General features: G+C 31.8%; 9 protein-coding genes across 9 annotated transcripts; 4 read left to right on the top strand and 5 right to left on the bottom strand.

Moving 5' to 3' along the window:
- Positions 1–725: 725 nt before the first annotated feature.
- Positions 726–1,630, top strand: LOC114167604 (MLP-like protein 43). The gene is made up of 2 exons (XM_028052710.1): positions 726–981; positions 1,121–1,630. The coding sequence occupies exons 1-2, from the start codon at positions 795–797 to the stop codon at positions 1,390–1,392; spliced, it is 459 nt and encodes a 152-aa protein (XP_027908511.1). The 5' UTR covers positions 726–794; the 3' UTR covers positions 1,393–1,630.
- A 6,177-nt stretch (positions 1,631–7,807) lies between these two features.
- Positions 7,808–12,323, bottom strand: LOC114165987 (UV-B-induced protein At3g17800, chloroplastic). The gene is made up of 2 exons (XM_028050635.1): positions 11,767–12,323; positions 7,808–8,819 (listed from the first exon to the last, which is right to left on the bottom strand). Exons 1-2 carry the CDS (start codon positions 12,153–12,155, stop codon positions 8,036–8,038), a joined length of 1,173 nt encoding a protein of 390 aa, XP_027906436.1. The 5' UTR covers positions 12,156–12,323; the 3' UTR covers positions 7,808–8,035.
- Positions 12,324–27,773: 15,450 nt separating this feature from the next.
- Positions 27,774–32,752, bottom strand: LOC114166042 (probable glucan endo-1,3-beta-glucosidase A6). Its single transcript, XM_028050695.1, has 4 exons — positions 32,594–32,752; positions 32,127–32,447; positions 29,431–30,402; positions 27,774–27,947 (listed from the first exon to the last, which is right to left on the bottom strand). Exons 1-4 carry the CDS (start codon positions 32,646–32,648, stop codon positions 27,910–27,912), a joined length of 1,386 nt encoding a protein of 461 aa, XP_027906496.1. The 5' UTR covers positions 32,649–32,752; the 3' UTR covers positions 27,774–27,909.
- A 17,361-nt stretch (positions 32,753–50,113) lies between these two features.
- On the bottom strand, positions 50,114–56,231 carry LOC114167312 (copper-transporting ATPase HMA4-like). Its single transcript, XM_028052365.1, has 8 exons — positions 55,820–56,231; positions 54,692–55,437; positions 54,087–54,558; positions 53,813–53,980; positions 52,786–53,040; positions 51,930–52,052; positions 51,366–51,851; positions 50,114–50,787 (listed from the first exon to the last, which is right to left on the bottom strand). The coding sequence occupies exons 1-8, from the start codon at positions 56,045–56,047 to the stop codon at positions 50,395–50,397; spliced, it is 2,871 nt and encodes a 956-aa protein (XP_027908166.1). The 5' UTR covers positions 56,048–56,231; the 3' UTR covers positions 50,114–50,394.
- A 26,593-nt stretch (positions 56,232–82,824) lies between these two features.
- On the bottom strand, positions 82,825–86,746 carry LOC114167402 (beta-glucosidase 24-like). Its single transcript, XM_028052491.1, has 13 exons — positions 86,585–86,746; positions 86,036–86,105; positions 85,867–85,925; positions 85,696–85,771; positions 85,530–85,607; positions 85,346–85,433; positions 84,683–84,938; positions 84,460–84,575; positions 83,877–84,088; positions 83,753–83,784; positions 83,382–83,484; positions 83,076–83,187; positions 82,825–82,996 (listed from the first exon to the last, which is right to left on the bottom strand). The coding sequence occupies exons 1-13, from the start codon at positions 86,744–86,746 to the stop codon at positions 82,825–82,827; spliced, it is 1,536 nt and encodes a 511-aa protein (XP_027908292.1).
- Positions 86,747–91,678: 4,932 nt separating this feature from the next.
- LOC114165922 (FK506-binding protein 2-like) lies at positions 91,679–95,560 on the top strand. Its single transcript, XM_028050547.1, has 6 exons — positions 91,679–91,907; positions 92,108–92,157; positions 93,111–93,173; positions 93,920–94,010; positions 94,596–94,700; positions 95,312–95,560. The coding sequence occupies exons 1-6, from the start codon at positions 91,841–91,843 to the stop codon at positions 95,407–95,409; spliced, it is 474 nt and encodes a 157-aa protein (XP_027906348.1). The 5' UTR covers positions 91,679–91,840; the 3' UTR covers positions 95,410–95,560.
- An 11,311-nt stretch (positions 95,561–106,871) lies between these two features.
- LOC114167366 (peptidyl-prolyl cis-trans isomerase FKBP62-like) lies at positions 106,872–112,114 on the top strand. Its single transcript, XM_028052439.1, has 13 exons — positions 106,872–107,263; positions 108,191–108,277; positions 108,612–108,872; positions 108,966–109,040; positions 109,122–109,202; positions 109,319–109,513; positions 109,615–109,707; positions 109,792–109,967; positions 110,182–110,304; positions 110,391–110,537; positions 110,623–110,750; positions 111,052–111,172; positions 111,914–112,114. The coding sequence occupies exons 1-13, from the start codon at positions 107,065–107,067 to the stop codon at positions 111,962–111,964; spliced, it is 1,737 nt and encodes a 578-aa protein (XP_027908240.1). The 5' UTR covers positions 106,872–107,064; the 3' UTR covers positions 111,965–112,114.
- A 3,807-nt stretch (positions 112,115–115,921) lies between these two features.
- Positions 115,922–118,379, top strand: LOC114167458 (40S ribosomal protein S8-like). Its single transcript, XM_028052551.1, has 5 exons — positions 115,922–116,031; positions 116,131–116,203; positions 117,198–117,528; positions 117,838–118,010; positions 118,101–118,379. The coding sequence occupies exons 1-5, from the start codon at positions 116,028–116,030 to the stop codon at positions 118,174–118,176; spliced, it is 657 nt and encodes a 218-aa protein (XP_027908352.1). The 5' UTR covers positions 115,922–116,027; the 3' UTR covers positions 118,177–118,379.
- A 2,602-nt stretch (positions 118,380–120,981) lies between these two features.
- On the bottom strand, positions 120,982–132,633 carry LOC114166460 (probable xyloglucan glycosyltransferase 6). The gene is made up of 5 exons (XM_028051196.1): positions 131,720–132,633; positions 128,775–129,083; positions 126,983–127,273; positions 126,795–126,908; positions 120,982–122,234 (listed from the first exon to the last, which is right to left on the bottom strand). Exons 1-5 carry the CDS (start codon positions 132,440–132,442, stop codon positions 121,599–121,601), a joined length of 2,073 nt encoding a protein of 690 aa, XP_027906997.1. The 5' UTR covers positions 132,443–132,633; the 3' UTR covers positions 120,982–121,598.
- Between the last annotated feature and the right edge of the window lie 11,546 nt (positions 132,634–144,179).

The following is a 144,179-nucleotide window of genomic DNA, read 5'->3' as shown; positions in this document are numbered from 1 at the left end:
AAATATTACATATCGAGTGGCAAAAATTATAAATAAAAAATAAAAATTATTGTCACTTCTCAAAAATTATATTAGATGACATTTATATCTCCTTTAATTTTAAAATATATATTCTTCTTCTTCTTTATTCCTTTTGTAAAACAATAGCCATTCCTGGGTATTTTTAAAATGAATATTCATTTTCTTCATGATTTTAAAGTATAACTTCTTTATGTTTTTAATAATTGCCACTTCCTATTTTATTTGCCAATATAATAATTTTTTTATATTTTCATATTGTTTTTAAATGTAAATTAATATGGCATTTTTAAATAAAAAAATAAGCGTCATTTGTTAAAAATATATAAAAAGGAGTATTAATCATTAAAAACATAATTGAGATAAACTTGTACTTAAAAATTAGAAAATAAATTAAGATTATTTTACCAAATGCTAATTTTAAAACTAAAGAAAAAGTAAGTACATCTAGTATAATTTTAGAAAAAAATAAGTGATCTTTTAACTTAAATAGTTAGACCTATTGCTAATGAAAAATCATATCATAAGATACCAAAATTACAATTTTGGTTACACACTTATCTTTTGGGATATATATATATATTTCTATGTTTGGAGTTTGAAAGTAAAATTTGATTAGGAATTTCCTTTTGAAAATGGACCCCATAGTTTAATTGGTTTGGAGGAGTTGATAAATTATGCTCTATATAAGAGGGATATGGTGGAAATACAATTCATAATCTCCATCTTTCTCTGTTCATTTGTTTCTTCTACTACTTCCTTCTTCATTCATCATCATGACACTTGCTGGTAAAATCACCTCTGAAATTGGGGTTCATGCAACTGCTGCAAAGTGGTTCAACCTCTTTTCAACGCAACTCCACCATGTTCAAAACCTTAGTGATAGAGTCCATGGAACCAAGCTGCATCGTGGTGAAGACTGGCACCACACCGACTCCATCAAACACTGGACTTATACCATAGGTAACGAAATTTCTAATAATCTTGTTAAGAACTCTCCACTGAAAAAATACTAACTACTAATATTTATACCATAGTGTAAGTTGATTTCTTTATCTGTTGCATAATTGTGATATCGGTTTTTGATTTTGAGAAAGAACAGAGGGTAAGGTGACAACATGTCTGGAGAGTATTGAATGTGTTGATGAAGCAAACAAAAGAATCACGTACAAGCTTTTCGATGGAGATCTTGATCCCCAGTTCAAGCTCTTCAAGTTCGTATTTCAAACAATTCATAAGAACAGTGGTGGTGCTATTATCATATGGACCGTTGAATATGAGAGGGTTAGTGAGGAAGTTGATCCTCCTTATGGCTACGTCGAATACCTGCACACATTCACTAGACACATTGATGCTCATCTTCGCATCGCATAGCTCCAAAAAGTTAAGCACAAAATTAAAATAATAATAAGAAGAAGAAGAAACAATGGCCTTAGCCTTGTTAAGTGCTTATATGTATAACAATATATATCTGTGTGGAGTTTGACAAAGGATGGTTATGTAGACCCTTCCTTTGTGTGGAATAAACTTGGATATGCATGTGGGTCATGTGAACCTGATTATTGTATGTTCAAGTGTTCAATATAATCCATATTTATTATTCGTGCAAAAATATATATTCTTTTGTCACTTTTTTTTTATAATGTTCATCGTTAAGAGTTGGACTTTAAGCATAAATTTCAATTCTATAGTGAACTTGTAAATTAGTCATTAAATTAGTTTCTAATTAATTATTTAGAAACCAATCTAGAAACCAATTTCTTTGGTAAGCAAAATTTAGGTAGATAATGTTACTGACCAATTCATAATAGAAACATTCTTTAACCTATTCCTACCAGGTTTTCTTGTAGTTTAAATTAGCTCATCATCTTCTCTGGTATTATAATCTTCTGATCAAGCATATTAGTCCATTTAGAAGTTATTGTCAATTTCTTTTTAAAATGAGTTTCCTTAGACATCAAAAAATTAGAAATTGCATAAGAACTATTATGAGTTGAATATAATTATTGTAAACCCTACAAACTATTGACAATGAGAGTAACATCCACAAAAAAAGACATACTACCCAAGGAACCAGATTCTATTAGAACACCACCATCTAGATTCTTAACAATAGAATATTTATTCACAACATAATATTATCATGCTTAACCAGCACTGACTCAGACTATGACCGAGCAATAAGTTGTACCACACCATGTTGCATCATACAAAATTGAACCACAAGCTCAACCGTAGGCTCTATCATAGATTGTACCACGACATGTTTCTACCTTTTACATTAGTAAATATATCATGTTGAAATATATTTAAATATGTATTATATTAAAAAATATTTAGTGCTTGAGGAAAATATAATAACATTTTTAATTTTATAATTAAATTTTGAATAGAATCAACCTGAAAATCTATTTATAGGTTAAGAAAGTCGATATGTATATAAAGATGTAAATAGTAGATTTTGTAAAATTACAAAAGATATAGCATCTAAAAAAACACAAAGGATAAGCCATACAAAAATACGTAAAGTATATATTCATTAAAAATACATACTTAAATATATATTTCCAAAAATATTTAATGAAAATGTAAATTTTAGTAAAAATATCACCATAAAATTTATACAAAATTAATTTTTTATCAACTTAAAGAGAGACAATATTGCTACGTTTTTACAAAAATTAAAACTAAATTGAATCTTAAAAATAAATGTAGGGACTAAATTAAGACTCTACCCATGTGGCAGTACCAGATTACCTTGCTACTGTCACGATACACTGACCTTGTCATGTAACATAAATGTGAAGTAACACATGTAAAAAAAATTAAATTAATATATATATATATATATTAAACTTTTGAAATCAACAACTAAATACAATATTTATACAGAATCCTTCGTACATGTGTTCAATGTAATTATTTATTAGGTAATATCAATTTAAATATTACACAGTAAGATATAAGATATGAGGAATATTCAATGATAAAAAATATCTATATTATAACTTAATATAAATATGGTTTATTGTTGATAGTTTTTTAAAATAAAACTATTATTATTATTTTTTTAAATGATAGTATTTTACAAAATAAAATTAAAATATATTTTTTAAATTTAATTTTATTAAATGATTATGTAACATCTCATTTAATAACATAACTACTAAATAAAATATTAGATATTCTAATAACACAAAACAGATAGTTAAGGAGTATAAAATACTTATACAGTTATCCAAAAGAAATAACTATAAATATATTATAAACAACACATCAAAATAAAGTGGATATATGCAACTTGAATTCTAGGACTACTAAGCCCTCATACTCTCATCCATCACTCTGGTCTCCACACCTATAGGCTCCTCTGCTTTCACCATTCGGTGATCATTGCAAAAGAAAGCAACCAAGAAAACAAACACAACAACCAAGAGAAGGGTAAGCTAAAATTTTTAAAACATTTTCATATCCAATTATATCACACATAAACATTATACTCATATAATATAAATCACACCACTATATCAAATTATACAAATCAATTGACTCAAGACTGATTATCTGGATGATGCACTTGATATAGAATTCTAAGAAAGTATGCACCTATGATGGTTTCTAAACTTTGGAAAGTCTAGACCAAAGGGGTTATCAGCCAACCATACATAAGACTAATCCTATAATGTCTTAGGCCCAATACGTTCCAAGACTAGGATCTCATGTCACTCTCACCACATAATTCATTCTATTCTATATGAGTGTGAACGATTATTAGAGTTCAGAATACCTTCCTAACTAGACATCTATTATATCAAGGCATACACTAAAACACCATCATACTAGAATTTCCCTTGAAATTCATTTGCTTAGCCACTTTCCATGCTCACAAACATATCACTAGTTCAAATATCAATAACATTTATCTCCATATTAAACAACATTTTCCAAAATAAATTAGCAAGTCTTTCTTAAGTTTGATCAACTCGCCCAACAAGCACATCTTTTCGTTGCACGAAGACTACACTTTCGACTAGCGACGAGATTGCTCGCTCAACAAATTTACCACTGGGACTCTAGGAAAAGTAATCCCCTTAATTCGCCCAACAAGTTATGCTTGCCTAACGACTCCCAAATGAGGGAGCCCCTAACGCATAACTCACCCAAGGAGTCTGCATAATTCTGTAGAACAAAATTCTGCAGAACAAAATTTTTGCATAATTGTGCAAATTCCAATTCTGTAGAATTATGCGTTTCTAAGTCCAGATAATTAACTTAAGGATTTTACACTTTCCCAAGTCACACCAGAGTTCCATTTACATAAAACACCATCATGAAGGAATCTAAGCACATTATCAATTACACATATTCAATCAAACAGTCAACATTAGAATCAACACCAATTTGCTACATAGTTTCATGTTAAAAATCAAATTTCATCATCAAATCTAAGAAAGTCAAACCAATTCAATATTCATACAAGACAAACAAAGTCTAATTAGCTTCCTTTACTTGAGTAAAGTTGGATTGGCTCTAAAAACACCACAACCTTCCCTAAGCTCCAAGGTACTCTATCTACACACAGATACACCACAAAATGATCAAATCATATCCTCAAGATCCTTGATCAATAGAGAATCAAACAGAAGACAATAGAGTCATATGCAATCTCAAAGAGATACACATGCAAGATGATAAAAACACACCAAATGATGAGCTGAAATTTAATTTACTCAATTTGAGAAATCGATCGGATGAATTTGAAGATCTCAATGCGAGGATCACACAAGCAGTCTCTAGTTTTCAAACAGATGATTACAAAGTCAAGAAACTTGAAGAGATGAAAGAACTCTAAAAAAGAGGTTTTTAGATAGATAAGATGTTTTTAAATAATGAGATTTTTTATGAAATTTCTATTTATAATTATGGTTATATTATTAAAATAATAGATCTCATTATTTAAAATTATCACTCTTAAGATATTATTTTTTAATTCTCAAAGACTAAGTAATGAAATATCATAAAAGAAAAAAGTAGTATAGAAAAAATAATTAATTTATTTAAATTGTATTATTTTCTGAAATAAACGTAAAATATATTAAATAACCAAATAATTAAATATTATATTAAATGATCAAGTAATTATAAAAAAATTAATTTTAAATATAAATCATGGATAAAAACAAAAATTATCTCTTTTTAGACACGTGACAACAAAAAATAAATAAATAAAAAGTTTCAAATGACAAAAAACTGAGAATTTAAATATTTGTCAACAAAATAAACATGGATAAAAATGTATTTTTTGGATAATAGATTAAATAATTAAAAATTATATTAAATGATTGAATAATTATACTAAAAAGAGTTAATAATTTAAATATAAATTATGATTTAAGCGTAAATTATTTATCTAGAAATATGTGACAACAAAAAGTGAAAAAGAAAAAATTCAAATTAAAAAAACTGACAATTTAGATACTTGTTAATAAAATAAATATTAATAGAAAGTGACTTTCTTAGTATTTTCTTCAATTATGTTATTAATATCTTCTTTTCTCATATTATAATACATAATTATATCATTACAACATTTTGTAGTTTAGACCACACTAAATTAGATAACGACTAAATAAATATGGCCTAAACATATAATAAACAACATTTTTATAAATGTTGTATAAATATCATGAAAGCCCATGATTATACAACTGTTGCTTTAAACTATGTGGACAAAACCATTAAAAATGTGGTCTAAAAATATAAGTGAGGTCTAAAATCAATCTGAAAAATTGTTGTCTATTGTAAGGATTTTAAGCAACGGTTTCAAAAACATTGTCGTACTAAAAATCGTTGTCTATTACCTATCACCACACTCACCTATACTACATCTAAAAATGTGGTCTAATCTTTAGACCATGGTTTTTATAATTTAAATCATAATTTTATGTTGTTGTCTAAAGTGATTTTTATTGTAGTGTATTATGTTCATGGATTCTGGTTAAATATTTACAAATAGTTTTTAGTGGAAAGAATGTTTAATAAAAATGAAGACATCCATTACTTCATATGTATTTTGTAGTATGATTAAGTTTGCAATGAAAATTATAATCATTTTTTTTTATTTACGAGTTTGTTCAACAATTTTAATAAAAAGGTTTTATTAACGTCGATTTCTTAGAATTAACTTTTAATATAAATTATTAGAGAATTTATATCAACAAGAAATAAGATTATCACCTTATAATTTAATGAGATGGGATTATATTTTAATTCCTCTATCTTAATAAAGAAAATAGTGAAAAAAGGTCATTTTAGTTTAAAAGAGTTATATATTAAATTGTTTGAGCAGTAGATTTAATTCTAACTCAATTTTATAAAATCTTATAATTTATAAGAGAATAAAATAAATATTAAATAATTAAAATTAAATAAAATCCTATTTATATGAATTGACACTAAATGTGTCTCTATTAATAAAGATTATTAAAAGTGTGATTTACTATTTAGTCGGTGCTCAAGTGCTAACTATTTTTTCTTACAGAACAAAAACTTGAGAAAAAATTATGTACAATGATCTTTAGAAAATGTTAGAAAAACACTTTTTAAAACAAAACTCCTATCATTAAATTAAATGCATTAAAAACTACAAATTTGGTGAACTCTCTTAAATACTCTGTCAAATTGATCTTTCAAACAATCTTCAAACGAGATCTTTAATTCCTGCAAGAATCACAACCAAATATCCAGTAACAAATATTGATCATGTGATGCCCTCTTTAAGAAGATCCAAACACTGCAAGGCCTAGCAAATTTATTACTTCCATTATCATCTTCAACAATAAGGTCCTTAGAAAAACCAACACTGCATCAAAAGCTTGATGGAGGAAGATTTGACCAAGAAAAATAAAAGCATCTAAAAGGTTTACTATAACATAATATTGGATTTTTCAAGAATGTAAAAGTTACAATTCTATGAATGTTTAATATGAGAAATACACTATTGCTTTGGCCATTTGGTTACAAAAATATGCTTGCAATAAGTTCATAGATTAGTTGTTATGTACATCTTCTTGGAATATTTGTAAGGAATAATTAAAAATAAACACAATGAAAAATCAAATACTTAACTTCAGATGAATCACTCTTTAGTAAAGATTTTGAAGCAATTCCACCATACATGTAGTGCCTGTGAAAATCACTGTTTATTCACTAATGGTGTACAGTTTAGACCTTGAGTTTGAGACAGTATAGACCTTCAGTTAATCCTCAGAAAAAATTTTAGTAGAAAAATCTGTAAACAAGTAAAATCATAGTAAAATTAAAGTGACATTTATGTGATTATTAATAAAAGTAAAAAAGGAAAAAACTGAATCATCTTCTCATCAAACAAGTCCATATTACTTGAAGTAATGGAAATACTGATAAGTTTCACCATGACATGTGAAAGAATTGTTGAACTCTTAAGCTTCACTAACTCATCCCTGGAGGCACACGTTATTAGAGGAGTTCAAACATAAACAATTCTAAACTTGAAGATGCATAACTTCTGCAGTATTATATGCAACCTGTGTCAAGACATTCATGTAAATGAAAAAACTTGTATTCATTTCCAGAAGTGTTTTTGGTATCATTATCAAATCAAAACTGAAGTTTCACCTCAGCAATCTGCATAATAAACATTTGCATTGAATGAAATTTCAATTTGATTGAAGAACAATACAAAAAGAACTTAAGGAAACTAATTCTAATCCTGTGCAAACGAGGAATTGCAAAGTTCTTTTCTCTAGTGTGATAATGTAAAAACTTGGTAAATATTCAAAAGATATTGATCCAAACAACTTTGTACTGTTCAAAATATCTATCAACTTAGAAAGTGCAAGCACTAGAGCTTTACATTATATAGAGTAAAGGTGTACTATATATACAATATAAACATAACTCCAAAACTCACTCTATATACAAGGAGAATTCGCTTCACAACTCAGAAATATTTTGGCTACTAGTGCCCTTACACTACTTAGTCTTCCTTAAGCTTATAGACATTGTCAATGTAATCTTCTGTCTCCCACAGGAAAGATCCAAAGGCAACAGCTTCCAAGACTAGTCTCTTCAAGCTAGAAAATGAAGTCAAAATAACATCATCATTCTCAAACGAACCTGATTCATTGTTGTTAAAGAGTGCACAACTATAACTACCAACCAAATTCACAGCCTCCTTAGATCTCAATCTGGCACATCTCTGCAATGATCCAGGATGAAAGCTCATAACATAACATTTTAAGTCCTCAACCTCCTCTTCTGGCCTGATTAACCCTTGCCCTAAGGATGGCATGTTACTCAAGTGGCCAAAGATGGCATCTTTTAATCCATAAGAACACATAAGGGAAGTCCTATGACCAAGGTGAATATCATGGTCAGCCAAAGATAGATTTCGTTCTAGGTGGTACCTCAATGAAACTGACTTCAAAAAGTAACCATATAATATGGAGGCAACATAAACTCGGGCAAGTAAGAATTGTCTAACTTGGGTTGTTGCCCAACACTCAGTTACACTAGATTTTGCTTTCAAGCCAGTTACAGTAGTTATGTGTTCCCTTATCATATCCAAAACTTCCAAGCTATGAATAGACTCTAGTTCCCAGTCCTTAGAAGGCAATATCTCTAGCCTGCCATTGTAAAGGCAACTAGAAAGTTTTGGTACCAAAGGGACCCTGATCTCAGAAAACTTGTAAAAAATCAGCAAGTACATAACATCTTCTACAGCAATTTGACATTGATTCTCTTTTAGTTGTGCAATCCTCCTGACATTCAGAAAAGGTTCAAGTCAACATCTTTTCAATGGATATCTACAAGTTTGTTATGCAGCTACTGAGGAATTTAAGACGAAGGTTTAACTGTTCTGTTTATTTCATTCCAACGCATGACTTGATGCCAGGCAATACCTGGATTCATTTAATCATGCAGATACTGCTTCATATCTGAAAAGACCATCAATATTTAACTCCAATTAAAACAATGTAAAAAATATTACAGGGCAATTCAGGTCAAAGTGGTGAAAGGAAATGGCCGTCAGCAAAAGTTCAAGCATCTAAAATCTCATAAAAGCTAGTACATTGTATTTGAAGGTTTCCGAGGGAGCCAAAAGTTGTCAGCTATCCTCTGCTCCCATTAAGAAGTGAGAAGCTTTATTGTCAACAGATAAGAAGATTTTAAATCTCCAACTTAAAATCATGTAACCATTGATTTGTCAGCCTCTAAATCTCTATGTGTAACAGGAAAAAGGCCACTACTTTTTGGAACAAATAGTTCTCCACAAAATGTTAGGGAGTGCAAAACAATCAAGAAGGATCCGAGAAAGTTTGGTTTAGCTATAGACCAGGAATGATGACCAAACCGTGCAAGTTGTGGTATGATACAATCCATAGTTTTCACCTCTCCAAACGATCATGAATCCAGATCTTACTGACCTTACATTCCTTAGGCTTTGCCTTACTCCTACTTGATCAAAATAAACTTGATACGAAAGCTTGTTCACTCTACAATGAAGTTCAAATTTAGTACTTTTCTTGATTCATCAACTATCATTATATCATTTGTAAAATGAATGCAATGACACAATGGCTCTATTTTTGGATGTTCCGTTTAAGAATGTCCAGAGCCAAGGCATTAAGGTATGAACCAAAAACTAGTCCTTGATGCTAAACTATTCTCGGATTATAAGATTGACAAACAGAATGCTGGTCACAATTTGGGGATTTGAAGACAATCATAAGAAAATAAAAGAAAGTCAGAAAGGAAATGTCCAATTGTGCTACCAACAGAACATCAAACAAATGGTGGATGCAGCACAATTTCTAATAGAGTGAAATCTCTGAAGTTTTTAATATTTTATATTAATACATAAGAAAATAAGGCGGGAAAACATGCATGGCAGATATCAATATATAGTTGGCAAGCTCTTCTAATATGTTTACAAGCGCTTAGAAAATTTTAACCAAAATAACCTGTTGACAACCCACGTAAAATGTGACAGTTCTATAATACAAATGTTCTATGGTTCCATAAAAGCTTGTTTTCCAAAATACATACATCATTTGGTGGAAGGAGGATAAATACTAAGTTACAAGAAGACAATCACATGTTCATTGAACTATTTGCTGTACCTTTCACGTCCTATATAAGCTGCAAAAACACAATCTCTGATTCAGTAAAACTAGATAATACTATTATACTCATCCCTGAATTGATAATGACTACGGAGTTAAGACAGCTATAAAACATTGTGATTGTATTTTGCGTACAGTCTCCTGTGTTACCTTGCAAAGAAAAGAAAAAGAAAAAACCCGAAACAGGCCTCTCTATGAACCCCGTGTAGAGACCATTGTATGCCAAACTTAGGTTACCTGAAATGACAATTCCTATTATTGTTCCTCAGCCTCTACCAGGACCCAGAAGCTATTCACTGCTTTAGGAATCATTAGAATCATAAAAACAGTGAATTTTGTCTGAATTTTCCGGTAAACATAAATTCTTGATCCGTATTAGACCCATCCCATTGATTATGTCTCTGGCCAAGCATTCCCTGGTGAGTACCATTTACCATTCTAGCTCAGTAGCAGCAAGACACTATGTCTAAGCTTTTTACTTTCCCGTAGAACAAAGTTCAGTAGTTCTCGATGATAATAATTACATTCTTTATCTTGGACTGGTTCAAATGCTCAGCTACAAAGGTAAAATCTGTAAGCTAGAACTTTGTTACGAAACTGCACTACAAGCTAAGCCCTATATGATTAGAGATTTGGAGTGTCATGCTAGCATCTTCAAGAACATCACTTGGTCATGAAATTTTTTAACAGGATAAGGTCTTCATTTTTGAAGGCTTCTTTAGCATTCTTTGTATGAATGTTTTAAGATTTTCCATCTGAGATAAGCTGCCTTCCTGATTCTTTCTTTTCCAACCAATCTTTCCTGTTTTCTCTGTTGCTTAAAACATCTTTTATGGATCAGTTATAGTTTCCCTTACACTCCAAAAAAGGTGTTTTATCTACAAAAGTAAAACATGTAAACCACAAAAGAAATCAAATGAAGCTAATTAAGGTTCACAGTATGGTTAGTTCACTGCATGTCTAGAAAATTGAGTTCAAAGTTCTTTCCCTTTAAGATAAAATCAAGAAATTTACCCAAAAAACAAGATAAACCCCCCCTAATTAATCAGGAAAACACAATTTGTTTACCGCACTTACGCATCCACATACATCTATTAACAAAACCCCAGATGCAAGGTTCGTAACTTTACACATTGAATGACCAAAATTTCCTCATTGAAGTCACACATATCATAAAGTAACATGTGAAGATTGTAAAGAGTGGTCCAGAACAACAATTATGGACGCAAAACAAAGGTTTTTGCAGTTTCCGCCACATCAGCCACATTTATCACCAATTTCCCCCAATATCAAGTATCTCATCAAGTTTTCTGGGTCTCCGCCACATCAGCCACTTTTATCAGCACTTTCTCGCAATATCAAGGATGAAACCGCCGCAACCACAATTTAAAACCTCAGCACAGATCAGATTTTCATGTAAACTCATGACAGAATAGAATCCTTAAATACAATTTGACTAATAACATGCCAAAATCCCCAACAAGCCACATGAAATTCAAACTTCATAAATCACACCAAAACAACTTCCAAAAGGAAAAAATAAAATAAAGGGTATAAAAAACCTTATAATCCACCAACCAACCTGTGCAGCAAGGCCTCATCAGTGACAGAACCAAGCACCATGCGAGCATGTGCCGCATCACGATCCTCAGCCAAGAGCTTGAGCTCTTCCCCAACAGCAACATGGAACATCTGAGGGTGGTTCTGAAGCACGCCACTGAGGAACTTCCCCACCATGGAACGGGGCTCCAAAGGAGAGTTCAGGCTGCTAAACTCACATGGGGTGGCTCCAGCACTTGCTCTGATGAAGGGTCTACGCCTGTGGTGTGACAAACAAGAGGAAGAAACAGGAAAAGCACCACCACCGCCACCAAAATCAGGCCTTGTGAAGAATCTGAAGTGGGGTTTATGAGATGATGATGGTAGAGTGAGGAGTGTGTGATGGTGGTGGTGGATGAGACAGTTTTCCATCAAACAAACAACAGAGAAGTTGAATTGATGAATGAAGCAACAAGATTAGAGAGAATTTGTGTGTGTGTGAGAGAGAGAAAAAGAGAAAGAGAGTGGTTGGTGTCACTGTGATGTGTTGTTGTGTTAAACAAAGTTGGTTTGGTTATGTATTGTTTGAGTACTGCAATAACAGGTTGAGATAAGATTCTTCAATTCACAAGTGAAGAGAAGTAAACTAAAATATCTTGGGTATCTTTTTTCTTTTTCTTTTTCCTTTTCTGATAAAATATCTTAGGTATTTTTTTCTTTTTTTGTTAAAATGCCAATTTGGATTTTGTTTTTTCAACTTATGAGGTAATTTTAATTTAACTCTTCAATAGAAAAAAAAGAAGGATCATGACTCATCATGCATAAAAGTTTCAATAATAAGAAGTCAAATTGATACACTTAATGACTGATACTCAAATTAATTTTATTATTTAATAATGAATTTTTTAAATTAATGATTTGACATTAAATCATATTATAATATTTAAAAGATGAAATTGTGTAGTATTGGAGAAAGTTAAGTAGCAACTATATCTATTGATTGTATTAAAATATCTTGGTTTATGCAACGGATAGGGTTTCTGAGACTTTTGCGGTAAGGAAGGGTCAGAATTTGTTGTTGATAAGTGATAAGTGCGTTTTCTAGTGGACAGTTGTTTTGTCATGGGTGTGGTCCCAAACAAGGCACTGATCATTGCTTGTAAAATAATACAACTACTACTACTTATTTATTCATTGTGTAAATGGAAATTTAATAAATATATAATTTAATTTTGGTCCTTTTGGTTTTGTTTTTTGCCATAAAAAAGTTATTGTCAGATTCTTTTTTCCTTTTCAAATGGATTTTCCCTTCCTAATCAAATGTTAGAAAATTAGGACATAAAATCTAAATAATACATGCATCTCTTACTTCTTATTCTACGACCTTAAATATAGAATCAAATAGGAGGACAAAAGTATTTTCTTTTCCTTCGCATACAAAATGGAATGGTATATTGTTTATTTTTTTATATATATGGAAAAGGACACTCTATGTGTATGTCAATTTTGGAATAAAAAAATAGAAAAATCACTGTAATTTACTAAAAATTTTAAAAAATTTATTTATTGTATATAAAAAATTATAAAGAAAACAACATTACATAAAATAAAATAATATAATGCCACACTGATTCTAAAAAAAAATTACACCGCAACCAATAAGCAATGTATAATACCCCATTTAAATAAATACTTTAATTAAAAGACATGTCACACATATAATATAAGAGACGAAGATCCGGAATATAGCGTCACTCCACATAATTATCCAAAATACTCGAAAGGGAAAAAGACACACCAAGTTGCCAATACAGAAATAAGTTCAAGAATTTAACAGCAGATGATAATGTGCTAAAGGACAAAATAGTACATGGGTCATAGCCCTAGGAAAAAGCTCAAATAAAAAGAAGTCCAGTCCAGGTAGACTATACGGCGGAATCATCCCTTCCTTGTTGACCTCGAGTACCTCTCGCATCTGCTCACATCAATAAATTGATGATCATCGCAAAAGGAGAAGAACCACATACAAAACAACCAAACAAGCAAAAGGGTAAGCTAGAGTATAAAACAGTTTATCATACAATTACATGCTATATCACAGTCTAGGCAGTATATGTCAACCAAATATGTTATGACCTTTCAGAAAATACACTACGACTCAGACACGACTCATCCGGATACGTATAATTTAGTCGGATTTAGCGGATGCTTGCACTTGTGGTGGATTTATCTACTCACCCCCGAGCTAAGTATTACAATGTCTCAATCCCCCCCACACAAGGTTAGCCCTTAATAAGTTTCAGGCCTCCTGCTACTCTCACCACAAGAGTCAATTCGCTCTATGTGAGACTAACTGACTCCTTAGAGCGTCAGGATGCAACCTTACCTTGAATCTTACTAAATTATATAGATGAGGCACCACCATGAACTCCCACTAACAGGGGTCATGGAATTACGTCTCGACCAACTGAGGCACCACCCTGAAATCTCACCTAGAGATTTCAAGGAATTACGTCCTAACCACATACAATTCATGTCTAACCATCCAACATGTACTAGCCATGCATATGATCCTCATGCCAACATTTATAACCAGCCTCCAATAAATTTCCATTCCAAAACCATGCCATAATTCACCATCTTTAGCCCATGAATCATTCCATACACACATCATACTCAAATCATGTTAAACTCATAAGCCATAAACCATAATTCATCATATTCACCCAAGGTCACTCAATTCATAATTTAAAAGGCATAATCAGTCCAAACATATGATCAATATCCAAAAACAAAGAAACCAAAGAGCAAACATACCCATCGCCCAGCCCCTCGCTCAGGCAGAAGGGCCTCGCTTAGGCGAGAGGTTTCCCTCACTCAGGCGAGCTCCCTTCGCCTAGGCGAGGGCTCGAATCAGGAACAGTGGCACTGTCGCGCCCTCTCGCTTAGGCGAGACCTCCTCGTCTGAGCGAGATGAGCTCTCGCTTAAAACAGGAGCTCGTCGCCTGAGCGACAGCTCGCACAAGCAGCCTGGGCGAGTTACTGCTAATCTCGCCTAAGCGAGACACACTCGTTTGGGCGAGAAAACCAGAACCCGCCACTGTTCACGCAGGCACCTGCATCCCATCGGACCAAACCATGTTTTTAACAACTCCCAAACAATTTTAATGGCAACCAAACATCAAACTCACGATTTAAAACCAAAGCAGGTCGGAAAACGCAATAAAACAGTAAACCCTAACTTCCCCTTACCTGGAAAGGGCTAGAAGAAGAGTTCGACTCCAACAGGGGAACACAATAGCTCCAGGGACAGATTAACGAGCTGGAAGAGAATAGTGAAGCGAGTTTTAACATAAGCCTATGACAAAACCTCTAACTATAAATATGAACATACGAACAGAAAAGCGAGGTATGAGTTGTAGAATACTTACACGAAGCTAGAAGACAAAACTGAGCTCACTGGATCGAGATTAGGATTAAACCCTAGCAGAGCTCTGTGAGGAGAAATGAAGAGGAGTAAGGGCACTGATCTTTGCAAATGAATTCAGAATGGAAGGGTTAGGTTGCTTTAGGGCCTTGGACACCCTATGGGCCAGCCCTTAGGCCCATTAGATGTTTGGGGCAGCTCTTAAACATTGGGGCTGAAAAAGAGGGCCTTGCACAATGCCCTTATGAAAGGGACAAAGTGTACCAATAGTGTTTACCGCATTTGTTAATTTTTATATATTTTTACTATAAATATTTTTAAATTTTTAATTAGTTAGACATAAAATTTATGATAAATTTCAAACTTTATTATAATATAGGTATAATTATTCGCAGTTGCCCTGGAGATTCCAATATTCCATTTTCTTCCAACTCTGTTTTTAATATTAGTAAGTTTAATATCAGGATTATCTCTTATGTTTTTTTCTAATCTCTGACTTAACCATTTAGATGTTATCATCCTGATATTGAACTCCCTATTGCAGGTATGTTCATTTATAATTCGTCTTAGCTGCCAAGTACTTTGAGCAGCCTTATATGCACAATAAGCATACCACTTACATGTTCCTTTTGCTACAAGACACTTCACACAGATCTTTCGTTTGTCATTTCTAAAGATTTTTAATTTCCTTCCATTGTGCACACCATAAGTTCTTATTGCTTCCACAAACTCCTCTTTTTCTGTGAAGTATGTCCCCACCTCCCATTTGTAGCCTTCCATACTTTTGGGCATTGAAAATATACCAAAGTTTCCATAACTATCTTTGTCATCTCCAGAACAGTCACTGTACTCAACACTATTCAAACTTTCAGATGCCCAGTCAATGTCAGATAAGCCCCTATCAGCTGCATGATTATTTTGACCACTAACTCCACCACTAACTCCACCACTAACTCCACCAAAATTGACTGAACCACGACCATCACCGTCCCAAGAATCATCTTGATCTTCATAAGTATGGATACTGACATCAAGTAGATCCTCTTCAACAAAACTATCCCCTATGGAATCACTACAGCTACTTACATCATCCTTATCTACATCTTCTTCACCTCCATCTTTGTCTTCTTCATTCTGAACACCTCCATCATTTTCAACTTCCACCTACCCATCAACCTCACCTCCATCTTTGTCTACTTCATTCTAAACACCTACATCATTTTCAACTTCCACCTGCCCATCAACCTCACCTTCATCTTTGTGTTCTTCATTCTGAACACCTCCATCATTTTCAACTTCCACCTGCACATCAACCTCACCTCCATGTTCCTCAATTACAATTTCTACAGGCACATCAACCTCACCTCCATGTTCCTCGATTACAATTTCTACAGGCACATCAACCTGACCTCCATCCTCTTCACTTTGAACCTGTACACCCTCATCAACCTCTCCTCCATCATCCTCATTTTGAACCTGGACACCCTCCCTCACATCACCCTCTTCCACAACAGGATGATATTCTAATAGATTCACTACCTCAGCTTCATCTACTTTATGAACCACATACAGATGTACTTGACCATTAAGAGTGGCAATATTCACCATATGACATGCCCCTCGGTCATCAGACAACAACTCCAATCTACCCTCCAAAACAGATCCTCCACCCACTGCATACCACATCTCCTTCACATTTGCATAACCCATCTCCTTCAGAATACCCAAAATCTCGAAATAGCTCCATCTATTTGGGTCACATGCCAAAGTACTTAATTGTCCAACATATTGCAGTGACCCATTGCTCTCAAACCTCCCACCATGATGAAAAACAACTTCGAAATGGTCGTCCATACCAACAATAACATATAAATACTACCCTGCGAAATACCATTTTACCCAAACAAAGCAACACAAATTACAATTCCATACCACTATAAGACCGACAAAAGCATGAAAATAGACAAAAGCGTGAAAATAGACAAAAGCATAATGGGGGACCACTGCTCGTGCCCACAAACACACTTCATGGACCACCACCGTCAACGGAATCATAAAAAAGGATAACCACCGTCAAACAAATCATAAAAAATTGAAACAGCACCGCATAAAACAATTAAATTAATCAAACCCTAAACCCTACCATTCCAAAAACAATTAATTCAATGAAAGACAAATTAAAATGATTCGCGCACCTGGAATCCGAAATACTTGCCACTTTGATGTCAATTACAGCTTCAATTTCCTCCGCAACGCTCGAAATCACCAATTCGATTTGAACCCTAACTTCACGACAATGCCTCTCACTCGAACACCAACTTCTAATTCGTTCCCAAATCGCGTCCCCTTTTAATTTTCAATTTCATTTTTCGAAACATTGTTCCACATCACACACCTGATAATGCCACGTAATATTTTTTTTCCCACTTAAGTAGTCAACATGGTCAGACGTTAAGTCATTTAACGGAGTCAACTAAAAGGGACCAAATTGATGCAAATTAACTAATTTGGGTACTAAATAGATGCGAAGTTAAAAGCGGGTACCATTTAGACACATTGGACCGAAACTGGGTACGTTGCGAATAATTATACCTATAATATACTAGTAAATTTATTTTTTTAAAATAAAATTTTTTTTTATTATAAATATAAAAAAATTAATTTTATTATAGATATTTTTATTTATTTTGTAGGTAAATTTATAATTAGAAAATAGTTAAATTTTAAAAAAATATATATCAAATAGTTAAACTTAAAAATAAAACAATTACTTAAGAATAAAATTAATAAAATAATTATTTTAATTTAGAAAAACTTTTATTTAAAATATAAAATTGGAAAATATCAAAATTAAAATTTTCAAATATGGATATAGATATTATTTAATTCCATCACAACATTTGCAACAAGTATCTTTTATTTTCTAAAAAAGTACATTTCTTTTCATTATAAAATAACCAAATCCAAATAAAAAGGATATTCGTTACGTATAAAATATTGATGCAAAAAATCTACTTTCTTGTTCAGCACTCCATAAACTGATAACATCATCAAATGTGGTAATATATCTCAAAATAAAACCAATCAAATTGACATATTTTATGTATACTAAAATTGATAAATATTTGATTTTCTAAAATGATACCTACCATTTTGACGTGCTTGAAGTTAAAAGACACACTAATATCATTTCAAAATTTACACAGCACAATACACTTATAAAAACAACTTTTATTTATATATATAGTTAATTGCTTCGACTTCTTTATTTTTTTCCTTACTTTAGGATTTTTATCTGGTCTTTTGTTTTATAGTTTCATCTTTCGTTCTCTTATTCTTTCCATATGTCGGTTTTGTTATTTTCTCAACTTTTTTCATTTTTGTTGTTTACGGTTAAACTCATTTTTATTTTTATTTTATCTTTAACTTTTTATCATTTTTACCTATTTTGTTATTATTTTTTATTTGTTATATGGATTGGGTATATTTTTCTCCAGTTTTGATCATACGGTTCATTGATATGATTTTTTGTTCTGATTTTGAATTTTAAGGTTTTCATTTGGTCTTTTGTTCTAAAGTTTCATCTCTCATTATTGCTCTCTTGATCTTCCCATTGTGGTTTCATTATTTTCTCTCCCATTTCCAATTTTTTTAGGTTTATGATTGAACTCATATTTGATATTTGTTCTGTTTTGTTATTTGTTGCATGGGGGTATATTTTTCCTCCGATTTTGATTTTACAATTCATTGTTATGACTTATTTATTTTTTTCATGATTTTGAATTGTAGGGATAAATATTTGTTGTATGGTCGTTGTCGCTCTCTGGCTATTTCTATGGTGATTTCATTATTTTCTCTGCTTTCTATTATTTTTTTTATTGTTTATTCTTGAATTGAAATTGATTGTTATCAATTTTTGTTCATTTATTTGGCTTCTTCTTTATGGACTTTAAGCTTTTGATTTACTTTTATGGTTGAACTAAAATTGATTATTATTCATTGTTTATTATGGGTGTGTTTGATTCGGTGTTGGAGAATTGATTCCATACAGAAGCAAGAATTAGTTGCTTCTTATTCAACGCGAATTTTTTACCCTTTAATTGATTTTGAAAACCAAACACATATTGATTCTGTATTAGAAAATCAATTATAATCAATTCTACATCAATTTGACGCAGAACCAAACACGTACTCATATGACTTCGTCATTCTAAAATTTATGTTATCTCATTATATCACTCTAATATTGTAATTTTGAAATAACCATGTTTTTGAGCTATGGAATGTTGATTTTTTATCAATACCTCTTTGTTATCCAATCTTCATTATAATGGCATAACCATTTTTCATTGTTTTGATCGTGTCTATATACTTTTGATTTAAGTCTTTATTTTATCCTTTCAAATTTTCCTAATTTTGTAAACATTTGTGTGATCGTTAATTGTTTGGTATAATTATTTTCTAGTTTTTGTGTTCATTTTTTTATTTTTGATTTCTGTGTCTTTGACAAATCTTTATAAACAAGTTATATCATTAATTGAAAACAACACTTCAAATTATAACAAGAAAAAATTACAAAAAATATTATCATACAAAATTTGGTATCCAGTTGTTCTTATAAGAGGTCAAGTAAGTATTTTGTTTATTGAGTTATATTTAAATTATATATAATAAAGCGATAAATGATATATTTTTGTATTATTCTAGCTTATCACTAAAGATATATCATATTGTTGATACTTTTTCTTTGTGTTTTTTTTTGACAAATCCTTACAAACAAATTAGACGAATAATTGAAAATAATATTTTATATTATGGTAAGGAAAAGTTACAAGAAAGATTATGAGAAAGAAATTTAATTTTCATAATCTTGCTATTCTTACAAGAGGTTAAATGAGTTTTATGTCCACTGATTTATTTCTTAATCTTCATCTAATAAGACCATGAATGATATATTTTCGGTTAAAATACTTTTTTGGTGCAAATTTTTGTCAAGTTTTTTTAAATAAGTCATAATTTTGGTTTTGTATTCAAATAGGTATCAATTTTCGTCAATTTTGTTCAATTGGGTCCTTTTTTGCTAACACCGTGTAAATCATTAACGGTCATGAACAGTGACTGTCACGTGTCACTTAGTGGTTTTTTTGAATTTTTTGAATTTTTTGAATTTCTTTTTAAATGTACACATGTCAACCTAGTAACGTGCCACATGTCACTTCGTGATTTTTTGAATTTTTTTATTTTTGATTTCTTTTAAATTTTTTTAAATGTCCATGTGTCAACCCAGTAGCGTGTCACGTGTCAAAGTCAATGTTTTATATTCAATTTAGTTCCTATATTTGTTATTTTTGTTCAATTTAGTCCCAATTTTTGTTAACATTAACCAAATTTAATTTTTATATTAAAATTCACATTTTTATTAAATATTTTTATATAATATATTAAAATCCACATCATTATAACTTTGATATAAAAATTAAATTTGGTCACATCTTCGATAGGGACCAAATTGGTTAATGTTAACAAAAATTGAGACTAAATTGAACAAAAATAACAAATATAGGGACCAAATTGAATATAGAACATTGACTTTGACATGTGGCACGCTACTGTGTTGACACATGAACATTTAATATTTTTTTTAAATTAAAAAAAATAAAAAACCATGAAGTGACACGTGGCACGCTATTGGGTTGACACATGTACATTAAAAAAATTTAAAAAAATTCAAAAATAAAAAAAAATTCAAAAAAACCACGAAGTGACACATGGCAGTCACTGTTCATGGCCGTTAATGATTTAAACGGTGTTAGCAAAAAATGACCCAATTGAACAAAATTGACAAAAATTGGGACCTATTTGAACACAAAACCAAAATTAGAATTTATTTGAAAAAACTTGACGAAAATTGAGAGCAAAAAGGTATTTTAACCTATATTTTCTTTATTCTTCTACCTTACCACTAGAAAGCTTTGCTAGAATATTGAAATAATGCATCTGGAATTGTTTGACTTTTGCAAAAAGGTAACCTAGCTTATTTTGTTATAGACTAATGCCATCTGAATGCATGATGGAGCTTTGATATGTTATTTTAAATGTGCATTTTTTATGTTTTGTTTGAAATGAATCAAGATTTTCCTTCTAGGAACATCTGATTGTGCTTAAGTTTAAAACTAAATTTTTACCATTTTTTTAGTATAAGTTTCATAATGTACAAAGTTAAATAATTTAGTATTAGTACACACACTCGCAACACACACACACACTCGCAACACACACACATGGATGTTTTTTAATTTGTTAATAATCTATTTTAAATTTGTAGAACTTATTTATTTCATGTATCAAATAGGGATGACAATGCATATTGGCCAACCCCACTTTGGCCCGCCCTACATTTGGCCAACAAAAAAATGGGTTGGGATGACCCATTTCACATAAAAAATGCAGACTAATTTCTCTTGCCCACTCCACATAACACTTGTCTTGTAGGTTTACAGGCCAACCCATAACTTGCATAAAAAATTTAATAACTTTATTTTTATTTAGTTAAATTAGTATATATCATAATTTTTATAAGTCCATTTCTTAAAATAAGTAATATTCATAATTATATAATTTATAAGTTAAGTATAAGTTTATTGAAAATGAAAATGACTTTCAACTAGACGTGAATAAGTGAACTACTTTTGGATGAACTAGATAAGAAATGTGAATAGACAAGTTGCTTTGAAGAACACACATGATGTGTTGTGTTCGTGCTGATAAATTCTAGGAATTTAAGTCAATGTGAGCTATGTTGGTCAGTCCATCGTTGGTCCACGTGGACTACAGGTTATGCAGGACGGACCTAAATGGGTCAATTAGCTATAAATTTTTCACACTTTTTCTTGCGGGTCTACAAACTGGTCCACATTATTCATCCTTCATTGTCATCCCTAGTATCAAAATATAATATTTGATTAAGTGTTCCTAAAAACATGTAAAATTATTAATTGTTGCTTCATTTAAATTTAGATTTTTATGGTTAACTCAATTATCATATGCTAGTTTTTGAAACAATTATAAGATAAATCACGTTCTACTAAAAGAATATAAAAATAACTTAAATACATTTCATACATTTTATTTTTCAAAATACATATATTTTATTAAAAATATATAAATAACTTAAATACAATAAAATAATAAAATATTTTTATTTAATTTTGAAAATAAAATATTTATAATAATTTTTAACACTACAAGAAAATGTCTTATTAGTAACCAATTTTAGTGACTAAAAGTTGTTAGTCACTATATTGACCAATTTAGATACCAATTTACAAAATTAAAATTTATTGGTTACTAAAATAGTCACTAATATAAATAAAAAATTATAATTGGTCACTAAATTTGTCACTAATTAATTAGAGAGCAATTTAGTAACTAAGTTATTTTGGTAGCCAAAACTTAGGTAGCTAATTTTTAGTGACCAGTTTTCTTTGGTAGCCAAAACTATGGTAGCTAATTTTAAAAACCAATTTAATGACCAATTATAATTTTTTATTCATAATAGTAACTATTTTAGTAACCAATAATTTTTTTACTTTGTAAACTTGTATATAAATTAGTAATTATAGTAACTAACAACTTTTGGTCACTAAAATTGGTTACTAATGAAGCATTTTCTTGTAGTGTAATTATAGTTTTATAAATTTAAATTTACATAATAAATATATTTCAAGTTTTGGAAAGTCCCATGCTGGTCACGGGTACAAATAGTTATATAAATTTTGATTGACACTTGTGTATGATATTTCAGAATATGGGAAAGAAATTTAGTGATATAATTTTTTTTTGCCCTATGCATGTTAAGTGATGATTTCTCTATTTTGTCCACAAAAACAAAGTCTATTTTTTTCCCCGATACATGTAATGAGTGGCATGAATATGACAACACAGTGTGAGTGGAATATACGACAATTGTCCATAACTAGGGCAAAGAAAGAGTCAATTTCTGAATAAAAAATAAGTAATGGCAGATTCCGGAAAGAGGGAACTTTAAACCTAATTTCTGTCATCCAACTTTTCTTATGTTTGGGTCCCAAAGAAAGAGAATAAAGAACAAAGGAAAGGAATGGGGGATTTTATTAATTGTTTAGTAAGAAAAAAAATGAAAAGAATAAAAAAAATGTTTGTATAGTTGACATCAAATATACAGTAAATAAGTATGTGTAAGTAATATAGTTGTAATAAAGGCATATGGAAGGATTCATAATGAAGGAATGGAAATTTGGTACATTTTCATTAACGTAAGGATGGAAAATAGTACATCATCATTTTATACAATAAATAAACAACACTTCCAAGACTCAAAAGCTATTATCTAAAATAGAAATAAATTATGATTTTTAATTATTGATTTTGTTCATTGAATATGTTACATATTAATATTTTTGTGTAAAAAGTTAGAGGATATAAATAGATTTTTAAAAGTGGTAAGTGAAGTTCTTATTTATCAAATATTTTTAGTATTAGATTTTTTTCAAACCTTGTAGAGAGAGAACTAGCAGAAACAAAAGGACAAGTTTTATTAAGTTACATCGAATGGAGTTTGTACCGGCTTGTTTCTATATCTTTATGTGTGATGAAATTTTCTTTTTTATATCTCTATGTGTGATGATTTTTTTTTCTTAATCTTTATGTGTGATGAAATTCTCTTTCATGGCATTAAATGGGTAGTTTTTTAACTTGCATGTATTATATTTTGTTAACCTAAGTGTTTTTATCGAATTTGATCGAGTAGTCTCCTAGGTGGACTGATCTGTGATCGAACTTTGAATCACTACAAAGGAAAAAAATTCATCCGCAAAAAACTTCAACGCTCAAGTTAGTAAAAAAGTACTTTTGAGTAGAAGTGACTATGATATCCTCGTACTCCTTGTGATAACATGCATTTATAGACTTTTTAGGCTTGTTAATATATAGAGTATAATAACAGATATGATAAATGAATTTTGTTAATCATGAGTTGGTTTTGTTTATATCACATAAAATATTATCATATATATCATAATATATTAAAAGATAATTAAAATGCACGAGTTTATAAGTTATTTTTAGCACATAGTCGAGTTGTACTCGGTTCATAAGGCACAATGATCATCCCACATTTGACGCATTACTAGTCATTTTCTGAGCACCAGATTGGCTCGATATCATATTTCAAATTTTTGAACACAGGAATATTAGCCATATTTCAATTTTGGGCACATGATCGGCCCAATAACTGATACATGATAGTCTATTGTTTGAGCACTAGCTTGACATACTTTATTGGATGCATGATCGGCATAACTGACCTATAAATTTATATTTAATTTAATCATTTAACCGAAGTTTTTGAATGTATTTAATTTAATTTAATCAATTGTTTAACAATTTGTTCAATGATCAAATCATTGAGGCCTTCAAGAATTACACCAACCCCACTGCCTTTCCTATTAGAAGTGTCATCCACACTAAGAGTCTGATGTGTGACTTCATCCTTGAGTTGTGGTAACTCAACTAGGAAATCAACTAAGAATTGAGCCTTCATAGGTCCTCAATTCTGGATTATTAACCCAAATTCGTATAACTCGATTGACCAAGTTGTCATTCATCATACAAGATCCAATTTTTTCAATATCTGTCAGATAGGGTAGTCAGTTCGAACTACAATAGTATAGCTCCAAAACTAGTGTTTCAGTTTTCGTGCTGAAAATACCAAAGCTAAAACCAACTTTTTCATTGTTTGATATCTCTCCTTTGCTGGCAACAAGGTTTGACTTATAAAATACATGGGTTGTTGACCTTGCTCCTAAACCAAAACTGAGCTGATAGTAGTGGGTGCCACCGCTAAATATAGCATGAGGATTGCATATGCATAGGGACTAGCTAGTATTGATAAAGAAACAATATTATTCTTGCTATTTTGAAACATTGCTTCACACTCATGATCCCAATAAAATTGTTGAGATCCCTTCAATAGTTGGAAGAAGGGTTTGGCTTTCTCAACTAGCCTAGGTAAGAATATGAAGAGTGCCCACAACTTCCTATTCAATCTTTAAACCTCTTTAATGCTCCTAGGACTCCTCATAGACAAGATGACTCAATGCTTGTCGAGTTTGGCTCGATTCTTGTTTGTGTGATCATGAAACCAAGAAACCTCCCACCTTTAACCAAAAAAATCATTTTTTTGGGTTGAGATGCATGTTGTGTAACCAAATTGTATGAAAAAACATTTATAAAACGACATGATGGTCCTTCATGTTGATCGATTTGATGACTATGTCATCTACATATACCTCCATCTTTTTACCAATCAAATATGCAAATACCTTGTCCATCAGTCACTAGTATGTTGCCCCTACATTCTTAAGACCAAAAGGCATGACCTTATAATAGTATGTACCTGTGTCTATCATGAATGTCTTAATCTCTTCATCTTGAGGGTACATCCTAATTTGATTATATACTGAATAGGCATTTATAAAACTCAACATTTGAAACTTGACTATGTTACCAAGCAACCAGTTTATACTCAACAACGAATATGTATTCTTTGGACATGTCTTATTTAGATCGGTATGACACATAATTTTATTTGTGTGCTTAATGTTACCATATATCATTGAAAAGAGAATTCATTTTTTCATAACAATTTGAATCACCTTATAGGTTAAATACTTAGAAATAAAATTTTGTTCATGTGTTTTTTTATGCTGTTTTTTTTTCTTAGTGATAAGTAGTTTGTTCATGGACAGTTTGACATCCGAAAATCAAAGGGGAAATAAGCCATTGGCGAAGGATTGAACCGATTAAGCTTGAAACCAAGTGTTGAAACAATGAACGAAGATTGGGGAGGGATGATCGTGAGCTGGAACAAAGAGGAGAATAGAGAAATTGAGATGGGACAAACGAAGGAAGCCACATCACTTGGGGATAACGCCAATATGAGTGAAGGAGGAGTCGCCACTTGAGTTGAACACTCAAGATGAGACCATAGGTAAGATTTGGCACACTCAAGGGTGTAGAGAAATTCTCATTCAATATCATCAAATCTGTCTTTACAAATAAGGCAATCCCTATTTATAGTTGAAGGATAAAATGACTAAAAGTTAAACCAACTAACAAACATTAACTCCTAATCACAAGATACTAACCAAAGAAAGGAAAAACAACATGTGTACGCCTTTCGGGATGTGTACATGCCGGCACCTTTCTTTGTTAGTCGTCACTCCCTCTACAGCGTTTGGTTGATTTTCAAAATTAAATTGCATCTAGCACAAATGCCCAAAAAATATATTTTATAGTCAAATTAAAGTCCTATGAGCATAGTTTTCAACAAAAAGTCCTATGAGCATAGTTTTCAACAAAAAAGAATTAGTGCATTTAGATGTCTGTGGAAGAAATTATGAGCAAAATATTAAGTAAAGTCACTTATGGACGCAAATTTGCTTGTGTGAATGGGATAGCTGTTGCCTTTTGATGTTTGCTAAACATCTCCTTCCATGATCAAACTCTACTTGCTTAGTGAAAAAATTCTTATGAAATACTAAGATACTTTTATTCTCACGAAGACTTAAAATCTAATTAAAAATTCAAACAAAAACTAGGTAACTAGACAAAAAGAGTAAGTGATAGTATTTGTAATTTCTAATAATTATTGAAACATTTTACAATTTGTAAAGGTACTCCAAGTATTGTTAAGTTAGGATGAACCGGTATAAAACAAAACAATACATGTGTCATGTAATGTATGATGCATTACCTTTTGCCTATTTTTTAGAAAACTTTTAATGTAGTTTTGTGTGTTTTATGAAAGCACTATATGATCCCTTATAACGTTTGATAGGTTGTTCGACGAAAAGGCTTTTCAAAATGTTTTTAAAACTCTGTTTAAATCTCTCCTTTTTATAAATTAACGTGTTTTGTCAATAATAGGAATAGATATTAAAAATTATATATAGATTATTAAAGTAATATGTTAAATGTTAGATTGTAAATTTAATTCCTACAATTTTATTTATGTTATTTTAGTTATCCTGTTGTTTAAATATTATTCATAATACCATATAATAAATTTTATATAATTTATAGGAAACACACAATTTGATTTAGAAGACGAGTAAATAAAGCAATAAAATGAGATGTTTGTTAGATAAAATAAAAATTATAAAGTGTAAAATTGATTATATCACTTTGTACATATTTGAATTGATTTATTTTCTTTTCTTATTTATTTTTACAATTTGATTTAGAACATAAGTAAAGAAAGAAATAGAATGAGATGTTTGTTAGATAAAATAAAAAATTGATTATATCACTTTCTTACATATTTTTATTGATTTCTTATCTTTTTATTTATTTTTACAATTTTTTATTTATTTTAACCAAATAAGTTTTAATAAATTTTATTCTACCAACTTATTTTTATTTGTTCTATTTCTTTTCTTTGGTGGAACATGATAGGAAAGAAATGCAATAATAAATAGATCAATAAAGATTTAATTAATTGAATGATACCTATTTTCTTAATATATGTTAGTTTAGATTTTGTTTTAAAAACGTGTCAACTATATTTAAAAAAAAGATAAATAGGATCAGACTAATTAAACCTTCGATAAATATCACATGCTCCAAAGCTATAATTGGTTGTTGATGGACACAGAATTAATATCGAACAGTGTGCATTACAACTTTTAGCCACAGTGCATTTGATTTACAGAATATTCTTCAAAGCGTCACACTTGGGAACTTGCAAGAACCATAACCTATAAAACGACCAAAGAAATCAATTATATTAGATAAAAATAAAATTCAGAAATGATGGATAATAAGTAACATTAAATGGATTCACCAATTCTTAATCACTTTCCTTTTTCCCTGAAAAAGTTAGAAACATGTTTGAGAATTTTCTTTAGTAGGAGTAATTTATTATTTCAAGATTATTTGTGAGGATTATGTTTACTTGGTTTAAGTGATTTGTGATGATTTATAGAAAAAGTTTTGAATGAGAGAGAATAAAGAGTATGAGGAGAAGAAAGTGATTGATTTGTAAAAATTATTTAGTAAATTATTAATATATTTAATATTTGTTTTTCAAAATGATTTTATTTATCACTTTTTAATTTTACATAAATATTATTGGGATTTAATAAATAATACTTTTAAATAGCTAATATTTTAAAAAATAATTTGTTTTTATTTTCTCCACTAATTTTTTTGTAACAAAAAATGTTTATATTTAAAAAAAATGTATCTAAGAACAATTTTAACATTATACTAAAAGCTAACTGACAAACTTTCATTGATTCAATTATATCGATGATAAACTTTTCAAATTCATTATTTTTCCATTGAACCAAACTATTTCTGTTTTTGATTGATTTCTCTTCAAATCAGTACAAACCAATTTTCTATCTTCTATTTTTAAATTTGGATTTTGAATTTAATTTAATATGAAGCTTCAGTTTACTCTTCTTGAATTAATTGGTTTTAAAATAAATATAATGTTTAAATATTAATTAAACCTACTCTATTAGTTTTGCAAAAAATGTTGAAATCTAAAAGAATTTCTATCAGAAAAAGAAGTAGATCGGTACATTAAAATATTACAAAAAAAAATCACTAATTATGAACCTAATATGCAATCCATAAACTAAGGAATATTAAAAACTGTACTGAAATCTGTAATCCCTAAAGAAAATACTATTTTGTTCATCAATTATATCTTTTTCATTTTTGTGATATAGTTAGTCTCTAAAAAACATGAATTGTGCTTAACTTAGTCCTTGTTCTCATGTTTGTAGGTTCAAAAGAAAATCAGTTAATTTTTTATTTAAAAAATAGTTTTTTTTTCTTTTCCTTAAAGGATTTCACAAATTTATATTACCAACTAATAAAAATCATTCTTGATATCATATTTTAAATAATTACTATAAAATAAATAATCTATAACATATGAAAATTTTTTATCTGTTTTTTAATAATTAAAAAACTGATTATGATATAAGATAATCTAATAACTATCTTAGATTTTTTTTAAAAAGAAAAAAGCTAATTTATATTCTGATTACAGTCATAAAGTTCATTTTTTAGAAAAATAAATAACATATTTTAATTATATTTTATATTGGTTTAAAATATATGAATAATTTAAAAACTTAAAAAGTTATTATTTTAAAGAAATTATAATAAATAGGCCTTTTACAAAACCACTTTGCAAATTTACTAATTCTGCAAAACAAAACTTACTTGGATCCTTTGCCGTTTGGGTTGCAAGCCCATTGAAATTGCACGTTCCTCCCACGCCCCTAAACTGAGCCCAATAAGCACTGAACGCGTAATCTGCATGACCCGTCACCGAATCGGGTTTATAACACGGGTTCCCTGGTTGAATCGGGTCACACGTTCCATTTCCCTGCGAGCAAGCGTAAGACAACGCCACCGCCACCTCCGTCACATTCGCCCCCTCTGCCACGACACACCACGCCTTCCCTTTATAATCCATCGCCGGCGGCACTGGTGCGAGCTCCGACTCCGGAGTCTTGCCAGAGAGATCAATGTCGTAAACCCTCGACCCGTTCGGGTACAACAACCCAAAATGTCGCTCCGAACCTAAACCCGGCTTTAAGTTCTCATTATAAAGCGAAAATATGAGAGCCGGAAGAACCAGACCCGGTCGAGCCGGGGTTCCCAAAACCGGTTTTTGGGTAAGCCTCTTGACTACGTTTCTGTTATACGTGGCAGCATTGTGGACGTTGGCGCCAACTTGGTCCAAGTCTCCCCCATTGGGCCAACCCGTTTCTGCGATGAAGATCCGAATATCCGGGTACCCGAGCCGTTTCATGGCGTAATAAACGGCGTCAACCATCTGGTCGAATAGGTTGGTGTAGATTAACCCAGTTAACGAGTCCGTTACCGTGATGTTTCTGGACTCGAAGAGGGTGTAACTGAGGTTAATGTTGGTCGGGTCGGAGGCCCACGCAAAAAACGGGTACACGTCTAGGAAGAAGAAGGAGCGTGTTTTGTGGAGGAACTGTAACATTGGCTTGATGATGGGAAGCGCAATGTCGTTTCTGAAAGTGCCGTTTGACGGTGGAAACGACGATTGCAAAACGTCCATGGCGTGTGGAGTTCCGATTTTGACCTTGCGCAAACGGAAAACTTTCAGAGAGTGTGAGATTCGGTGCATCGCGGGAACAATGTGGGGCCATGTTTCGTTGCCTGTCATGCGATAGAAGTGAATACCAAAATTAATCTATCAATAATAATTGCTGACTATGAATCAAATTTAACATGTTTAATTTATTTATATTAGCAATTTATAAAATGTTTTCTTTTCAACTTATTTATGTACTTAATATTTTTAAATTTTGATCATTTCCATTATTTTTTTTTCAAACTTACAGATGAAAAAAATCTAACAACATTTACTTAAATAGACTGACTCATTAATTCTTCAATTTCTTGAAAGTCGAATTTTTTACTATATACACAATGTTATCGAATTTTAACTAATGATTTTTTTTTAAATCATGAAAAAGATAAAGATTTTTTAGAAAAAAAAGGACCAAAATTCTCTCACCAAGATCAAATTCTAACTAATTTTCTAGCTCTAATGAGTTATATCATATTGTAAATTCGACTTTTCAAATATCCAATTGTCGACGTGAAAGACGAATTCGGAACGTGAAAAGTAACTTTAGTATAGTAAAGAGTGTTGACATAAAAATTCTTTTTTGAAAGGTGTTTATTGAAGAAAAAAAGTCAAAAATTGTATACATCAAGCGATTGTATTCGTTCCTTAAATTGACGCATGCAAGTTGAAACAAATAAATATATAAATCTGCACCCAAATCCTGAAAATCTGATAGTTAACTATTTTAATCTTTAATTTTAAACTACAAAATAGAATATTACAAAAACGCATTTGTTCTGTTCTTTTCGTCTACGTTATAGCTAGAATTGAAAATTAAGATGGCGGATATTTTACACTATTATGCAAAATAGAAAAAAGAACACAAGTTTTGAAAAGTCAAAGATTGAAACATATTACACCATTGGTCTCAAGTTAAAAAGAAGAAAACTATTTAAGAACATTAATTCTATCTTTTAGATAGAGTTGAAAAACTTGGTTAAACTCATTGTTTTCAAAGTCTGGGACCCATAAGACTAAGTTAGTAAATGTATCTATATAAAATTTAGCTTGACTCTATTTATAATAACACATCTAAAATAATAAATTTATTTAACAAAACACGTTAGCAAGTCCAAATCAAATACTAAATTTTATATATATATATATATATATATATATATATATATATATATATATATATATATATATATATATATATAGTTTAAAGATCAGATTTGAAAAATCATATAGAAGATGTTCGTATGTATATTTTGGATTAGTTTCTTCTGAACTTAAAATAAGTGTTCTTAAAAGAATATTTTAAAAAAAAATTACCTGTTTTGTAAGCAGATAAAATATAATTTGCTTCTTAAAATAATAAAAAAGCCATTAAATAAGAAACACATTTCATTACCAATATTATAATATTCAATAATCAATCATTCAACTATACCGACATCTGCCTCACATACTCCTACGCAACATCTTGAGTTTAAACCTATAAAACTCTTTTTTTTTATTTATTAACTAATAAACTATAAATAAATCTAACAAAAGTTTGGTTAAATTAAATTGGATTAAAATTAAAAAAAAATTAATTCCAATTTTAACTGAAAAGATAAAAATATATTTAACTCTTTAATTAATTAAAAAGTATCTGATCAAAGACAATTTACCATGCATTGTGTGATATTATAATAATTTGAGCGTTGAATACTTTTAATCCAATGATTGAAAAATTATAAGGAGATAATTTGAAGTAACAGAATCTGCATAAAAGTGGTAAAAAGTTGATTCCAAACAAACGCACCTGTGCTGCTGATGAGTTCGTTGCCGACGAGGAGGTAGCGGATGAGCGTTTCTGGGTAAAACGGTACGACGTTGGATCGAACCCATTGGTCCGAGAATGTCTGGTTGGTGGAGGCGTTCACCACAAGCTCGTTCGGGAGCATGATCGACACCTGAATTCCTGTGTTCTGAAGCGCTTCCAGAATTTCCGCGTCTGCGTCGTAGATTTTCACGCGCTTCGCTTTCAGCAGCGACTGTATCAGACGCACCGAGATTCTCGGCGGTGGAAGGTCCGACCCCAATCGCCCATAGTTCACTCCCACTTCCCCTGAAATTTCACCTCCTGTTTCACAATCCAAAAATTTCAGAAACTAATAATAATTTTTACCTTTTTCACATGTGAAACGCGATTATAGATTCAAAATGCAAAACACCAAACACATCGTTGATATAAATATTTTTGGAGTTTTGGATAAGGAAATGACTTACTGGATATGGAGAATGAGAAAAACAAGATGAACAGAGAAATCACTGCCATGGCCATTGCAAGAAGTTCAAGATATCTTTCTGTTTGATTCCACCTTTTTTTTTCTCCTTAAATAGGATTGTTGGATTTAAAATCTGGGAAGATGAAAACATGGAATAGAGTTGAACCATAACGTTGACTTTTTATACGATAGGTCTTAAGTTTTAAGTTTTGGGATTTCTTTTTTATTTAATTTTGAACTCTAGTTAACATTGTTGTTATTTAAATGTGTTGATGTGATAGAATAATAAAGTGCCACGTTGTATTTTTTTTTAAATAGAAAATGTTGTTGGTTTGAATAAAATTAAATTCACATTTCTCAAATAAGTTCCTTGTTAGTTAAATTTTTTATTTTTTTTAGTTCGGGTTTATCATCAAGATTATTCATAGAAAACACTGCCAATAATGTGACGAAAAATTATAATAAAATGGAAGATGAGGTTAATAAAGATATTAAAATAAGAATTAAGAATAAATTTGTGATTTAATTTGTCGTGACCTTGTTGTAGGGTTATTGTTAAGAAACTATATATTACTAAAAAATGAATGTTTATTGAGAAATTGAGAATAGTGTAAGTTGGTGGGTTTTGGAAGATTGTGGCAATGAAAAGGACTTAGGAAGGTACTTAGTACCAAGTTAGAGTAACTATGAACCTTCTTCCGTGAGGGAATAATAAGAGGACTAGACTTTGAGCTACCATTATTTTTTTTATTCTTGTATTTTTGTGGCATCTTTTGAAAACAAATACATTTACCCTATCGATTTCTTTATTAAAAAATTAGTCATTATAGTTTAATCATGTAAGTTAAACTATTTAGTATTAAACTATTACGGAAATATTGATTTTCACGTCACACATTATAAAGTAAAGCATATTAATATTGAAAAAAATAGAAATTAAAACTACTTTTAGCTTAAATATAAATAGTTATATATATATATATATATATATATATATATATATATATATATATATATATATATATATATATATATAATGCTCGTTAAGGGATGTTCATTGGGCTAAATTAGTTGACAACATTTATTTTACATGATTGTTGAAATAAATTTGAATTTTTATTGGTGAATTTAATGTTACATGGAGAATTTTCAATTGTGTAGTTGATAACCTATATTTATTTTTATAAATTTCATTTTTAGTTTTGTTGAGGCTATTGATTGTTAATATGATTTGTCCTTTGATGGATTATATTCTTATTATGTTAACTATTATTCTTTTAACTTTTATTTTGTGTTAATTACAACCTTATCATTCTCTTCTGTTTGTAGAGAATTTGACTTGAATTTTAGAAGATCCTATGCACAAACATAAATATAAATCAAAGACACAAGTCTAAAATAAAATGATAAGGAATCAAGTGATACAAATTTAAAGATAAATTATCTTTAAGAAGGAGGGTGTGATAGATGACTATCTCCTAAACTTTAAGTGGTACGAATTTGAGGACAAATTCTCTTCAAGAATGAGGGTATGATAGAAGACTATCTTCTTAACACACACACACACACACACACACACACACACACACACACACACACACACATATATATATATATATATATATATATATGAAGAACTTGAGGAAGAACATTTACAATTCAAAGGATTTATGATAAGGTCAAAGATTAAAACACGTCTCCTTCAAGCTTATAATGTTCCATGAAGGAGGGAATTTAAATAACATGAAGATCATGAGCATATTTGAAGAACAAGTATTAGGAAAATTAGTTTATGTTACTACATTTTTAGGTTTTGGCCTTTCTTCTAGAAATTGGTTTATGTTTTTATGTTTTTAGACCTTGGGCTCTCTTTTAGAAATTAATTTATGTTTTTATATTTTTGGGCTTGAGATTTCTTTTAGGGTTTATAGGTTTTCTTAAACTTACGTGCATGTATATAGAGACATTAAAAACTAATGTAAACACTTTTAGTCATATATTGAATTTTATTTCATTAAAGAGAGGATTCTCTTTGTTCTTGTCTTAGGCCTTAGGTTTTTTTTTATTATCAAAGATTGATATCTTTGTGGTGAATCTTCACTTGACTTATTAATCTGCTAGATTGTGGCGTCCTCCATCCCTATCTTTTTGTCGCGTTTTTCTCTGAGTTATTTTTGTTGTGTCTCTTGAGGATTTAAGTTCAGAAACGAGCGTACTCTTACCTGAATAGGATTGTATCACTTTCTCATCTATCTTCCAGCCTCCATTACAAAACCATACTTCTTCCATTATTTTCTCTTAAATTCACCTACTATCTTCATTTATTTTTATAAATTAATTGCACCTATGAGTAGTTGGAACGTTGTGGACTGATAATTATTTCAAACATAGTGTTTAGTTGGGAATAACTCAAATATTGAGTTTTGGAGTCTTAGCTTTGGAAAAGAGTTATTCTAAGGTAACGAAAGATAGCCTATTTATAGTAATTTCCTGTTTTAAGTTGAGAAATTGATTTTGACTTGGACATATTGATTTTTTTTTCATGTGAAATTGGTTTGATATATTGTGAATGAATGATTTTTCACCAATGAATTTTGAACTAAACAATGATTTTTCACCGAAGAGGGGCTAAACCTACCTTGATGAGTAGATTGGATGACCTAATTCAGTTGAATCTGGACATCAGCCCGTGTGTGTTTTAAATTGATGCCTTTTCTGTTTTATTTAGCTTATATATCAATATACAGTGAATGGTGGATGAGGTTGATATGAAATGTAATATGTTTATGTTTTGAACGAGGATAGTGTAGAGATTTTCAAGAGAAAATGTTACATTAATCTTGAGTTAGGGTGTATTGAATGTTGATTATGTAAAGGGATTATCTTGAGTGTGCTAAAATTCTAGTCATATAAAGGAATGTATCTAATTGTGAGAGTCGAAGGGTATTTAATATTTGGGTTTTGGTAAAAGTTCTCGACCTACAAATATCAAACTCACCCTGTGATGCAATGTGAAGGGAGGAGTTGCCTCACCCTGATATAAATACATAGTTATAGCTCTTGTGAGACAAGAGTGAGAGATGACAAGTAGAGTGAGATAAGAGTGAGAGATGACAAGTGCACAATCTTTGAGTCCATTCAATACACATATTTTCCAGAAGTAGAGTGAAATGTTTATGTTTTGTTTGAGCCATGAAGGTTGAGTTGTAGGGCTATTTTGTGATGATTGAGCCATGAGGGCCATTGTGGTAGACATTTGATTCTTGTTATATGTGATGGACTGATTGATGATGCATGATAATTATGATTTTATATGAGGAAAGGGAATTTGATTTCTCAAGTGATAGTTTTTAATTGATAAGGATTGTTATAAATTCACTAGCTTACCCTTCATTTATTTTGTGGTGTTTTGGTACCAACCTACGATGATTGTATATGTATTATACGTGAGCATAGGACTTAACAAATGTTCCTGCAAAGACTTTTGAGGAATAATAGTGGGATTGCAAAACTAATTTGTATCATAATGTAAATATGTATTATATTGTATTTATATCTGGTTGGCTAGTTATGGTGATGAATGGATGAGAAAGGATGAAGTTTAAGAACACTAATGTTGTGTTTGGTTGGAGTAATATCATGCTTACGAGCAAAGAAAATCGTGTGGGAAGGTTATTTATTTCAACATATTTGAAAGAAAAAAACGAGTGTAGAAATACGAGAGACCCATGTCTGAGCTGCTTTGCCCAAATAAAAAGATTGTCATGAAAAGCCACGTAAACATCAACAAAATATCATATATACAATGTGTTTTTAACCTACTTAGTTAATTTGTTTTTGTTAACTTTTTACTATTTGTTTTTAGCCTATTGAGTTAATTTTTTTTTGTTAACATTTTAATGTGTGAACGTGATGCATGCATAAATTCTATAACTCATGTAGAATGTGCAATGTTATAACTCATGCATTTAAATTACAACTTATTATAAACCAAAGTTATAATTATAAATTCATAATTTCTAATTTCACATTCAAGAACGTAATTTTATAATAACTCTAATAATAAAACTTAATAATTGTTATAATTATAATGTTAACAATAATGGTAATAATAATGTAAAAATTATTATATAAGATAATGTAATTCAAATGTATTCCTACAAATCCCTTTCAATTTTAATACACACACACACACACACACACACACACACATATATATATATATATATATATATATATATATATATATATATATATATATATATATATATATATATATATATATATATATATATATATATATTTCAAGTGTAACTTTTTTTTTAATTTAAAATAATAACTTCATTTTAACATAAATTTTATAATTTACGTCTAAATTTAGGTTTAATTATACATCTGGTCTCCATTTTCATAAGAGAATATCGATTTGGTCATTTATTTTTATTTATCTCAATTTAGTCTTTATTTTGAAAATTTTGATCCAATCAAATCATTTTCATCATTATTGTACTAACACTGTTAAAGAGGTATCACGTGTTAGCTCCAGGTTTTTTTAATTTTTTTAATTTTTAATTTATTTATTTTTAATTTTTAAAAAATTAAAAATTTGTCACATGTCAAGCTGATGTCGTGTCATGTGGCAGTGACAGTGTGATGGGGTAGTGACAATGTCACGTCATGTGTCACTGTTACGCTAAATGTTATTTCCTTATTCTCAATTTGGTCCTTATATTTTTATTTTGTCTCAATTTAGTCCCAACTTTTGTAAAAAATTGAGTAATTTTGTTTCTCTCCAAATTGAAACCAAATTTAATTTTTCTATAAATTGTATACGAATATTTTTATTAAATATTTTTAACAAGATTAAGATTATTTAAACTTATATTTTACATCGAATCTTATTTAAAATTGTTTTAAAGTTGTTAATATAAAATAATGCTAATAGAAAAAAATTCAAATATTTGTAGTGATATTTTATTACATCATGCTTTAATATTATTTTTTTATTTGAATTTATATTTCAAATAATTGTATATTTTTAAAATTTTATAAAGTTCAATAATTTCTATACAATTTTTGGAGGTGGTGTAAAAATAACAATTATATAAATTCAAATGTAAAATTTAAAATAATTTTAAACAATTTATATAAAAATTTAAAATAAATAAATTTGAAATTTGAAAACAATTTTAAATAAAGTTGAATGTGAAATACAAATTTAAATAAACTTAGTGTTGTTAAAAGTATATAATAAAAATATCAATTTGAATAAAAATACCAAATTTAATAAAAATATTTTTATAACATTTATATAAAAATTATTTTTTGTTTTAATTTGGAGAGGGATGAAATTACTCAAATTTTACAAAAATTGAGACTAGACAAAATAAAAATACAGAGACCAAATTGACAATGAGTAAATGACACCTAGTGTAACAGTGACACGTGACACTGTCATTGTTACATCACACAGTCACTGCCACATAGCACGACATCAATTTGACATGTGTCAAATTGTTAATATTTAAAAAGACTAAGAAATAAATAAAAAACAAAAATAAACTAGAAACTGGCATGTGGTACCTCTTTAACGTTGTTACACAATACTAACGAAAATGTCTTGATTGCATCAAATTTCCCATAAGAACCAAATTGAGATAAATAAAAATAAAGGAATCAAACTCTATTTTTCAACAAAAATGGAAACCAAATACATAATTTAACCTTAAATTTTATATAACATTTATCTTCAAAGATAAAATGGTAATCATCTAATTTTACATTAAAATATTTTTTTCATTTATTACACTCATCATATCATACACATATTTTCACAAGCTTTCATTTCAAATCTATTCAAACGACACAATCTTTTCCTTAATCTAACAACTTCATCTTTACCTCATTTTTCTCTCAAATTCACTTAAATCCACATTTCCAAATTCATCTTCAAAACTACACACAACCTAAGTATACAAAGAATGGAATGGAAAAGAACTTATCAAACACTGTTATCTAATTTTAAGATTTTATTGAAATATTTTAATAACTTCTATTATTTATAGTAATATTTTTCAGAAAACTGTTAGTTAATTGTTCGTTAAATCCAAATTTTGAAAAATTAATATAATCTTACAAATTTTTTTAACTTTTGTATTTGAACTAACTTGAAATAAATTAAAATGGTTTAATTATAATTTTCAAAATACTATCGTAATTAATGCTTATTATTTATATTTTATTCATATAGCTAAGAAAATAAAGGTTAAGATTTTAAACTCATTATCCATAATAAAATACGAATAAATTAAATAATTAAATTAATATTTAAGAATAGAGATGTTAGATTATCATTTCTAATATTTTCACTTAATTTATTAGTCAAATAATGTCATTTCATTTTTCAAAAATATATGCATATTTACGATATTATATAATTCTTTATTTCGTGTTTACAAATTATTTTATATATTATTTTTAATAATATCGTTAAATCACCATAAAAAAGTTAAAAGAAAAACCCTAAAAGTAAAAAACAAAAAACAAAAAAACTATCAGAAATGAGACTTTCAGGTATATGAAGAAAAAGTAATCTCTCACGTTTTAATTGCAATATACTCCCAAATAAAAATCAAATAAAAATAACCGTATGCGTACTTTTCACGTATGAATTATTAATAACATAATTTGGATCAATTTATTATTTTATTTACTAAATTGAAAATTTTATTTTAAATTTTCAAAATACTTCTAGTCACTCATCCTCTTTAACATTGTCAGATATGTCGTAACACCATTAAAAATTTCTACAGTAAAATATGTTACCCTACATTTAGTTAATTAAATGACTTAGATTTTTAGATAAGTATCTCCTGTAACACCCCGGATTCTCTTGGACTTACCAGGCATCCCACCTGCCACCCTCAAACCGGTTGTGTTAGGTCTGCAGCTCAATACACCCCAACCCATCACCTCTAGCACCAACTAGCAGGTGGGTTGTTCCTAGGGAGGATCGAACCCCAGACCTAAGCTTTAACACCTCTGGCTCACCAGCAGATGCTACCTGCTACCAGTGTGGTAGCATCTGCTAGTGAGTGGTAGCATCTGCTAGTGAGCCAGAGGTGTTAAAGCTCGGGTCTGGGGTTCGATCCTCCCTGGGAACAACCCACCTGCTAGTTGGTGCTAGAGGTGATGGGTTGGGGTGTATTAGGCTGCGGACCTAACACAACCGGTTTGAGGGTGGCAGGTGGGATGCCTGGTAAGCCCAAGAGGATTCGGGGGTGTTACAAAAAAGTGCACTTTTTTTAACATCTCTGGCTCGCCGCTCGTAGTCCAACATGTGTGAACACCTACTATGAACCTCCCCGCTCATAGTAGCCTCAAGTGTGAGCACGAAACATACGAACCTCCCCGCTCGTATCCCCACACAAGAGTACAACAGATACGGACCTCCCCGCCCGCATCAATCACGCATCTCAAATCTCTGTTACAAACCTCCCCGCTCGTAACTAATCCAGCATATCCCTAACCAAGCTCACAAACCCATCCATGCAAATTCATCTACAATGGAGCCTTGCTCCTGCATTATCGCCTGGCGCTGCCAAAGCGCCACCAGGCGAAATGGAAGTGCAGACCGCTTGACGGTTCCACAACACCGTCAGGTATCATGACACACAAAGCTTCCCTATTTTTGGTTATTGCTTAGCACTTCACTCTTCATCGTCAGGAGTTACACCAGTAATGTGACACTACTGGTTTTAGGTACTCTAATTAAGTTCCTAGTATCAAACAATTCAATTCTCAAACATCCCGAACCTAAAATATGCATTCATATACTTCATATACTTAAATTTACAACATCACAGCTCATATGCATCATTCAATTATAAACACACATCTATCCCTTTCTAAATTCATATAAAACCATCGAAACAAAAGTGTTATACCCAACACACAATCATGGACAACCAAACAATATATAAACCAAGAAGAACACATAATCATTGCCCCAAAATATCGCACGGACAATAAGATAGTAATAAGGATAAAAATAAAAATAACAACAACAACAATAATAACGATAATGATAATAATAATAAAATGAAACAATAAAAATAAAAATAATAATAATGAAAATAATAATAAAATAAAATAAACAATAATAATAAAACAACAATACTAATAAAATAAAATAAAAATAAATAAAAATAAATAAAAAATAATAATTAAATAAAGCATTAATAATGAAACAATAATAATGATAATAAAACCATAAATAAAAGAAAACAATGATAAAGTTAATAATGATAATAAAATAATATAATAATAATAATCATAATAATAATAATAATAAAATAATAATAATAATAGTAATAATAAAAATAAAAATAATACTAGTAAGATAAAATAAAAATAATAATAAAACTAAAACTAAAAATAAAAATAAAAATAATTATAATATAAATAACAACAATAATAATAATAATAATAATAATAATAATAATAATAAAAGATAATAAAATAATAATAATAATAATGATAAAAATAATATTAATAATAAAATAATAATAATAATATTAAAATAAAATAAAATAAATAATATAATAACAAGAATAATAATTATAATGATAATAGTAATAATAATAATGAAAATAATAATAATAATAATAGTAAAATAAATTAATAATAATAATATTAAGGATAATAATAAAAGTAATAATAATAATGATGATAATAATAGAAATAATAATAATAAGAAGAATAATAATAACAATAATAGTAGTAAAATAGAATAATAATAATAATAATAATAATATAAATAATAATAAAAATAAATAATAATAAAAATAAATAATAATAATAATAATAATAATAATAATAATAATAATAATAATAATAATAAATGTGTTGTGTTTAGAAGAAGAACTCTAAACACGCATCCTAGAAATACCAACCTAAATTAATAAAATCACTTCTGGAATCCCATTTATAAACCATTTTCTATAACTATTCCATTCCCCTCTTATATAATATATTAAAAATTACTAATTATACCATATCATAATTTCTATAAGAAAACACTAGCAAAGAAAATTACTAATTATTCTAAAACCTTAACTGCAGCATACCAAAAGTTTAGTCACTACCAAAACTTAATACCCAAAAGTTACAAGTCATATATAATATCAAATACAACAAAAAAGAAAAGAAAAGAAAGAAAGTCAGTCACACTTCTAACCTTCTTTAAATATATATTTATATTAAAAAAAACTATTTAGTGTAATCGATACTCTACACCAAAATTAGATAATTTGTTTCCTTTTTTTTCTTTAATATTATATAAATTACTATATATGATGAATGTCGTAAAATATCCTCCTAAAATATTATAGCATACCATAACACCACATTTATCTACTTTTTCATATAACTAAAAAAAATGAAAGCTTTAGAGTGCAACCCTAAGTCATGCCACTGTAGAAGAAAAACATAAACCCTAACCTTTCCTTTGCATCATTCACCCACAAATCAAGAAAACCTCAATTCATTCATGCTATATTAGATTTCGTATCACTAAAATTCACCAATCACATACTTAACATTCAAACAAAAATTTGATGATACTATATCACCATTACAATCAAAGTTTCTAAAATATAAAACAAATGCATCACATTTTTTTTATTGTAAACAATAATTCAATCAAACAAAACTTAAAATCTTCTTTCAAAGGAAGAGATTAAACTAGTCAGCTCCCCTTACTTAGGACTTTCCTTTACTTAGAATTTGAATTATGCGTCTTCCTTTGAGCACCAATACCCTCTCTTTGATTCTTTCCCAAATCAGCTCTCAATCCTCACAATTCACTCTAAATTTTCGTATCCCTGTGCCTATGCCACAATAACAGATGCCAAAAACCCCTCTTCTCACCTGAATTTGCCTTTTAAAGGTTGCCTTAATGTTGGTAAATGCAAAAAAAAACGAAATTGGCTTTATGGTAAGGTTAGTTGCTATTCAAAGCCCATTATTTTTAGCCCCTCTTGGCTTCCCCTTCTGTTAGGGTTTTCTCTACCCTTTCATATTCAGGCCATAACTAATCTTTTAACAAAAAGAAAGTTAAATATAAGTTCACCAAGGTTTGAACCCATACCATGCTCATCATTAAATCAATGCCTAACCACTCAAGCAATTTATATTTTGTCATAATTCACCTAATTCTATAATCATGTTATCACTCAACATGATCATGCATATTATTATTAAAAATTAATAATAAATAAAACAACACATAATTGGCATACATAGGACTTAAACCCAAGTCTTCTCACACAATCAAAGTACTTTCAACCATTTGAGCTAATACTTTTCCACATCACATCAATCAATATTTAATGCCATAAAGGCTCTCATTGCCCGCATTTATTAATTAATTAATTATTTAGTTATTTAAATTTCTCGGGTCTTACATTCCCCCTCCTTAAAAGATTTTCGTCCTCGAAAATTGGACTTACCAGGAAACAAGTGCAGATAGGATTGTCTCATGCGATCTTCCATCCCCCAAGTCATCTCTTGGGTTGCCTCGTCATAGAGGACTTTCACAGTTCTGATCTCTTTCCCTCTGAGTTGCTTGACTCGACAATCCAAGATGCGCACTGGTCCAACTCCCACTGTTAGATCCTCACGCACCTCAACGTCCTCCTCCTCCAACACATGCGTAAGACTTGCAGTGTACTTCCTTAACTATAAATCCCATATGCAAGTTTGCCAAGTGCGATGATAAAGCGATCTCATAGGCTGTTGGACCTATCCTTCGTGTTATCTGATATAGTCTGATGAATTTCCGAGTCTACTTCTTGAGTTTAATCATGAGAATCACATGCTCTCCAGCCTAAAACTCCCACGACCTTCTCCTCATACATACCTACAACTTCTGTTTGTTCTTTGGCGCACACATCCATCCTTGGATTAAACTAACCCTCTCCGTCGTCTGCTGCAACAACTCGGTCCAATTATCACCGACTCCTAATCCTGGTATCCACACAACGACATTATGCCTCTCCTTCCACCCAACGTCTCATTTGGAACCACCATGATCTTAGTCAATACTTCACTTAAATGGTTTAGCTCACTAGTTTTTTTTTAAGCGAGATGCACTAAAACTTGCAATCATTAAAGTGTTTACATTAAGTCCTTGCCATCAAATCTTCAATATCTATTCCTCTGCTTCTCTTTCTTCCCATTCCCCACGAAACCATTTGATTAGAAACTATTGACACCAACTTTTCCTCGGGTATTAATGCAATAAAGAACTTCGCCACTCCAAGTGAAATTCTAGTATCTACTTGAAAACGAGTTTAGGACTCCTCCACCGTTGAGATCCTCTGTGTCTATTATTCTCTTATCTTTGCTAAGTAACTCTAGTTCACACGACATTTTGTCCTCACCTTTCTGATCCATCTACCATTGATACATTGTCGTCGATTTATCTCTTTGGATCATCGAACACCACCTTGTTGAGTATCACATCGTTCCAGAATGAGATTGGAAAATAACCTATCCACTCTTGCGTTGATGTCCCAGTCTCACAAAAGAGTCAACTCCAATTAACCTTGAATATGGATTCTTCGATCACCCCGAGACACCACCAAACCCAAGTATTCCGCACTTAGCCGTAACTGTAGAGTAAACCAACATCTCACTACCAATTCCCTCTTGCAGACAACCAGAACCTAATTCTCATAATAGCGATACCAAGGAGTATATGATCTCGATTAAAACCAAAATGCCTACCCCAAACACCACTTTTATACCTTGTATCCTTTTCATTATTTACTTTAACCGATCCAACACCAATTTGTAGAGACACTCCTTTAGCTACAAAATACTTTCCTCTTTTACTTTCGTCCTCCCTTGTGCCATGACATTACCAACTGCCTCATTCCCATAAGAACAACTTAACGAAGTACTTCTTCTTTCGATACTTGAAATCGTTCATCTCATGTCCCAAGTCAAACCTTTCTCTCTTGTGAGCCACCTTACTTAGGACATCCATTCTACTCCTAAATTAAATTGTGGTTATTGCCGATAAGATTTAACTGCCTCTCATGGAGGTTGACTAGCATAAAACCTTGACCATACAGTATTCTTACCACACGATTGGTTTTCCCCCTTTCTTAGAACATTGTCTGGTCGACCTATTCCTTCGAGCTTTGCCTCAACTTTACCTTCCGCTTGAGATTCTCACTTCCTTGTATATACCCTTTTGGTTTAGCCTTAACCTCATAAGTTTCACTACTTTCCACTCCGACCTCAGACCCATGTTAGGATGTAGTACCAATTTGACTTCTCAACTTTGTTGCACAAACATGCACTGAACATCACTCCTTATTATAACCTTTGAATTCGATTCCTCTCGCAAAACTTGTGGTATTCGTTCCAAGAACCTATTCTTGCCCTCAGTTAACGCGATGTTTCTAAACTCCTCCAATGCTTTTCGCCTACAAATCCACAACTTAACTTCACTCGTACATTGTTACACAACCTTCTGCATATTCGTATCTTCGGTCAAGGGACTACCTCAAAACCCCTACTCGAACCCCTACAAGGCAAGCAGGTCAAGTTTGACCTTGAATCTCCAATCCTTTGTTACCACAAATAACAAACACATACCACAGAAGTGCAAACATAACAAGAAAAGGTATAAGAGAGAAACTCAACCTATAACTTCCCTTTCTTTTACCAAGACCTTTAGAATTAAGAGGGGAAACTATCTCTAATATAGTCATGAGTGTGCACCCTCATCACTTTACCAAGATATTTTCTGTTCTTAATGCTTCTAGTTTCACAACTCAACGCAGTCCGCAATCAAAAGTATGATTGATAGACTGCAAATCCATTCCTACAAGGTTTCGCAACCGAAACTCGACAAGCTCACTCCCCAAGGCCCAAAAACCATTTGAAAATCATTGCTCTGGCTCACCAGCACAACTGGTAGCATCTGCTGGTGAGCCAGAGGTGTTAAAGCTCAGGTTTAGGGTTCGATCCTCCCTGGGAACAACCCACCTGCTAGTTGGTGCTAGAGGTGATGGGTTGGGGTGTATTGGGTTGCGGACCTAACACAACCGATTTGAGGGTGGCGGGTGGGATGCCTGGTAAGCCCAAGAGGATCCGGTGGTGTTACATCTCCTAGTGAGTTTCAAATAATAAACAAATATGAGGAGATTATAATGTGTTAATACTATGTATATATAGGTTAGGTAGCCCAAATACTCTATTATAGTGAAATAAACATATATTCTTCCTCATAAAAACAAAATAACTTAGTCTTTTTTTTTAATTTAGCTTAAATATATTTTTCTCTCTCTAATTTAAAAATAACACTCTTTTAATTCTCATATTCTAAAAATGAATTCTTTTCTCTGAAATCTAAAAGATCTTCTTAGTTCTTTAATCTGAAAATAAAGCATTTGGAACTCAAAGACCATATGTTAAAAGGTTAGTAATTGTGTGTTTTTCTTGACAACTTTAAAAATAACTTATATAAAAAATTTAAGTTCTCAAAATTAAAATTAAACGAGTAATCTTTTAAAATATGTTTTCATACAGTAAACAAAATCACATAAAATAAAATAAAATAACAAAATATATATATATATATATATATATATATATATATATATATATATATTATATTTAAAAATTATAAGATGGTGTAATAAAATACGCGTACACGCTATAGCGTTTTTATTTTCACTTAACATATGATGTATATTTTATTCTATAAGTTTTCTCGAGTTGTAGAAATTTAATGGCTAATTGATGAAAAAAAGAAGTACATATGGACATTTTTGAAACTTCAAATTCGATAACCTTGTGTTTGATGAAGTATTTCAATAATTCTAAGAAATTAAAATGCATTACATTTGAAATTCTTATAATTGAATTTCCTTTATTTTTTAAATAATATGTTTGGATAGTGTGATTGGAATACCTTACATTTCAATTTTTTGTTTGGATAAAATAATTAAATTTTTCTTATGAGATAAAATTTCATTTTAATAATATTTATTTTAATATATAAATTTTGAAATTAAATTTAACATATATGATTGTCAACATAAAATATTTAAATTCGGTCAAATTCTGATCGAGCCTACTTGGCCAAATTCGGCCAAAATTTGACCATCCTAAACACAGTCTAATTTGGCAAAATTTAGGTTGGAGTCAACTCGGTCACATTTGACCAAAATTTGGCCGGTGCTGACTCGACCAAATTGAATGAATTTAAGACTGTGTCGTCTCACCTGGCCCGTCTAAGTCATCGCCCGCCCCAGCCTGTTTGGGTCGTTGGGCTAATTAGGCTCATCTTGGTTGTCGGGCCAGCTAGGCCCATCTAGGTCGTCAGGCTGGTTAGGCTCGTCTGTGTCGTCAAGGTTGTCGGTCTTGCTTGACTCGTCTGAGTTGTCTAGCCGACCTAACTCATTTAGATCATTGGCCCGACCCTACTCGTTTAGGTCATTAACCTGAACTGACCTGTATGGGTCATCAGGCCCTTCTTAGTTGTCGGGGCCAGTCAGTCAGGGTCATCGGGCCGGTCGGGCTCGTCTGCATCGTCGAACCAGTCAGGCTCGTTTGTGTCGTCGGATCGGTCGAGCCTGTTTGCGTCGTCGGGCCGGTTGGGCCCGTCAAGGTTGTAGGTCCTGCTCAACTCGTCTGAGTCGTTGGGGCGTCCCAACTCGTCTAGATCGTCGGTCCGACCTGCCCGTTTGGGTTGTCGAGCTCGTTTGGTTCGTTAGGTTGGCCTGAATCATTAAGGTCATCGTGTCGGTCGGGCCCGTTAAGGTCGTTAACCCGACTCGACCTATCTGGGACGTCAGGCACCCCCTAGCCTGTCTGGGTCATCCGGCACCTGACCTGTCTTGGCTTTCAGTCCCACTAGACCAGTTTGGATTGTCGAGCATGTCTGGCCCATGTGTGTCTTCAAGCCTGGTCGACCTGTCTAGGTCGTCAAGCCTGTTTGGGTCATCTGGCCTGCCTTAATCGTTGGTCCACCCAGCCCATTTGTATTGTCGGGCCTGCTTGGTCTATCTTGATCGTTAGGGCGGCCCGACCCGTATATGTCATCGGATCGATCCAACCCGTCTAGGTCATTTGGGTCATTTTGGCCAAATTGATACCTCTAATATTGAACAATGAAGAATTTCACAAATTGTGAAATTTCAATTTCCTTCATTTTTTTAGTGAATTTCAAATTCTACTATTTTAGTGATTTGAAATACCTTCTTAAAATTCATCAAGGTTTTATTACTCGTATAGTACCTAGTTTGGGGCTAGTGTGTCAAATAGGTACCCGGTTTTAAAAAAGTGTCAATTGTATCCCAACTTTTGAAAATTGCTTCAATTAGGTCCCTTTCAGACAGAGTTGACTAACGTCGTTAGTCAACGTGCCATGTGTCAATCTATGGTTTTTTTTTGTTTTTTTAAAAAAAATTATTATTATTTTTAATTTTTAATTTTTTTTTAAAATTTCTTTTAAAAAATTAAAAAAAATGTCATGTGTCAAGTCCCTGTGTGTGACACGTGGCATTGTCAGTGTCACGCAGCATTGCAATGCCATGTTTCAGTATCACTATCAGATGTCATTGTGTTGATTTTGATTTAGTCCCCATTTATGTTTTTTCGTTTCAATTTAGTACTTACTTATGTGTATTTGATTCAATTTTGACCTAATATTTTTTAATAATTAAATATTTTTTTATAAAATTAAAAGTAATTAAGTATAAAAGTTTTACAAAAATTAAGTATTTGATATTTATATTAAAATTTAGTGGTAAAAGTCATTTTATTAAGTCATTTTTAATAAAAAAGAAATTAGTATAACATTCATACCAATAGAAATTTTGATTTAAAATTAGTAAGACACAATTTTGTTCTATTTAAAAAAATAAAATAAAAATTAACAAAACACGAGTACTTAATAAAAAAGTAATTAATAAAGTAATATGTTAAAAAGTTGTTTTTAATAAAAAATATTAGTATAACATTTATACAAATAATAAATTTGGTTTGAAATTGAGAGAAACATTATAAATATTAGTACTTAATTTTGTAAAAATATTTATACTTAATTATTTCTAATCTTATAAAAAATGGATTACAAAAATATTTTAATTATTAAAGAAAAATTGGGACAAAATTGAATCAGATACACATACTTAGGTACTAAATTGAAACAAAAAGACATATATGGGGACTAAATCGAAATCAACACAATGACATCTGATAGTGACACTGTCAATGCCACGTGTCACACATAGGGACTTGACACGTGGCATTTTTAATTTTTTTAAAAAAAAATTTAAAATTAAAAAAAATTTAAAATTTTTTTAAAAAAATCAAAAAAATCACAGATTGACACGTGGCACGTTGACTAACGGCGTTAGTCAACTCTGTCCGAAAGGGACCTAATTGAAGCAATTTTCAAAAATTGGAATGTAATTGACACTTTTTTAAAACTGGGTACCTATTTGATACACTAGCCCCAAACTGTGTACTATACGAGTAATTAAACCATTCATCAATTTCAATTTCCTTTTAATTTTTTCATCCAAACAAGTGATTTTACTTAAAATAAATTCAAATTCTCCAAATAAATGAATTACTCTCTTAAATTACCTTATCCAAACACACCATAAATTAATTTTAGCGAGGAACATAATCTCATATGTTTAATAATCTCACATAAAGTTGAGGTTTAATATGTTTAATAGTCAATATAACTTAAAAGTTTAGGTCTAATATGTTTAATAGTTTCTCATGTTAAAAGTTGAGGTTAAGTGCTATATATTATAATCCTTTTAGATTTCTTTAAAAAACAAAAAAACCGTGACAAAAAAATGCAAGTGGACAAGGTAAAATTTTAGTTTAAAAGTTGAGATTTAACATGTTAAAGAATCCAAGTAACTTAAAAGTTGAGATCTGATATGTTTGACTCGCATAACTTAAAAGTTAAAGTCAAATGCAATACAAATATACATTTATACTTCTTTAATCCTTTAAGATGCTGGTAAAAAAGAAAAATTGTGACAGAAATCTAAAAGGATTGTGACAGAAATTCTAACAAAGTTGAAGCTAAAACATATCTAAAAAGAAACATGACACCAAACACGAAGTGTCGGTGGGTTGTGGAAGATTGTTCCTTAAAAACAAAGGATACTGATGGTAGATTTATGGCATAAATTAAAGTTGAAGCAGACGTTTGAGTTAAGATAATGGCAATGTGTCAACTTGGTCTAGATAATATACTCACCAAAAATAAATATAAACCAAATTTTGAATATTAAACTTAAGCTTATTAATTTATATTTGCCTAAATCTTATTCCTCCTGTTTTTCATATTAATTGACATTTTTTACTTAAATATTAAAATTTTGACAAATGCTTAGCACCCTAGTTAAGAAATTATAAGTATTTTTTTTTATAGGGATGGATAAAAATACATAATTTTCTATAAGATTTCTCCTTTTTAACAGTGGAACCTGTTAATAGATCCCTGATTCATTTCCAATTTCTTGTTCCAACAATCTCAAGATCTAAACTACAGATACAAAACTTGGAATTGATGTTGGTCAATCAAATCAATTATTTCAGTGAAACTCTGAAATTCATCAGGCTGGCCTATTTTTTGATAAAATTGTAGCAGTAAAAGAATTGCATCAACTGGGGTAACAGAAAAAAGTTACATCTGACCTGTCTCATGGCCAAAATGTGGATTAATGAAACTAGAGGGCATAAATATGATGATCAAGAGGATTCTATATGCAGAGGTTTTCTATAGAACTGCAGCAGAAGAGAGGACGAAACCACACTAAGAGAAGAAGCAGCCATGCAAGCACCAGCAAGCCATGGGGGCAATCTGATTCCTGCAAAAGGGTACAAGACTCCAGCAGCAATTGGCATGCCCAGAATGTTGTAACCAAGAGCCCAGATGTAGTTCAGTCGGATGCGTGACATGGTCTTTCTGGATAAATCTATGGCTGTGATCACATCTTCCAGACTGCTTTTCACCAGAACTATATCAGCTGCTTCTATGGCTATGTCAGTTCCAGCACCAATTGCCATCCCAACATCAGCAGCAACCAGGGCTGGTGAGTCATTTATTCCATCACCCACCATTGCCACAGTCATTCCTTTCATCTGCACCAAGATTAAGTTTCAAAATTCAGAAAAGGTTTAACCTTTGTTAGTGACTGTTTTAACAATTGTTTTTTCTGAGTGAACAAAATTCAGTTTTTTAAAAAGTTGCTGGGGGTGCTTGAACATAGTATTTAAAGAGAACAGAAGACAATGAAAAGACATCTGAAGTTTTTTCAGTGTTTTGGTCTTGGTTTGAAAATGATAATAAATTTTGAATGGTAAATTGACTGCAAGCAGTACAAAAACAAATGTGTGAAGGGAAACAAACAAGCCTTCATACATCATTCTAAAAGAAAAATGTATCAACTAAATTAGTTAAGTAGATCCATTTGATAAAGACTAGCTTTTAGCATAATTTGAATTTGGATTCTCTATTGGGACTGCTAGGTTTTTCTATGTTGTTCTTCTGGACCTTCAAAATACACCAAAAGACACTGATTTTGATGTTTTAAAATATGTTAAAAAGATTTTTAAAATACCAACATCAATGTATTTTTAATGTCCAGCAGAAGACTGCAAAAAAATCCAGAATCTGGAGTTCATAATCTTCTTTAAGCTTAAAAGATTACAAGCTTTACCTGCAAGTCTTTCACCTTGTTAGCTTTGCCAACAGGATCTGTCTCAGCAAAAACCTCATCAATACCTACTTCATTTGCAATAGCAGTTGCGGTAGCACGGTTATCACCAGTTACTATGATGCTTGAGATGCCCATTGAGTGGAGAAAAGATACAACACGTCTAGCTTCTGGCTTTACAGGATCAGTTACACAGAATGCACCAGCAATCTTTCCATCAATTGAAACTAAAATGCAAGTTCTAGCCAAATTTTCATTTTCCGAGATGTACTTCTCAACCTGAGAACCTACTGGAATATTACAAGCATGCATGAGTCTCTTGTTTCCAACTACAACCGTTCTATCACCAACTTTTCCACTTACACCAGCTCCCATGTGTACCTCAAAATCATCCACATCCAGGACTTCCTCTGTGGAGGAATCAAACTTCTTGCGCAGTCTCTTCGCATGTACCACAACAGCTTTTGCTATTGGGTGCTCACTGCTTGCCTAAAATGTTACCAAGAACAAAATTACACCAAATATTCAGATATCCAAATAAGTGCAGTATTCAACATAGAAAAATACCTCCACAGCAATTGTCATGTCACATAAATCCTCCATAGAAAATTCAGAAAACAGAACTGCACTAACTACCTCTGGCTTCCCAACTGTTAGAGTACCAGTCTTATCAAACACAACAACTGTTACCTGCATTGGGGACAGTTAATGAGATCTCAACAAAAAGAATTCTCATAAAATTATACATAACGTGAACGTCTCAGATACAATGAAAAAGGAAACAGTTTGGTCTTGCAATATGTGTGTGTGTGTGTGTGTGTGTGTGTAGAGAGAGAGAGAGAGAGAGAGAGAAAGAGAGTGTGTGTGCGCGCATGTCATCATGAGAGAGTGAATCCTTGACCATTGGATCAAATCATTGAAGTTTAAAATTAAAGGATAAAATCATTTGACTTGTGTAAGAGGTCGTGTTATTATTAAACAACTTTTAATCCTAACCATTCATAGATGGTTATATGCCCAAATTTATTTCTCTCATTTTCCTTTACAAACACTCCAAAAATTCGACACACCCCTACCCTACACACACACATATACGGCATTGACCTTGATGATTTAGTGCAGTCTTGATTTTCTGACTGCACAATCTACGTATAAAATTCTAAGAAAGAAGATATTGTCATTTAGCAACATCCAGCAAGAAAAGAATACATAAGCATTGACAAATTCTTTAGCCCCGCTTCATATATATGCAGTTTATTTATCATAGTATAAGAATTTGGACAAGGAAAAATGGAAAGACCAGCATCATCCATAAAAGGGAAAATTATGAATGTTGAAACAAGGTAAACAATTCCTTTTTCTTTTTTTTTACTACATACTACAATTTGTGATATGAAGTAACAGGGAAAAGAAATAGCATTACCTTGTGTGCCTTTTCCAGTGCATTTCCACCCTTTATGAGGACACCTTGAGAAGCACCCATGCCTGAAGCAACCATGACTGCTGTTGGTGTTGCAAGTCCCAGGGCACATGGGCAAGCAACAACCAACACAGAAATAGCAAACTGCAAAGCAAGCTCAAATGCATCCATTGAAGTTGGTATCCAATGTTTAGGAAAAATACCAGCTTGCCCAGGAATGAACCATCCAAGCCAAGTTATTAGTGCCGCAACAACCACCTAAGGATGCAACCACAAACTAAGAAGCTTCCGAAGAATGAAATTATTAAATAAAGTTGCAATGCAGGCATCAAGCAAGGTTAAATATGCAGTATCTTCATCATCCCTTCATTTTAAGTCAGATAATATCAGCATATAAACATAAAGGTGAAGCAACAAAAGTAATTAGATAACTGATGGCATATTCCACTGTTTTGAAATGCCTCTACATAGAACAAGAAAATGCCCACCAAAAACATGATTAGTGATTTTTTGTTTATTCTCAACCATCAACATATATCTATTCTATAACAATATATAAAGTCAATACTACATTTTGGTGTACATTTTTTGAAGACATTTTTTACCCTTATTTGTTTCATAATTGCATAAGCCCTTTAAAAAAATAAAGTAACTGTTTCAATTTTGAATTCTTATAAAGAATTTTTTTACATACATTAATAGTATACGTAATTCTTACAAAGTGTACATTAACTCTAACGGGATCTTTTAAATTTAGCTTAGAATAAAATTTAACTATTATATACACTATTGTTTCTCTTTTATATCTCTTCTCTTTTAAATATTAATATATGCAAATGCATAACAAAAAAATATAATAAAATATATCAAATTAAATTTAATAAAAAAAATTAAACTTAATAAAACGGCGGTCATACAGCCGCAGAGAGCCTGTGTTTCCGGTGGTATTACATTAAGTTACTATACGTAGATGAAACGATTTTTAAGGGAAAAAAAAACTATAAACATAGAGTTGAGGAGCAACACTCACTATTGGAACAAAAACCCGTGAAATATGGTCAGCAAGTTTTTGAACTGGTGCTTTGGCAAGTTGAGCAGCTTCAACGAGTTGAACTATTTGAGAAAGTGCAGTGTCTGATCCAACATGTGTGGCCTTAACCAGCAAGCATCCATTTTCATTGATGGTTCCACTGATGACCTGTCCAGCATATTAAACGAAATTAAATTAAAAAGCTCTTACCACCCTACAATTACACATTTACACTAATTAGAACACTAATTGAGTCATAATATAAGAATAATACCTTGTCTCCTGGGCTCTTATCAACAGGTCTTGCCTCCCCAGTGATCATACTTTCATTTGCGTAGCTTTGCCCTTTTATAACAATTCCATCAACAGGAATTTTGGCCCCAGGAATAATCTTAATTATGTCATTTTTTTGTATAAGTTGAGTGTCAATTTCTGTCTCCGTGGTTATATTTCCATCAGTATCAATTGCTACTAAATAAGCTTTATCAGGAACAAGTTGAGTCAGTTTTCCTAAAGCATCAGATGTTTTCCCTTTAGCCACAATTTCCAAATACTTCCCTAGTAGAATAAAGGATATCAACATAGAACTTGTCTCAAAGAAATCTTGTCCTTCAAATGTATCCGAAGTCAGTGCTTTTATTAAGATATATAGAGAGTAAAAATAAGCAGCATTTGTGCCAAGTGCAACAAGCACATCCATGTTAGCAGATTTTCGCTTCAGTGCGTGATATGATCCAACATAGAACCTGTTAGTAATTGACATGGTAAATGACTTTGAAAATCTCTAATTTCTTGAATGCAATAAACTTGTCTTTTGGTGAATAAAGAGAGACAGTGGCAAAAAAAGGAACTTGGATAAATAGTTATAAATTATAATACCTTTTTCCAATTATGAACTGGACAGGCGTGCAAAGAATCCATCTTAAGAACAGGCCAAGAGTAAGCATGTTGTGGATCCTGTAGTTTAACCAGTTGCCATAAGGAGGAAGCATGGGAAGCACCATGGCAAATACAAACACGGGAACAGAAAATAAGCAGCTGAACAAAAATTGGTCCCTATACATACGGATTTCGTTCACTTTATCCCTTCCTCTTTGAGTCGAAGGAGAGTATAAGGTTGCTTGATACTTCTTGGGGCCACAGCTAGCTTCCTGAACACAGTGAATAAGAAACCTTGGACCTGTAACATCTGGATCATAGCTAACTGTAACTTTATGTTCTGATAAATCCATCTCGACATGGTTCACCCCCCCAGCTAACTCAAGAGAAGACATTACTGCATTTACATCTTCTGCGGAATCAACACCTTCCAGCTTCAGAAACACTTTGTTTGCATCATTCCCAGAGCTAATAAGATCAGCTCCAAAACCTGCATCCTCTATGGACTCAATTATCTTGTCAACATCGGTGAGATTAGGATCAAAGTGCACTTTTGCCTCCTCCAAAGCAAGACCAACTATTGCTTTTTTCACCCCTTCAACCATTTGAAGGGCATTCTCAACAGACTCAGAGCAGCTTGTGCATGCCATTCCTTTAATCCGTACCCGGCACATTGCAATGTCCTGTTCATGAAGCTCATCAACTCCAAACCCACTCTCCTCTATGCCTTCTTTTATTTGTTTCACCTACAACATTTTTACATTCAAAAAAAATATCACCACCATTTGATCAGTATAAATATTATCACCAAAGATTCATCTCGGAAAGTTGTAACAAAAGCCAATTTAGCCACTAAAAGTTCTCACTTATACAAATAAGTCCTTCAAAGCCAATAACATGGATAAAACATAGATGGATATCCTCGTGTGTTTTAGTGTTGTTCTCTTTCCAGATTAGAGTTTGACCTCAATAATAATTCAAGTTTATTTTGTCATCAAGTTATAATATAACAGAAAACTTTGAACTTTTCACGTATTCAAAAACTAAATTAGAATTTTCATTCTTCTAGGACTAAACTGATCATTTACGAGATAAAACAGAGCAGAAAAAGACCTAAGTCCAACTTACAGTAACCAACTTGGGGTCAAACTTGATGGCAGCGCGGCCATCAAGCGGCGAAACGGCGACGCTTTTCACGCCGTTAAGGCCCCCGACAACGGCCTCAACGGAATTTACGCACGAAGCACATTTGATGTCGCTCAGTTGAAACGTGACTGTCTTTACGGCGGCGGCGGCGGCAGCCTCCGGAGCCTGCAACAACGGTACCTTGAGTTCGCCAATCCCGTTAGGTTCCATTGAAAGATACGAAACTGAAAGAAACTGAATTCAGAAGAGGGAGGCCTTGGAGAAAAAGAAAAAGGGAGAAAAAATAGGGTTGGGAGATTCCGAGAATCTTTGGGAAAGATAAGGATAAAAGACGTGACGAGAGACGAGAGTAGTGGGTGGAGTTGAGGTTGGGAAATTGGAATCCTCGCTCAGTGTTTTTGTTTCGAACTTTTGAATTTGTAACTGTCTCATGGTTCCTTTCCCACCAAGTTTTGGTCTTTGCCATTTCTACCCTCGTTGAAATTAAAGATCACATACTTTATAATAACCTATGCATACTAATATTATATCTAGAGTTCCTTTGACAAATTTAAAAGGTTTTAAAGTAAAAATTAATATATTAAATGAGAAGGGATTCAGTTACTTGAAGAGTAACTGAAAGGAGTGATTATTTTTTTTTATTCAGTTATTTGATGTTATATTAACAACTAAGATTAATTAATTATATTATTAATAAGCATATGTATTTCTCTTAGTAGTTAATTAGATGTATTTTATTTATTTCTCTTAGAAGAAATAACATTTTGTGTAAAAGTTATAAAATAAAGGGAACAAAAATCGATGGGCTTAGATGTTAATATGACTCAAATATTAAAGTATACCTGGATGATTTCCACATGTTAATATGTATAGTACAATAAGTATATATATTTTTTGTCCCTAAACTATTAAGTGATTTTGATTTTAATTTATCTTTTAAAATAAATAGTAATTTTGATTTTAGTTTATCTCTTAAAGTTTGCTCTAGTTATATCTTTATTCTTTCTAAATTCATGGAATTAGTCCTCAATGACTAATGACGTTAGCGTTTTTATTGACATGGCAAACGATATTCCATGTCAGCATTTCGTTTGGGACAGGTGACACATTATTTAATTTAAAAAATGAATTTTATTTTCCACATCATCTTTTTCTTCTTTGTTAGGGCACCTATCCAAGGTTTTCCATTTCAAGCACTACGATCCATTTCCAGCACGTGAGATCCTTAACTGTCCAACATAGTCATCGTCATTTGTTGTTGGTCCTACGATCAAGGTCGGAGGTGTAACGTCGCCGCTACATGCCCCTTTTCCGACCAAACTTGCCATCAAACCTCCTTCTCCTAGCAAAGGTCGTCGTTGATGACGTCGTTCTTTACTTCTTCGAGCAAGGATTTTGTTTGTTTCTAGATGTAATTGTGCCCACTGTTGTAACTAAATACTGATGTAACTAATTGTTTTTAGTTTTTATTTTGTTTTGGTTTATTACGTTTTACAGTTTTACCCTTCTATATATATATAGAAGTCAATAATGTATCAGTTTTTTACTTTTTCACAGTTTCAAATCAATAGACAAGTTCTTGTTTTTCTAGCGCAGTGATCTTGATTATATGGATTATCATATTCTACATGGTATCAGATGGTAACGCCTTTGCTTTCGCTGTCTCCCATTTCTCCCTCGTTTGTGCTGGTTCGTTATCTCCTTTCGGTTTCTTGATTCTTCTCCCATGGCGTCCTCTACCACCACATCCGAATCTCTCCCTGGATCTCAAACTGTGGATATTGTCAATAATCCATCCAGTCCCTATTATTTGCATCCCGGTGAAAATCCAAGAATGATTCTTGTATCACCTCCACTTAGTGAAACCAATTACCATTCATGGAGCAGAAATATGCGTCGTGCCCTTCTTTCGAAAAATAAATTGAAGTTCGTTGACGGAAGTATCAAGATTCCTGAACAGGATGATCCAACTTACGAGGCCTGGGAACGATGCAATATGATGATTTTGTCTTGGATAACTCGCACTCTTTCTCCGCAGATCGCCGAGAGCATTGTCTACATTGATGTTGCAAGGATTCTTTGGCAAGATTTAAAGGAACGTTTCTCTAAAGGAGATTATTTTCGGATCTCTGATTTGTTGCAAGAGATTCATTCTGTTAAACAAGGAGAACGAACTATAACCCAATTCTACACAGATTTGAAGATCCTTTGGGAGGAATTGGAGTTCTTGAGGCCTATACCCGATTGCGTTTGCGACACTCCTTGTACCTGCGCCTTGTCCAAGATTATTGCCAAATACAGAGAAATTGAATACGTGATGTGCTTTCTCAAAGGATTGAATGAAACTTACAATACGACCAAAACTCAAGTGCTACTAATGGAACCCCTTCCTGGCATAAATCGAGTGTTTTCTCTCGTTATACAGTAAGAAAGACAGTTAATGGGTACTGTCTTCCAAGATACCAAAGCTTCTATCAACTCTGCAGAGAGACAAAATAATTGGAATCAAGAAAAACAAATCAATTCTAAGTCTCAAGGACGAGGAAGTGGCTGGAGGAATCATGGAAGAGGAAGAGGTCGCTTTGCTGCTCAAGGAAAACAGTGCACCTATTGTCACAAACCTAATCACACGGTGGATGAATGCTACTCCAAACACGGGTATCCTCCTTGGTACAAAAAGCAAGATTTGTCTGGAAATACCACCAATTTTGATAGAAGGAGTGATCAAGTGTGCAATTTAAGCACAAAGACTTCTAGCCAAAACAATCCAGAATCTGAGACTAATCAGGATTCTAAACAAGATGGAAATCCCTTCACTCACGAACAGGTGCAAAAGCTATTAACCCTTTTGCAGGAAAGTTTTTGTCATAGTGTCAATCAGATTCGGAGCCACACCGGACAGATTACAAAGGAAGAATTACAATCAGGTAAATTTTCTTGGATTCTTGACACAGGTGCTACAGACCATGTCACTTTTGATAAGTCACAATTTATTTCATTCTACAAGATTAAACCAGTTTGCATAAAAATGCCTAACAATTCTCATGTTTTAGCTACTCATGCTGGCACTGTTAAATTCACTGAGCATTTAATGCTTTTTAATGTTTTATACATACCTGAGTTTTCCTTTATTCTCATCTTCATGCAACGTTTAATTGGGAATTTGGATTGTGAACTAATATTTTCTTGCAAGAGTTGTCAGATCCAGGACAGGGGTACTTCCAAGATGATTGGGTGTGTTGAGCTCAATAAGGACCTGTACTACTTGCAACATTTTTCTTGCGATTATAATTAAGTCATTGTAAATAATGTTTTGCAATATAAAGAACTTGATTCATATATGTGGCATTTTATACTAGGCCACCCTTCAAATAGGATTCTTGACATATTGTGTAAAAAATTTCCATACATTCGTGCTGATTCTAAGCACATTTGTGATGTTTGTCATTTTGCTAAACAACACAAGCTTCCTTATCAATTGAGTAATTCCTCAACTGCCACTGCTTTTAGCCTTATTCATGTTGATATTTGGGGCCCCTTTTCTATTACTTCTGTTCATGGCCATAGATTCTTTCTTACAATTGTTGATGATCATACTAGGCATACATGGATATATCTTATGAAATCTAAGAGTGAAACTAGATCGCTGCTTTTGAATTTCATTATATATGTTAAAAATCAGTTTCACTATGCTGTCAAAATCATTAGGACTGATAATGGGAAAGAATTTGAATATGATGAGTTGTATGATAAGTTTGGAATTTTGCACCAAAGAACTTGTGTGGAGACTCCACAGCAGAATTCTGTGGTGGAAAGGAAACACCAACACATATTGAATGTTACTCGTAGTTTAATGTTTCAGTCTGGCTTACCTAAGCTTTACTGGTGTTATGCTATATCTCATGCCATACACATAATAAACAGGTTGCCTTCGGTTTCTTTAAATGTTAAATCCCATTATGAGTTATTGCATGATACCCCTCCTACTTACATGAACCTTAAAATGTTTGGATCTTTGTGTTATGCCTCTACTCTAGAAAATAATAGAACAAAACTTGATCCTAGATCTAGGAAATGTGTTTTCCTTGGTTATAAAAATGGAGTAAAGGGTTATGTGCTTCTTGATATGGTTAATCGAGAAATATTTGTTAATAGAAATGTTATCTTCTATGAGAATGTTTTTCCTTATAGCAACATTGGTAGTTCCTTCTCTAATCACGAGAGCCCTGTCACGAATAATGAATTCAATTTCTTGATTGAGCCAACCAAATACAACAGTGATAGTAGAGTCCAGGTTGAACAAATTGAGACTGATCACTGCAACACTAATATGAATTGCCACAATAGTGAGAGATCTTTGTAAAATCAAAAATTTTGCAGTACTAATGATGCTCTTCAAAATAACAATGCTGAGACCACTCAAAATGAAGATACCAATGTTGATTGCCTAAGACGCTCTAGCAGAATCAGAAAGCCTCCAAACTTTCTGAATGACTACCATCACAACATTAACAACTCCACTCAGATAAATTTGAAAGGTAAAACTAAATATCCCATTTCTTCTGTTTTGTCCTACAAATCATTATCTGACACACATTTGCGTTTTACTATGGCTATCTCATCCCACACTGAGCCGAGAAATTTTAAGGAAGCTTGCAAATACCCAGAATGGATAGCTGCCATGAAAACAAAATTAGAAGCTCTCCAAGCAAATAAGACTTGGTATTTGACAAAGTTACCCGAGAACAAGGTTCCCATTGATTGCAAGTGGGTTTACAAAATAAAATACAAGTCGGATGGCTCCATTGAGAGATACAAGGCTCGCCTTGTAGCTAAAGGTTACACACAAGTTGAAGGTATAAATTACTTGGATACTTTCTCACCTATGGCAAAGTTAACGACTATGAGATTACTTTTAGCTTTAGCTGCCACGCAACATTGGCATTTACACCAGTTGGATGTAGATAATGCATTCTTGCATGGAGATCTCATAGAAGAAGTCTATATGATTCCCCCTCCAGGACTTATTCTATCACAATCAAATCAGGTTTGTAAGCTAACCAAGTCCTTGTACGGCTTAAAGCAAGCTAGTCGACAATGGTTTGCCAAACTTTCTTCGTTCCTTATCTCTATTGGCTTTGTGCAGTCTAAGTCTGATCATTCCCTTTTTATCAAAAAAATAGATACTGCTTTCACTACTTTGCTTGTGTATGTAGATGATATTATTCTTGCTGGAAATTCCTTAGCTGCCATTGAAGAAATAAAGCAGACCCTTAATAAAAGCTTCAAAATCAAAGACTTAGGAGAGCTGAAATACTTCCTTGGTTTGGAGGTTGCACGATCAAAACATGGAATCCATCTTTGCCAAAGAAAGTACGCTTTAGATATCTTGACTGATTCTGGGATGCTTGGCAGTAAACCATGTCACACTCCTCTATCGAAGAACTGCAAACAATTATTCCTCACTGATGCTCCCTTGTGTGATGCTGAATCTTATAGAAGACTTATTGGGAGACTTCTATACCTCACCAACACTCGGCCTGATATTAGCTTTGCCATCCATCTCCTTAGCCAATTTGTTCAGAATCCAACCACCTATCATCATCAAGCTGCACAACACGTTTTGCGATACATTAAATCCAACCCTGCACAAGGTCTTTTTTTGCCTCTAATAGTGAGATTCAATTGAAAGGATTCAGTGATTCAGATTGGGCCTCTTATCCCAATACTAGAAGGTCCACAACGGGCTATTGTATTTTCTTGGGAAATTCTCTCATTTCATGGAAGTCAAAGAAGCAGTCCATTGTCTCACACTCTTCTTCAGAAGCAGAATACCGTGCCTTGGCTATTACTACTTGTGAATTGCAATGGATAACTTACCTCCTCCAAGATCTTCATATAAAAACCTCTGCCATAGCTACTCTTTATTGTGACAATGAGTCAGCCCGCCACATAGCTCACAACCCAACTTTTCATGAAAGAACAAAGCACATTGACATTGACTGTCATGTGGTTCGTGACAAGCTTCAAGCCAATCTTTTCCATCTCCTGCCTATACGTTCACATGACCAGCTTGCAGATGCCTTCACAAAGGCTATTGACAGTCCAGCTTTCAAAAATATTGTTTCCAAGCTTGGATTAATGACTATACATAATCCAGCTTGAGGGAGGGCTGTTGTAACTAAATACTGATGTAACTAATTGTTTTTAGTCTTTATTTTGTTTTGGTTTATTACGTTTTACAGTTTTACCCTTCTATATATATATAGAAGTCAATATTGTATCAGTTTTTTTACTTTTTCACAGTTTCAAATCAATAGACAGGTTCTTGTTTTTCTAGCGCAGTGATCTTGATTATATGGAATATCATATTCTACATGGGTTTTGTTTGTTTCTAGATGTAATTGTGCCCACCACCGAGAAAACGGTATTTTAGAATTGATAAAGTGTTTAAAATAATGAATACTCGATTATTTTAATATTAAACTATTAAAATAACAATAGAAATTTCATAAAAGAGTTTCATTAGTTATAAACATCTCATTTCTCTAAAAACCTTTTCTCTATAGCTCTCCTCCTTCTCTCTAGATTTCTCACTCCTATATTCATTTGTATGAGGATTAGAGAATGCTAGGATGACCCATGTGGCGAGCTATAGTTATGTCTAATCAATTTCCTCAATTGAGTAAGTTGGTTTTCTACTATTTTCTTGGTCAGTTGTTCTGGTGTATGCATGTGATCAATTGTGAATCGCATGTGACTTCTGATTTACTTTATGAGTTTATGTTGATTAGTGGTTTTGATGATGTTCCCTGATCATGCTTATGTTTTCCTAGGTTGAGTTGTGAGCCTTGTTAGTTAAGAGGGAAATCTAATACTCTTTTTAGTCATTTGAGTCATTTTCAGGTATGAGAAGCTAATTATACTGTTTATGACTTGTAGAGTTACTGAATTGGTAAATTGCATGACTTTATTAAGATTTGCTTGTGAAATTGAGTTGTTGTATGATTTACGATTGTGTGAATTTAGGTGTTAATTATGATATTGCTGACTTAGGAACATTTGGTGAAATTGATTTCCTTATACTAATGGTAGAATGACCTTCATTTTATTTATATTTATACGTGTATTAAAATCATGTATAATAAGAATTAATAAATTTAATCACACGTGTTATAATTGTTTATTTATCGTGGATTTAAATATGATTTTGATCTCTTTGTTAATTTTATATCCCCTATAAATTTCGATTAAGTATTATTTTCTATTTATTATCATTGAATATAGTTAATTTAAAGAAAAATTTATATATATATATATATATATATATATATATATATATATATATATATATATTTGTTGGAAAAAAACACATCATCAATTAAGAACATTATCATTTTTATCTCCAAGAATCACTCTATTAACATAGAAATAAGATTAACCCAAAGAATACAAGAATATAACGTGAAAAGTCTAAATACAGAGAAAAATCACGACCACAAAGAATAATCACTATGTGAAAATTTGTACTCTCAACCCTTTGACCCCAAGTACACCTACACCCTTCAGAGCAAGAATTTAGTTACACCTCACAAGACTTTATTACAAGAGAATAAGAAAGGTGAAACACTAGCTCAAAGTTTCTTTGACTTGGGGCAAGAAATATCATGGACTTATAGTCCATTATATAGTCACTAACACCCACCCCATTGGTTATCATTGGCGATGTGGTACTTTTCAAGACATGTTATTTTATAAGTCCAACATTCTCCACCATGATTCAAATAAACACATCTTCATTGCTTATACCAGCAATCATACTCCACCATAAGGAGTATCACTTAGAATCAAGTTGTCCCGAGAATTTCCACTTGGAATCAAACTATCCCAAGAATTTTCGCTTGGAATCAAACCATCTCAAGAATTTCCACTCGGAATCAAACCATCCCAAGAATTTCCACTTGGAATTAAACCATCCCAAGAATTTTCACTTGGAATCAAACCATCCCAAGAATTTCCACTTGGAATCAAACCATCCCAAGAATTTCCACTTGAAATTAAGCCATCCCAAATATTTCCACTTGGAATCAAATCATTCCAAGAATTTCCACTTCGAATTAAGTCATTTCAAGAATTTCCATGCATCATGCATCAATGCTAACTAATGTCTATGTATAATCACCACACACCTTGCATAAATATTATCCAATGCTCGCGCATAAACACTATACACCCTTTGTCGGAACCATGTCGCAAAACCACATAACATTGCCAAAAGACATAAATCGAACATCTGAACTTCGCAGCCACCATGTCGTCTGACTCCCTTGTTGGAGATGCAACACCTGTCGACATAATACTTGTAGGCATAACACCTCCATTGACTCTTGTTGAAGCCGACCTATAAACCGTAGAGCACTTCCTCCACGCACATGCCGCAAACTCTGACTCACACAAATATGACTCCATCGTACATCACTCATTAGGCCATGCGAGCACTAACTGCGATGTACTTCGTAGATCCATGAGCATCTCGCCACAGGCGAACTCCACTGCAGATTCAACACAACTTATAATCCTTGCACCTCCACGAACCTAGTTGTAGATTCACCACGTCAACACAACAATTACAATGATCCTTCCATCAAATTTCTCATTGCATCTTCAACAACCAAGGATGATTCTCCAACACAAGAAATTAGCATACTAAGAAAAAATCATACTGAACCATAACTCTAATACCACTATTGGGAAAAACACATCATTGATTAAGAACATTACTGTTTTTATCTCCAAGAATCACCCTATTAACAGAGAAATAAGATTAACCCAGAGAACTTATATAACGTGAAAATTCCAAATATAGAGAAAAACCACAATCACAAAGAATAATCATTATGTGTAAATTTGTACAAGACACAAAAACCACTCTCAATCCTTTGACTCCAAGTACGGCCAGACCCTTTAGAGCAAAAATTTAGTTAAACCTCTCAACACTCTATTACAAGAGAATAAGAAAGGTCAAACACTAGCTCAAAGTGTCTTTAACTTGGGGCAAGGAATATCATGGTCTTATAGTCCATTATATAGTCACTAACAACCATTCCTTGGTTATCCTCCTAGGTGATGTGAAACTTTTCAAGACATGTTATTTTCATCAGCCCAATATATATATATATATATATATATATATATATATATATATATATATATATATATATATATATATATATATATATATATATATATTACAATGTAACTAAAGTAACAAGTAATATTTCGGATAGAACCAATTAGTTTTTTTAAGGTATATAGTTTAAATAAGAAATATATTTATTACTTAACGTAAATAAGATATTTTATTTTATTTTTCACTCAATAATTTAGTTTTAACATTGTATTTTTTCATAAAAAATAATTCACTCAGTAATTTAATTGTAAAATATATCTAAATTCATTAAACATCTTTTACTCATCTATCTTTATAAAATTATTGAATCATTTTAGTATATTTTGATCTCAACTCACTTTGAGACATCTCTCTCATCTTAATTATTTATAAAGTTTTGGGAACAAATATATAAAATATTGTATTAACATGAATACAAAGTTTAATATGATGGATTTGGTATTTAAACAAACAATTATGTTGTGAGGATAATTCAAGTAATAAAAGTTCATTTGTGATTAACTGTGCCATTTGGACTAGTGATTACGTTATTACGAATAATAAACTTAGTTTGTGAATTTATAGGTTGAGAGATTATTATTCTGTAATTTTATTATTCTATAAAAAAATTTAAATGCATGTAAACATACCTAATATTTAAAAAATATAAAATATATTTATAATAAAAATAGGCAGAAGGGTTAATAAATCAAGTTCCACTTTAAATAATCTATATTAGTTAGTTAGACCAAGTCAACTAGATAAATTTATTGAATGTTGTCCAAAAGAGTCAATCTCATTAACTCTTGAAAATGTTATCTTCACCATTTGATTTTAGGGCTAGACCAAACCAAGTCAACATTACCTATATTTGGAAGCTTTATGGAACTAATACCAATCATGGGATTTTGGTCCAATTTCTTTATTCCTTCAAGTTTGCCAAAAGCTATCACTACAATTAGGAGCCACACACAAACATATATACCCTTCTAACATGATATTTATTCGAATAAAATTCATGATTGGTATCACATAGTCTCCACAATAATAACAAAAATTAAGTACTCGTCACCTATTTTGTATGAGAAATTTAAAATAATTTTTGGGAAAACAAATTCAGAAAATTAGTTTGAAGAGTTTGGTAATATATATATATATATATATATATATATATATATATATATATATATATATATATATATATATATATGTATATATACATATATATATATACATATATATATATATATATATATATATATATATATATATATATATATATATATATATATATATATAAATTGAAGTGGGTATAAAGTATTTCAATACCAAAAAGATCGAAAGAAAAGTTGTAGAGTAAGATGAAGTAGTTTATCATTATCAAATAATCAAAACTCTCTTATTGATAAAGTTGAAACTTCATATTATATTTCTTCTCATTGTTTAGACAACACGATACATATACATTTTATTTAATTGTACATTATTAATTTTTTATAAACTTGTTTTTTATCGTAAGGAATGTTTATGTTTGTGCGTTTAATAAGAAGATATTGTAAAGCTTCTATAATTATTAAATATTTCTTGAAAAACGTTCTAAAGTTGTTGTTATAACCCAATACGCATGTTGACGTGTTTTATGTTAACTCATGTTTTATGTTAATATGCTTTATTTTAATTTGGGTAAAAGTTATCACCTAGGTTTGATAACTCATTGATAACTAACATGATAATGCATAAAGAAGAAATGCACATTTAATGATGCATAAAACACAATTTAATGCATTTTTACATGGTTGCATGGACAAACACAAACTTGAAGGTGAAAATTTAAAGTGAAGTTTCTTGATTGACAAAAGAAGATTTACAATGAGTCTCTTCTCAACTCCACATATAAAGCAGTCTTCCAAATTGATGCATGCAAAACAAGCGATCAAGAGTGTGAAAACATTGTTAATTTTGTTGCTCAATTTCTTTTTATGCCTTAAGCTTCATAAAATCACTGATTGTTTTCATTTAACAAACTAGAAAGTGTTTTAACCTTCTATTTGTCAAAATATATTATTCTTTGTATAGTAAGAAAAATTGTGTGATCATTTAGATCACTATTGAACCCTTAGGGTTTTTCGGTTACAGTTGTTTTAACCCCTTTAACCCCTTTAACCCCTTAGGGTTTTCTGTTTCAAATGTTGGTTACCCAATAACTGATTCAGATCAGTTATTAGGGTTGTTTTCCCTTTTTCCCCAAACCTATTTAAGCATAGGTTTCGTTTTCCCCATGATTATTCAGAATATTACAGAAGAATAAAGTTTCAGTTTTTCATCTTACCTACGTTTACTATGCTTGATCTCCCTTTCCTCTTTGCTTTCTCTGCATCACACTCCTGTTCCGTTGCTGCCCAGAGCTCGTGCTCCATGGAGAAACATGGAAGCCCTATCCAGCGACCGCAATATGGTATCAGAGTAGGTTTTTAACCTGCTCTGCCTCCGCTGCACTCTGTTACACACCAGGCTCAAGGTTTCTTGGAGCCTTTCTTGAAAATGGATAATAAAGACGTGGTTAAGACTGAGAGCACCAACTGTGGGATGCAGAACACTAATCTTGATCAAGCCCTCATACCCACCAGCCCTTATTACCTACATCCTGGAGAAAACCCAGGTTTGGCATTAGTTTCCACTAATCTGAATGATTCTAATTACTCCTCTTGGAGCAGGAATATGCAGCGTGCACTATTGTCCAAAAATAAGCTGAAGTTTGTCAATGGGAGCATCAAGACTCCCCTTCCTAATGATCCCCCATACGAAGCATGGGAAAGATGCAATGTTATGATCTTGTCATGGATTATGAGGGTTCTTTCTCCTGATATTGTTGAGAGTGTCCTATACATTGATTATGCTAAAGATTTGTAGGAAGAACTTAAAGAAAGGTTCTCTCAAGGAGACTATTTTCATATCTCTGATCTCCTCCAGGAAATTCACTCCATCAAGCTAGGAGAAAGGATCATAACCCAATACTTTACAGAATTGAAGAAGCTATGGGAAGAGCTGGACTTCTTGCGTCCTTTACCAACTTGCACATGTGGAAAATCCTGTGAGTGTGATCTTACTAAAGTCTTTTTGAAACAGAGAGATGTTGAACATTCTATTTGTTTTTTAAATGGTCTAAATGATTGTTACAGCAATGTAAAGACTCAAGTTTTGTTAATGGATCCCTTGCCTAGTATAAACAAAGTGTTTTCTTTAATAATACAACAAGAAAGGAAATATAACAGTACTGGAACTTTAAGTACTGAAAATAAGGTTCTTTTAAATACTGTTGAGAAAACCAACTACAAAGCTCAAGAACAGGGTTCTTGGAAAGGTCAAGGCAGAGGAAACAATTTTCGTGGCCAAGGAAGGGGCAGAGGAAGAAATCCCAATCAAGGGAAACAATGCACATACTGCCATAAAATGAACCATACAACTGATGAATGTTATTCAAAGCATGGTTATCCCCCATGGTATAAACAAAAAGGGGATCAAGAAAGGAGTTACAGCAGTGACAAAAATGGCAACACACAGCAGACATGCAACCTAACTGTCAAGACTGATGCACAAGACTCCACTAATCAGACTTCCATCAAAGAAGCTGACACAAGTACTTCCTTAAGTACTGAATAAATATAGAAACTGCTGAGGCTTCTGGAAGACAAGGGTGAATCCAATCATGCTGTCAGCCACATTCAAAGGTCTAGCAACAATATCTCTACTCACAAAGATCAACAAGGTAAACTCTGGATCTTAGATACAGGAGCTACTGGTCATGTAACACATGATCTGAATCAGTTTTCAACTTTTTATAAAATCAAACCTGTAACTGTAAAACTCCCTAACAATTCTACTGTCATTGCTGAATATGCTGGGACAAAATACTTCACTAATGATTTCATAATCTACAATGTTCTCTATATTCCAGATTTTTCTTTTAATTTGATTTTTGTGCAGTCCCTTATCAAAGACCTAAACTGCAGACTAATTTTTTCTAATGAGAATTGTCAGATCCAGCATAATACTTCATACAAGACGATTGGGCGTGCTAGCATGCTAAAGGGTTTATACTACCTTGATAACTGCCCATCCATCTCTGAAGAATATCTGCCTATGAATATAACTCTCAATTGTTCTAAAACTAGTGTAAATGTTTGGCATCTCATATTAGGACATCCATGTGACAGTGTTATGAAACAAATATGTAAAGTTTTTCCTTATGTGAACGATTCTTGTAAAAATATTTGTTATATCTGCCACTATTCTAAGCAACATAAACTTCCTTTCCAACATAGCACTACATCTTCTTTAAATTGCTTTGACATGATACATACTGATATATGGGGTCCTATTTCTGTCCCTTCTATACATGGTCATAGATATTTCCTTACTGTGGTTGATGATTGTTCTAGACATACTTGGATCTTCCATATGCATTCTAAGAGTGAAACCAGAAAACTTTTGCTAAATTTTGTCATTTACATCAAAAATCAGTTTACAAAGAGCATTAAAACCATAAGGTCTAACAATGGACCTGAGTTTGATTACACTGATTTATATAACAGTTATGGCATTGAGCATCAAAAAAGTTGTGTTGGAACTCCTGAACAGAATTCTGTTGTAGAAAGAAAGCATCAACACATTCTTAATGTTGCTAGAAGTCTTTTATTTCAGTCAAAATTGCCTAAATGCTATTGGTATTATGTTGTACACTTAATAAATAAGATGCCCTCTGCTGTTCTAAAGAATAAATCTTCCTATGAAGTTCTTAATCAAAAACCTCCTACTTATCTTAGTTTAAAGGCTTTTGGTTGTCTATGCTTTGCTTCCACCAGTGATGTTAACAGAAATAAGCTTGATCCTAGGGCTAGAAAATGCGTTTTTATTGGTTTTAACCTGGAATGAAAGGCTATGTTCTTCTGGATATTAAAAGTAGAGAGATTTTTGTTAGTAGAAATGTCATGTTTTATGAAAATATTTTTCCCTGCAATTTCTCTAACAATTGTGAACAGGAACATAATATTGAACTCTTAGAACCAAGCAGTCTACATAATGATGTTCCCAACAATTATGTCAATGATCACAACATCATAGACAGTGATGATGAAGGGTTCAATACTGATAATAACACTACAGATTCTAGTAGTGAGAGTGACAAAAGAGAAGATATCACTAAAAATCATGATCAGACTGATGTCTAGCCTGAACATGATCAAGAAAACCAGCAAAGTATTGTCAATATTCAACAAGATCTCATTAGCACTGAAGATCAAGACCTAAGGCGATCAAAGAGCAGCAGAAAACTTCCTGGCTACCTAAAGAATTATCAGGTCAATGGTTTCTTTACTGTTAACAACTCTACTCTTCCTAAATGCATAGATCATACCCATAAATCTGCCTATCCCATTAGCTCTGTTGTTTCCTATAAATCCCTGTCCAAAGATCACTTCAATTACACCCTGGCAATTTCGACTAATAAAGAACCTAAAACTTATGTTGAAGCCAGTAAAAATACTGAATGGATGACTGCATAAATAAAGAAATAAATGCTTTAGAACAGAACAAAACCTGGTACCTAACTGATCTCCCTAAAGGAAAGAAACCTATAGGGTGTAAGTGGGTGTTTAAAATCAAATATAATGCAGATGGTACTATAGAAAGATATAAAGCTAGGCTAGTGGCTAAGGGGTATTCTCAACTAGAAGGGGTTGACTATTTTGACACTTTTTCTCTTGTTGCTAAACTAACCACTATTAAATTTCTCCTAGCTCTCGCTGCTGCTAAAAAATGGCACCTACATCAACTTGATGTAGATAATGCTTTCCTTCCTGGAGAGCTGAATGAGGAGGTCTATATGTCACCCCCACCAGGACTGAGTATTTCAAAACAAGGACAAGTTTGTCGCCTGACTAAATCTGTAAGACCTGGAAAAATTAAATAGTTATTTAATTAGTTATTTAATTAGGACGGGTAATAAGAACATTTAAAGCAATTAATGTGAGGAATTATGACGTGGAAAAGTACTAGCTCGAGTGGTTGAGAGTACTTTATTGTGTGTGAGGACTTGGGTTCGAGTCCTATGTGTGCCACTTGGATGTTATTTAAATTATGCGTTTTTGTGTAATTATATATTGAATACGTGGTGTGATGATAAATTCCTAGAATTGTAGGAGTTATCATGAAATCTGGATTGGTTGAATGGTTTGGCTTTGGTTTGGTATATGCATGAGTGTGGGTTCAAACCTTGTTCAGAACTAAATAATTTCTTTTTTTGCCAAATTTTCCTTTTGCATGAATGTGAAAGGGTTAGAAACCTAGCAGCCAATGGAGAGGTAACCTAAGGGTTGGAAAACAGAGAGTTAATTAAACATTGGCTAGCCTCAGTGTAATTCTTGAGAAGCTCATAAGAGGAGAAAAGAGCATTGTGGGTTCGTGTTAATCACAAGCAAGAGTTTTCCAGAGGATTGGGGCTATTAGAGTGAATTGGTGAGGCTGAAATCACAAAGGTTGGAGTGGAAGGCAAAGGCTAGGAAGGTTTTTGGTGAGGGATAAGCATACCAATCCGAATTTAGCAAGGAATACACTGTATTGTGCTTTGGTGATTGAAACTGCATGCCTTCCACCTATTTTTCTGCACTGTTCGATTGGGTTTCTGGGTTTTTCCCAGAAACCGCCTGGCGGTTTGATCCCTACCGCCAGGCGGCTCATCAGAGGTGGGCGTTTGTTCTTGTTTTGGCTTGAACCGCCTGGCGGCGATGAATTCCTGCCAGGCGGCGCGACAACGTTCGCGTTCCTTTTGATGTTTTTGATGCTATTCGTACAAGTGTGTATGTGGTTTTTGTGATTGATGTGAGTGGGTTCAATTAAATACTTTGCTGGACCGAAATTGATTACCAATTTGGAGTATGGCAAGGTTGAGAGACGATTGTGTATGAATCGATTGGGGTTACACATGAGTGTGAATATAGAGGCACCTTCATGAATTAAATTGAGAATAGATAATTAGCACGTAATGCATGTATGTTGCGTCCTGATGACTGTAATTGATAGGAATGGAAAATGGAAAAGGGATTGGGTACGTCATAGGAAATGGGAGTCTGCGCTGCTGCAGAATACTGGTGTACCGCCTGGCGGCGTGCTGCCCTCCGCCAGGCGGTGATGGGTGCAGGTCTGGCTTTGTGTGTTTAAAAGAGGGAGAAAATGATGGAAAGGAATAGAACTTGGACGAGTCATGTTTTTAGACAACTATTGATAAAACTGTATGAGATAATTAAGCTGTAGCATATAACTAGGGAAATTGGATTAATCATGAAGGTATGAACATGAGGTGGAAAGATTGTAAGAAGGTTAGTTTGTGATAATAAGAATAAGAGTTTAATGACAAGTCACAGGTTGAATGAACACACTTGTTAGGGTCGTATCGCTGGAATACGAGATAGTGAGATTAAGATTCGAGTTAATACCATGATTTGCGTACAATGAATTATAAAATTAACTGAGTAGATAGTGTGGTACTGTGATAATGAATCTGAGCAGGGAATGTGGTATGAGGAAAGGTACTGTGTGGTTTCATTAGGAATTTGGAGAATTTATGGTTTAGTGTTGGAGGGAATTGGTGAATCGTAAGAGAGATAGGGAAATTGGGAATGAGAGTTATAGGTACCACGATCAGTCATGAGGCTGGTTAGGAATTCAGAATGAGAGTGGGATTAACCATGGTTGTTTTGTTACCTTGGAGAGATTAGGAGAGTGTGGGTTACTCTGAAAGAGAGGTGAAATCAGTGAGTGGTACTGTACTGTCACGGCGCCTGGCGGCTGGATTGGGTGCGCCAGGCAGTGGAAGACCCATTAAGGGGGTCTGCAGAGGCTGGCGCCTGGCGGTGAGGTGAGATTCACCAGGCGGACGCGAGGCAGCGAGCTTCTGTTCGAGGACATAGCGCCTGGCAATGGGACGTAAACCGCCAAGCGGCCTGAACCTGTTTCGCCAGGCGACACTGGTTGACGCGCCAGGCGCTTGCGTGGCAGGTTATGAGTTGTGTGTGTTGTTTTTAACTGATAATGATGCTTTGCTTGGATCGGGAGATGTTGTGCCATGAGCGGGTAGGTTCATGGATGGTGGTTGATATGTGATGATATGAGCGGGGAGGTTCATATCCAGTTACTCTCACGTGGGGATACGAGCGAGGTAGGTTCGTATGTTCCGTGCTCATGATGAGAGATGCCACGTGCGGGGAGGTACGGGGCTGGTGGATCACATGTGTTGGACTACGGGCGGGCAGGTCCGTAGAGCAGGACTACGAGCGGGGAGGTTCGTAGAGCAGGACTACGAGCGGGGAGGTTCGTAGAGGCAGGACCACGAGCGGGCAGGTTCGTGTGAGCATCATATTCCCGAGTCCAAGGCTAACCAATTATATGATTTGAAGACTAATAAGTCTTGGGGTTAAGGTCTTGGCCAATAACTATGTATTATGAATAAGATGGGTGTATGCTTTATGTTGCATGTTGAATATCTGTTATTTTATTTTCTCAGCTCACCCTTTCTTGTTTGTGTGTTTGTGTTTGGCGATGATCGTGTGATTCGTTACACGGGAGCAAATGTTGAAACAGGTGGAGCTGAGGATGACCAGCCGACAGAGTGAGGGCTAGCTATGGGGATTAGAGCTAGGGATATTCTCTTGTGTATTTACTATATTTTATTATAGACATGACTTTTGGGAACTTATAACAATTTAATGTTATGTTATGAGTTTTGGCGCGTTTTTTTTATATAAAATTAAATTCTCCCGTGTTGGGATTCATATCCAGATGACTTTAGTTTTTAAATTATTTCTTTTATTTATTTATTTTAAGTAATATTCCTTAGGGATGTTACAAAATCTCTATATGGACTCAAGCAAGCAAGTCGACAGTGGTTTGCTAAACTGTCTTCATTCCTTATAAGTCTTGGTTTTGTTCAATCAAAGGCTGATTATTCCTTATTTGTTCAAAATACTACTAATGATTTTACTGCTTTGCTTGTTCATGTAGATGATGTGATACTAACTGGAAATTCTATGTAGGCTATCAATAGAACCAAAACTCTGCTACACCAAGCTTTCAGACTTAAGGACCTTGGAAAATTAAAGTTTTTCTTAGGCTTTGAGGTGGCTAGGACAACAAAGGGAATCCATTTATGTCAAAGGAAGTATGCTCTAGACATCTTAGAAGAAACTGGGATGCTTAACAGCAAGCCCTGGCAAATTCCTCTCATGAGTAATACTAAGGATCTCTTTGACACCAACAAGACTGTTCACAACACAGACTCTTATCGAAGATTAATAGGGAAGCTTCTATATCTCACTAATTCTAGGCCTGACATTAGTTTCTCTGTTCATTTACTCAGTCAATTTGTGCAGGGACCAACTATACACCATCACCAAGCTGCCCAACATATTCTTAGATACATCAAAGCAGATCCAGGCCGTGGTCTTTTCTTCCCAGCCGAGACTGATATCCAAATCAAAGGTTTTAGTGATTCTGATTGGGCTGCTTGTCCAGGAACTAGAAAGAGTGTTACTGGATTTTGTATATTCCTTGGAAATTCCCTAGTTTCCTGGAAAACAAAAAAACAGAACATTGTCTCCAGATCCTCTTCAGAGGCTGAATATAGAGCACTCGCCACCACTACATGCGAGATACAATGGATCACCTACATCCTACGCGACCTACAAATTCAGACCGATCTTCCTGTTGTTCTTTACTGTGATAATCAGTCCGCAAGGCACATCGCGAACAGCCCCACCTTCCACGAACGCACCAAGCACATAGACATTGACTGTCATGTTGTTCGGGAGCGTCTTCAAAACAACTTGTTTCGTCTTCTTCCAATCAGCTTGAACAATCAACTCGCAGACGTTTTCACCAAAGCTCTCCATCGCACTAACTTCAAAATCAACGTCTCCAAGCTCGGAATGATGAGCATCCACCATCCAGCTTGAGGGGAGGATATTGAACCCTTAGGGTTTTTCGGTTACAGTTGTTTTAACCCCTTTAACCCCTTAGGGTTTTCTGTTTCAAATGTTGGTTACCCAATAACTGATTCAGATCAGTTATTAGGGTTGTTTTCCCTTTTTCCACAAACCTATTTAAGCATAGGTTTCATTTTCCCCATGATTATTAAGAATATTACAGAAGAATAAAGTTTCAGTTTTTCATCTTACCTGCGTTACTATGCTTGATCTCCCTTTCTTCTTTGCTTTCTCTGCATCACACTCCTGTTCCACTGCTGCCCAGAGCTCGTGCTCCATGGAGAAACATGGAAGCCCTATCCAGCGACCGCAATAATCACCACTTTCTTTTTAAAATCCCTTACTAAGAATGGTTCACAACTTGCATCTATCACCATTCCATTAGACACAACTTTGCAAAAAATTATACACAACTAAACCATCTCTTTTTTTTTGCATTTAACATGTTTTTTTTAGATTGTTTAGCCAAAAAATATGTTCTTTCATCATGAACGAGAAATGTGTGGTTGCACAATATTCCCAATTCTACGAAGTTATGCATGAACTATGTGGAATTTTTGAGACTTGACTTAATGTGTTTTACATGAGGCCTGAGTTATTCTAAGATTACATGTGAAAGATGTGAGAATTTCATGGAAAAATTACTTTGGTGATAATATAATGTATGTAATGATTTATTGATTCAAGTAAGATTGCATCCTAATACTTTAATGATTATTAAAACTCACAAAGTGGAAGGTTCATGTGGCGAAAGTAGTAGGAGGTCCTAGTCTAAGGTCGGATAATAGCCTTAGATGATCATGGATTGACCTTGTGTGTAGTAGGGTGAAACCCATTGGCAGTGGCTCTATAAAGCAGTATAGGTCACCATAAATGCAAGTTTCTAGTGAATACGATTTCATTCTTCTAGCAAATACCCAACACTAGAGAATATTTATAAGGTAATTTGAGCCTAAATCTCATGTGCTAAAAAAGATCCACAGTTGTATCATTATGTCACAAAGCATATGATTCATGGTGTGAGATAGATAGATCATGTACTTGCATGAAGAATGGATCATGTTCATGGTTTTACCCAAAGAAATTTCAAAGTGTTGCTACCATTTCAGAAGATAGTTTTCCATATTACCGTCAAAGAAACAACCTTTTAATAGTTGTGAAGAATGATATTACTTTAGACAATCATTTTGTTGACCCTCATAACCCTAGGATATTGCTAAAGTACCAAGCTCATATTAATGTAGAATGGTGTAACAAGAGCAATTCAATCAATTACTTATTCAAGTACACTAACAAGGGTTATGATAGAATTGTAGTTGTTATAGTTCCAAATGATAATGAAACGTCCTTATCAAAACAGACACCAGATGAGATAAAACAATATTTGGATTGCAGGTACATATCACCATGTGAAACATATTGGAGAATATTTTCATTTTCTATTCATAGGAGAAACCTAATTGTGGAATAATTATTTTATCATCTCCCAAATGAGCAGTCAATACATTTCAAAGATGATGATGATATCGTTGACATCATTGTAAAACCAATCGTGAGAAAGTCCATGTTTACAAGTTGGATGGAATGCAACAACAAATACTTAGAAGCAAGAAGTTTAACATATCCACAATTTGTCTCAAAATACATTTACAATAAGACAGATGTTGGAAACCAACGGAAAAAAGGAAATACCATTGGCATACTTGTATGGGTTCCCCTAACAACTGATGAAATTTTCTATCTTAGAAGAATGCTAACAGTAGCTAAATGTTCACTTACAAAGATCTCATAATTGTCAAAAACATAACTTATCCTACATTTAGAGAAACTTGCTTAGCTTTTGAATTTTTAGCAGATGATACAAAATATGTAAAAGCTATTAAAGAAGCCAAAGATTAGGATCAGAACACTTTCTTAGAAAAATGTTTGTACCAATCCTAATATCAAATAGTGTCAACAAACTTGAAGATCTCTAGAGCAAAACATGGGAATGACTTTCAAATGGAATATTATAAATGAGAGACTTATTGCTAGGAATCTAGGTATAACCTATTTATAATATATCCAAATTATGTTATAAACATGAAATAAAACTTGTGATTTTTATTTGTTGCATAATTGAATATAAACATTCAGACTTTGCAAAATTTAACCTTGTTTTCAACCGAACAATTTTTTCTTTTGAGTAAGTTAATTTTCTATCTTTGTTTTTTCGAAGCAATCTATTTTCCTTTTACATGTGGTTTAGGGTTTAAGATAAAAGAATTGTTTCTTTTTTAAGGGAGAGGTTTGCGATGAAGATGAAAAAAATGCATCTACATAAACTAAATGGAGAAATTTCATGCGTTCAAAATTTGAAGAAAAGGAAAAACAACTCTCCAAAGTCCATAGAATTACATATAATGAATTTGAAAATTCTTTAACTAGTATTATTATAGTTTATATTGAAAGGAATATTGCAACACATTTTAGTTTTTATTCAATTATTCAAGATAAGTCATTTAAAAGACGTAGATGAGCACATTGACTAAAAGTAATCTTTGACATTTAGTGATAGTATTTTATGGTTATGATATGATAATGAATGATAGTTATATGTTTTTGGATTTTACTATTATGTGTGCATGCTTTGAGTAGGAGAAAGGAAGAGAGGAAATAAATATATATTTTTTTAATTAAAAATAATAATTTATATATAAAAAATATAATTTGGCACCCCTGAATTTTTTGTCCATGTTCCGTCACTGGTGACCACAACCTTCTATATTGCATATCAAAATCAAAACACCAACAACAACCAATACTCTTTCGTCATACATTATGTATATTAAAAGCAAACCAGACCAATTCAAAATTTGTTTTTGATACATGTACAATATTTCCTCGTTTGTAGCTAGGGATGATAAAGCGAGCCAGCCTAACCTGTTTTGGCCCGCAAAGTGCAGGTCGGGTTGGCCTGCCCCGTAGTTTAATATCAAGATCATTTTTCTGGCCTATCCCGCCCCACGGGTTGGTCTGCGAGCCCGCAGGATGGCCCACATTTATGATGAGCGAAATTTTTTTTTGTGTTGAGCAAAATAAAACTTTTTTATTTTTTCATAATAATTGATATTCATTTTCTATCGAAATAATTCTAATTAATTTACCTAAAGTACAATATTATAACTAAAGTACAATGACAATATGTCTCCTTACAAGACATGTACCTAAAATTGCATAAAAAGATATTTCATATTTAAGAACTAAAATCATTATCTTATATACAATGATTATGCATAAACATAATAATAATAATAATAAAATAAATAAAAGGAAATGAAAGAAAAAACGTGATGAATGATATGAGAACTAAAAAAAATGAGAACATATAATTTGGTAAGCGGGCCAGCGAGCCAGCCCGCCCCGCCCCGCCTTTAGCCTGCGTGGGCTGCGAGCCTATGTGAGGCAGTCCATTGCGGGTCAGCGGGTTCAACATCCCAGCCCGCCCCGCATTTTTTTGTGCGAGTCTGCGGGCCAACCCGCCTGGCTTGCCCCGAATTGTCATCCCTAGATTTATCCTAGATCAATTGTTACACTTGTTCGAAATTTGACTAGCTACGGAACAACTAAAAACAAATGTGATACTAATTCTTATTTAATTCCACACATTCCACACATTCTATTTCCTAGTGTCATTCCTCTCTCAATCAAGTTGTCTTTTTTGTTGCAATTCTATTGACAAAAACTCGCCAAGCAAAATGTTGAGCACTTTGTAATGCTCTGCATTTCCAAAATTTTGCAAAATGGTCATTGTCCTCCACTCTATTTCCATTATAAAACCTCCTATAGGTTGACTTTACCGTCTACTTTTTTTATTTATTTGTCTTCCATAACCATTCATCATTCTCATCCCTTTGATATGTACACTCTTGTATATCTCTTTCATCAATTCTTCCACCAGTAATTTCTCCCATTCAAATCATTCTCTTCTCCACACCAAATTCCACCATTGGTTTTCATTCCAAAACCCAACCTCTCCCAATGTGGCATCTTTTAAAACTGAGTTAGCAAAGACTCTAGAGAATCTATCTCTTAGAGGTAAATCCTTTGTCCACACATCTTTTCAAAACTTTATTTTATTTCTTAATCCTCTATTCCATGTTATATTACTATCAAACCAATTACCTCATTATCCTCTCCTGTAGTCTTTCCTTATATCTCTCTTCTACCATGAGTCATGTGTTCCTTCTTTTGTCTCATTTAGGGCTCTCCAAGACCCCGTATTTTGATATAATATCTCTCCACATACCTAGTTCTTCATTCACAAGCCTCCATTTCCATTTGTTAAGTAAAGCAAAATTAAGATATCTCAAATCTTTTAAACCTAGTCCATCCTCTTCCTTAGGTTTACAAATTGTCTCCCATTTCACCATGCAATATCTTCCTCCCCTCAAAACCCCATCCCTATAGGAAATCCTTTTGTATTCTAACAATTGCATTCAACACTCTCTATGACATTTTAAAGATTAGGATGAAGTATAAAGAAATAACATATATTACATATTTAATTAAAGTGATCCTTCCAGCAAATGATATTTGTCTTCCTTTACATGTAGCTAATTTTTTCTCATTTTTCTTAGTATAACTAGCCAAAAATCTATTTTTCTATGATTTCCTCGACAGATACTCCTAAATAAGTAATCAGTAAACAGTATGCTAATAGTACTACAATCTAAAATGAGTGAGAACCTTTCTATCTCACATACGTTAATTCTAGCATATTAATTGATTACATTGAAAAACATTAAACTAAATAAAAGAGTATATCAATTAATCCTGGAATATATAATATATTTAAAATTTAAAGCTATTTACATAATTTCAATCCTCTCAACCGAACAAAAAATAAATAAAACTCTTTAGAGAGGATAAAGTAAAAAATAATCTTTGATTGCAAAATTAACTGTTTGAAACTGAAAAATAATATAAAAAAAGTTTTAAAAAAAAATCTACAGCTAAGCATAATTACATCAGTTAATTTTGTAACGGACTCCATTGCTTCATATTTTCTAAACTACCTTATCCTACCACAAGGTAATCATCAAGAAAGTCATAAATATATAGTAAATTTAAAATAAAATAATATGTACAGTAATTTAGAATAAAATACTATACAAATTAGTGTGACTGTTGTAAATTTATTTTACCATAATTTCTTTCCAAACTTCGGATATGCAACCAACAATTTTCTGTTTTAAAATAAAAATGTCTAAGTAATAATGAGCTGCACAAAACTAATGTTAGAAATATAAGTGTGAGTCTAAGTCCTACATTGATCAGAAATGAGAAAGTAGAGCATTATATAAGAATAAAGACTCATAAATTCATTGTCTTAAGGTTTTGGGTTGAGAATGGTGTCAATGTCTGATGTGGTTGGGCTCAGGTCTCATTGGTGTGTGGTATCTCCCCAGTGAAACCCCCTCTGTAAACCTAACAAGTGGTATCAGAGCCGATGGTTAAAAACCGGCTTAGACAAGTGCAGTATGGTCCTAGTATCGAAAGTTGGGTCAGGTAAAGGCCTGTGAGTACTCGTGGTTACTCGTGGTTGGACAGCAGCTTCCGCTGAAGCCCTTGAGGGGGAGAATAAAGACCCATAGTAGTGAAAAGGAATAAGTCGGATAGGTAGAGAAAAGGCAAAAGAAAAACCTTCTATACAGACTAATTTAAAGTTTATGAGTGCTTCCACATTTTATCAATATTATTTAGATCAATTCTATTTAATAGTTTTAATTTAGCTAATTCGCTTTCGTAATATTCAAAAAAAGTATTCTTTATATTTTCATATTCTATATTCTAATAAAATTAAAAAGTTTTGATTCTAAAATCGAATAGAAAAGAAAAAAAGTTTTTTTAATTATTTTAGAGAATGAATTGGGAGACATTTAAGGGACTATTTCAAATAGAAGCATAAACTCATTGTCTTAAGATTATGGGTTGAGAGTGGTGCTCCAGCTTCTCCTGCCACAAAAGAAAAAGAGGAAAATTGTAGAATCAGCTTTGGTATCTAACACACAAAAGTCTTCACAGAGTCTTTATATTATACATTTATATTTTATATTTTTTTTTAAATATCCACACAAAAGTAGATATTTGCGAGTTTTAAAAAATTTGTTGTCATTCCCATACTACATTTTGTGTACTATTGGACTACACTCATTTGTTTAAATTTGGGTATTCGCTGTTTGCCCACCATGTTTTATTCATACAACCTTCTTTATAATTTTCTCACTTTTTAAAGTTTTGGGCTCTTTTTTCACAACACTTATTTTCACTATTCATACTTTCACTCTTTTAATTGTCTAGCATCCCATATTTTCAAATGTATATACACCTTTTAATAAAAATAAAAAATATGCTATAAAAATAATACATTTTGGGTATTTGTATAACTGTCCGTGTGTAATTTGGAACCCTATGAAAAGTAAAGCTTTTGTATGGTCACACACATGTTGTATTTGAATTTTTTTTAAGATATGTTTTATTAGTACGATCACTCAATTCATTTCATTATAAAAACATATTTCATTAACAACTAATTAATTTTATTGATAAAAATTGTTAATCATTATAATAACCAATTTACAATATAAAAAATTATTGATTATTAAAATATTTTTTTTATAAATAAAAATTTATAATTAATCTTTAAGTTGGTTTCTAAATTTATTTAAGTACGAATGTTTTAGCTATTTAAAAAATTAATCATTAAATATTAGTTATGAATATTTTTATAATTAAAAAAATTGATTTTTAAATTGATCTCTGATTAATTTTATAATTAATTATATATTTTTTGTTTTATTTTATAGACTGATATTTAAATTAATTATTATTGATGACTAATATTTTTTTATTATTGAAATTTGTTATTAATACGATATTTTATTGTAGTGTTTAATATCTCAAAATAAAATAAAAGTATAAAAAATCGCACATGTTATCCCATTACTTAATAGTTTTTCTTTTCCAATAACTAAAAAATAATTATTTTGCATTTCGTTTTGATGTCTCTAAAGCTGCTCATATGTCGGCTGACATTCTCCAAAGTGAAGGTCTGTGACCATCGCTTGTCCTAATGCTCGGTAAAAAAAAATACTTTATTATATGATATTTCTAGATGATATTTATAATAGTATCTTAATATTAATCCCAAGCTAGTCTTATATACATATATTGCTTTTTATATGTTGAATTGAATATTTAGTTTATCCATATTAACATTTTATAAGTTAAATTGAATAGTTAATTCACTCTTACTCTCTTTGACTGTTATGTTATTTTATATTATATTATATTATATTATATTATATATATATATATATATATATATATATATATATATATATATATATATATATTATAATAAAAACATGTATTGGATATGGATTGAGACGATACGTAGTAGTGTTTTATTATACTAAAACTATATATTTTGGATTATTTTATTGTTGGAATTTGTTTTAGAAAAACAAAGAAAATATAATATATTTTTTATTTTAATAATGAAATATGTATGAAATTTTTTATTTTACCTTACGATAAGAGTACAAATAATAAAAACATGTAATTAATATATGTGTTTTCCAACACATATCAAAGGATTGGAGGAAATATTAAATAAGCTTCATTACATTAACTGAAAAATAATAAAAATAACACACACTTTATTGAATATTATTAAATGAAATAAAATTGGCATTACATGAAAGAGAAATTATAAATATAATACTATAATTCCCTCAAGTCTAATCTTTGTGAAGAAAAGCTTTGAACCATTTTGCAGATTGTTTGGCATGTCGCTTTAAACCACTTTTGTAATCCACAAAGTTTAAACCAAATCGCACAACATACCCATCTTTCCATTCAAAGTTGTCCAACAATGACCATGCAAAGTATCCTTTTATTTTTACGCCATCCCTTATAAATTCAACAAAAAAAAATTAATTTAAATTTAACAAAAATAAATATTATTGTGTGAAAAAAAATGATGTGTTACCTGATTGCTGAGAGTAGATAATAAAGATGGCGGTAAAAATAATCAATTCTGTAAGTATCTTGAAGCATTTCTTCAACAGATAATGATGGATCAGTGTAAATATCACCCATACCTTTAAATAAAAAGTAATACACATTCATATGTTAGAACAAGAATCACACACACACACACACACACACATATATATATATATATATATATATATATATATATATATATAGTAAAATTCTATATTTTGAATAATTTTGTTTAAATATTCACTATGTATTTTGAAGATAATAAAAATGAATTTTGATATATAATTACCATTTTCTGTGATGTAGATCAAAGGATTGTTGTATACTCTATTGGTATAAAGCAACAGTTCTCTAATTCCTTTGGGATAGACATATAACCAACTTGGACCAAACTGCAAGTATAATTACAAATCAAGTTATAGAAAAACCAATAACTATAATAATGATATGTGTTAAGTTTTAAGGAGGAGTTTCATTAGGGAGATATAATATTAATGAGACCCGAACTCAACTATATAAGGAATTGACATCACTCTCAACTCAAACAAAATCTTAAGTATATGTTCTTATATAATGTTCTATTTTCTCAATGTAGAACTTAAACTCAAACTTGAATTCCTAATTATATGTTTCTACAATTTGACATGAACAAATACATACCTGTGGACCAATAGAAACTCCGTTGCGAATAGCTGTGGCAAATGAAAATCAAAGAAAAATGTGATTTTCATATTCTTAACATTTATAATTTAAATATAATTGATAGATAAAAGGTTTTGCTCACTTATTTCATTGGCATTAGCATCTGTAGTATAACTAGGTTTGTTGGCTTTGGATGCATTGGCAGCATAATAAGTAGTGTAATAGTTTAGTCCAACAAAATCTATTGAACCAGCAACAAGTTTTGCTTCACGTTTTGAAAACTTTGGCAACCGTTTACCAACCAGACAACGCATGCTCTTTGGATATCTTCCTGTTGTCAACGGTTCCATGTACCTATAATAATCATTGTCACATATCAAAATATCAAATTTCAGAATGGTCGGAAACAAAAGAAATAGCAATATATAAGGATGTGCAAACGGTTTTGTTAAAATTATTATCTAAAAAAGTTATTAGGAAAGACAATAAAGAAAAAAAAATAAAAAAAAATAAACACAAATAATTTAACGTGATTTGACGTATAATGTTTACGTATATGTCTACCACTATGTTCACCATTTAATCTTATATATTTGTTCTCTTTAATACTTTAGTTCTACTTTAGAAGGTTCATCAATTGAAATTCAAATAATTTCTAATTGTCTTTGCTTAGACTCTTAGATTCGTCGGTAACTGTATATTCTCGTGTAGAATTAAGAACTTACCATCCAAACATGAATTCAACAGCTCGAATTGCAGCGTCTTTATCAGCTTGGCTATTTGAATATGGTTCATACCAATTAGAATTAAGTGTTATGCCTATGAGTCCTTTCTGAGTGTTCTGCATAAATAATAAGAGTGTTATACCATAATATTTGAGCTCTTGCAACAATGTGGAATTGTAATGAAATATGAAGATTTAAAAGGTCTCATAGAGGCTTAAAAAACCTGAAATTTTTTCTTGTAGACATGTACAGCGGCTGCATGAGCAAGTAGTTGATTATGTGCAGCTATATAAGGTTCTGTTCCTGAGTCGCCACCAAAACAAGTTGAATCTAACCATTTAGAACATCGACCTGGTGGAAAGCTCCCAACTGCATACCCACTGTTACTGTAAGACCATGGCTCATTCAGAGTAATCCAATATTTCACCCTGTTTCCAAAGTATCTGAAACAAATCTCTGCATAGTCTCGAAAATCATCTCTGAAAAATCAACAATACAACTGTTAGAAGTAGATTTTAAGCCTAACTCAATCTCACAAAATCGACTTATAAGGTGAGGATTTCACCCACTTATATTCTAACACACCCCCTCACGTCGAGGTATATTCATCTCGTTTGTGGAATAAATTAGCGACCCAATATCGGATGGAACAGAATGTCCAAGAAAGTTCGCTAGAATAGGCTCTAACTTGGTAGAAGTGAGTTTTAAGCCTAACTCAATCACACAAAACCAGCTTGTAAAATGAGGATTGCACTCACTTATATTCTAACACACCCCTCACATCGAAATATATTCATATAATAAGTCATTGTTTTAAAATTATAATTAGTATAAAATTTACCAAATTTAAAAAAGAAAAATAAGTAATAATTTTTGTATAACTTACACAACGCGACGACTTAAGAAACCTCCGTATTCTTCTTCCAAAGCTTGTGGAAGATCCCAATGAAAAAGTGTCACGTATGGTTTTATACCTGCAATATTAATATTTATGTATTGTCGTTTTACTATACAATGTAAAATTTAATTAAAAAAAAACAAAAAACAAGAGAGTAAAAGATGAATGTTACCGTTGGCTAGCAAATTATCGATAAGGTTGTTGTAATATCTGATTCCTTCCGGGTTTACACCTCCACTCAGCTTTCCGTCTATATATGAAAAACGGAAATCGTTAACGTGAAAGATCCAACTACAATAATTTCAAAAACAAAAATTGTTTATCAACTTTGATCTCACTTGGTAGGATTCTAGACCAAGAGATGGAAAATCTGTATGCATCCAAATTCATATTCTTCATTATCTGAATATCTTCCTGTTATATAAGTGAAAAACATCCAAAAATAATTAATTACTTTGAGGAAGAGAGATAATTGGTTCTTGTTGTCATCAATAAAAATTAAAATTTACCTTGTAGCGATGATACTGGTCAACAGCTACATCTCCATTACTTACACCCCTTATCTTGTCTGCAAGTATTACACATTTATAATCAGATTATTATCAATTATTTTTAAGTTTAAAAAGTACAACACAATGATATCATATTAGAGATTGAAACACAATAAGAAAAAAAAACCTGGATATTTGTGAGTGTATGCATCCCATATACTTGGTCCTCTCCCACCTTCGTTTGCTGCACCTTCGTACTATACGTAGATATGATGGAGAAACATAAGAAAACAATTCATGGTTTGCAAATAATAATGTGAAAGGTTTTGCAAATCCGTTAGTCGAGACAATATGTTGAAGAGATAAATATATAAGATTAAGGGGACAAAATAAAAAATTTTCATATATTTTGTGTTCTGGTCCAACCCCTCACGTCGAGGTATATTCATACCATGTTAGAAGTGGGATTTAAACCTAACTCAATCCTACAAAATCGACTTATAAGGTGAGATTTGCACCTCACTTATATATTATGGATTGGTCTTATCTCTCTAGCCGACGTGGGACTTCCAAGAGTAGTAATTTTGTTAGGTCTTTAAAAGATGTGAAATATTTAAACTAATTTCAATCTCTCAACTATGGTATGCATTAAAACACTTAGTAATAATGTTAACAAAATAAGTTGCGCTGGTCAACCCTAGTATACACGTAGGTCTATAATAAGAAAAACATTTACCTGATAAGCCGAGGATGCTGTCCCGAAAACGAAGCCCGTCGGAAAACTGCTTCGATTCAGAGAAAGAACTTCCGCAACAGATGAGTGCTGTTGCGCAAAACCAATCGAAGAGAGTGTGGTAAGAGCGAAGAACACCAACAGAATAAACCCTTTGCGTGCCATCTTCAGTGATGAACACTGTTTCTGCTTAATGCACAAATGCTACGTGTTAACGTTTTCTTACATAATGCTCGAAAACTTTGTAAGTATTATAAGTATATAGATAAAGAATTATTGAAATTGATTTTCGTCTAACCTGAAGCAACGTTGGTATCTTGAAGTGGAAAGAGTGAGATCTGCAGAAAGTTGAGTTTGATCTTCCAAGATGAAGACTCAGAAAAGATCAATCTCCAGAAATTTCTTTAACTCTATGAATAGCTATAGCGAATGAGTGTATACGAATATTGAGTGAGTAGTATCTGTAACATTAGTATCTATTTATAGGGTTTTGAACTCTACAATAAAGATAAAGATTTAGATAATAAAAAGATATAATTTATAGTTTGGTATTCAATTCAATTGTAACCATAATCATATTCATTCCTTATCATCTATCTATCTAATAATATATAATATTTATAAGAAAATCACTATACATATATGATTTTCAATCAACATATAGTTATTTAATAGATTAACTAATTGATTTTTTTTAGAAAAATTAAAAGATATAATTTATACTTTGGCACTCAAATCCAATTCTAACCATATCGTATTGATTGCTTATCATATATCTATAAATATAATATTTATAAAAATATTACTATACAGATATAATTTTCCATCGACATAGTTATTTAATAGATTAGGTAATTTATCAATTTTTGGAAAAATTAAAATATATAATTTATACTCTAGTACTTAATTCAAAATTGTACCCATATCATATTGATTCCTTATCATAATAAATATAATATTTATAAGAAAAATCACCATAAAGAAATAGATTTCAATCAAAAAATTAAAATTTTAAATAAAATCTTATATTAAAGTTAAATCATTCTTTTTCTTTAACAATAAATAATACTTCTCAATTCTCTTATAATGAAATTATGAATTTTTTTTCAATAATAAAATTTTCATACTTAAAATTGCACATATAATAATAATATATATTAATCACAAAAAATAAATATATATTAACTTAAATATTTTAATATATAGTAATTACACTAGTAATAATGACTTATATAAAATACAACCATAAATATTTTGTGAATTATATCAAATTATAATCAAATTTATAAATTTTTGGAGAAAATGTCACTTTAATTATCACTAAAAAATTACAAAATTATAAAAGCTACATGTTCTTTTTAATAATAAAATTTTCATATTTGAAATATTATTAGCTCACAAAAATTTATATATAATAATAATATGTAAGAATTGTAATAATTTTGTATGCGTTAACTACTAAAATATACTAATTATAATAATTTAATACATATTAATTATTAATATACATTAATCATAATAATTTAACATATATTAATCATAATTATAGTTAATAGTATCAATAATTTTTATTATTATTATAATTAATAAATATATTATTAACTATATTTCAGTGTAAGACTTAAGTAGTATTTTGATCGTGAAATTTATTTAATTTTTTTTATTCACAAATCAGTTTTTATTTTATTTTTTAAAACAAAAAAAATTATTAAATTTATGTTAAAATTTTTTAGAAAATAACTACGTGTTTAAGATATTTATTTTAATTTTTTTATTGAATTTAGGAGGTCTTTCTAATTTTTCTGGCACTTAGTGTTTTTAAGAGTGGGTTGCTTTAAAAATATGAATTTGAGATAGAATGAGCAAATGAATTTGAAGATAAAGTTTGAATTGATTATTTAAAAAGTCTAAGTTGTGTTCGTTTGAGCATATTTATCAAATATGTTGATTTGGAGAGAAGGAATTTTGAACTTATTTCGTGTTCCGTGATGATGATAGTACAAATTCATATCTAGGTGTGGTAATTAGGGCTTGGCCCGTAAAAAAATGCGGGATGGGTTAGGGTAGTGAGCCCGTAGGCCCACATAGGCCCGTGCGGGCCGTCTCATAAGTCTCCATAAAATTAAAAAAAAAGAAAAATAACTTACACTTGTGTATATTAATTACTTCTTTTATGGACTCTTGCATTAATGTTTCAAATTCTTGTTTAAATGGGAAAGATAAGTATTATGTATTTTTTAATGTGCTAAAATTTAAAGAATATGTGTATATCATAGTATGAATATGATGAAAATGTTGAATTATCAATTTATCATCTAATTCCTCAAAGTCTTTACTTAATTTTGTGAACTTTTTAAAGTTTCCCAATTTTTAAACATTGAAAGTTTTATCATACAGGCTAGTGTTTGCAGTCCGCATAAAGTGTGCGGGCCGGGACAGACTAGCCCGTGTTGTACGAGTCTTATGCGAGCCAGGCCTAAACGGGCCAGGCTGACCCGCATTACCACCCCTATCCATATATCCTTTGTTTGATTTTTTCTTGTTGAATTTTACTAAACATTAAAAGTATAATGATATTGATATTTTAATTTTTCTTAATATATTTTAAAAGTATCTATCAATGTATCTTAAATGTGCAGCAGCAAGAACAATACAAAAAAACAAGTAAAAAGTCCAAATTCTGTGTGGTACAGAGAACCAACTTGCACTAGTTTGATGAAAGATAGTATAGTAGTTTGGAAACTAGGGGTGGCAATTAGGGCCTGGCCCGCGGGCCCGGCTCGCAGGCCCGCATAAAAAATGCGGGGTGGGCCAGGATATTGAGCCCGCAGGCCTGTGCAGGCTCGGCCCGCGGCCCGCACGGGCTAGCCCGCGGCCCGCGCGGCCCGGCCCGCAAGCCCGCATAAAATTAACTTGCACTTGTATATATTAATTACTTCTTTTATGGACTCTTGCATTAACATTTCAAATTCTTGTATAATTGGAAAAGACAAGTATTGTGTAATTTTAATGTGCTAAAATTTAAAGAATACATTGTGTATGTCATAGTATGAATATGATGAAAATGTTGAATTATCAATTTATCATCTAATTCCCCAAAGTCTTTACTTAATTTTGTGAACTTCTTAAAGTTTCCCAATTTTTAAACATTGAAAGTTTTATTATAAAAAAAAATAAATAAAAAAATTAAAATAAAAAAAAAGCGGGCCGGCCCGCAGGCCCTCGGGCCAATGTATATGCGGGGCGGGCCAGAGTATGCGGCCCGCATAAAATGTGTGGGGCGGGGCGGGCCGGCCCGCGATGTGCGGACCTTATGCGGGGCGGGCCTAAACGGGGCGGGCCGGCCCGCATTGCCACCCCTATTGGAAACTACTATATCAATTAATTCAAGAGTCAATACCTACATTATTAGTATTGTATTCTTTTACATTAATCTAAAGAAATATACAATTGTTTTTAAATCGGAGCTAATATATAATTTCAATATTAAATTTTAATGAGGAAGAAAATCAAAAGAAGATCAAGAAAAAACGAGAGGGAACCTTGCGCGAACCTCAGCAAAATGAAAGCACTTCAATACTCAAATGAAGAAGAAAAACAGAAACAAAACATAGTTTTTCACAGCCAAGGAGGAAAAGGTGTTCTCCATCGGCGGGAGTTAATAGTGACATCCGCCAACAAGTAAAAAATAAGAAAATAATGTTATCTAGAGACGTATAAGCTACAATTTTATCTTAGCCTTTACCTATTTTTTCACCATATTTTAAAAAATGCCATCGTGTACATAGGCTACGATTTTCTTATAACTGTAGTCTTCATGTGTAGTATGACCAAAAGGAATTTATAAGAATTTATAAATGTGAAAATTTATAAGAATCGAGTCATGGTGCAGTAACAATATTAAAGAGATGTCACGTGGTTAAAGGATGTCATGTGTCAGTTCCTTGATTTTTTTATATTTCTTTTAATTTTTAATTTATTTATTTTTATGTTTTTAAAAAAGATTACAAATTTTCACATGTCAAGTTGACGTCGTGTTACGTGGCAGTGACAATGTGCTGCGACAGTGACAAGGCCACTTATAACTATTATGCTAGGTCTCATTTTCTCGTACTCAACTTTGTCCTTAAATTTTTATTTTGTCTTAATTTAATCTCAATTTTTGTAAAAATTGTACAATTTCATCCAAAAAAATTAATTTTTATATAAATATTATACAAATATTTTTATTATATATTTTTAACAAAAGTAAGTTTATTTAAATTTGTGTTTCACATTCACCTTTATTTTAAATTGTTTTAAAATTTTAAATTTATTTGTTTTTCATTGTGATATAAATTGGTTTAAATTATTTTAAAATTTATATAATTTTTATTTTTACACCAATTCAAACATTTGTATAAAAATTATTGAATTTTACACATCTAAAAATTATACAATTATTTGAAATATAATTTCGAATAAATTTATTGAATTTTTTCTATCAGTATTATTTTCTATTAACAACTTTAAAACAATTTTAATTAAAGTTCAATGTAGAATATAAATTTAAATAAACTTATTCTTGTTAAAAACATTGACTAGAAATATCAATTTTGATAGAAATATTTGTATATTATTTATATAAAATTTAAATTTGGTTTTAATTTGGAAAGAGACAAAATTACTCAACTTTTACAAAATTTGAGATTAAATTGAGACAAAAATAAAAAAATAAAAGAACCAAATTAAGTATAAGGAGATGACATTTGGCATAATAGTAACATGTGACACTATAACTACCACATCACACTCTTATTGTCACATGACATGACGTCACCTTCAAACATGACATTTAAATTTTTTTAAAAAAAATTAAAAAAATTTAATTATAAAATAAAATAAATAAATAAATAAATCCAACATTGTTACTAAACTAATAACAAAAAACTTCATTGTATCAAATTTTTTAAAAAATAAAAATAAAAATAAAATAAAATAAATAAAAGGACCAAGTTAATATTTTACTACAAAATAAAGAATAAAATAATTTAACCTATATTTTTTATATAAAAGAGAAACCCAATTATAAGATACTAATATCAACCATTCTCAATATTGAGTTCACCCGAGTCCGTGTCACGCGGGTTAATTCCCCTCACCCGAAAGTTTCCTCAATTCTCATTTGTCCTACTATTACAGTCTTATATAACACCAACACTTACCCTCTGTCTCCCATTCTGAGAGAAACAAAATCAGCCACTGACTTAGCTAAGAAAAATGAGTTTCCGTTCTTCCATGAACGCCGTTACCCTTCTTCTCTTCTTCTTTTTCATTTCCGCATTAGGTATGAAATTCTGCTCTTACTCTTCTTCGTCCTTCCACTGCCAAATCTCCATCTCCTCTTTCTATCGTTTTTCTCTTCGTTCCGCAATTGCTTTAGATCTCGCCAATCTTCCGCTTCAATTCATCAATTCTTATGGTTTATCGTTGTCACTCATAATTTCTCTATCGTTCTGACTTCTCTTTTTTATTTCTGTGGTTAAGTTTGTGCCAAGAAGACCGCTGATGTGACGGAGTTGCAGATAGGCATTAAGGTAGCCTTTAAAATGATACTCTGATTAAGATCCATGCCATTTTTTTATAGTTTAGCCTATAGGCTTTGAATAATTTGTACGGAAAAGGACTTTGCGTGTGTGTGGTTAGAATTCTTTGTCTTGGTATGTTTTTAGAGTTGATAAATTTGATTTTAATAGATAGAGTGTATTCGTCGGTGAGTGTGACCACATTGAATAATCGGTAGTTTTGTCGGAATTGGAACTGTACGAGTGTTGTTTCCTTGGCTTAGCTGCAAAGTGAAAGGATGCTTTTTTTATGTATAAAAAAGGTTAGTACTTGCTGATTTTATGGCATCAGGGGTGCTTGAACATTTATGTATTGTTTGGTGTAACTTGTTGTGATGTGTGTACAAGTGCAGGGAAAGACCTTTGTACGGGTTTGAAATATTCAATGTTACTGTTTTGAGCATTTGGAATGGCTAAATAAATAGCTGATCTTTTAGGCTATTAGGTAGAATAGTACTTCTTTTATTCACCAGAAAAAGAACATTGTTGTTTTATGTTCGGCGGTTTGTGACTTGTTTATTTAAAGTAAAGTATGAATACATGATTGGAGTCTGGCTATGGCTTTGAATGAGGTAGTGGTATAGTGTGATGGGAGACTTGCAAAGGAGAACATTTCAAGGACTTTACACGTATATGTTGTCTTGTCTGCTGCTTGATCACAAGTTCATTGTGATAGATAGCATCAACAAATTGTTTGTAACTGGTTAGGGTGGAAATGAAAATTTCTGGTAATTTAATGTGGAGGTTGAAAACAGGAAATACGTCATGGTTTCCCCTGTGAATGATGCAAAATTTTTTATTCCCAGAGATACTGAAGTTGTTGCTTGTCGATATCTGTTAGCAAGGTTATTTTGATTGTACATTCGATGAGACCGAGTTTATGCCCGCGTGTTTGCATACTACTGATGCGCTGCCTCTTTTTGCAGCATAAACCAGCAACATGTGAAGTTCAGGCACACAAAGGTGATAGAGTCAAAGTACACTATCGGGTAAGTAATTTCTCAAGTTTATGTCGTGAGGCTGGAGGATGGTGCCGTTTAGTGAAACCTTTTTAAGTAAGATGTTTGTTGAAAGGGAAAAGGCTCCAGTGTCTTTGCTGAAGTTACATATAATAAATCTGAAGCGCAACAATAAAGTATTTGATGCATAATATTCACTCACCATCCATCAATAAAATTAACTCTAATTGAACGTATTATATTAGGTATATTACCTATAATGAACAATTCAAAGTACTATAATATCTGTTAGGCAATTGTAGTTTCCCTTTCATGTTGAATATGCCTTATTCTGGTTTTCAACGGGATGAATAATATTACCTTATTGTTAATTTCATATACTGTTTTTTGTGCAATTTCCATGTCATTTTGTAGAATAACTTTGTTCTTGGTCTATCTTGGTGGTTTATTTTTTTATTTCATAATCTGGACCTCTCCATCTAATCTGGGCAATAATCTGACTACCCATTGAAAGAAAATAAGTGGGGGCGAGATATCAGTGACATAATCACAACTGGGAATCACCTAGAGTCATTTCGATGGTGTGCTACTTGCGTATCGTTGCTTTTATTTATATGGATGGAGTTTTTATTTTAGGTTATCAGCAGGCTAAAGCACTTTAAGCTACATATACTCTAACGAATTATTATTTTCAAATCTCATTTCATTTGTTAATATGATGAGGTATCAGTGTATTCACTTAGATTTGTTGATCGTATTCTTGCATGTGTTTCCAGGGAAAACTCACTGATGGAACTGTGTTCGATTCTAGCTTTGAGAGAAAAAATCCCATTGAATTTGAGCTTGGTGCTGGTCAAGTGATCAAAGGTATGTTGTGCATTAACAATTTTAAGTTTTTAAATTTCTAGGTTCATCACCAATAAAAGTGGTTATCGACTAGCTACTTTGCTTGTTTTCTTATTTACTGAAAGTGGAGGTTTTTGAGTAGATAAAATAAAGGAGAGGAAAAAAAGATGCTGCAAACTGTAAAGAAATTGTATACCAGATCACATCTGTGCAATGAAATGGGTCCTGGTAGTTGGAAATAGAGGAGAACCCTTGTACAATCAATTATTGACGAGTGATTGTATAATACTGGATTTGGACGTTTATGAGGCAAGAAAATATGCAAAATGTCACCTTGTAGTAGCATTGTTTCCCTTATCTTCTTGATGTCCTCCCCATGCTCTTTTTAGTATCTTCTGTTATCAGCATTACCATAAAAATGTAATTATGAGCTATAATTTATACTGATATAGTTTCAAATTTGTCTTTTATTACTTAATTTATATGCATGGGTATATTTACATAATCATACTTGCATGCATCGCAATTTTATTACAAATTACTCGTTTATGATTGATGGGAAATCTTTCAAGATAGAGGATTCCATTTCACTTCGTCTCTTTGCAGGGTGGGACCAGGGATTATTGGGAATGTGTCTTGGTGAGAAGAGGAAGCTGAAAATACCATCAAGACTGGGCTATGGAGATCAGGGTTCCCAACCCTCTATTCCAGGTAATTTATCATGTTGATAATGATAGTAATGCTCTCTACCCAGCATTCATTTCTAGTTTAGTAAAATTCATGTTTGACACCTAGATATTTGATCAGATTAATCCCCCGGTGTACTTTATTAGTTCTGATTCTTTTCCTTTAAAGATATGGGGACGTTAGGTATCAGATAAATTTTTTCATACTTGGAATTATATTTTTTTAAAATTATGATTATTGGAGTGATTAAATTTTATTTGGTTGGTAAAAAAGTATTATACAAGTTGTTTTCATAGATCAAAGAGTTGTTTATCCTAAAATTCAATTTATTAACATGTTAAATTATTTAAAAGGAGGAAATTGTATTTTTTTCATTCAAGTTTTTATTTCAAATTGGGATATTTAGATTCTCATCTCTCATATAGAAATGAACTTCTTAAAGAAACCAGCCAAAAAATTATTTCCAAAAACGTTGTTTCCTTTTACTTTTTAAAAGTCAAATCAAACTTGAGAAACATTGTTTTTCGTTTTCAGACTCTTGGCACCACTTCTCTTTGTTGATGTGTGTTTTGTCATATTTTAATGACATTGTCTTATGATATTAGTTATGATACATCATGAGTTATAACTCGCAGGTGGTGCAACACTGATATTTGACACTGAGCTGGTGGGAGTGAACGGTATAAGTTTCGATGAAGAAGACGACGACTCTAAGACAGGCTCCGAACTGTAGACAAATAGAAATAATTGGAACGTTGAGACTGTTTGCTATCTTAGCTTATTTTTGTTCTTCAATAATGATTATTTTTGTTCTACAATGATTTTATGACCCGAGGTTTCACTGTTTAATTCTGAGCTTAATTTAGAAAGATTTAGACTCTCTACCTTTCTTTTGTATTCATCTCACCCTAGTTTTTAGTAGCGATCAAGTATATATGTTTCAATCTTTTTAAAAAATTGCTTTGTTATGGAAAATTGAAAAATAGTACTTGTTTCTTAACACTAGTTTTTCAATTTAAGGTATTTAAAACCAGCTATGAAAACGTCTTTATAAAATCTAGAGTTAAACCAAAATCTAAAATAAAAATAGAAAACGAGATTGAAAACATGTGTTTTGTATTTGAGATCTTAAAACGAGCCTTTTCTATTTGAAACCATTTCGTTCTTGAGAAAGGTTTGGGAGCGGTTTCCGAAGGTTTTATATATTCTGAAAATAGAAGCATTGGAAAAGTTGGATTTTTATTTTTTCAAAATAAACCCGTTTAAGGAAGTTATCTAAATAAATTTATCTCTACTTTAATTTTCAGACAAGATAGGTTTATTATTCATATTTAGAATTTACTCTGGTCATTGTTCACGTTAAGAATTTGATTGGTATAATTCATTTGAAAAATACCTCATCACAATTAAATGAGTTGAAGTTTTTTTTTATGATATACATTATATTAAGTATCAATTATTTATGATGAATAAGAAATTATTAAACTTTTATTAATAACACATCTAAACGGACTTCTTAAACAAATTAGAAATTATGAAAATAATAACAAATATAATGTTTAATTTCTGAAATAATAATAATTATGCAATTATTAGAAAATAACGTTAAAAACATCCAAATTAGGGAGGTTTGTTTGGAGTTAACATGATATTTGATTAGAATTAAGGATGTATATAGGGTTACGACGTGAAAATCTTCTTATTTATCTTCTACGTTTTATTTAAGAATGGTTGTTGTTTTCGTCATCTTTATTTTGATCGTCATGATTGGATCTTGTAAGAACATTATGGGTTGATAATAGTGCATAATTAACGTGAGATTGTATGCAAATGGAGGTATTAATCGTTATAAAAACAATGGTTCTAATATATTGCAAAATGTATGAACGTTGCATTACTTTTTAATTTTTGGTTAAAATACTTTTTTTTTCAATTTTCGTCAAGTTTTGTCAAATAAGTCATATTTTTTATTTTGTGTTCAAATAAGTCATAATTTTCGTCAATTTTGTTCAATTGATCATTTTTTACTAAGTTTAAATCATTAACGGCTATGAACAGTGACTACCACGTATCACTTCGTGGTTTTATTTATTTATTTTTTAAATTTTTAATTTTTTTTAAATGTCCACGTGTCAACCCAGCAGTGTGTCACATGTCAAAGTCAATGTTCTATATTGAATTTGGTACCTATATTTGTTATTTTTATTCAATTTAGTTCCAATTTTTGTTAACATGGACCAATTTGGTTCGTCTCCAAATTGAAACCAAATTTAATTTTTATATTAAAATTCACATTTTTATTAAATATTTTTATATAATATATTAAAATTCACATCATTATAACTTTGATATAAATATTAAATTTGGTCACATCTTCGATAGAGATAAAATTGGTCAATTTTAAACACAATTGTGATTAAATTGAACAAAAATAACAAATATAGAGACCAAATTGAATATAGAACATTGACTTTGACACGTGACACGCTATTGGATTGACACGTGGCCATTTTAAAAAAGTTCAAAAAAAATTCAAAAAAACCACGAAGTGACACGTGGCAGTCACTGTTCATGGTCATTAATGATTTAAACGGTGTTAGCAAAAAAGGACCCAATTGAACAAAATTGACAAATTCAACTCGGTTTTGATGATTTTGGGGTTCTAGAATGATTCAAATCAGGGGGAAATGGAATTTGTATACGTGTTGATTGTTGAGGTTTAGGAATTGTTGAAATCACGCTGTAAATGGAAATCAATTGGGGAAGATTGTATGAATGTGACTTTAGGGTTTAACAGTTGGGGTGTTGATGTTGCGAGAACAATTAGTGATTGATTTGTACTGTAAAATGTGAATGTAAGCATAAGTGAGTTCGTGTGACAAGTGGGAGAAAGCTGCAAAGAAGGAAAGTTGGGAAGTTGGAAATTCTCGCAGGTGCAAGGCAGAATTCTGGGTTCCCTAAAACTTATGCACCGGCTAGCGGCAGGCTATGTGCCGCTAGGCGCCAACGCAGTAAAATGCAATGCTACGTGGCTGTGAGTGATTTTAAAGGTCTGAGGACTTTTTGCAAGAAATTGTGTGGGAGGATGAAGCATGGGGTCGTTGGATTAAGAGTGAGTGAATTGAAACTACATAACTTATAGTTAAATTATGTTGGATTAAGTATATGGGAATAATGGGAAATAAAATGTGTGAGATGTTGTGTTAAGCGTTGAATTATCATTTGTGATGCCTAAATTGGTTTTATTGGGATATAGGAATCTAATGTTCTTTGATGGAAATCTTAGTCAATGCATGAGGTTAATTGAGATAAGGGTATAGATGGTTGAGGCTAGAAGTGCATTAGGCAAAATTCATCATGGGAAATCTTGAGTGGGTGAACCTAAGAGGACATAAACACCTAGGAATGGTTTAAACATGTGAGAGTTGAGGTAATCCACTTAGTAATGGTCACTATAGGATTTTGTACCCAGCTTAAAGAATGGAATCAGACCTGTGTGCTTAAAAACTAGTAAAACGAGAGCACTGGTGTGTCGCCTGGCGGTGAGGTATGAAACGTTAGGCGATAGCAAGGGAAACAGAGGCAATCTGTTTGAGTGGCGCTTGGCGGTGGACAGTGGCATCCAGAGGTGCGAGGCGCCTGGCGACACGTGTCCCCTGCCCGGCGGCCTGGAAGCCTGTTGCGCCTGGTGCATAAAGTTAAGCAATTGTGGTTGCTTGCTTTGATGTGCGTGGTCTACAAGGATCCTATGATACCTTAAAGGTCGGCTTGTTGGTGTTCCTTGAGTTGTGCCTCAGAACGTATCCCTTGAGTTGTGGCTCGGGACAGGGGTTAAGCATGTGGCATTCCTTGAGTTGTGACTTGGAATGACATCCCTCGAGTTGTGGCTTGGGATGGCGGATGAACATGAGGAACTCTTGAGTTGTGGCTTGAGTTAACGGTTGTTGCCGGTGTGAGTGTGCTTATTGTGGCCAGTACAGATGGGTCTAGATAGATTGTGATCCTCAGTAATTAGCTGATGAGTTTGGTAGTCTTGGGACGTTACGAACTAGGTTCGTATTGGGAACTCCACCTGGCGTTACGGTGTGTGATCCATAGCATGGTTTCCTGCACGTGCTCTATCGGTTGTGGCCGATAGGTATGGCAGCAAGACATCTTGAGGTACTCACTAGAAGATGTAGAACACGGTTAATATGGTGGTTGCCATGTATTCTTGAATCAAAGGATGTAATTCCTTTGTTGTGTTGTATGTATATATGTATATTCTATATATATGTTTATTCTGTTAGCTCACCCTATCTGCTTATGTTTGGCGATGATCGTGTATGCGATACACGGGAGCAGATGATGTTGCAGGTGGATCTGGTGAGGCTTAGTGACAGAGCGAGGATAGCTTGAGAGCTTTTATGGTTTATGATTTTGAAATAAATTGTAAACACTATGGATGTTTTTATATTATTTCGAGTTTTATAAATTATGGATTTTTGGACTATTCATTGATCTAATAAAGTTTTAAATTTTCCGTGTTTTTTGGAAATGGAATTTTAATAAATGAGGTTTACTAATCATTTATTTATTTCATTATTTAAATTCATAATATATTGTCGGGATGTTACATTGTTCACCATGATGAGAAAGTAGTTGAGGAGTAGAAGCATGAGAATGATGGTGGTGGATTTCCTGGAGGTTCATGTGGCACTTCTCTATTGATTAAATACGTTGATCATGACAACATTCAGTTATTTCGTTAATTGGTCTCCATGCAATGCCATATATTTATTGCTTATCAATCTATTAAGTATATAACAATGTTGTAAAGACAGAACAAAGAGGCACAACAGCAAACAGACACCCCCAAAAGCTATCATGTAGTCAAAATAAAAAGTGCAAGGAAATTTAAATGCTGGAAAAATAACGCCAACTAACTTGTGTCAAATAAAAATATGTAAAACAACTTATATCGTGGTCAAATAATAGTTGTGAAAACAATATGTAACAAATAACATAATTAATGTACCATAACATGCATGTTACGTCAGGCAAATGATCATTATCGGTAAAATGAATATCTTGAATGAAATTATATGATCATTACTTTACATTTTTATCCACCTTTCACGATATTGTGATTAATATCTATCTAGTTTACTCTGTTATATTCTTTATAAAGTTGGTCTAAGTTTAATGAGTATGTTAGAATAGTTTGTCGAAAGGAAAATCAAAATGTCGTATTACCCACTCAACTTAGATAAAATTCAACTTTAACAAAAAACATAGCGAACAAACTATTTCCAAATAACCTTACATAAAGAATAAAGACATCCCAAAATGAAATCATTGATCCTAAGTCATTGTTACAAAATTCTAAGACGAAAAAAAATGTTAATATACAAAATATAAATGTTATAATTGTAGAATTTATATAAAAAGTAAATAAATAATACATATATGTGAAAATAATATTATTAATAAATGTAATCTTTAATCATTACAATATACAAAAATAATATTGATAACTATATTTTAAAAACTGTAGAAGACTATAGTCTTTAATAATTACAATCTACAAAAATAATACTAATAACTATGTTTTAAAAACTTTAAAATACTATAAAATTTAATAATTAAAATCTATGAAAATAATATTAATAACTATATTTGAAAAATTGTAAAATACTATAATCTTTAATAATTATAGTCTATAAAAATAATACTAATAACTATATTTTAAAAACTTTAAAATATTATATAATCTTCTATAATTACACTCTATAAAAATAACATTACTAAGTATAGAATAAAAACTGTAAAATTATTATAATCTTTACAACCAACAAAAATAACATTATTTAAGTATAAACTATAAAATACTATAGTCTTTTATAATTAAAATCAACAAAAATAATATACAAATATTATATGAATAATTTCCTATTTAGTTCGTAAATTGAAGTTACTTGATATTATTTTACTCATTGTAAATTTTGGGTTAAACATGTATTTAACCTTTTATTTCTTACATTTTTTTTTAGAAATCATGTTTAAGCAAATATGTCAGTGGCTTCATTAACGGGACACACTTACCTAAATCCCTTTTCATGAAAACTTTCGACACATGCATCATATTGAACTCGTACGAGTCAGTCACTAGGACTAACCATCAACTCTAATACCATTGATGGGTCTTTCAAGGGGGTAAATGGGGAGATACAACACCAATGAGACTTAAAGCCTAACTCACATATGGGATTGTCACCCTTTCTTACTCAAAACCTTAAGGAAATGGATTTATGGGTATTCATCCTTATATGGTGCTCAACTTTCTCATATTTACCCGATATGGGACTTTGACTCATTCTTGAATCCAAACATATAACATCACAAATCATTTTAGTTCCTTTTAAGCACACACTACTATTTGTACATTTTTTTATAAGCATTAAAGATCACCACAAGATATAGAAAATTCATAATAAGATCAAAATGGTTAAAGGAAGAATCCTAGCAGATCATTTCTCTCGCTTCAAATGATAATCAAACATTATGTTTATTCCTTTCATTCCCAAATTATATATACCCATTTTTATAGAAGAAAAAAAAACATAAATAAGTTTTTGGGTCTTTTTATTCACATGCTAATAGTTGGATCCTTTGTTCTCATTCCAAGTAAACAATACACGTGAGCAACTTCTTCCTCATGTGGGACTCCACATGTTGGGCCTTGTCATGTAATTGCACCTCCATTAGACTAACAACATATTTTCAAAGCTTCCTGGGCCAATTTAGCTCACACTCTTGTCAAGAGCCCTCTTAGCCTTGTATCGGGTCTTGGGCTTCCATTTTCATGATTATTAAGAGCTTTAGCTTGTTAATGATATACACAAATATGATAAATCATCACCTACATCAAAGGAAGAAATATCATCCATATTAAAAGTATTACTTACTCCATACTCACCTAGCAAATCTAGTTTGTAGGCATTGTCATTTGTCTTGACCAATATGAGAAAGAACTTCCTTTATGATGACAATCACTCTTTTCTAAAATGCACCTATACTAGTCACCTCGCTCAAATGCGGCCTTTTTTCTTCCTTTAGAGGTGACTAATAATTTTGAAATCCCAGTCACTTACAATACCTTTAGGCAGTCTAAGTAATCGTACCATATCTTTGAAAAATAAGTCAACAACATGACATGCATCATCTATTTTGTTACAAGGTATAAAATGAGCCATCTTAGAAAATTTGTCAACTACCACAAACATTGAATATTTTCCTCCTTTGAATCGAGACAAACATAAAACAAAGTCCATAAAAATATCAATCTCAGGATGTCATGGAACAAGTAATGGAGTATACATGTGGCATGACTTTAGATTTAGCTTTCTTGGAATCAATACACTTTCAAAAAAATGTATGCACATCATGTTTCATATGAGGCCAATAAAAATGCTCATGCAAGATGTCATATGTCTTTTGCACTCCAAAACGATTCATTAATCCCCTTTCATGTGTCCCTTTAACAAGAATTCGTCTAATTCAACCCTTAGGAATACAAACTCTCTTGTCCTTAATCAAATCCATAATGTTTAAAATATCCATCACATGTAGTATCAGAACATGTATGATAGATATGAGAGAAATCATCATCTTGTTCATACAATTTCTTAATGCCCTTAAAGCCAAGAAATTTAGTTTCAATAGTACGTAATAAAGCATACTTGCGTGATAAAGCATCAACAACCACATTGGACTTACTTATATTATGCTTAATGACATATAGGAATTGTTCAAGGAACTCCACCCCTTGGTCTGTCTCTTGTTCAACTTACAATGTCCTTTCATATACATTAAAGATTCATGATCAATATGAATGACAAATTCTTTTGGTAAAAGATAATGGTGTCGTCTTGTAATGCTTTAACCAATGCATACAACTCATTGTCATATATTGGGCCCCATCATGTAACTACAGGTCCATTAGATTAACCATAATCTTTTGCGAAGTTTCCTAAGCCAATTTAGCTCTTACTCTTATCATGGGTCCTCTTAAGCTTTATATTAGATCTTAGGCCTGTATTTGATTTTTAGTATAGACTTCATGGTTGTTAAGAATTTTAACATTGCCAATGATGTCCACGTCAGATATAAAGATTGATGTCTACTTAATCAACATATAAGTTATACCTTAATAATTTGAATGTCTACCAACGTAACGCATAACTAATGGTTAAAAGAAATGGGAATAGATGAAGTGAAATATGATGCTTTCAGTTATGAGATAATGTAGGTTAGACACACCTAGCTACTTATAATGGGAAAGGAAAAATTGAATGCAATTTCCTATGCTTATATATGTATGTGTGTGTGTGTATATATATATATATATATATATATATATATATACACACACACACACACACACTTAGCCATAGATTTAATTAATTAGATCACTTTAATACTTTGGCTAATAATGTAATGGCTCTAACACATTTAATTATATTAATTGTGTAGATACCATCAATATTCTAATTTGATGAAGGACCAAATTAAAACTATTGAAATTAAGTAAGTAATTAACAAAAGTTACATAAGGGATTATGGTCCCTATTTGTGAGCACAACACATACATCATTCTTTTCCATTCTCTTCCTCCCCATTAAAGAGAAAATCAAGAGGGAACCTTCAGGTGCTCTACAGTTTGAAGAAGGAAGATCAAGTACCAATCTTTCATCTATTGTTTCCAATGACCAGGTATGCTTCCACATTATATTGTTTGGGGTATTGGGAATCGCTCAATTAGTTATAGGGTTTATTGCTCTTTTATGATTGATCTTTCTTATTCATAATCTGACAGCCTCAACTCCACCACAATATGTTTATAAACTAAAAGAATTTTTGCTTTGAAGTAGTGCTTTCCATATGTGAATTAGTGTAATATTTGATTTAATGCACCAAACAAATTAAATTTGAAACAACAACAACAACAATATTATAGCTTCAATATGCATGATTCTAGATACCATCAATATTCTAATTTGATGAAGGACCAAATTAAAACTATTGAAATTAAGTAAGTAACTAACAAAAGTTACATAAGGGATTATGGTCCCCATTTGTGAGCACAACACATACATCATTCCTGTTCCATTCTCTTCCTCCCCATCAGAAGAGAAAATCAAGAGGGAACCTTCAGGTGCTCTACAGTTTGAAGAAGGAAGATCAAGTACCAATCTTTCATCTATTTTTCCAATGACTAGGTACGCTTCCACATTATATTGTTTGGGGTATTGGGAACCGCTCAATTAGTTATAGGGTTTATTGCTCTTTTATGATTGATCTTTCTTATTCATAACCTGACAGCCTCAACTCCACCACAATATGTTCATAAGCTAAAAGAATTTTTGCTTTGAAGTAGTGCTTTCCATATGTGAATTAGTGTAATATTTGATTTAATGCACCAAAAAAATTAAATTTGAAACAACAACAACAATATTATAGCTTCAATATGCATGATTCTACAAGGTGTTAGTTGAAACATTAAAGTCTACTAATGGAAACATTGAAGTCATGCTTATAGTTAATGACTTCATTATAAAAGTCATGCACCCCATACTTCACTTTCTTAGAAGTCGTGCACCCCCATAACAACTTTACTTTTATAAAAGTTGTGCACTCCTTTAACAACTTCACATGTGTTAAAGTCATGTATCTCCATAACGACTTCAAATGGACTTAATCCCTTGTGAGAAAGTTGTATCAATTCATTAAGATTTTTGCATGGGCTTGCAAATACTATATGTGATCTAAAATCACTAGCAAAAGTTTTAATTTGGTGTAGGTTGGTCATGTTGACGATTGAGTAGATGAATTACTTATAGTGAAAAGTTGTGCTTGATTAAAGACCAATATTAAACAATCAAGCATATCATATTATAATATATTAATATTATAACCAATGTTATATATGACCTCTGGTAATTGTACTTAATTTTTCAAAGTCATTACAAAAACCATTCCAAATGAAAACTATTGAACGAGTTGAAGAAGAGTAACCATTTCTAAATCACAACTTTTGTTCTTATCATATTCAAAAGGTATATATTTTCTACTACTAACTTTATATATTTGTAATACACATACAAATGATATTTTAATTATTAACTTTGTCCATGCCAAATAGATAGTTTATACATTGACAAAAAGTTCTAGGACTATGAGGGAAAAACCTATCATCAGATATATGATTAATAATTTCAATGAAGATACATTAGGAATTAGTTCATTCTAGAGTAAGATATTTTTCCCACGTCATCCACCCAACAAGTTTGGTCATTTAGCCACTCATTCCAAAAATATTTAATTTGAACTTTCAAACCAAATATGTTTCAATACAAAATAAGTTACCTAAATTGTGATAAAGCAATCACATTGACCAAAACTATACATTGTTGTGAAACCCAGACACGTGTGTAGCATGTTTCATCCATTATGCCAATGACTACCAATAACAAATTTGAGCATCTTTTAGCAAAATTCATCGATAATGAGAAATAAAAAATAAATCAAAGTGTCTCATACATTTTTGTGAATCATTCTTTCTCATGATCACATAAATTTGGTCAAGGAAAATCCTTCAATTTTGATAAAAAGTTTAATTGTAAAAATAAATTATTGACATGGTTATTTTGTGATATATAAAGAAGCACAACAAAAGGCATTTGCAATGGAATTTGACAACCGAGATGAATCATGTAATCACCTTCCTAGATTGTTGCAAATTGTACAACAATATATTCTATACACAATTGTATAGTATGTTACATGTCCATATGTTGTTGACAATGTTTAAGACACTTTGTCTTACATCTTAGAAGTGTCTTTATAGTCTCATGTCATGTCATAATACAAGTTGATAGGACATTTTTATTCGAAAATATCATGGCACGTTTTTTTACTACAATTGGTTTAGATGACAATTAAAAACATATTTCCTTTAGCTTTTAAAATTGGGAAAGGTGAAATAGAGTAAGTTATAGTATGATTCTTCTAATTGTTGTAAGAATACGTCGCATCTCAACCAAATGAATGTATGATAATTGACATAGGAAAAATCATATTAGCATCAAAATTTCCAAAAGTTGATTTGGAAATGAGATGGTATTGTCTCACTATACTGCATACGTCATATTGCATTAAACTTAAAAAAAAATTAAAGATTATGAGTTGAAGAGACAACTAATAAACATGGATATATTTATTTCTTAACTTCCATGCTTAATATTGAATTTGTCACAATTTTGTTATGTCATTTTATTTATTACATTGTCATAGGTTATGAAATGAAACAACCTATTTTTTAAGCTAAGTAAACAATAATGAGATCAAAATTTTGACAATAAGTTTCCTAGATAGATCAAATATCCCTATAAAACTTGATTTAGGCAAATGAAGGGACAAGAGATATGTATATATGACAACAAATCTAACCAAAAATATGAACTTTATTTTGAAGAAAGCACGATCCTTATCCATTTGTGTCTTTGTTAAGATAACCTTTAAAAGAACAAAATTGAACGAAGAAATAAAATATAACATGTTATCAATATCTTGAAAAATATTATTGCTTTATTAAGAAAAAAATGAATATTTTGTCCTATGTAATATTCAAAGATATAATGTTCAAGAAATAATCACTTCCCTAGATGCCAACAAATATAATTAAATTAAATGATTAGTGGTATAGTTGTTGGTATTCGATTACCTTATTTGTTTGTATCATTGTAGATAACATATATTAATCCAATTTACACTCTCTACAATATCAACAAGCTTATGAAATACAATTTTATCTGGTTAAAAATAAAGATCGTTGGTGTATTTATATAAAACTGAATTTCATACTTAACTTTCACCTCCAACCTGTGAAATCAAAAAGACCAACTACCTAATTGTATTCATAATAAAATAAATTAACTATTTTTAATCACTTGTAACATAATTAACTTTTGGATTCAAGATATTTAGCCCTAATAAACATTTACAGCTAAACCTAATAATAAGATACGTTAAAATAATTTGAAAATGGTATGTTAAAAAAGTTAAAAAATATTTTCTTAAATATAAAAACACATTCAAGAATATTTAGTTAGAAAAATCATGTATAAAACTAGTTAGCTAAATCTGGAACCATCCGAACCCTGAATTCTCGAAACTACCCACACACTCTGAAACGCTCGCTGTAGAACTCTCTCGAACCTCTTCCCTTCTCACTTCCTTTTAAACCCTCTTTCCACTTTGCCCTTTCCGTATTCGTTTCTTTGCTCCTCTCGGAACCTCAAACCACATAAACCTTCTTACTTCATTCCCCGCAATCTCACATTTCCACATGGACGACGACTTCGACATGCCGCCGCCGGATTCCATGAACGACGACTTCGACTTCGCCGGCGCTGACGGCGGTGACATCGACCCCCCTGTCCTCAAGGTCGGCGAGGAGAAGGAAATTGGAAAACAGGGCTTGAAGAAGAAACTCCTCAAGGAGGGCGAAGGATGGAACACTCCTGAGGTTGGTGACGAGGTTCAAGGTACTACACGTTATCTTCTCAGAAATTAATTAACCTATGCAAGACACTGTTAGTATACATTTTATATTGGGCGTGACACCTCTCCTAATTCAAACAAATCTTACTCTTTTTCTTTTCTTTCTTTTTTTTCACGTTGTTTATATTAGCTTCCTGGTGTTTTATGATAACTTCTCCTAATTACTTCTAGAAGGAAGATAAATGCTGGAGATCTCATTATATATATATATATATATATATATATATTGGTTTTGTTGGACTGTGTGAGGTTGAGATAAAAATAAAGTAATATGTTCGTTAGCAACAAAAAAAAACAAAAAAACTTATGATCAAGTTAAAAAAAATTAGAGAAGTTACATGTAAGAGCTTCTACATATTAGCTTTGCTTATTCATGAGGATGTTTTAACTCGTAAGAGAAGTTTGTCCAGACATGTACTTGCCTGATTCTCTTTGGTTATGTTTTCATTTCGTTTGCATTTACATTTCGTTATTTTTTCAGTTACTTTTCTGTGATCAGCTTGAGAAAAGCTTGCGGCTACACACTTTTAATTGTTTGTTGTAGTTTTGTTTTGTTTTGCATGATCTCTAATTTCATTTTCTTATATTCTACATTTCCATTTGCATTTTGTTGCATTTCCATTTCCATGTTTGTTAAATCCCTATAATCGGATTGAGAAATGGTAGTCGTTTAATGATTTATTACGGGTTGAAATTTATCTGCTAAGATATTTAATGAATTTTAATCATAATCTTTGTGACTTTTAGTTAATTGTGTTTTAAGACTATGAAAGAGTGACTTCATTATCTAAAATAATGTGTTAGAGTGTGTATAACTTTGACACTTTTCTTGCGTAGCTTGTTTGAGTTTCATGTTTGTTTTGTTTTTCTTTAATTTCTTAATGATTTATTGAATTTTAATTTTTTGGTAGTTCACTACACTGGGACATTGCTTGATGGCACTAAGTTTGATTCCAGCAGAGACAGGGGAACTCCTTTCAGTTTCACGCTTGGACAAGGTGAGTTTCTTTGTTTTTCGAGAACTCTGGGTGCTTTGATTTAATGCGTTGGAAGTTCGAATAATGTGTCTGTTTGACTCGTTATAAAGAGGGGACTTAGCTGTTAGCATTTCAGTGTGTGATTTAGGAGTTTAAATGAGGTTGTCGTTGTGATGATCAATTTGTGAAATTAATGTTGAGTGCATACTCATGATTTGATGGTATCAATGATTATTAATAAGAGAGTTGAATGAACACTGTTTGTTTGTTTACTCTTTATTATTTGGAACAAGATATTTTGTTTTGATTGGAAAACACTATGTTTTTTGATGTATCTGGTGCCTGGGAAATGCAGGGCAAGTTATTAAAGGATGGGATCAAGGTATTGCAACGATGAAGAAAGGTGAAAATGCCCTTTTTACCATCCCAGCCGAGCTAGCGTATGGTGAATCTGGTTCTCCTCCAACTATTCCCCCCAATGCAACTCTTCAGTTTGATGTGGAGCTGTTGTCTTGGACTAGTGTTAAGGACATATGTAAGGATGGAGGTTTATTTAAGAAGATAGTTACTGAGGGTGAAAAATGGGAGAACCCCAAGGATCTTGATGAAGTTTTAGGTATGAAGTGTGAAATATTGTTAAATATTTAATTTTCTAATTTGGTATGATTCAAGTTTAACTTAACTATCAAATGCATTCTTGCTGTTGCAGTGAATTACGAAGCACGTCTTGAAGATGGGACTCTAGTAGCAAAATCCGATGGAGTGGAGTTCACAGTCAAAGATGGTCAGTGCCTACTAATTTTGTTACGCTCTTGTTAAATTCTGCTTTTTGTGTGATCTTACATTCATGTTAACTCTATTACAGGTTATTTTTGTCCTGCTTTGTCAAAGGCTGTTAAAACCATGAAGAAGGGAGAGAAAGTGATTTTGACTGTGAAGCCACAATGTAAGTTTTGGAAAACCTTTGTCTGCTTTTATCTTTTACTGAAATGGAGATAAAAAGTAATTATTCATTTACCTATTTAGTTCAAATTTTTATGCATTTATTTATCTTTTTTGTAGATGGATTTGGTGAGAAGGGTAAGCCAGCACATGGTGATGAAGGTGCAGTTCCACCAAATGCATCATTGGAGATTTCTCTTGAGTTAGTTTCTTGGAAGACTGTGTCAGAGGTAACTGATGACAAGAAGGTCATTAAGAAGATCATCAAAGAAGGGGAAGGATATGAGCGTCCAAATGAGGGGGCAGTTGTAAAATGTAAATGCTTGTAATTCTTAATGTGGATGATAACCTTTTCATTGTTCATGGATTAGAACATGGTTTCTGATGTTTCCTTACCTCTTTTTGCATTCTTGTAGTGAAAGTAATTGGTAAGCTGCAAGATGGTACGGTGTTTTTGAAGAAGGGTCATGATAACGAAGGGGAGCTGGTTGAATTCAAAACTGATGAGGGTAACTCGAAAAATGTCTCAATGATTCTCTGTTTCATACTAGGTTATTCATTATGCTAACTAGTGTGTGTTATGGATTAAGCAGAACAAGTAATTGATGGGCTTGACAGAGCTGTGTTGACTATGAAGAAGGGTGAGGTGGCATTGTTAACTATTGCGCCTGAGTATGGTTTTGGCTCAACAGAGTCTAAACAGGAACTTGCTTTGGTTCCTGCTAACTCTACTTTGTATTATGAGGTTGAGCTAGTATCGTTTGAGAAGGTAAGTTAATAAACATCAATGGTTTGCAACTCTGCATTGATCTTGTGCCTCAATTTTACATACTTTCTTTTTTTCCTGTTTTCATTCCTATATATTAATTAATTGCATTCTGTTGCGTGTATTTAACGAATTATCATGATCAATCTGAGTGTTGAAGTCGAAGTCCGATGAAGTTCTCTACCTAATAGTAGTTAATATTGTTGTCTCCTTCCAGGATAAGGAATCATGGGACATGAACACTCCAGAGAAGATCGAAGCTGCTGGCAAGAAGAAAGAAGAAGGGAATGCATTATTTAAAGCTGGTAAATATGCAAGAGCTTCTAAAAGATATGAAAAGGTAATCGAATATAAATTGAATACCTATTCATCATTCATTCTCCTCCTTTCCAATGCATCTTCTAAGGCATTTTCTTACTGCCACAGGCTGTAAAGTTCATAGAGTACGATACCTCCTTCAGTGAAGAGGAGAAGAAGAGCTCCAAGACCTTGAAGGTTGCCTGTAATCTAAACAATGCAGCGTGCAAGTTGAAGCTAAAAGATTATAAACAAGCAGAGAAATTGTGCACTAAGGTGTGACTGTAGTTACTGTATTCCCATCTGATAATTATGGTAAAAATTACAAAAGTGAAAACTGATTTTTGATTTGGATCCGCAGGTACTGGAACTTGAGAGCACCAACGTGAAGGCTCTCTATAGAAGGGCCCAGGCATACATCCACTTGGCTGATTTGGATTTGGCTGAATTTGATATTAAGAAAGCTCTTGAGCTTGACCCTGACAACAGGTAGATACTTTGATGAATTTAATTGAATTAACTGATTGGATTGATTAGAAGTTGCTAAATTTTGTAATTACTTAGAATCTTACTTAAAGATCATATTTATTAAAGTAATGCATGGATATTTTATAGTATACGAATCTTTACTCATATTTTGTCTGAATCACTATTGTTGGCTATGATAGGACGGTAGTTTCTGAATGGGTTTGTAACTTCATTTCTACTTGTATAATGAAGGATTTATCACCTTTTATCTCGATTTTTTTTTGGTAAAGGTACTTATATTTGTTTCTGATTTATAAACCAGGGAAGTCAAGCTTGAGTACAGGACCTTGAAGGAAAAGATGAAGGAATTCAACAAAAAGGAGGCAAAATTTTATGGAAATATTTTCAATAAACTGCATAAGCTGGATTCTTTGGACAATAACGTGAGTATTCAACCTCTGTAGTTTCACTTATATCTGTGCTGTACATATATATGTATATACAGAGATCTGAGTTTTCCATTTCCATCTACACATTCTAATGTTTGAATTAGAATCTCTGTCCAAGCTTTATTGTTGTTTCATACTTCAAACGATTGAGAATTTGTCAATTTTTCGTCTCAATCACAGAAGTTGAAAGTTTCTTCTCAAGTATTTAGTTTTAAGAGACATACTTTTAGATACTCTTAAATAAGCAGAAGATAGGTTCTAATTGTGTAAAAGAAAAGTAACATGTAATAATTTATTGAATAAACTGCATGTGTTTTATGTTCTTTACCATATATTTATGCCTGCCTATAAAAAGTACGTTTACCTATTTCATATATAATTTTGTTAGCCCTGTTAACCCTTAGCTTGTTGTGCATGTTAGGATATTATTATATCATCGTCCAATCACATCAATAATTATGTGGCTAGTCTAAATAGAATTCTGCTATTTTATATATATATATATATATATATATATATATATATATATATATATATATATATTCATGTGTTACCGAGTCACTTGTTTATGAGTGCTACTAAAATTAACTCAGAATTAAAATATAGTATATATCTAGGAGTTGGAACTTTGTTCCAAATTTGTGATACATGTGAGAAAGTTTGAGGTTCAGTTTTTTGTTTTGTACCTTATGTTTTCTAATATATACCGTATTTGTTTAATGTTTTGTGATACAGAAAGCAGAGTCGAAGGATGCCCAACCCATGAATGTCGACAGCAAGGCATAAACACCATGGGAATTCATCTAATTTCTAGGGTCTGCTTTCTTATTATTATTTGTGGACATTTGGAAATTATGATGGATTATGAAATGTGATTCCGGACAAATTTTGTTTAATTCTTCTGGGAAAATGGAGTTCTAATTATTTAGACTAAAATGTCTATTTTTAATTCAAATCAATATCATATTTAACAAAAAATTATTATATTGAAACACTTTTATAGTTAATTTTGAAATGGTTTATTCAAAATTAAACATTTAAAAGTAAAATGTGTATATTTTTTCAATGAGTTTCCGAGTTTAATTTCCTATAAATAATAACTTGTTAAAGCTAAACAATAGGAATATCTATGTAATAAAATCTTCATCTGAAGATACGAATTATGTAAATTTAAAATAATGAATCAAAACAATCAAATGATCAACTGAATATAAAGTAGAATAGACATGAACATTTTGAACGATAAAATAGATAGACATGAAAATTGAGTATTTGATAGAAGAATAGTGTATAGAAATTGAGAGTGGAATGTTATTATAATTTTAACTTGGCGTTACGAAAATTATTGATGATTTTTGTTGATAAATGGCTTATGGTGATACTGCTACATGTTTATGGGGATGTTTTTCTGATTTAACTTTCCATTTTTTTTAACATTGACTTATATAAAAGAAGCATCTTTTTATATATTATAATTATTAATATTTTTTTATTTTCTCTTCTTTTAGTATCAACTATCATTTTATTAAAATACTCAGCTTTCAAAGTAGGATAAAGAACAAATGCATGGATATTCGTAACTTGAGAAAACTTCTCAATTCAGTGTGATTTTACATAGAATCAAGGTTTCTTTGAATATAAAACGTATAATTAGTCGTATAGTACCCAGTTTGGAGTTAGGGTGTTAAATAAGTATTCGATTTAAAAAGAAAAGTGTTAACTAAGTATTTCAATTAGGTCCTTTTCAGACATTCGTGTTAGTATGTGATTTTTTTATTTTTTATAAAAAAATTGTAAATTTTTTTAAATTTTTTGAAAAAAAAATTAAAAATGTCACAACATGACATTGTCAGTGTCATGTTAGTATCACTATCAAATGTCATTGTGTTGTCCTTATATATGTTTTTTTGTTTCAGTTTAGTACTTAAGTATGTGTATCTGAGTCCCAATTTTTTAATAATTAAAATCTTTTTTTTTACAAAATTAAAAGTAATTAAGTATAAAAATTTAACAAAAAGTATTTGATATTTATATTAAAATTTAGTGGTAAAAGTCAATTTATTAAGTTATTTTTAATAATAAAAAAAATTAGTATAACATTCAAACCAATAATGGAAATTTTGGTTTAAAATTAGTAAGAGACAATATTGTTTTATTTAAAAAAAATTAACAAAACATGAGTGCTTAATAAAAAAGTAATTAATAAAATAATATGTTAAAAAGTCGTTTTTTAAAAAAATATTGGTATAACATTTATATAAATAATAAATTTGGTCTGAGATTGAGAGAAACAATATAAATATTAGTACTTAATTTTGTAAAAATATTTATACTTAATTATTTTTAATCTTATAAAAAATGGATTATAAAAAATGGATTATAAAAATATTTTAATTATTAAAAAAAATTGTAACAAAATTGAATCAGATACACACTTAGGTACTAAATTGAAACCAAAAGACATATATGAGGACAAAATTGAATCAGATATAGTGACATTTCACGTGGCACTAACAATGCCACGTGTCACACACAGGGACTTGACACGTGGTATTTTTATTTATTTTTTCAAAAAATTAAAAAATTTTAAAAAATTTTAAAAAAAATCAAAAAAATCAAAAAAACCATAGACTAACACGTGGCACGTTGACTAACGATATTAGTCAATTTTGTCTAAAAGGGACCTAATTGAAGCACTTTTTCAAAAGTTGGGATGTAATTGACACTTTTTTTAAACCGGGTACCTATTTGACACCCTAGCCCCAAACTGGATATTATACTTCTAATTATACCTATATGAAACGGACATGGCCAACAAGAGCAAAAGACAAGAAAATTGAGTTAGTTTTGCTACTCCTAAAGTTAACTCACTTAAACATAAATATAGGTAAATTAATGATTGACTCTTAAAAGTCATAATTTATTATTCAAAAGATATAAAATGATTCTTCAAAGTGACATCTAAAAGTTAAAAACTTTTCTAAGGTCATTCTCTTTCATAGCATTTTTAAAGTTTCTTTAAAATCTATGGGTTTTATTTTGATCCTTGCTTTTATGGAGCTTTTCCAACATGATCTAATTTTCTTGTTTAATTACGTATTAATTTTTGTTAATTTTATTTAATTTAATTTTTTTTGTTAATATAGTCTAAATAGTTAATGATAATATACTTGATATTTCACTATTATGATGTGGTACTTTACTTCCTTGATTTTTTCATTATACATTCATCTTTAGATATTATCATCTTCATCTTCCTTACCTCCATTATTACCTTCATCATCGAATCATTCATCATCTCCTTCATTATTCATTATCTTCTTCGTGTTCACCCACTCCATATGGATTCTTTCTCTTATATTTTCTCAATTGCTCAATTTTTTAATCTTTTCAAACACCTTCCACTTGACCATTCATTATTTCTTCATTTTTTTTTCATTTTCGATTAGTACACCAATGACAGTTTAGTGAGGAAGTAGATGATTTAGAGATTGAACAGAGAAACATGGGCACACCTACAACCTTAAATCAGAGGTACACTTTGATAGGAGTGTACCTTCCAATAACATAAGGGAACACCTTCCACTTTTTCTTCCAATCACTTTTAATTAGGGATACACCTTCTACTTCTAATGAGAATGTTACGGGTGAGTGATTTATAGAAGCAGAATTTGGTGTTAATGTAGCTTCCTCCTAAGTAGAATCTACACATTTGTTATGCTTTTGGCCATTCCTCCATTTTTCCCAATTTCTTCTCCTCCTTCCTAAATACACAATTCCAAAACTGTTAAAATTGTGGAGCAAAACAAAATCTAAATTTGTGTATGAAAATTGTGGAGGTGAATGTGTTTCAACGATAGTGGTGATAATGGAAGTGAGAAAGATAGTGATGCATGAAAATGAGTCGTAAAACTCAACAAAAATAGAGAACAAATTAATATTTAAGTCAATTCTATAATACTTCAAGTAAACAAAATAAACAAGAAATAAATGAAAATTTTAATAAATGTATGTATCTTTCTCATTTTTTATTTATATCACGCTCTAACAATGTATAAATTTTTTAGCACTCTTCTATGATCTCAAAACTCAACTTCAAAACGAACTAAATATAAAATAAAAGAAAAAACATTTAATTATTTATTTATTTTAATAGGTCACTTGTTATTAACTTCTCTAAATTTATACTTAAGTCACTCTTTAACTCATAATTTATTATATCATTTTAACATTAGGTCGGAAAAATTATTAAAATTAGCAATCCTATGGTACATTAATAATATATAATTATAATTAGTACACAATCAAATGCTTTTTCAGCCCTAGTTGGAAACAAAATAAAATTTTTATCGCGAACAAATCTTTTACTAAATATTTTAATTTATTTATTTTTTTAAAAATTTATAAAAACACTTAAGCCCATTTTTTTGCATGCGTAATTGCCTTTTATTTTGGTATAATTCAATCTAGATGGAACATATTTGTTCAAAATAGCATAAAAATAATTTAATAAAATAAAAATATATATTTTGTAACATCTGAAAACTAAAATTAGGGAAACACAGGAAGATCAAAATAAAAAAATAGAATTTAATTGTGATAAAAATGATAATTTTTGTTTTACCTATTTATTAGCTTTGTTTTAAAAGAGCCACAAAATTGGGCCTGGGCAATTTTTTTGAATTTAAATTGGGCTTGATTTTGGGCCGGGTGAGAAGTGGACCAGCAAAAGGTAGGGTTTCGTGTGTTGAAATATATATCGCGTAATATTAGGGTTTTTCCAGGGAGTCAAGAAGCAGAGAGATACAATACAGAGTGTGTCGTTGCTTCTTCGCCACAACTCAACAACATGGGTCAGTAAACGTTTCCTTCACATCTTTCTTTTGTTGATACCGCAAACCCTAATTCCATCTTTTCTAATGGGATTTCTTCTTCTTCTTCTTCTGGATCAGGTATCTCCCGAGATTCTATGCACAAGAGGCGTGCCACTGGTGGCAAGAAGAAGGCCTGGAGGAAGAAGAGAAAGTGTGTGCCTCTTTTTCTTTATTTATTTGCCTTAGTTTTGTTTTTGTGTTTATCTAAATTTGTGTATTTTAATTCAGTCATATCTGTGTTCTTTTACACTGACTTGCCTAATGCTGTTGCTAGTAGTGGGAGATATTTCTGTGTGTTGGGGCTTCGTTACTAAGTTTTTTATTATTACAATGTTTTGGGATCTTTGCTTGGTTTTGTTTTTGAGTCGACGGTTTGAAATTAAAATTCAAATGGCATCTTTTTTTTGTAGTTAAGTTTATTTTTTTGGGAGTGGAGATTTGAAATGTGATTCTATGTGTAATTGAGCGTATAGTGTATCTAGGTTTATTCGTTCTTCAGTGTATCTAGGTTTATTTGTTCTTTGATCTTGAGGTTTTCATGGGAGAAGGGAAAAACAAAAGGGTTGTAAACATGATGGCGAATGTTGAATTTTGGTTCTAAATTGTGAAAATATTTCCAATCTGCATACTGCATTTTCATTTATTTTTTAACTAGTTTTGTATGGTCCTTGAGCAAAACATAAACTTCCTTTTTTTCTCTGCCTCACCATGTAATGCTTTTTTCTTAGCAATTGTCTGGTGCGTTGTTCTAGAATTTTATGATTTCTATTTCCAATTTCGCCCTTCTGAATGATTTTTGTTAAGTATGTTGTTTCATTTGTAAAGACAATGAATCATCGATCAGAGAAAATATATGCAACAATTAGGGTAATATAAGATTTTTTACTTTGAATAAATAGTGTGACTGGACATAGTGCTTAACATTTATTTAGGTGTTCGCATCTTTTTAATTGTTTTGATACTATTATTAAATATCCCCTATATTATTCCTATTATATTTTATAAGCAGTGAATTAGTTGTATGTATAAACGTATTTACAACTTATAATTATTATACTCTAATACTTTTTGGCATTTTGTTCTAAGCCATGATGATATTATACTTTAATAATTGATTTTAAAGAGATTTTGGTGATTTCTGATAGGTATGAGCTTGGTCGCCAGCCTGCTAACACTAAACTGTCAAGTAACAAGACTATCAGGAGGATCCGTGTTAGAGGTGGCAATGTGAAGTGGAGGGCATTGAGATTGGATACTGGAAATTACTCCTGGGGAAGTGAAGCTGTAACTCGCAAGACTCGTATACTTGATGTGGTATACAATGCCTCAAACAATGAGCTTGTGCGTACGCAGACCCTTGTCAAAAGTGCTATTGTTCAGGTCGATGCTGCTCCATTCAAACAGTGGTATCTTCAGCACTATGGTGTTGACATCGGTAGGAAGAAGAAGACAGTTGCCAAGAAGGATTCTGCAGAGGTTGTTCTTCTGGAATTTTCTCCTTCTTTTCTATTCTTTTATGCTATGTTTTCATTAACCCAATGTTTAAGCTTCTTATAACATGAGTTACTTTTTGGTTCGACACTATAATATGTTCTGAGAAGTAAATTATGTGTATATAATCTTGCAGCCATCGTATTCTATCTTTCCATATTCACGGTCCGTGGATTTGACTTATCTTAATAGCTAGGAATGTAATAAAATGTATATATGCTGCAGTTTATCTGATATATATGAAACATTTTAGAGGCTGATGCGTATTTCTCTATCTTGGGATGTAATCTGCAGGAGGGTGAAGCTGCAGCAGCAGAAGAAGCCAAAAAGAGTAACCATGTGCAAAGAAAACTAGAGAAGCGCCAGAAGGATCGCAAGCTTGATGCTCACATTGAGGAACAGTTTGGTGGTGGGCGTTTACTTGCTTGCATTGCCTCTCGACCTGGTCAATGTGGCAGAGCTGATGGGTAATTACTTGAATTCTCATTATGCTTAATATTAATATGTTTATAATGAACCACTTTCATAATTGTTTTCTTTCTTGCTGGGTTATGCAGGTACATTCTGGAAGGTAAAGAGTTGGAATTTTACATGAAGAAACTCCAGAAGAAGAAGGGGAAAGGCGCTGCTTGATTTTAGTTTTTCCAAAATTTTTATATATGGCTTTAGTCGTTTTTATTTGTTGGTGGTACCATTCATTCTGATGTTTTGTGCCACAGGACATTTAGTGCAAACTATCATCCTAGTATTTGCAAATTGACACTTAATTTTTGTTTTTAACTGTTTTTGCTTCTGATGAGTTACAATTTTTATTAATGAATGCCTTTCAGTCCTTATTGTTGGTGTAGTCAGGGAAGGTCTGAGTTTATTGCTTATAAATGTGAAGGGATATCAGATAGATGCCTCTTCAATTTTTAAAAACCAGTAGTATGATTTAATATAACAATTTTATTCAGATTTTATTTAGAGTAAGATGTATTTGTTGCTCTTTTATCTTTTCTATTTTCTTCTGTCTATGATTGTAATAAGAATGAACTAAATCTGGAATATTAGTTTATTTGGGTGGTTTCTGAAAATGATATTTGTGTCTGGGATTGTCTAATTTTTTCTTTCCGTTAAATTCCAGGTGCTAAATCAATATAAATTTTAAATTCCAAAACTATTTTCAGTAATAATTGTAATAATTTGTTTCATTTGGTGGATGTAATGATTTTTCGATGTTATACGTAAGATATAATTTTGTTTTTATTGTTATTTCTCACCTCATATAAAACATGAATATATCGAACTGAGGCTAAAACAGTTATGTTTTCACTTTAGAAAAAGCATCAGTCCCAAATCGAACATCAAAAACTTTTTGGTGAAACTAAAAGGAAGTATACTTCACCAATATTTATAAAATCAGTAAGCAAGCTTAGAATATTTAGCTAATTAATTAATAGTTACCAATCCAAAAAATGATATTCCTTATCTCAAATGTCTTTTATTAAAGAAAAGAGAGGGAAAAATAATGAAAGGAAGAGAAAGGACTAGTTGTGCAAGTATTTTTGTATTAAAAAAAGGTCATGATTAACAAAGTATTTTCAACAAAGATTTGGCAAACTTTCTTTTTTAGGTAAAAAAAATGTTATTTTAATTAAAAAATAAAAAATTAATCAACTTTAATTCTATTTTTAAAAGATAATTTTTCTTTAAAAAAATCAAAAAATTTCACCACTTGTATTCATTGAGTGTTGAGTGAAAATGTTGAGTTGCTCTTTGATGTGAATTAGATGTTTCGTGGACTGAATTTGATTTTTTTTTCATAAGTATGCAGTTGAAATTCATTACATTTTCATTCGAGATTTGTTAACTGAAGCCTATTTTATGTAACATAGAGAAGAAATGTCTAGCTTATTTGTTGAGCAGAAGATGTTAAATGTATCGATGTTATTGTATTAGAATAAAAAAATTACAAATAAGTAATAGAAATATGGAACTTTAATCTGAAGTCAAGAAATATCTTAAATCTAAAAGTAGGAAAAAATATTAATATTTTTTACTCGCCATTTACTCATAAACCCAATTGAAGTTTTAAGGGGAAGAAAATATATAACAACATTAACACGAACAACAAATGCCTACCAAATCAAGAACTTAATAATACGAAAAGATAACTTTCATATTATTTTCATTGTACCTAATTATTTTAATTAGGGTGGGATAGAGACGTATTTCGCAATCTCATTCATTATCATGAAAACATTCAATTTGCATTCTCATACTCATATCCAAACTTAATGGGTATCAAATTTTTGTGTCATCCCAAACAACAGGTATATACTTTATCATCCATACACGTACTCGCTTCCTTATTGTTTCAACGTTAATTAACTAATTTTTATAAAATAATAAAAAAATACGACAAAAGATATTATCAAATATTCAATATTAAAAGAAAGTTTATTTCTTCAATATCAAATATTTAAAAAAATATACTATAATTGTATACATTTCGATTATTGTTCTAATCATGTTGTAAAATAATTTTTTTTTATTTCAGCACTTGAATAATGTTAATGTTCACTTCAACTCAGAATCTGTTCCATAAATTAGAAACATTTTTTTAACCATAAGTCAATAAAAAATTGTATTAGTTTTTATATAGAATGAACTTACATTCTCATTCTATAGATAAGGATAGTAGCCGTTAAGGTGAAATGAAGAAAAACAAAACCGATACTAATAAATATAAATTGGATTTGTAGATATTAAAACAGCATTATACCACCCTTTAATTCTTTAGTATTTGCTATTTTATGTTATTTCAAAACTATCCTATTTTTCTTGTTACTTCAATTTTATCCCAAATTTACGAAGAGTCAACGAATTAGAAAACTGACGATTGGATTACATGGAACAATTGAACCAGAAAGGAAATCTTATGCCAACTTAAACTACCAAAAATTACAAAGCAAGCCAAAGCCATTATTGTAAAATGCTTACTATTTTCTTAATTCAATAACCATCCTGCAATTTAGATGAATTTTATTAAAATTCTATATTTTAAACTTTTAAACTTTTGAACTTTTAAACTTTTAAACATGTATTTTTAAAATTCTAGCAGAAATGTATTACTTCCTTCATTTTTGAACTTTTAAACTTTTAAACATGTATTTTTAGAGCATTTAATAATAAAATAACTCTTTTAGTAAAATGATTGTAAGATTTTCTGTTTTTTCTTTTAGTTTAACATTATAATAAGTACATATATAAATTAACTAAAAAATTGGATAATCAACAAGAAAGTACACAATATTATGTTGATCTTTAAAAATGATATTTAAATAAAAATGAAGAACTTTCAAACTACCAGTTAAAAAAATGGGGAAGTATTTTATAGCCTTAACCTGATCAATAGATACATTTCCGATTGCTAGAGATCCCCTCTCACATGCATTTAAAACCAGCACAAATTTGAGTCATCCATTGACAAGGCTCAAAGTTTCTTCATCATCATAATCAGGTGTACATATTAAACCATGATAAAGACAAGCAATAAAAATGATAGGAAAAGATGAAACATGCTTGCTGATTGTTGTGTCAAAAACCTCACTGCCTGATAACAAATACCACAATGAAACTATATGTGATTGTACAGTTTGTCAATGAAAAAGAATAACAAATGTTATAATCTAACAATCTCCACCTTTTCAGTTCAGGAAGGCAAGTAATTGTATATTGGCATTTTATAGGTCAGGAATGTTGAAATCTTTTCTTTTCCAAAGTGTGGATACGTTTTGCCATTAGGAACTGAAACAACTTTTATGTAACTTTAAGGCATATGCTTGGCAACAACAATGAGGCATAAGTCTTTACACCAAAAACAAACAGAACTGCAAGTTTGGCGTGTCAAGCAGCAACTCATTTGCTTTAATTGGAAGCCAAAAACCACTGAACAGCTTAGGTTCAAAACAATGTGTTCAGGGATGGTTTAAGGTTTTTGCCATTCTGACCTTTATCAATGAGGATCTGAGAGGAGGATTTGTATGCACATAAAATCCAAAATCTGGACATCAACTTACCTGCTCTCCGATCAAATCAAGACCAACAACCAGAAAACTTATCCCTTGAAACAAGAGGAAGTAGAAGTGAATTCCTTGGGCAGATAGTAAGCTTCTAACTGAGGCAGTCAACAAAATAAATGCAAGACAAAGTTCTTTCCTGAAGAGACGATTTCTCTTGGTCTTCCCAGTTTTCTTTGACAATTCTAGTTTGCTTAGTTCCTCAAGGCCTGAATCTGAGTTTGATCTATGGAGACTGTTAGATCGCATTAGGGGTTCAGATTCTTTCTCAAAGGCAACCAAATCTGTCTCTGATGATCTTCCCAACTTTTTTGTAACCACCCACTCATAAGAACTTCCAAAGCGAAATAATCCAGATATCATGGCATTAAACTTAGTTACTGACATAGTGTTCTCAAATAGAAGGTAAGGAACTATAAATGGGAATGAACGTGGAGCTGGGAGAACACTTAAGAGGGACATAGCTCCAGGAATGTAACATACAACCCAGGCTGGGAGCTCAGCTTCGGGAAGGAACATGGTCAATGGAAGAATTATGCAGAATAGGGTGAATGAATAAAATGGCAGGATAAGTTTCCTCAGGAGGAAGAAAAGAAATATCAAATTGAACTTCTTCGCCCAACTAACCTGGTACAAATGGAAATATCGTACAAGTCAAACCATTTTAATAAAATGGAGGAAATGAGTCAGTATTCCCTACAGTGCAAGATGTAGACAAATAACACAGAACAAAAGCTTCATACTGAATTTAATAGCATTTTGAATGTAAAGAAGAAAAAGAAACACGTTGAATAACCGGTAATCCATTTCCACTGCCCTAGATGCTTTAACAGTGTTGCTTGCTTTAAGCAAAACAAGATGCTTGATACAGATAAAAAAAAACAAGATGACTAATTTTTTACCCCATGGATCATTATTGTTCTTAAAACATCAATTACTTTATAACTGCCTTACCAATGATGTTTTGGGGTTTTAATAACTGATCTTAGAACCCATTCTAAACTATTGGGCTAAACTGGGATTTGAAATAATTTTTCAGCATTTGTATGAACTTATTTCAGTGTTTTAACCCTATCTTGTGTTTTATATATGCTATTGGTGTTCTTTATATGCCAGTAAAGATGATCAACAAGTTCTGCGAAATGTTAAATTGGTAAAAATGGGATTTTTAATGGCTAAATTTAGACTTTAAGTTGGAGCAGAGCAGCCATACATATTGAAGGTACCCTCATCATTTTAAACATATCTCACTTATTTTAAGCCTGGCCAAGGCAATGAACACTCCTTCGAAATCTTATTTCCTGGGCTATCTTTTAAACTAGGTTTAGATTGGGGATAATGTGCACAGCATCTGCAACATAGGGAACTTAGAACAAAAGTTGACAACTCATTGTTTAGTGATTTTGAAAGCTCCAAGATTCTTCCCTTTAGATTGCCGTGTTCTTGTATTTCTGCAGTCTTTTTTAAGCTTTTCCGATGGCAATTGTTGTGGGATACCCAAGACATTATAAATCTAAAGGATTCAAGGATTGTCGTTTGGGTATTGTTTTTCTATGCTTAGTCTTTGTTTTGTATGAATTATCTATTCTTCTTCAGAGTATTCTTGCAAATATTAATGTTTGACCTATTTCTGACTGGATCTATATTTATATAATTGAAGCAATAAAAACTAGCATCGATTAATCTGACATCTAACTAAAGTTAGTTTAATTGATTGTTAATCTACGTTAATTGAATTCATTTAAAATAAGCATAAATTTAGGATAGTGATTATGATTTTGCTTAGTTAATTGAAATCTAGGCCATTATATGATGGAAATTCAAAATTAATAAATAAAAAAATAACTACATATACTGTCATATGAGTTTAATTCCCAGGATTAGTGATTTGCTTTCTAGATTTGAAATTCTTAATTACATTTCTATCTGGATTTTCTTTGCTTTCCTGATTTGAACACAAACCCCCACCCTCTCCGAAATCCGTAACTTTTTATCAGATTAGAAATTCAATGTGTTTTTAGAAAATACTATACATAATTAAGCAACCTAATCATATTTTGGCTTGAGTGCGGCATTTGTGTCACATGCCAGGCTACAATTTACTTGTGTCTTTAAATTCCTAAAGGATAGAGAGAAAGGTATAGAGTGAGTAGTAGATATTTGACAGCTTTATGAGAAGTATCTAATGATTTTGCAAGATACTATCAAATCCCATTGTTTAGCAGGGGATACAGTTTTTTTTTATTATTATTATTATTAAACAAGGATGAGAGTGTGTGTGAACAAGATTGGGACTGGACAAACTTAACAGATTAAAATACATAACTGGAGCATAAGGAGCTATGACCTAAAGGCATACGAGATGTTATCCTAGGAGAGGCATATCATGAGCATTACTCTCAAACCAAGGCATGAAGCACGGTTGATGGACTTCACATTCTTCTGGTATACAGTTGGTGGGTTAAGCATTTAAGTTTAACCTCTTACACGTCTTCTCAAGAAAGAAGATGATAAACATACTACACATAATATAGTCAAACATTCAGTAAAATGATTAGTAAGAAGCGTATAACATTCAGTAAAGTCTTTTCACAAATAGAGTTGTTGTCTAACAAAGTGCTAACAAAGTGGTATCAGATCCAGTTAGCTTGAGTGTCTGAGTGGAAAAAAGAGAGAGCTAGAGAGTTTGAGTGTTTGAGAAAAGAGAGCTAGAGACCTAAGTGTTTGAGAAAAAAGAGAGTGAGATGGCCAGTCTTACAAATAGTGTTTCCCTGCCCAAGTTGACAAAGGATGTCAACTATGACAATTGGAGTCTCAAAATGAAGGCCCTTCTTGGATCCCAAGAAAATTGGGAGGTGGTTGAAGATGGTTTCGCTGAACCATCCAACACTACAGGTTGGTCAAATGCCCAGTTGAAAGTGCTGAAAGACGCACGTGTGAAGGACAAGGCAGCTTTGTACATCCTATACCAAGCTATGGACGAGTTTGGCTTTGAGAAGATTGCAAGTGTCAAATCTTCAAAAGAAGCGTGGGATATTTTGGAGAAGGCGTATAAGGGAGATGACCAAGTGAAGCAGGTGCGACTTCAAACACTCAGGGGTGAGTTAGAGAGCATGAGGATGAAAGAGACCGAAGGAGTAGCCGAGTACATTACTCGAGTTGAAACCGTGGCACCAACTTGATAGAAACGAAGAGACGTTACCCGCTAGCCGAGTTGTGGAGAAGATCTTGAGATCATTGACAAACGACTTCGAGAATGTGGTGTGCGCGATTGAGGAGTCCAAGGACCTATCAAAGCTCACGGTTGAAGAGCTTGCAGGATCTCTTGAAGCACACGAACAACGAAAGAAGAAGTGGGAGTCACTTGATCAATTACTCCAAACGAAGATGTCAATTAAAGATGAGAAAGCTTAGAACACTCAGGTAGAGGACGATATCGAGGAGGTATAAGAAGCGGTACTGGTGGTAGAAGCCGAGGACAAGAAGAGAAAGAACAATCCGGTCAACAAAATTGGCACGAAAGAGGACGAGGTCCATGGAGAGGAGGTCAATCAAGCAACTCAAATGTTGAGTGTTTTAAGTGTGGCAAGTATGGCCATTATGTGAAGGACTGTTACTCAGGTGTTTCAGTTGTGGTAAGTCTGGACATTTTGCCAAAGATTGTAGATCTGAAAGTAGAAATGAAGAGACGATTAACCTCACAGAAGAAGGAAAAGAAGAAGCGACATTGTTGATGATGGTGCGTAGCTCAGGGGCCGAGCATAAGCAAGTGGAGAACTCGGCAAGAAGACCGAATAACATGGAGAATTCAGCAAGAAGACTGAGTATAGTTGAGAACTCGACAAGACAGTCGAGTAGCGTAGATTACTCAAATAGCTCGGTCGAGCGCGTGAAAAGCTTGAATAGCTCAGAATTTGAAGAAGAAAAGCTTCTAATCCAAAGGTTAGAGATTGCAAAAAGAGACTTGCAACAGAGTATTGAAAAGGAGGTTAGAGACAATTTAATTCTACAAGCAAGCTTAGAGAGAAGGAAGCAAGCTTTGCAAAAGCGACGCTTGGAATTTGAAGAAGATGTTTCAAGTTTGCAAGAACAGTTACAAGTTGAGAAGGATTTGAGAGCTGCACTGGAGGTGCAAGATTGGAAGTGGCGACTTGAAATGGATGAGGAGATTGAGCACAACAATACGTGGGTGTGGTCTGATCTTTCAAAAGGAAGTCGGCCTATTGATAAGAACTCAGTTAACGACAAGTCGGCCACAAAGACAAAGAACCCAATGAGTAACAAGTCGGCCAAAGAGAAGAGCAAGTTTGCCAGTAAGAATGCAAAAACTGAGAGAGCAAAGAACAAGTTAGCCACAGGAAAAGCGAAGTACAGGTCGACCATAGATAAAGTGAAAGGGAAGTCAGTCATGAAGAAAGCGAAGAACTTAACTATTCATGAAAGGAACAAGCACAATGTGAGAAGAGTTATTGCACGTTGGAAGCCGTGATGAAGAATAAAGGAACAAAGATGGAGAATAAAAGAAGCATTTAAGTTTACGGGGGAGTTTTGTTGGGTTTTTAATAAACTTAAATGTATTAACCATTATGGGTAACTAGCCGTTGTAAGAAACTAGCCGTTGTGGGTGGTTAATGCACTAGCAGTTGGAGTCTAGGTTGTTAATGAGTTAGTCGTTTATAGCCATTTATAACCGTTGAGAGTACAATGGTCAGGAAATGTGGGTCTATAAATATATTATGTATTGTATGAATAAACAACAACACAAGAGGTGAATAAAGTTTTTTCACAAATAGAGCTGTTGTCTAACAAAGTGCTAACAGATACCATTAACTCATCAAGTAAGCGCTTTTCTTATGCTAATCTACTTCCTCATGTCTTAAACTAAGCTAATAATGACCACAATAGTTACCTTCATGATGCGCACATGATTCTAAGTTCATTTATCCGATTACAATTCAAATTTCAATATCAAGAAGTGGATATTCTCACTGATTAACAATTTGGAAATATAGTTCTGGAAGTTAAATTGCTGAAAAAGATCAAACTATATTTATATTCTGATAGTGATAGTAATAGTAATAATAATAACAAAAACAAAAACATCAACATAATAACAACAGAATGATAGTTTCCGGATTTAAAAAAATTCAATTTCTCTGGAAAGAAAACATGTGCTGAATTCAATACCTTTGAACGAAGTATATCAAAAAAACATAAACGAAACAACTGCATTGGACCTGAATGCCACCGGTGTTGTTGTTTCTTATATGCCTCGTAGGTCTCTGGAAGTTCACAAAGACACTACAAGAAGCAAAATAGTCATATTAAAGTCTAATAATGTATGATTAGCAACCAAAATTTGAAATATAGTGCACCTTAACATCATTTACGAATATAAACTTCCATCCACAAAGATGAGCACGAACAGCAATATCCATATCTTCAACAGTCGTTCGCTCTAACCAACCACCACTTTCCTCAAGGGCCTTTATTCTCCACACACCAGCAGTTCCATTAAAACCAAAGAAGTTAAGGAAGATACCATTCACCTGTTGTTCTACCTCAAAGTGGAAAGACAAATTGATATTCTGCAATCTTGTAAGCAAGTTCTCATCCTTGTTTACAAATGCCCATCTTGCCTGAACTAATGCCAAATCATCCCTTCCCTTCGGTTAGAGCATAACAAGGAGAAAATTCGTTAGACAGATGCTTAATACAGGAACCAAACAGAATTTTCATTTAAAATGACATAGTAATGAATAGAAATTGTCTACTATTTGTTTAGAGTGTTGAAAACGTTTTTCCAGTATTTATTTAGTTTATGTGATATAAATATAGCCTCTATATCTAGAACTGATTTGTTTACTGCTTTCTACTAGAAGTCATCAATTGCTTTATAGCTAACAATGATGCACTTGTGAATTACAAGCAAAGACAGAAGTAGCATTAAAGGAGCTGGGATTAATAATTCAAACTAGTTTAGAATTGGGGAAAAAATGGAGACGCTCAACATATTGGCAGAATTTCAAAATAACATTATTATATTTAAATTGTCTAACTTTGGTAGGAGAGTTAGGATACTAGGTAGTTTAATCAGGGAAGGGGACTCGTTTAATTAGTTCTATCATTTGTAAATAGAGCACTTGCTTTTTACGAAAGGAGAAATCCTTATTAGAGAAGAAATCATTGGAGGAGGAGTATTCTTTCTCCTAGTATCCATTTAACTAATAAAATCTTTCTTAACTAAAAGTCACCCTCTTGAAATTCAACTTTGTCCTCAAGGATGGAGTGATAGAGCTATGTTTTTGGAGCAAAAATGGGGGAGGTGGGATGCTGAGTTTTTGCTAAGCATGCTGCTTGTAACACAAAATGGGAACTTTGCAGATTGTTGAGCCCCAACGCCATTAACAATGAGACAAGTTACTGCAAATGTAACCCTCAAAGTGTGCCCTTGAAGAAAATATTCTTCCTTCAGCTACATCAATATTTTCCAGCCTCTTCAGTCAATATCTCTCTTGTGGCCTGGGCTTCGCCAATCCGGTCATGAAATGAGATTGATTGGTGTAATTCCAATTATTGCCTCTTCTCTTCATTTGCAAAGTCCTTGTTGCCATCATTGGATCTTCAACGAGCCAATTGACTGACATATAACTTGAATCCAGCAGTTTAAGCAGTAGAAGATTGACCAATATGTGAGTCGGTTGTGTAACAAAAATTGATATGGAAAAAATACAACACTGATGGTTCAAAACTTCAGTTAGGTATGAAAGGATGGTAGACGGCTGTGCATGTGTACAACCCATAACTCTTTTCTCTGAATGATTAATCTGATTTTAAATCAGCAATTATACCATTACAGGTACCATTATATACTTATATGGTATGCAAGAACCTATAGATCCAAAAGTGCACTGATCTTAATTTTTATAGTGAGAAAATCATGCATCGCGTCTCCAAATTAAAACTCAAAGCAAAAGCACCTTCCGGTTCTACTACTTAGACTAATTTTAAGGATGTGCTTGATCTAAAACAAAAAATCATTATAATCATTTTATTAAGTCTAAATAACGAAAATATATTACTGTCCTTTTTCATAGTCAAATGCATGCCAGTATATTTACTAGAATCAACAGTGTTTTAACTTCAACTTTATAGGCATAAAATTACCTTGAAATAGGGCACTGTTTTCTTTAAGAAATCCGGTGTTGGCTGAAAATCAGCATCAAATATTGCAACGAACTCATAATCCTTAACATAATCACAGCCCATTGCTGATTTAAGATTCCCTGCCTTGTAGCCTGTACGTAGAAGCCGGTGCCTATATATTATCCTAACACCCCTTTGTTGCCATTTATGCACTTCTGCCTTGATAAGCTGTTGGGTATCTACTTCATCCGAATCATCAAGAATCTGAACGAGCATTCTCTCCTTTGGCCAATCCAGGATACAAACTGCTCCAATGGATTGATGGTAAACCTACAGGCCAACAAGATAAAAATTAAGTCACAGAAAACAGCAGAGGTAGAATGATATAAAGTCAAAAGTCACATTCTTAATAATCCACATTCTAGGCTGTAGGGGGAAACTGCTGATTGGAAAAATCTTTTAGTGACATTGGGATGAGAAGATGCAACTCCTCCTTTGATACTCATTAATTTTGTACTAAAAAAGACAAGAATAAAAGAGTAAACTAGTGAGGTGACATGCTATGAAAAGAAAGGTAGAAGACTATATTTGAAGACAGAATAATTAGACAAGCAAATTTTTGTAGGACAAGAGTGTATGTGCTACCTACGTGCCACCTCAAAGATAAAGAACAAGAAAGAGAAAACGTAGACTAAGTTTTCAGTAATTGTCAACTCTGAACACAAACATCAGCTTACAAAGGAAATCTCTTCCTTTAACACATGGCATTCCATGTCACAACAACTAAAACTCTTATTATCTCAACATCCCATCAGATAAGAATATATAGACTTTCTCAAGAAGTCTCCCCCATAACAACTAGCAGTTTAACTACTTTTATTTCTAAATTTCTTCCTATAATACACTTTCCAAATCCTCTAATACTTCCCTGTTTAACAGTATGTGAGTGAATGTGCACACACACACACACATATATATACACACATATTATGCATCAAAGTGTAGATCGGGTGTAATTATTAATCAAGCATATGAATGTTAAACAAATCTATTGTTTTTTCTTTCATCTTTTCCTGTTTTGGTCCAAATAGCCAAGGGCTAGTTGCTTCTATCAGCTTGGCATTGCAATTGCTTCCCATAAGTGGAGCGTTAGGAAAGGAATATATTTTCCCTACAACAACCACATAAACACAACAAGCCTCTGCCATTTCCTCTTTCAAATGGAGCACTAAATCCCAACATCTAACCTGGTCTACATCTCATTCACAATATCTCAGCAAACATCCATTCTGTTCTGTCATGGCTCTAAGCTCCAAGACATACCCTCCATTTTGGCATCTGCAAGTTACAGAGCTCTAACTTTAATCAACCACACGTGCCCAAGCCATATGCCAGTACAAACTCATAGCACAAACCACTCAAGCCAGCAAAACCCTTCACATGCATGCACCTCATTTAGTTGAATATCACCCAAACACTGTACTCAAAGAGTGATTTGGTAGGTTGTGTGTTTACCTATCTTAATATCTAACTATAATTGATCTTAATACCTTATTATAATTGATAGAATTAAGGGTTGTCAACTTCTAAATTTATTCTCTGCCTACAAATACACATCCTACATTTTGAATCTGTGCACATGCTTAGTATTGTTATTAACTAAAAAATGCACCTTATTTAGTTGAATATCACCCGATCACTGTATTCAAAGAGTGATTCTAATCTTGCTAAAAAATTAATAAATAAAAAATGCACCTTAATATCTTATTATAATTGATAAAATTAATCCTGCTAAACTTCTACATTTAATCTCTGCCTACAAATACACACCCTGCACTCCGAATCTATGCACAGGTTTAGTATTGGTATTAACTAAAAACTTTTACCCAAATGATCATTTACCTTTTATCGTTTTGGTATAAGTAGCTGAACAGTAGTTGCTTCTATCAGTTTGCCTTTGTACTTGCTTCCAGAGGTCCAAAATTAGGAAATGAACAAATATACTGTTATAATTGTTGATACATTGTTTAAGGATCTAGTAGTAGTTGTATATGATCAACAGAGTTTCAGATAAGCAGCATTTAATGATGGCACATAGATAAATCTCTTTCCCTGTACACAAAAAACTATTCTCCACCATACCCGTATTTAAAATGAAGCATTGAAATTTAACACCTAAGTCAATCTCACTGAAAATGTCACAGCAAATATCCATTCTATCATGTCTCCAAGCTCCAAGATACACACCTTCACATTTCGCCATCACCAAGCTAAAAACGCTCTACCTTTATTACCTAAACATATCCCAAACTATATGCCCTCAAAAGACTGAGTCTGCTTGGAAGAATTTATTTACAGCTCTTTGGAACTTCCCCAATAATGTAAGGACTTATGTAAGTGTTTGAGATGGAAATATCTTATGATATGTCCATAAACTGTTTCATATATATCTCAGTAAGCTCCCTGGATAGATTATGAAAACAGCTTCACAAATTAAACAAAAACAAATAAACTCAATTTCCTTTGTAATGGTAAAGGTAAAAACAACTTAAGAAGTGCTTATACAAGTAAGCACTTAATTAAGTTGTTTACCCAAACAAACCCTTATAAAATCACCCAAACACCTTGTCTCAAAAACCTCTCTAGGACAACTTAAGAAAACAACTTGAAACTCATGAAAACAGTTTAACCCAATTTCCTTGTAGAAACAACTTATACCCGTGTGTTTATTTGATAAACACTAATTCAATAAACCCTTAATTAAGTAGTCCGCTCAGAAAGACCCTCATAATACAAAGCACCCAAGCCACAACAGCAGAAACATTACCATCACTAAAATCTACATCAGTTGAGCACATCATTTAAACAAGACACCAGATCACAAACAGATAACAGAACCGACATTGAAAGTCAACATTCACAGAATCGGACGTTCCAAAAGGACAAAGCAACCTACATCTTCTTACCTCCCTCTCATTGCACATGGGAATCTGAACCAACACCATGGGGAAATCCTCCGCGCTAATACCCACAACATCGTAATCCACACTGGCCACAGGCTTGAGCCTCCGAAACTTGATCCAGAAGCACCCCAAGATCAAAACGACCCTGTCTACCGTCTGCACGATGAACAAAATGGTGCACAAATTCGCCAGGCTCTGCAACGGCGGCGACAGGTACCGGGCGCGGACGTCGACCCACACGGCGTAAGCGACGGCGAGCATGCCCAGAACGTCGCTGGGATCGGGGCGCCTGAAATGCCACCCCTTGAAATACGCGACGAGCTCGAACCCCAAGAGCACAATCACCACCACGAGGAACACGCGGATCGCGCGGTAGAGCCTCGACGAGTCCCCCCGCAGCGACGCTGAGTCCGCGATCCGGCGGTGCGCGGTGCGGGCGAGGTGGAAGACGCCGCCGTAGAGCCAGCCGAGCGAGGCGGCTAGCTGCTGGCATTTGAGAAGGCATACCCAGGAGAGCTGGCGGGCGCTCCGGGAGCGTTCTTTTTTGGATGCGACGGAAGAGGAGGAGGAGGAGGAGAAGTCAACGTCGAGGGCGGTGAAGGGCGGCGGAGAGGCTGAGTGGGAGTGGTCGAGTTTTGCGTCGTTGAGGGGATCGAAGTTGTTGTTGTTCTTCTCACGCTGCTTGTTCCACCATTCCTGGAACTCGTAGTTGGGAGTGCGAGACATGGAATGGAAGAAGAAGAAGAAGTTGAATTGGATGAAGGAAATTTACTTGTAAGAAGAAGAAAGATAAGAGAGATCTTTCTTCTTTCTTCTTTCTCTGTGTTTGTGTGTGCTTGATCCAAAGGGAGAGACCTATAATTAAGGTACCACCTTCTACAATTGTTGCTCTTTTGTGCATTCTCAGCTTCAGGGGCTCAGGATTCAACTTCCTTCTACAATTTTATTTTAACTACCATATTAATAAATCATTTATAACTATATCTTAAATATATTTTACTTTCCTATATATTTGCTTAATATATGTAAAATTACTTTATTTATTTTCTTCTAGTTTATTGCCCTCCTAACATAATCTAATTCCATCTCACTTTTCATGTCTCATTTTTTTTTAAATAAAAGTTTAAAACAGAATTTAAATTTAGTACAGACATTGACATGTAAAATAATAAAAATTATTACAGTAATTAAATTTTAACTCTCCTTTAGTATATAGAATTGTTTTTTCTTATCATACATTTGATAATAATATTTTGAAGTCAAAATACAAAATTTACAATAAATATCAATGTAAAAAACAAGAAAACAAAATGATATAAAATATAAAGGAAAAAATAAATATGGGAAATTAAAATAGCTAATAGTGAGAACTTTCTTCCCTCTAGCTCTAGGCTAAGAAGGGAACTAATTTCAATTAATATAATGAAATAGTTTTTTTATTCTTTAATATTGATCATATTTATTTATAGTTAAATTAGTTAAATTTCTATTTTAGTTAAAATAATTAATGTGATTTCTTTGGTTAAATTAAGATTGATGTGATTAAAAGAATGATAATTAGAAATATAAATATTAAGATATGATAGTATAGTGAGAGATAAGAAGATTGTGATATTTGTTCCTTTTATGTAACTATATTACCTTCTTAACATCTTCTCTTCTCTCTTGCGTTTGGGTATATCATCCATTCCTTATCTATGACTCACTATCACTCCTCATTCTTCTGCAAGTGTAATCGAAACTCCATACTGAATACTGTTTGGAGTTGTAAAACTAATGTAGTTCCTCTCATGATATAAAATATATTATTTTGTTACTCTTTTTCTACCGTATTATGCATAGTTTAAAATAATAACTAATATTATTAAAGACTTTAAACAGTGTAGTGAATATTCTTTGTAATATGATGTATTCCATACTCAAACTACATCAATAAGATCCTATAAAGTACTTGATTTAGATACATGCTATTAGTTATATCAAGAAATGCTGATATTTCTTGTTTTAAATTTTTTATATTTTTAATTAAATTACAAAACGTCTTTTTTTAAATATACTTATAATAAATAAATCAGATAAAATTATTATAAAATAACAAAACCTACTTTAGTATTTTAACACATATTTAGCAACTTTACTCAAGAAAAAATAATATGCAATAAATTAACTTATATAGAATCTAAAGTTTAGACTTTTAAATACAATTAAAGAACATTAAAGTTTAGAATATCGATTATATGAAAAGTTGACGCGAGTACAAAATTAAAACGTTAATTAATTTTTTTTACGGGCTAAAATTATTTTAGGAAAATAATTATAAGTAGTCATATTAATATACTTTTGTTTTCTCCTTATTTCTTAATTTTCTTCTAATTACATCGTTTATTATATTCATTACTATTTTTATTCAATCAAAATCAATCCGGAAACTAAGTGGAAGCTTATGATTTTCTTGTTTTAGTATTATTTAATATTTAGATAGAAAAATATATAAGGAAAAAATCATATAATAAAAATGATGAAAAAAGAGTATAGATATTAATAGAAAGTTTAATATAAATAGAACTCATTTTACGTGAATTTCAGTATTTTTATGCCTTATTTTATGTGCTGTGTGAATATTTCTCTCTCTTAATTTTTGTATCACTTTAAATATTAAAACAATACTAAATACCTTTAATAATAATAATAATAATAATAATATCCTCAAGAAATAAATGAATTAAGGATATTTTAGCTAGATACAATTTTATAGATATAAAAGTTTATTTTACCCTTTAATTATAATTGTAAATTTTATATCCAAGTTTCTTTAGAACATGTTCTAGCATCATTTGTTTACTTTTTGCACATTTAAACGGGCAATTAATTTTTTAATGGAACGAGTTATAAATAATTATTATAGAAAACTTACAAAAATATATAAAATTTAAAAGTGACATATTGTTAAAAAAATTATCGTATCAGTCTAATAGATGAAAATTTAAAAGTTTGATGATAAAATATATAAAATTTACTACATAATTATGTCAGTATTACATAATAATAGTTTATCTAAGACGTATATATTATTTTACTTAAATTCATTTTTGGCACATGCAGCTAGATTATGATATTTTGAAAACTTTCACATTTTATAGAATCATTGTATAACTATTCATATTATTATTTCAACTTAAATTTATATTTATATTTATATTTATTATTAATATTATACTTCATTGTTAAAAAAGTTGTGAAAGTAGGTGTTCTGAGAAAAAAAAATATACATTAAACTTATTAAACTTAATTGTTACATTTTATTAGCAATAAATTAACAATATTATCATTTTTAAAAACATAATATTTTCTCTAAATAATTTGATAATATATTAATAATGGTTAAACAAATTTAAATTTTAAAATATAGGAACACCAAATTTGCAATTACAATTTTATAATTTATAGAGATTACACGTCAACATGAGAAAATTATAAGAAGTAAAAGTAGATTTAAACCAATTTTTTAAAAAAGTAAGCCAAGTTTAGGGGAATAAGATTTGTTTACATTATCATTTGTCTATTTTTTAATATTATATCAACATTTTTTTATCTTAAGTCTCTTTAAATATTAATTTTTTAGAATATATTCATATTTACATTCAAAAAAAAATAACTAAAAATTTTAATTTTTTTCAACTATTAATGAATTCAAAAATTTGATAAAACGAAAGACACTTTTTTATATATATTTGATTTATTTTGTAAGTACAATTATATTAAATTATATATTAACTTTTATTATATTAGTAATAATAATTAAATATAAAAATTGTAAATATATTATTTTAATTTTTTAAAATTATTAGTCAAAATTTATCTTTTATCTTCAGAGTCAAAGTCAATTACCACCACATATAAAATACTTTTCGTTCTAAAGTTTAAAAGTTCATCACATATTTATTTTTAAAAAGCACCTGAGAAATTTGAAAAAACATAAACGATGTATCTAAATTATTATTAATTTTCCGTCTTAAAGCATGTAAAAGTATTAAATATAAGAAAAGGAATATCCATTAACGTATCTCATAGTTTTTTGGGAGCGAAGTGAATGGACAAGTCTACGGAAAAGGATTGTAAGAGATTGCATGTGGATTGGTTGGTGTGTGTTAGCAGACAAAAGGGGACGATTCATGTGACTTCAATTAAACACTCACGTTGCTGTCGCTATTTTAAGTTTCTCACTCATGCTTTTTTTCTTTTCTTTCTTTTTTTTTCACTTTTAGTTAGTGTATACTATTTGGTCTTTTCATTTAGATTCTTTTATTATTACTGATGCTGGATTGGAGTCAACTACGGACGGGTATATTTATTTTTTCTTTGCATGCATGATTATTTATTAATTTAATTAAATGACTAATTCCATTTGTTTATGCAATATGTTGGTTCTTGTATTATGTATATTTAAATATTAATATTGATCAACAACATTAGTTGACTCAAATAGTAATTATTAATGAAAGGGTTCGTTATCTTAGTGATATCATCTTGGATTTTGGACATGAAATTAATTGTATGATGTTAGTTCTTGTTTTCGATCGTCAATAATGTGTATTAATATTGTAATTATAAGACATATTAAAAATACAACCTAAATTAAGTTATATTTTAAAGTAAATAATATTAATATAGACATAATATTGTATTTTACAAATATTATCTATTAAATAAAAATTTTATCATTCAAATGTTAAAAAGAACTTTAAAAAGGTGAAAATGGGAATGAATGTAAGACCACTTTTATAAATTTCTACTTAATAAAGTTTTAAGTTTACGAAAAATAAATATTTTATTTGATTAAGTTATAATAATATAAGTAGAGAAATGAAATAACGTATTCTTTATTTAAATTTCTATCTCTTTTAAGATTCTATTTTCTCTAACACTTCTAAATTTTTGAAATGATGATTTATTCATTTCACTTTTAGAAAAATAACATATAGAAGATAACATATAATAGATCAAATTTACTCAACTACAATTTTGATCGGAGTAAGTTTTATTTTTTCCTTGAATCTCAAATTCTTTTATTTTTGTTCTTTTACGTTTTGTTCTCGCATACAATATTTAATAAAAAAATATAAAGATTTATAATTACTTGAATAATCTTATTATCAAAAAAATGTCACAACTTTGTGAAAATCAACAAAACCAATAAATAAAAATAAACAATGTCTGCCATCCAAACTTTATTAAATGGAAAAATAATGCTAAAAGTTAAATTCTAAGATTTTTATCTATTATTTTTTGATCTTGTTTAACTCTCACTCTCTATTATTATCCATTTTCATTTGAAACATTCCTTGCTCCTATGTAATGTAAAAATAAATTACACAATCATCGTAAAAACCTTACTTATGATGTGCTTCCTGTAAGGATTGGAGATCGAAGGATTAAACAACTTCGAGGAAAGGACATACCTTTGGTAAAGGTATTGTGGAATCAACAAGATGAAGGTGATGCAACTTGGGAATTAGAAAGCAATATGAGAGAGATGTATCCCCATCTTTTTACAACCACGTGAATTTCGAGGACGAAATTCCTAAAAGGAGGGGAGAAATGTAACATCCCTATTTTTTTTATAAACTATATTATTTATTTTAAATAAAAAATTTAGAAAATATTCTATTTTTACTAACGTTTTGTATTTTATTATGATGTAGTTTAAGCATTAAAAATATTATTAAATAGGTGTGTGTAAAATAAAAAATATATATGAAGAATTTTCTAAAAAGAGATAAAAATATATATATAAAAAAAAGTAAAAGGAGAAGAAGGGATAAGAAGATAAGAAGAAAGAAGAAAAAAAAAGGAAGAAGAAGATAAGAAGAAAATGAGAAAAGATAAGAAGGAAGAAAAAAAAGAGGATAAGAAGAGATAAACATTATCTCTTAATTAATGACACTAATGATGACTTTAGCACATGCATGGTGGCTTGGCTTATATATATATACACATATGAAATGAAGTTACGTGAAGTGAAAGTGAAAGAAGGAGAAAGAAAAAGAGAAAGAGAAAGGAAGGAGAGAGAGAAAGAAGAGAGAGAAAGAGAAAGAAGAAAGAGAAAGAGAAAGTAGAGAGGGAAAGAGAAAAATAGGAAAAAAAAGTTTAGAGCAAAGATTCAAAGAGATCTTAGTCCTCTTCAAATATTATTAGTATTAGTGTGCTCTTCAATCAATAAGGTAAGGGGGAGTGAGGTTAAGCTCTTATATATTAATCTTGATAAGCTCATGGGTTTTATATTAATCTTTTATTTATTTTGACTCATATATTATTCTTTTTACTTTCATTTAACTTATTTCATTTATTATCCTCTTATATTTATTTTATTTAATCTCCAATTATATACTGATCTGTTTATTTATTTATTTTATTTAATCTCCAAATATGTATTGATCCTGTTTATTTATTTTATTTAATCTTTAGTTACGCACTGATCCTATTTATTTATTTTATTTTATTTATCTCCAGTTACGCACTGGTCCTATTTATTTATTTTATTTTATTTATCTCCAGTTACGCACTGGTCCTATTTATTTATTTTATTTTATTTATCTCCAGTTACGCACTGGTCCTGTTTATTTATTTTATTTTATTTATCTCCAGTTACGCACTGGTCCTGTTTATTTATTTTATTTTATTTATCTCCAGTTACGCACTGGTCCTATTTATTTAGTTTATTTTATTTATCTCCAGTTACGCACTGGTCCTATTTATTTATTTTATTTTATTTATTTATCTCCAGTTACGCACTGGTCCTATTTATTTAGTTTATTTTATTTATCTCCAGTTACGCACTGGTCCTATTTATTTATTTTATTTTATTTAATTTATCTCCAGTTATGCACTGGTCCTATTTATTTATTTTATTTAATCTCCAATTACGTACTGCTCCTGTTTAATTTATATTTTTGTTTATTTATAACGTTCTTACCCTTATCTAATTATTTATTTAAAGTTCTTGCTTTGATTCTTATTTTATCATTATTTTTACAATTAAAAATAAATAAATGTGAAGTGAAAGTATATATTATTTTATTTAGTGAGCTTGGATATAAGAAAATTGTATGTGCATTTTATCGTTGTTTTATATTCTTTGTATAGTTTATACGATGACATGAATTGATAGTCATCACATTTAATGACCTTTGAAAATATCCAAGAGTATGTCGGTTAAGTAAGAGTTAAGTCTGGTTTCAATAAGTTGAGATTAAACCAGTGTCAAAGTGTTTGTATTTGGGAAGTCACAGTTTGGTACACTGCGGGATGAAAGGCAGGGACCATGGTGGGGTCTAAGGAAGTTTTACCAAGTAGGTGAATATCTGGATAGTTCAGAATAGCGCCCTGGACTAGGATATTCATAGGCCAAACTTGGGACTATCCGATACCTGCTCGGCATCGCCAAGGTTAGGTAGTGAGTATATATCTCTTTTGTGAGCCGATGAATGGCTAATATTCTCGAGAAAGAAATAATTATGATTGTACCAATATTTTATGAGAAATACTCAACTACCTAATCACTTCCCAAAGCAACTTTTGATGTTCAGATTGGATCATCAGAAGTGGAATATGGATCCATATGTCTGGTAAAACAAGATCAAGTTTGGTGGTTATAGGTCCAAATCTAGGCCCCCGGTGTCTGCATTGTTTGTTGAGTTTATTAAGATTGATATTTAAGGCTTATAAAGACCTCACTCCTTTCATATTTTTCTTTCATATGTACCTGTTGCATGAGCAGAAGAGGAACCTGCTCAGTGAGAGTTGTTCGGGATATTGTTGGTGGATCTTCTGAAGATTGACTCATGGATAATTTCTATTAATATCTTTAGGAGATATTAAAAATATAGATAATCTTCTATTCTGATGTAGAACTCTTAATATTTTACAAATATATATTTTTGTAATATTTCATGAACAATTATAGAGATGTAAACTATATATATAAATATGAAGTTATGTTATTATTAATGTTCTCTCAAGGATAATCTTATGGTAAAAAAAAATTAATTCCATATCTTTTTATCAAATAATAATTATTTAGTATAGTAGTCGGGGTGTCACATTTAGTGGTATCAGAGCAGTTCTTCTGTCAAGACCTTGGGTATGGTGTCTTCCATGTTTGTAGTCTCTACTAGTAAGTAGAGGTGCAAGTTGTTTGTTCTTACATTTTTCTTGTAAAAGAGAAATGCAAGATAAGTAGACTAATAAAAGTAAGTAATAACAACAATTAATACTTGTAGTAAGGATAAGTTTTAACAATAGTTAAAAAAAAATCTAAAGAAAACTAAGGAAATTGTTCATTCTTTCAGGAAAAGATGGATAACGGACCAAACATTACCAATGAGTTGTTGGAAAGAATGACAATTGTCCTGGAAAATATGAGCCAAAAACAAAATGTTGAACCCATGGAAAATCAAGGATTAGAAACCTTTCGCAGGAATAATCCACAAAAATTTAAAGGGGGATTTAATCCTGAAGGTGCTCAGTCATGGATAGCAGAAATTGAGAAAATTTTCATCGCAATGACGTGTGCAGATGCAAATAGAGTCACATTTGCTACATTTATGCTCGTTGAAGAAGCTGAAAACTGGTGGAGATTTACAAAACAACAATTGGAGGATGAAGGGAGACAAATTACTTGGGAAGCCTTCAAACAAAAGTTTCTGGAAAAATATTTTCCAGAGGATCTTAGAAGGAGAAAGAAGTTGAATTCCTTAATCTTCGTCAAGGAATCATGTCTGTAGGAGAATATGCAGCAAAGTTTGACGAGTTGTCAAAGTTTTGTCCTTACTTTCATGATAGAGTTGATGAACGTTCCCGTTGTTCCAAGTTTGAAAGTGGACTAAGACTGATATTAAACAAGCAGTTGGTTATTTAGAGATTTCTTCTTTTCCCACTCTTGTAAATCGTTGTAGGATTTATGAGGATGATACTAAGGCAAGACAAACTCAGTGGAGACAAGGAGGGCCTTTGAGGCACAAAAGAAATGATTTTAATAATAAGAAACCTTACCAACGTCCATCTCATGCTTCGTGGAATTCTTCAGGACAAAGACATTCCTCTCCTGCCAATAATTCAGGCATAACCAACCTATCAAATGTTTCCACTGTGGAGGACCTCATCTGTCAAGAAACTGCACCATAAGGACTGTAACTTGCTTCAATTGTGGGAAGTTGGGTCATTATCGTAATGAATGCAAAGAGTTAATTAAGGAGCAAGGAAGTGGAGGAAGCAACAACAGAGGAAATAATCAACTTGGAAGACCAAAGACAACCGGAAGAGTCTTCACAATGAATGGTACTGAAGCTGTTCAATCTGAAGATCTAATCCAAGGTAAATGCATCATAAATGGTCACCTCGTTAATGTACTATATGATTCAGGTGCTACTCATTCTTTCATATCACATGAATGTGTCAAACATTTAAAGTTACATGTCTCTTTATTGCCATATGACTTAACTTTATCTACTCCTACCAATGTTCCAGTCACCACTTCACTTACATGCACAAATTGTCATATTTCTATAGGGAATAGAAAATTTTCTGTAAATCTTATATGTCTACCCTTGTCTCATTTGGATATTGTTCTTGGAATGGACTGGTTATCTTCCAACCATGTTCTCCTAAACTGTCACGATAAGACTTTAATTTTTGAATCACACATAGGTGAAGTTTTTGACTCAAAAGAATTAAAAGAGAGTACTACCAACCACAATGAAATCCCAAAAGGATCTCAAGTATACATGATCTTAACTTCTTTAAAAGTCAAGGAAATTCCAGACATTAATAAGTTTCCTGTTGTTTGTGAGTATCTTGATGTTTTCCCTGAGGATGTCCTGGGTTACCTCCACAAAGAGAAATAGAATTCACTATAGACTTGGTACCAGGATCAAGACCTGTGTCTATAGCCCCTTATAGGATGTCACCTCTAGAGTTAGCAGAGTTGAAAAAACAAATAGAAGAATTGTTGGATAAACAATTCATCAGACCTAGTGTTTCTCCCTGGGGTGCACCCAGTATTGTTAGTCAAGAAAAAGGATGGCACGATGAGGTTGTGTGTGGATTATCGTCAGCTTAACAAAATCACCATTAAGAACAAATACCCCTACCAAGGATTGATGATTTGATGGATCAATTGAGAGGAGCTGTGGTATATTCCAAAATTGACTTAAAATCTGGTTATCATCAGATTCGAGTCAAGGCGGAAGATATTCAAAAGACAGCTTTTAGGACAAGATACGGTCATTATGAGTACTTGGTAATGCCTTTTGGTGTGACCAATGCTCCTGCCATTTTTATGGATTATATGAACCGTATTTTTCATGAATTTTTGGATAAATTTGTGGTTGTTTTCATTGACGACATTTTAATTTATTCCAAAAATCATGAAGAACATGAGAGGCATTTGAGGATTGTGTTACAAATTCTAAGAGAGAGACAATTGTATGGAAAATGGTCAAAGTGTGAATTCTGGTTGAGAGAAGTTCAATTTTTGGGTCATGTGATATCACAAAATGGCATTGCAGTTGACCCCTCAAAGGTTCAAGCGGTATTGCTTTGGGAACAACCAAAGAATATCACAGAAATACGTAGTTTCTTAGGATTAGCAGGCTACTATAGAAAATTCATTGAAGGATTTTCTAAATTAGCATTGCCTTTGACTAAGTTAACACGTAAGGGACAACCTTTCGAATGGAATGAAGCATGTGAGTTTAGTTTTCAAGAATTGAAGAAAAAATTAACATCTGCACCTGTTTTAATCCTTCCTGACCCTACAAAAAATTTTGAGGTATATTGTGATGCATGTGGACAAGGATTAGGATGTGTGTTGATGCAAGAAAGAAAAGTTGCAGCTTATGCTTCACGACAACTCAAGCAACATGAGCTTAATTATCCTACACATGATTTAGAATTAGCTGCAGTGGTGTTTGCATTGAAAATATGGAGACATTACTTGTATGGAGCAAGGTTTGAAGTTTTCAGTGACCATAAAAGTTTAAAGTACCTTTTTGATCAGAAAGAACTAAACATGAGACAACGTAGATGGATGGAATTTCTTAAGGATTACGACTTTGAGCTGCAATATCACCCTGGGAAAGCAAATGTTGTTGCAGATGCTTTGAGTCGAAAGTCTATACATGCATCCATGATGATGGTGAAGGAATTGGATTTGATAGAATCATTCAGAGACTTGAACTTAGCTGTAAAACTTAGACCCAATAGCATATGCTTAGGAATGTTAAAAATATCAAGTGAATTCTTAGAAGAAATAAAAGAGCTCAAGAAATAGATAAATTTTTGCAAGAAAAGTTGATAGCAAAAGTTGAAGGAAAGGAATCAGAATTCACAAGGATTCAAATGGAATCATCAAGTTTAGAGATAGAATTTGCATACCTGCAAAAGAAGAGTTGAGAAAGTTGATAATGGAGGAAGCTCATAAGAGTAGCTTAAGTATTCATCCGGGTACTACAAAGATGTATCAAGACTTGAAGAAAATGTTTTGGTGGTCTGGGATGAAGAAAGAAGTGGTGGAGTTTGTTGCACGTTGTCTAGTGTGTCAGAAAACAAAAGTTGAACATAGAAAGCCTTATGGGGAACTACAATCCTTAGATGTACCAGAATGGAAATGGGAAAGCATATCCATGGATTTTGTGACAGGTTTACCAAAGACTGTGTCTGGTCATGATGCAATTTGGGTCATTGTGGATAGGTTAACAAAATCTGCTCACTTTTACCTATTAACATTAGATTTTCCTTAGAAAAGTTAGCTCATTTGTACATAAAAGAAATTATCAAGCTACATGGAGTACCTTCTAGTATAATTTCTGATAGAGACCCTCGTTTCACATCTAGATTTTGGGATAGCTTACAAAAAGCCTTGGGAACAAAAGTTAGGCTTAGTTCAGCTTATCACCCTCAAACTGATGGACAATCAGAAAGGACTATCCAATCTTTAGAAGACTTGTTGAGAGCCTGTGTTTTAGAACAAACTGAAAGTTGGGAGAAATTTTACCACTTATAGAGTTCACTTATAATAACAGTTTCCACTCAAGCATAGGAATGGCTCCATATGAGGCTCTATATGGGAGAAGGTGTAGAACCCCGTTGTGTTGGTATGAGAATGGAAATTCCTTAGTTTTGGGTCCAGAGGTAATTCAACAAGCAACTGAGAAGATTAAAATGATCAGGGAAAAGATGAAAACTTCTCAAGATAGGCAGAAAAGTTACTATGACAAACGAAGGAAACCCATTGAGTTTGAAGAAGGAGATCATGTTTTCTTGAAAGTTACACCTGTAACTGGGGTTGGTAGAGCTATCAAATCTAGAAAACTTACACCCAAATTCATAGGTCCTTATCAAATCCTTAAAAGAATTGGTTCTGTCGCATACCAAATTGCTTTACCTCCAAACCTTTCAAAACTTC

This window comes from Vigna unguiculata, chromosome 10 (genome assembly GCF_004118075.2).
Source record: "Vigna unguiculata cultivar IT97K-499-35 chromosome 10, ASM411807v1, whole genome shotgun sequence".
Taxonomy (NCBI): Eukaryota; Viridiplantae; Streptophyta; class Magnoliopsida; order Fabales; family Fabaceae; genus Vigna; species Vigna unguiculata.
Note: the sequence above shows the minus strand (reverse complement) of the source record. Positions and strands in the feature narration are given on the sequence as shown.

Excerpts from the sequence above, each read along its gene's own strand:
- LOC114167604 (XM_028052710.1), top strand. The coding sequence starts at position 795 with ATGACACTTGCTGGTAAAATCACCTCTGAAATTGGGGTTCATGCAACT. Across the intron at positions 982-1,120 it reads ACACTGGACTTATACCATAG|AGGGTAAGGTGACAACATGT; the intron begins GTAACGAAATTT and ends GAGAAAGAACAG.
- LOC114165987 (XM_028050635.1), bottom strand. The coding sequence starts at position 12,155 with ATGGAAAACTGTCTCATCCACCACCACCATCACACACTCCTCACTCTA. Across the intron at positions 8,820-11,766 it reads GATGAGGCCTTGCTGCACAG|GAGGATTGCACAACTAAAAG; the intron begins GTTGGTTGGTGG and ends TCTGAATGTCAG.
- LOC114166042 (XM_028050695.1), bottom strand. The coding sequence starts at position 32,648 with ATGGCCATGGCAGTGATTTCTCTGTTCATCTTGTTTTTCTCATTCTCC. Across the intron at positions 32,448-32,593 it reads TTTCTCATTCTCCATATCCA|GAGGTGAAATTTCAGGGGAA; the intron begins GTAAGTCATTTC and ends ATTGTGAAACAG. Across the intron at positions 30,403-32,126 it reads CGAACTCATCAGCAGCACAG|GCAACGAAACATGGCCCCAC; the intron begins GTGCGTTTGTTT and ends ATCGCATGACAG.
- LOC114167312 (XM_028052365.1), bottom strand. The coding sequence starts at position 56,047 with ATGGAACCTAACGGGATTGGCGAACTCAAGGTACCGTTGTTGCAGGCT. Across the intron at positions 53,981-54,086 it reads ATAAGAGCCCAGGAGACAAG|GTCATCAGTGGAACCATCAA; the intron begins GTATTATTCTTA and ends TATGCTGGACAG. Across the intron at positions 50,788-51,365 it reads ACAAGGTGAAAGACTTGCAG|ATGAAAGGAATGACTGTGGC; the intron begins GTAAAGCTTGTA and ends ATCTTGGTGCAG.
- LOC114167402 (XM_028052491.1), bottom strand. The coding sequence starts at position 86,746 with ATGGCACGCAAAGGGTTTATTCTGTTGGTGTTCTTCGCTCTTACCACA. Across the intron at positions 85,608-85,695 it reads TTGGTCTAGAATCCTACCAA|ACGGAAAGCTGAGTGGAGGT; the intron begins GTGAGATCAAAG and ends TTTCATATATAG. Across the intron at positions 84,576-84,682 it reads TCTACAAGAAAAAATTTCAG|AACACTCAGAAAGGACTCAT; the intron begins GTTTTTTAAGCC and ends TTATTTATGCAG.
- LOC114165922 (XM_028050547.1), top strand. The coding sequence starts at position 91,841 with ATGAGTTTCCGTTCTTCCATGAACGCCGTTACCCTTCTTCTCTTCTTC. Across the intron at positions 91,908-92,107 it reads CTTTTTCATTTCCGCATTAG|TTTGTGCCAAGAAGACCGCT; the intron begins GTATGAAATTCT and ends TCTGTGGTTAAG. Across the intron at positions 94,011-94,595 it reads TGCTGGTCAAGTGATCAAAG|GGTGGGACCAGGGATTATTG; the intron begins GTATGTTGTGCA and ends GTCTCTTTGCAG.
- LOC114167366 (XM_028052439.1), top strand. The coding sequence starts at position 107,065 with ATGGACGACGACTTCGACATGCCGCCGCCGGATTCCATGAACGACGAC. Across the intron at positions 110,538-110,622 it reads CAGAGAAATTGTGCACTAAG|GTACTGGAACTTGAGAGCAC; the intron begins GTGTGACTGTAG and ends TTGGATCCGCAG. Across the intron at positions 110,751-111,051 it reads GAGCTTGACCCTGACAACAG|GGAAGTCAAGCTTGAGTACA; the intron begins GTAGATACTTTG and ends TTTATAAACCAG.
- LOC114167458 (XM_028052551.1), top strand. Across the intron at positions 116,204-117,197 it reads GCCTGGAGGAAGAAGAGAAA|GTATGAGCTTGGTCGCCAGC; the intron begins GTGTGTGCCTCT and ends GATTTCTGATAG. Across the intron at positions 118,011-118,100 it reads CAATGTGGCAGAGCTGATGG|GTACATTCTGGAAGGTAAAG; the intron begins GTAATTACTTGA and ends TGGGTTATGCAG.
- LOC114166460 (XM_028051196.1), bottom strand. The coding sequence starts at position 132,442 with ATGTCTCGCACTCCCAACTACGAGTTCCAGGAATGGTGGAACAAGCAG. Across the intron at positions 127,274-128,774 it reads AAACAGTGCCCTATTTCAAG|GGAAGGGATGATTTGGCATT; the intron begins GTAATTTTATGC and ends CTCTAACCGAAG. Across the intron at positions 122,235-126,794 it reads TTGATATACTTCGTTCAAAG|GTTAGTTGGGCGAAGAAGTT; the intron begins GTATTGAATTCA and ends CATTTGTACCAG.